Source organism: Centropristis striata, chromosome 11, assembly GCF_030273125.1.
Source record: "Centropristis striata isolate RG_2023a ecotype Rhode Island chromosome 11, C.striata_1.0, whole genome shotgun sequence".
In the NCBI taxonomy this organism is placed as follows: Eukaryota; Metazoa; Chordata; class Actinopteri; order Perciformes; family Serranidae; genus Centropristis; species Centropristis striata.
Genome location: NC_081527.1, coordinates 30,401,461 through 30,507,102, shown reverse-complemented (window position 1 = coordinate 30,507,102; position 105,642 = coordinate 30,401,461). Strand labels below are relative to the sequence as shown.

The window sequence follows — 105,642 nt, the reverse complement described above, 5'->3', positions numbered from 1 at the left end:
GACTGTCACACTGAGCTCCACTTGCTCGATCAAAGTGCTGGCAAAGACAATGCTTGAGCTGAACCTTGTAAAAACCTCCCAGCATGCTCTCTGAGGCTTGGATGGCATCCATCCCCAGACACTGTTCAAATTCCTTTGTGTGCCATCTTTTTCTAAAAGGAGAGTGAGAAGTCTGATTAGTACTTCCTCTCATGTGATACTTTATTGATCCCTATATAAGTAAGCATTCTTTTCACTAACATCCCAATGCGTTGATGTAAGGCAGATTGGCAGGTTTACAGGAAAACATTATAGGTTGTCACATAATGTACATGCAGCATCTGCAGTGCTAGTAAACATATTTAAGGAACAATATTTAACAAAAGGATTCACATATTGACATATAAATCCCCAAATAAGACACTATCAATCAATCAATACTTTTGTATGGGTTTATTTTAAATTTATGCAGCCCAAATCATCCAATGTTTCAGTAAAAAAACCCTCTGAATAGTGAATGATTAGATATAACCATAACACACAACAGTCACAGCAACAGTTCTAGAAACATTATGTTGCATTTAATGTTGTTGAGGATAATAGAGCTCTAAACATACCTGCTATATAGAAACGGTTAACAATTCTTAATATACACAAGATATATTCTAAATATACAAGTAAGATATCATACTTTTGGCCATGGTTGTTAATGTGTATGTAGACACATCTGTTCCACAGTATAATTATTTAACGTAAAAGAATGAATAAATCCTGTTACATTTTTGTTAATTAATGCTGTATGCAAAATAGTCAATTAAGTTAATGTTCTCAGTAGCAAAATATAAATGTAATAAAAAATAAGCATACATCCATGCAAATATGTAATGAAACTTTGTATGTATTGAACACTTCTTAACACTTTTGTCATTGAACAGCACCTGTAAGCAAAAATGCAGGTGTCACCTGAGGGTAAATTTACTGCTTTAAATGCAATAATGTGGTGCTGCCAGTCAACCAGCTTGCCTTAACCCTATAAAGCCAAGTGTATCATATTTGATACACAAGTTTTTGAGACCTATACATCATCAGTGTGTTATTTTTTCCTGAAAAACCTGACATGTGTTGAAAAAAACAACAACTGAGCAACAAATTGCACAAAAATACAAGTTATAGCAAAATTTATATGCAGGTTCCACTGGTGGATCAGTCATTGCTGCGTGAAAACTTCATATCAGCAGATGTATGATGTTGTGTTATATGGGAAAAAATATTTTGCATGTTTGAGGAAAATGATAAAAGAAAGTACAGCCTTAAAAGGTTAAAAATGTTGGGTTTTATATGTTTTTGTTAGTTCAAGAAAAACAAACTGTGAGCAACAAATTGCACAAAAAGAACTGATGTATCAAATATGATACAAATTAGAATCATATATCCCTATTGTTTTTGGATTTTTAAAAAAATTATCTGTCAGCAGGTTCAATAAACACTCAAGTTTAAAAAAATAAATAAATTCTGGCAATTATTTAATGGTTCAGGCTTTATAGGGTTAATGGATAACGAATTCAGAAGAAGCATTCATTTAGCATGGTTTTCCAAAACCTTAAGGGCGAGTATGTTGCCTACTAGCTAGCTACTTAGCTGCAACACTTAAGGATAACTAGTTACTAACTAGTAGTTAGCTCACGGTGAAGCTAGCCGCAAATACGACAAGCATTTTTCGACTTTTTCAATGTAATTTTATTCAGAATATTAGTTGTGGTGAGTTATGCTCTTACCTTGGTTGCTTGACATAATTCACAACGGGTATTCTGGAAAAACTGAAGCACCCAATTCGCTATAGAAAGCAGGCTAAAGTAGTAGCTAAAGTTAACGTTAGCTATGCTAGTATTTTATAGTTTAAGTAACTTGACGTCAACGTCAGACATGGCTGCCTGGAACCGTCTTACTCAGGTAAAAACAGGACACATTTTTTAAAACATATTTAGACGGACATTACTTGTACCTTCAATAATGTCTACCTACAATTTTCTGTTTCTCCAACAAAATAGGTTTCCAATTGTAATCCTTGTACTACTAACTTTAGTAACATTTAGCAGTGGTACTGCCTCTTTGGGGCCTGTAGACATTGAATTTTTAGGGGCAGATAGCAGGTCAACAGTACAGGTACCACACATAAGTGATGTACATCATCTGGAAGCTGGGGATCTGAAGAATAATTTGAGATTTGTTTCAAGTTTTTCTTTTCATATCTGTAATACAATTATTTAATTAATCAATGAATTAAACACAGCAATTTGTGGATTGATACCATTTGTTACACTCTCTTGGTGCTTAATCAGGCCAAAAATGTATGTACAAGAATGGATGAATCTTGTCAAACCCCCCTAGAATTACATCAATACATCAAGACCTTCGGAACAACATAGAAGAACCCATGCTGTGATATGGTAAGAAACCCATTCATTGTCAATGTACCTAGACTATACATCTTCCAAATGCTCTAGGTCTCTAAATGATGGTAAAGTTTCATGGGACTGTGAGGTCAAGTTTAAAGAAATTATTTCACTGCATTGGAATGGCTACTATGGAGACTAAGATCGTCACAAATGAATAAAATTGGCGAAATTGAGTCCACAAGAGTCTCTTCTTTTCAGTGACACCCAATTCATGCTATTTGCCTGTTTGGTGACCCTGGTATGCAGGAATATTCAGACACAGTAGGCAAAAAATATGCCTTAAACTGAATTTCATCATCATAAAGTGGGCATGCATGTAAAAAGGAGACTTGTGGGTACCCGTAGAGCCCATTTTCATTCAAATATCAAAAGCCCACTCCAGCCTCTGATAGAAAAAAAGACTTAAGAAAGGAATTAGATGTTCCTCCAGTGGGACAGTGGAAGTCTTAATAGTCTCGTCACATGAGATCGTGTCATTGTCTGTGTTTTTCAAATATCTACTGAAATAGTACATCTTTTTTAACTGTGAATTTATAGTGTCCTCAAAAATGAAACAGATCCACTGCCCCTGTTCTTCAGACCCCACTGCTTTTAATCTCCAGCTGTCCCTCCATCACAGCTGCCTCAACTCTCCAAGCCATGCCACTGTAAGTAAACTACATATCTGTCATTACTGTACACTTGTCAAGCATGCTCACGTGCATGTTGCTTGGGGAATAAGTAACTCCATTAATGGCACAACGGCAGGTGTCCTCTTTGCACCCAGGATTGCATTCTCCACTGAACCACACCCCATTACTGGGGCAGAAGAATAAACTGGAGGGGGTATCGAGATTACATCTTATATTTTAATTTGTTTGTTGTCAACAGCTGTAGTACAAATAGAGACCCAAAATATTGCATATACTGTTATGTACTTCTTGTGTCCACAAGATGGAGCCAATCTATAATATTACAATACTAACAAAACCTACTTCTCTCCACTAGATGAAGTGAAGGCAGAGTGTGTGTGTGTGTGTGTGTGTATATATATATATATATATATATATATATATATGACACATATAGAGGTATACATCCAGATGCACCCATGTGAAAATAAATGTTTCTTCTATAAACAGCCTGTATTTTACTGGCTATAATGTCATTCTAACTAACTTTTAAATTCCAGCATGCTGCCAGTTTTTTACTGAAATATAATTCTCATCATATTTCAACAAGGATTTTGTTGACTTTTCTGCCAACATCTTCAACTTCTTCTTTCTTCTTTTTTTTCCATTTATAAGACATATTGCAAAAGAAAAAAAGAAAAAGGATAGTTTTTGCTCTGCTTACATTTCCATGTTTGGAGGTGAACAATAGTTGCTTAACTTTTCATAAATATTTACAACAGCTCAGATGAGATCCTCTTCAGTGCATCTCACAGCTGTCCTGTTGTGAGTACTTTGCTAAGGATCATGATCATAATGGAAATACAAATACTGCAGATTCAAGCTCAAGTTTCGATTAGTTGTGGCATTTAATGAGATGTTTATTAAATTGTTGAACTAGAAATTTAAATGTATTCTACATTATTAGTTGTTTATGTTAATGTGTGGATGAACCATGCATTGTTTAAAAGAAAGTTAAGTTTTCTTCAGGTCTGTGTTTTAGAAAGACTCCGGTGTTGTAGTGCAGGAGCCCCTGCAGAGTCTGGATCTCACTGTGCTGCTGGTTTGTAGTTAAACAGCTGATTCGATCCCCCTGCACTGGGAGCCCGATGCTTCCTGGCTATTTATGGCAGATGCCCGTCTATCGAGGCCGCTCTCTTCAGCCCATACATGGTTGCTGTGGGATGAGGTTACCACACCGATTTTGGCCCGCACTCCCCAAACCCCTTGGAAGCAGTGTTGTGTCACCTCTCAGTGTCAGTCTGAACCATCAGACCAGGGTCCCGAACCTGGTATACAAGAATGGACATTTTAAGAACCACAATTTTGACTTTTGGAATACTTTGAAGAACAACTTATTATTGGAGTATTAGTCTCCCCCTGCACCCCCTGTTGTGTGTTTTTCCCCCCAGCTTCATCCCCATCTCTCTCCCTAACCCCTCTCCTGCATACCCCACTCCCTCTCGTTCTCTCTCCCTCTCCCTTCTTCTCTTTCTTCTTTGCTCGGCTGTTCCTGGACTGATTTATTTGGCCCGGTGAAGTAGAGCTAGTGGGAAAGCACCAGGCTATATTTGTCGGCTGCTGAGGTTGGACCTGCTTCATGGTGGATGACTTTGGATCCTCTGTTTGGTTTTACCTGCTCACACCTGTGCCTCCTGCCTCCTCAGCAGCTGTTATCTCTGAATAAGGAACTAGTAAGACCCTTTGTTTGATAGCTTCATATCCCAGAGGTCTACTCTCGGGATAAATGGACTTCACCTGTGAAGGATTCCTCTCTGTCCCTTTGTATTAAAGTTAAAACATTGTAAGTATTGATTTCTCCTTCCTAGTTTAATCCTGTGCATGCTACAATATATACAATAGGTCAGTAAGTAAGCCTTTTTATGATGACTCTGACAACCATTAATCATTCAGCTTTGTGTTGAGTTGCACATTCTCAAGTATATGTTAAGTAGATTAAAAGAAGCTTGACTATTATGTTAGGCTGTTGATTTACTTTTGCACTACACTAGCTTCCTTGTGACTTAAATGTAAAAACATTTGCATTAACTTGCCATAAATGAAATGCACAGAAATTGCCTCACACCTGATCTTGTATAGTTAAAAAAAAGGATAGAAATTTGGCTCATACATTTCCTTTCTGACAGTTTGATTTTCCAGCCGCTTTTCCTTGTTTATCATTTGTAAATTCTGGGTAAAAGTAGGTAACAACAGGAGGATTTTGTAAACCATCGCCCATTCCAGAGTATAGTGTAATACTTGTTGGTCCACAGTTAGAGACGAAGTGCATCATCCCCAAAATAGTCATATTGCTGCAGAATCAAAGTTTGGCAGCCAGTTTAAGGATTGAGATACTCATTGTCACTCTTTATTATTTTTGCCAAATGGAGGCTCACTTCGGTGCCAAAACTCAGCAGTGCATGACCGGTGTCTGGGTGTCTGGTTTAAATTTTTCTCTCCTGGAGGACTGAATGTAGTGTCCCAACCAAGCCTCCCTCTTATTGCTCTGCGCCGTCTCAAGTAACCACATGGGTATTAGCATTCCAACCTCCAGATTATGGCTGTATGGTGGCATGTGTGTGCAGCTGATCTATCAGCTATGCGTGTTGTTCCAACAGTGGCCAGGCGTCATTTCTTCACAGTTTTGTTTTTATAGTGTGCGTGTGTGTGAGTGTGCGGCAGTTGCTTGGTGCTCTGCACCTGTTGCACCCGTCAAAATGAACCGACAGGTTTACTGGCCGGCCCCATGCTTGACCCTTTGCCACTGGATTCTATTCATCTGCATAGAAGAAAACAGATTTTCAATCATCTTGCAAGGGTTGTAGACTAGACACGTGTAGACACACAGTTATATGCATTCATTTGTTAAAGGCCTATATATTTTGTAGGAAAAAAATAGGTTGAAATGTAATTGAACAAATGTATATATGCTTTGCTAATTTAAAGGAGAAACTGTAGCTGACTCCAGCTCATGGACCTTCCCTCTTATTTGTATTCAACAGGTGTGTGACCTGCTTAGTGTTGTCTCATGCACCAGTTAACTTGTAGCGTGTACTCAGCACCCCGCTGTCTGCTGTTATTGTCAGCACTTAGCATGTCAGAGGGAAGGGAGCTGTCCACAGGCTCTGGATGGCCTGCTAACATGCTGCCCTCATGTGACTGGAATCAGTGATGATGGCCACTACATCCATGCTCCTAAATGGATCCTGTATTCTAGGAAGTTTATTGTTACACATATGATATGATATAAGAAATAAGATAAATAAAAGACAAGTATGGCTCCAAACATATAAGTTATTGCGATTAAGTTGTTGTAATTGTTGCATTTATAGAAAGTTTTGCACAGGTGAGCATAATTGCAGCACAGCATACAAAGCATATTTATACTGTTTTTTAAATAGATATACTCCTCTAACAGTCCTATCAACATAGACTTTTAAATGTGCTGTGGATAAATGGCTAAAGGGGTATTGTTATTGTTTGGATAGCTTAGGATTTCATTATTTATATATGATGGTCTACTTTAAAACTACTAAGAAAGAATATTTCCATTGATTGTTCTACATCTGAATGTGTCAAAGCTTGAAATTATATGTGATAATGAGAGCTTGTGTTGCAAATTATCTTCTTATCTTAAGTTTTATGCGGAGCGAAAAGTAGAAAAGCTGCAGAAAAGACCCTTCCATAATACACATACTAACATACTAACTAACTAAACTTCATATCAAACTGAACACATACATTGGTGTGTCTGTAGTCTGACTCTGCTTATATGAGTTACCTTAAGTCACCTCATCATGTTACAAAATGTGAAGATGTTCCTGGCTTTAAGAAAAGCAGCCAAATCTTCAAGTATCCATTTCTGGCATAAAACCTTCCTCTTCCTCCTCCTTCACTCTTTCCTTTCCCTCCCTCTCTCTCTCTCCTGCTCTTTCTAAGAGTTGCAGAACTTTTTAAGTGTCTCTCCTCAACACCACGCTCTGTGCTCATTGATACCCATATAAGAGCAGAGCAGGCAGATTTCTGTGCCGAGTGTCAGGCAGAGTTGATGCAAGGCAGCAGAGAGGAACGTGGATCTGGATCTAAATCGTAAATGTTTAAGGAAGGACGAAAGTTCCTGCTCTGCTGCCTGAGGCTCCCACTTGACCCAAGTATTTATGTGTCTATGAGAGTGAGTTTGGATCATGAACTTCTTCTGCATGTGTGTGCATGTGTTTATATAAGTGCATGTGTGTCTGTGTCTTACATACTAAAGTGCATTTGTACAAGCTGATATAAACAGAGAAAGTTTTTCCCAATAAAGGCAGGCTAGCTTGGAGCACAATGTCTGCTGCTGCCCGGAGTGCACAGAACCTGCTCAATTACTAATCATTTCCCAAACAAAAAAAACAACTTGTTCTGGTAACAATTACCTGGGAAAAGTTCTCCAAGACGTGCAGGATGTATTGTATTTTAGGCTATTTGTTATTGTAAACACAGACAAGAAGTAAGCAGCTATATACCAGTACAACTGAGAGTCAAATAAAGAAAATAAAGCCTAAAATACCTGATTAAAACATACATTCAACACATGAATAAGTGATATCAGTTCTTTTCTGAAGTTCATTTATGTAGATGAGTACTGTCAAAAATAGATTTTATTGTGGAAAAAAATGTTGCTACCTCCAGCTTTAGTAGCAACTCTAGCACAGTGAGCAGGTTTTATTGGTGTGAGGTAGGCACTTAATACAACCAGTCTTTGCAATACTGATATTCTTAGTACAATAAAACTTTAATTTCCTTCTTCAGTAGATCCTCAAAGCACTGCTATCATGATTGACATGGTAATGCATTCTAATAATTATATTGCATAATATTCATTCTCTGAATATTGTGCATCCCATTTACACTAAAGTTGTACACTAAGTTGTCTCATTGATCCATTTTCCACTTTTGGCACTTTAAAATACACTTTAGTTGATGTAATTGATTATTAATTCATTGCTAAGTTTTCTGCTGATATAACTAAAGTTGCTTTCACACCGCGTTGAAGCAACCCCCCTGATAACTGGCTACATGCAAGAGCATTTCAGAAGTTCATCTTGGTGAACTTTGCGTATCCAAGCAAAACCTGTGCAAGTTCACATGGGCTGCTACCGCTTTTTACCCCTGCCTCCTTAATCAACCACTTTCCCTCTGCTGCATTTTCCTTATTAAAATCATCTGAGGTGTCATGTTACTATTACGGCCGCGTGTGAATCTGTCTGATTGTGATTATCTGGTTCATTTGTTCCATTCATGAGAAATGCTTAAAATGCTCAAACTGTACTCTCCTCCTATAGAAATAATAGAAATAAATATTATAAAAAAAATATTTTCTTTCACCTTTCAAAGTGGCTGGTGAAGTAGTTGAAGGTGATTCTACTACATTTGTTGCATGGAGGATGGTCTTTATGTAAAAGTTGACGACTCTAGTTTTTGTATGTTCAAACCATGGTTTAGGTTTTGTCCTGGAGTTGTGCTCAACTCCACTCAGTCTTAATGTAGATTACATAAAGCAGTAAATCTCAGGCTGCATTAAGACAGACTGAAACAAAGGGTCATGTGTCTTCCATAGGAAAAAGTCCAGGCCGTATGACCAGCGTGCTGCTGAGCTTCTCAGCTTAAAGTTTGATAAGCAGAGAGATGCTTTGATGTTGAGTCACAGTCCTCGTGGTGTTTACATGATGTCCTGGGTGTTGAGTTTTATTGACTGGTTTGTACATCCAGTGTTGCAAGATGAAATAGTTGAGCCGAGTTCCAGTTTTATTTGTCTGAAATCAGAGCAAGTGGTTTCATTAGTGCAGGTTTATTTGTAGCTTAATATTAGAATTGTAAGAATGAACAGTCTGTAGGTCTCAAGTCATATGATTTATTTATATCTAGATAAAAAAAGATTTGATATTTTCATGGTGCAGTTTTATAATTAACGTTAAAGGATTGAAAAGCCTGTGTTAGAGTGATGTATTATAACATTCTATTATTATTCCATCCATTGTATTAGTTTATATAATAATGAAATAAAAAGTGCAAAACTGCAAAGAAAATTGCAGGTTATGCAAGTGAGCTACAATACTCTTATAGGGCTTTTTAAGACATGCATCCCCAACCCCTAAAAGCTGATAGATTTTCTGTTTACTTGGGTAGTAAAATAGTCTGCAAATACAAACTTTAAACCTGTGTTCTGGTCATGAGGTCTGACACAAGTTCCCATGCTGTCATCACCTCACTCACCCATAGTCCACCTCAGTTTGGTTACTTGGAAGGATTCATGTGTTATGTCTTGTGCCAGTGTGGTTTACTTCTCAGAAAAGCTCCATGAGTGAGGTGTGGCCTGTTTTGAAATTGTAAAAATGTTTGCTGCCGGCGAGACAAGACACTGAGTGACTGAGGATTTATCATGTTTGTTGCTGCACGGGCTGGCATGGAAGGAGGGGTAAACAAGAGAGATAATATGTGAAATGGCGAGAGACAAGTGAAGAAGCAAATAGAATAACAGAAAAGAAAAATGCAGGAAAGAGAGGAGATGAGGAATGAGGGGGAGTTTGAGAAGGAGGAGCAAGATCGATGGATGGCGCTGATGACAAATCTGAGGAATGAAAGGGAGAAGGAGTGGGAAAGAAAACAAGGCAGAGCAGCGAGCAGGCGTGGAGACGGTCCCCCGGTGAACACGGCCGGCCGGCTGACAGGGTGACCTCTCCCTGAGGCAGCCACTCACAACACACGTTGCCTTATTAGGGGCGTCTACAGGGAGCAAGGCAGACTGGGGAAGGTGGGGGGAGTTTGTGTGTAAAAGGGTGAGAAAAAGCAGCAGACAGAGGAGACGAATGAGTGTGCAAGTGAGCAAGTCTCAGACTCAGGAGAGTTCAAAATAGTTTTCGATCGATTATTCTTTTTTTTTATGCAATGATTGCAGAAAATGCTGTGTTTAGCCTCTCAGATATGGAGATTTCTTGTTTTTTTGTTACATCACATTACACAGAATGGTGTATAATAATGACAAAACAAGACTTTTAAAGGCATTATCTTGGACTTTAAGAAGCTGGGATGGAGTAATTTTTTTTTTTTTTTTACTATTTTACTTTAGCTACTACACTATTTTAATGATAAATGGGGTAATCAAGAAACTAATCAGCAGATTAGCTTGTTTTTAGTAAAAAATAAAAGTGTAAATTAATGTAGATCTCTAAAATGATTCCAGTAATCCAACAGATTGGTTGGCGTTTTGGGGGGAATTTGATTTATTGTAAACACTGAAGTTAAACCTCATTGAGCAACAGTACAATCTCAATAAATGTTTGGATTATTTAATACTTACAGTCTGAAATTTTGGGAGGATTTTGGTAATGGTAATTAAAAATATAAGCACTGGATTTCAGGAAGATTCCTGGATTTTCCTCCCCCTTCGTCTTAGCAAGCCTTTGGAGAAATTTCTTAGAGACTCAGTCAGTGATGTGATGATCCGTTATGGGACTGTTTGGGTACTGGACACTTATTGCCTATAATACTCCCCTCACACCACAAACTACTAGTGATTAGTTAGACAAGTGTGATTGTGTCTCTTCTTCTGGGTTCAGGCAAACTTGTCACTGAATTAAAGCTCTTGAATAATACTATGCTTAGAGTATGTGCTGAGAAGGTAGAGTGAAATTGAAATAAAATACAAAATATACTGAGTTTTCAATTCAATATATGTCAGAAAGGAAACCACACATATTTATTTGCATTATAGATAACACCACAACTTTGTGAAAAGTCCTCCAGAGTGGTGTTGCGTTTCATGAGGAAAGATTAGAATATGGTAAGAAATTATGAATAATGTTCTGCTGCATTGCACATGAGCTTAATAAAGTCTTTCTTACTGGCTGAACTGGTGCAAAGCCAAGCCTGTCAGTAAAAAACATTCAACCATAATGAGTCATATTCCCAGTGGTACACTGAGCTTTCAACATGGCGGACTCAAACACATTCAAAAGCAGAACAAAACATCTGACAACTTAATGATATGAAGATTGTAATTGCTGGCTGAATTCTTCGGGAGTTTGCTGACACCTGGCCATCATGGCTGAAGCATGTCGGATGTGTGCGTGTGTTAAGGATACCATTTGACTTCCAATAGCCCCGGACCCCATACCACCTCCTGTGGCCCTGCTGGCACCCTCCTCCAATCCTGTTCCAGAGTTTTTATCATCAAGGCTAATTTCTGCCTGTAATCTGATTAGGGCTCTGAGCTGCTTTAGCGCCCTGCTGCGTTGTCTCTCTCTCTCTCAGCTGCACACACACACACACACACACACACACACTGACATGCCCACGGAGACACACACATCCTGACAGCCAGTCTGTGTAGGCTGCAGCTTGCCGTGGCAGCCACTCTGCTGTGGCTGTGTTCTTGTTAGCGTGTGTGTGTGTGTGTGTGTGTGTGTGGTCATATCATCACCTCCATCCTTGCCTGTCTGCCTGCCGGGAGCAGCCCTCGCCTCCACCGCTGCCACTCCTGCCGTCCACTACCGTCACCACCACTGTGACCGGAGGGGAGTCTCGCAGCATCCTTCTGTTCTTCTCCCCAAACATGTTTCGTAACCCATGGATCTCTAGTTACCATGTGAACCATGAGCAGCCATGTGGCCAAGGTAAGGCCTTTGAAAGGGGAAGGCTCGGTCAGGCTATAGGCGGACTTGCTTAACCCACCTGAATACTCTTAACTCTATAGACTGCTCAGGGGACTTTGCTAATGCCATTTAGCTCCTAACTGAGCTAAATGACAGAGTTTCAGTGATACAGTAGGGGGGTTCAGGTTGATGGGCAGAGAGGATGTGAAGTTTCCTTGCTTTGCTTCTGTTTGCTTGGTTGGATCTGATGAAACAAGGTGTGTATGAGTTAGTCATCCCTGTCTTGTGCATTTAAGGATTTGTGGATGTTAGTTTTCGATCACACTCATTAGATGCTGTGTATTCAACAGGTGCTATCTGTTTCCTGTTTTCTACCTTGATGCACTCCTGCCTGCTGAGGTGGAGGAGCCACCAGTAACCATTTCCAAACAGATTGTGTGCAAAGTGAAGGCCCAGCTCTCTCAGGAAGTCTATTTTGCACCTCTGAATATTTATAGAAAATCTCTCTCCTCACCGCGCTCACTTTTGGACCGTCAGCAGCCTAAGCTGCTCTCTGGCACTGACAACCTTGAGCCTTGTGCTGCTTGTTTTGTTGACAACCTGCAGGCGTTTCCAAGGAAAGCCAGACTGACTTCTGCACAAGGGGCTTTCCGAACAGATAAACAGACAGATATATGTACGTACAGACACAGATAGATGTTGACTGATTGATTGACAGACATACAAGATTCCCACAGGCTTCGAAAATCTTGAATCACTGTGGATTTTAGACAAAATAATGTTTTAACCCATATTTTTGGCCTTGCTTGTTTCTGACTGATGTCGTCAGTTAAGTCGTTGAATTTCACCGATCACGACACAAACAGTGGGAAGCCCTTGAACTTCATGTGTCCGTGAACTTTAGGACCACCTACCACCACACCTTTCACTTCCATACTTCCTGTCCTGCTAAACGTTCCCTAGTGTGTTGCCACAGTCTTTGGAGGCCAAAATAGCCCGGAGGTGGTCTGGAGGCGTCTGGTGCAGTAACATAATATGTCTCCTATACTGGGATACAACTTTACAACAGGGTGCTGTTGCTGTGACGTGAGAGCAAAGGGGTCAACTATCAGCTGGGAACTGGATGTGAACTTTCTGAGTAACCTTTTTTGACAAGTGACTCACACTAAGACTGGAAATGTCTTGTTGACAAAGAACGGCACATTGTTGGTGTTAAATATGGCCTTAGTCTACTCATACACGGGTATTTTGTAAAAAAAATAGACTTTTTCCTCCTTCATTCTCAATAACAAAGATGTTGGCCAATCAGAAGCCTGATTGGTTCTGACCAGGTCTTCTCCAAAACCGGCGAGGTTGGCGGCGGGGTCTGTGTCTCGGGAGTGTTGGATTATGTAGCACTGTAGCACATTCTGGCGCCTCTGTTCCTTAATATAGCGGAAGAGTAACTTTACATTTATGTGTAAACATGTAAACAAGTTCTGGAAGCAAGGTTAGGACCAGCACTATTTTGGACACGTCCGCCACTACATGAAATGCTGCCTCATTTGTGTCACCTCACAAAGGAGATAGCAGCACTCACTCAACGAGCTGAAAACTCAGTTTATCATGTTGACACATCAACCCTAACCCTAACCATTTTTAGGAACATGTGGACGAAAAGCCAAAAAGCATAGAAAAAGCTTTATTTTTAAATAATAGCGTGTATGTGTGGAATAGGCCTTGATAACCTTTTCAGTTTCGTGTAAACCATTTATAGTTAACACTGGCAACGGTAAAATACTGCTTTATAGAGGGAATTAATCTTGTTGCAGTACATATACCGACTGTTAAAGTGCATTAATGATGGTCATTATGAGTTACTTTTTTGCAAAAAACATATACCCATTATTAAATAACTTTTTATTAGCTTGATTAGCTTGTCTATTCAAGGGGTCGTAAAACACTTTGTGGAACATGTTGCAAGTATGGTCTTTGGTCATTTAAGCAATAATAGTGAAAGGGCGGAAGTTTATTCTAGTCTGTGGAACTACTGCTGTTGTATGGACACCATGCAATATCTGAAGGGTATACATTTTCTGAATAGGAATCACATCAACAAAAACTAGGAGGTACTTGACCAGGTGTTCAAAGCAAAAGCAACCCTGCGCAAGTCAAACACAATAGTCTGTCAGTGTGGACATGTTTCTTCAGATGTCTAAAAGGGCATTAAATAAGATTCAGTATCCAGTTTGGATAATACATCCACCAGTTTAATGATACTAGATAGGAACACTATCACCCAAAAATACCTTCCATCTTGACAATTTGTCAGTGTAAATTGCTAAGCTGCTAATGGTAACAAGGCATTTTTTATTTAGTTTTTTTTTTTTTTTTTTGCTGGACAATCCTACATTTTTTGCCCGAGCCCTCTGGGTTACGACCCTTACTGGGCTTACATGAAGGTCTCAAAAAATCCATTAGGGAGCAGGTCTCAATACACAACCTTACTTTTCCCATCTACTATGCCCATCTGCATCGTATCTAAAGCATTACTATTATCAGTCATGATATTAATCAATGGATGAAGAAAGTTAGGGTGTGTAAAACGTTAATAAAAATAGAAAGTATCAAATTCAGAATTCAGAGTTTATATCAACAAACATAAAAGTTGAATGCAAACCTCTTAAATTTTGAGCCAAAGCTTATACTGGAAGAACCTTAAGACCAAAATACATGTATCAGGCTTCATTTGAAGGGAAACATCTCATAGTTTCTGCAGTTGTGCTTGTTCAGGATGTGGCTAAAACACAACCAAAACTACATTTTAAAAAAAAAATTGTATTTGTACAGTTTTCAGTCTTTACCAGAATATAAATCACAAAGGATGAGCAAATTATTGCATTTGGTTTTTCTGCACATTTTTTGGAATCTTGGTTGTAAGTGAACCTTTTGGACTTCCCAATTACAGAAATGTATGGTTCATTTTCAAGATATTTATGTTCTAATACTCCTAATATTCATGCATATTATGATTCTAGACTACTGAATGAAAAAGTGGATTGCACATTTCTGTTAAGTTTGACTGAGGTTTGTTTCTCTTTTTAGAATTTGAGTCTAAAGCTCGCAACAAGCTCTGCAGCTCCACTTCGTTGCCGACAGAAGCCTTAAGGTGAGGTTTTTTGTTCTAAGAGCATTTACCCCTACATTTTTTGCTCTGTCATCAAGAGAGGGATATGTAAGGATATAGGTTTGTCTACAGTAAGGCTCTCTAGCTTATCATGCACAGTAAGCATTAAAAGCTGGAGATGCCTGGAACAGCTTATCCTTAGACACTTTTTTGTTCACGCGGCATTAGAGCCATAATACCTCCTTCAAGAGCACTTTGCTCCAAGCCCCCTTTCACACTAGTTTTCAGTGTTTCATCTGGTTGTCCACTAGCAAAGTAAGCCAGTTAATCTTTACTCCTACAGAAAATGTAAGAAGAAGAAAAATCACCAATGTAGCTATGTGCATTTCAAAAAGAGAGGTATCCATTCTTAAAAATAAAGATCAGAATGTTAAAATCTGATCTTGTGATGAGAAAAAGCAACAACTCGGACCTACGATATTTTTCCCCATATAAATAGTTTGTGGAGGTTTTGGAAACAAAATTAAGTCTGGTGTATTTATCCCGGCTTGTATAACCCATTAATTGTGATGTGACGACATTAAGAGAAGACTGTGATTTTCTGTTTCCACTTGGAGGAGCGTCAGGACTGGATGACCTAGTTCTTAAGCTGGATCCTGTTTGAAGCGACACCAGCTGAGTTTCACCTTTACCTGCCATCACCTCTTTAAGACGAGGCGTTTGAGGCAGTTGTGTGGACGGCTAAAATAGGAATTTATTGTTGCCATTGTAGAGCAATATGTTGTTGTTTTTTAAATACCTGATAATTCATTGAATATTTATTTTGCTTTCACTGGGAATTCATTATGTATTAAGTTTAATCTTTTGATAGCCGGTTGTCTTCTCATTCAGTTTTCAGAGTGATTTCTCCTTGGGTGACAAGACCGCCTTGGTCAAGAGTGTTTCAGATACAGATGCCAAACTTCTGGCTGTCCTTCCCAAGGGTGTGCATTAGACACAATCATTCAGAATTGATCAAATATTTTGTCACTTTTGACATGTTTATGACACTAAATTTATATTTTCTGTTCTAATATTCAGTTTCAGAGTTAAAGAAATACTTTGAAGCACCTGTTACAAAGGATTTGGGAATGAACAGGTATCTTCAGCGCTTTCTTCACTGTGTTTCCACATACAATTTATAATATTTTCATAAAAACTAACTCAGTTTAACAGTTGCAGATCTAAACCCTCTGCCTTTTTGTCTGTGGCAGGAAGGAGAGGATAGCACGGCGTCTGGAGGGGATGGAAAGCGATGCTCCCCCTGCGCTGGTACCTGGTGGTTTGGTAGCCAACAGGATGCTGGAGGAGGATCCTCCGCGGTACACCCGCGCCTCAGATCCCTGTGAGCCTTGTGTGATGGGTAAGCATGGCACGATGCACTGCAAAAACATATGATGCTGCATTAAGTGGACTTTGATTGACACTCCTGAAATGTTCTCATGTTTGAAAAAGTGTGTCTTTCATTGTAAACTGTATTATTTGCTATGCTTAAAACTTTTTTTGTTTGCACCTAAGGGGACATATGATGCTCACTTTCAGGTTAATATTTGTATTTTGGGTTTCTAATAGGATATGTTTCATGCATTAATGTCTGAATACTTGAAAACAAATGTACTTCTCTGAATGGCCCATGTTTCTGAGCAGCCCACAAAAACTGACTGGGTTGTTTAATTTCACACTTTATTAGTTGGTAGGCACTACAGATATCCAGTTATATGTGCACAAGTGCTGAAAAAACTAGTCTTAATATGTCCCCTTTAGGCAGCCCTGGTTCCTGGTCCCTGCAGTGAAGCAGCTCAGTGGCCAACAGTTGATAACTGTGGTTATACTGGGCAGCTTTACTGTAGGTTTAAGGAATGAAACTGTGTGCAAGAAGTGAATCCACTAACTGATATGAATATCTGTGATGTGTTTTGAATATGCCACATTTTTGTCATGTGGGATGGAAGGTGGCAGGCATTTGATCATTAGACAACAGATAAGACCTTTGTAAGATTGCAGACTTGTTTGTGTGTGAGTTAAACAATACTGTGAAAATAGATGATTATAATAGGTACATTTTGCACTATGTCCATTCAATTAAATACCTTGAATTGTGGATAGTAAGTGTGGTACCCATATTTGTTCCTTTTTGGCACTTTTTGCACAATATAATATAATATAATGTCCAGTTATAATTGTGACTTCAAGATTGATCAGTATTCACAACAGACAAGGGAGGATATAAACATTTCATTTGACAATTATCTCGCAGTGGAATTACTTTAACTTACATTTTTTTAAGAAACAAATATTTTTTTTTTGTGTCACAGAAAGAACAAACATTTAATGTAGTGAACATCCTTTTAGTGAAAAACACACAATCATAAGGTAAGGTAATCATAAACCATATAAAAGTCATAAAAAGGATAATCACGATCATGTCACCATAATCAACTTTTAAGTAGTTTTAAACAATATATTATAAAATCGATATTGTTCCATCCCTAATTTACAACTTAGAAACGTTACGAAAACTCCAACATGACATGAATGTGGCATAATTCTTAGTTGTCGAGACATGTTGACGATAAGTAATTTCCACTATTTACCACAGTGAGGCGCTACAGTCGAGAGGAGCTGGAGGCCCCACAGAAGCAGCTCTCGTCTCGAGACAGATCGCCTCAGGTCAAAAGTGGTGTTGGCAGTGGACGCTCGGAGCCCATGGTGGTGTATGTTGACCCAGTAACATTATCCACCTCTTCTACACCCACATCTGGCCCCGCAGACTCCACCAGCCTCAGTTCCAAGGCAGAACGCATCGCACGCTACAAAGCAGAGCGTCGCCGCCAGCTGTCAGAGCGTTACGGCATCCTTCTGGACCAGGAGCCAGACATTGATTACACACCACGCTACCGCTCCCGGCGAGATACAGAACCAGCCTCTGACCGACAACCGGCTGCTAGGCGAGAAAGAGACAGACAGGAAGCTGAGGAGCCAGGACGGGACCCCAGGGTGCCATATCGCTCTGGAGTGGGCAGGGTTTACATGAGGACACACCCAGATCCTGCTGCTGTTCCCACCTCCAGCCCCGCCCACTCCAACCAAGCCCCTCCCCCAACACAAGAAAGGCAGAAAAGATTTTCGGAGCGGGAAAGAGCGATGAACATAGAGAACTACCGGCGGGGTGGAGCTCAAGAGCGCCCAGTCACGTCCAGAAGCAGAACACAGGAGCAACATCCGCCCCAACAGCAGCAGCAGCAGCAGCAGCAGCAACCGCACCACCACCAGGACGCCACCCACCAGGAGCCAAGCCCCGCCTCCACCAGGGATTACAGCATCGCAGCCGTGCCCAGCTCCCCTCGCACCGCCCGCCGGGCCTCCCTGCCCTCCACTCGCTACGGCATCTCACCTGGGGATTTATTTATAGAGCAGCAGGCCCAGAGCATCCTCAACAGGCAGGGGTGAGTGTTCAAAAAACATAACTCTTTTTCAAGACATGGTAGTGCAAAAATATTCCCAAAAATGTAAACTGCATACCCCATTTGGGATATTACTTTACATCCTATAAAAAAAATGAATACACCTTCAAAGTCAAGCATGGCACAAGAATAATGAACACACATTCTACGTCACCACATTAGAAATGATTCGACTGTTTTTACTCTAGTTTCACTCTATTCAGATACTCACTCAGTCTTTTCAAAGTGGCTGTAAACAGAATTCAGCGCATATCAATTGCCTGCGCATGGCTCTAAACATGGTGGTGGTCGAGCTAACAGCTCTAAAAATGACAACAGTGTCTGGCGGGTTCTTCAGGAACCTCATGCCAGGACTGATCCTGGAAAGACTGCTTTTAGTATGAGTGCATGAAATGTCTTGCACTAGGACATTACGTCGTCATTGAATTCTGATACTGCTTGGGAGCTTTCAGGCTTTACATAATAGTAATTTAAATTCTTAGAATGATATTGTTTGTTGTTTGTTACTCTGTATTTCTATTTTACTGGAAAACCTGTTACTTTTTGACTGTTTACTTCCTATAGTGTCATTTTCAGTATTTCAATGTCTATTCATTTTAACATATTTTAAATGGTTTCCTTATTGATTGTCTGCGTATTTGAACCTTTTAAGCTGAGGGGGAACATCCGGGTGGCCGTTATACTTCCTTTACAGCGAAGTGGGCTGGAAAAACATTATCAACACAGGTTATCAGCCATATGAGAGCAATGCAGACCGGCTATCACAACAATTTGTTGTCATTTGTTGTCAACAAAGAACAGAAGAGCTTGGATTAAAACACACCTGGACAGAGCGTGACTTTATTTTCTGGTCATGACGCCATTTCTCCATGATATTTTTTTAACTAGTTGTTTACTGCTATATTAATGTTCTGAATGTCGTGTACAGCCCCTTTAAATACCAAAATGTCCTAGATCATTATCACAAGCCATTAAATTCCACTCTGGGTGGTTTTATCTGCTGCCCACAGAGTGATCTTACCATTAAAAGTCTGATGCTGTCTCTACAGTGTATTTTTAGACTTCCTTTAGAGTTTAAACCACATGAAGCTCTGTTTTTCTGACAGAATTTACACCCATTCACCGGCTGCTGATAACTACCAACTGCAGGAATATATAATAAATAATATATCTATTTTAGATATCTATTCTATTTTTATTTTTTAATTTTTGCCACAAAATTATTTATTGCTATACCTGAAACTACCAGAATAGTTTTTTGTAATTATGCAACTAAGGACAAATCTGAAATAGGGAAGCTGAGATAATCACGAGTTGGTGCAGTTTGTGCTGTCCACTGGCTGCTGAGTGAACTGCCCTCCTGCTTTTAACCACTGTGCGATATTAGGATCCTTCTAGACTGTGAGTCCAGCTTCTGTCACGCTTGCCCTGCTCCAGTTTCACATGGGAAGCTGCTCTGGGGAGCTCATCAGGGAAAGGTTGCAGGGCAGCAGGGTAGATTGCAAGGTTGGATTTTGGAGGGGAGGATATGATTTCCCTGCTTGCCCCGAGAGGTAACCCTGATTTAACAGCAGCTTGGTTCATTAGCGAAGAGCTTATGTCACTCTCTTTTATAAACTTGAATACGCTACCACAAAAGGGATGACTTTTAGAGAGGTCAATGAAGGAACAAATGTTACTTTTACACATGCTCCAGGTATAACATTTAAACATGACTAGCTAAGATTCCACAAAACCAGCATGAGAGTCGTCTGACCCTTGTTGCATCTGATTAAACGCTATGATTGGACCGTCTGCCATCAAGGGGTGGGAGTTAGTGAAGTTCTATAATAATTGATAAACAAAGACTGCATTGCTCATCATCTGCAACATGTGGAAATATTCCATATTACAGTTCAGATGATCAGTACAGCTCACTTTGCTCTGATCTTTGAAAGAATTGTCAGGGTTTTTGAAACTGTCACCACATCATCTTATAGCCTGGCCGCCCTGTCAAAGAGCGACTGGTCTCTCAACACAGACTCAGACAGTGACTCTGAAGCAGTCTTCAGCTGGCCGTCAAGGTACAGTACTGTCTTACAAAGCCCCTGTAGTCCACCGGGTACATGTGTTTAAGCTGGCAGCATTGATTTGATGATCAGGAAAGTGCTGATTTATTATATACCGAAATGCTTCTTTATCTTGCACTCTAACCCTTCCACGGGGCAGTCATGGGTCTTTAGAAATAATTAGGACGATATATATGTCTTCAAAACACTGTTATAGGTCTTAAAAAGTGTCAAATATTCTGTAATTAGTCAAAATACTGCTACCTTAAAAAAGAAAAAAAAAACAAGATGACAAGCCAGCACTTTAAAAACATGTCCTGGGTGGACATACAACTAACTTGTTCCAGTAGATATGCTCTATAACAGTGCAATACTTGATTTTAATGCAGTAATACTTCCCCTTATTAACTGGTTTCATGATCCCCCGTTTAACAAGTGTTTCAAGTTTGTGGATCTTAGTGAGTTTTAAAACTGACAAGCTTTAATTCCTAACCTAGTCTTACATTAACTTATTATTCATTCATAAAAAGATTTACAGAATACATTACATTTTCACTCATTTTCATCTGTTTTTCTGGAGCATCATTTTTCAAACAGCCTTTTTTTGCCATCATAACTCATTTATGCTCTGATAGTAAAAACATATTTTAAAAATGCTGTCAAAAAAGGCAAAAAAAAGTTTTTCTTTTCGGTATTAGAAAGAATCATGATTTCATCCCCTCTATGATCCAAAGTTTTCTGAAAATAAGTTTTTTACTACAAATATCAGGCCTTATTAACTGTTCCTTTTGTTCTCTAAAAACAAGTATTTTGTCCCTAAAAGACCATGCAGGACACTGTGGTACTTGACCCACTTCACTTTCAGCTCTTCTGTCTGAGAAGTCAGATCATATTCTATAAACAAACCTCGAACTCTGTAAAACGGACCGTTTGTTCATCAGCACACTTACCATCATTCTTGTTAAATTAGCTGTGGCTGTGTGTGGCCTGGGTTTCATGAGCAGTTGAGTGGTATTAGTGAACCGAAGTTGATGGGGTGACAACATTAGTCAGCTCAAGCCCCTGACCCAGTCAGTTGTAGACCAGCTGACTCAGCACTTGTCAGCTGAGGCTGCACTCACATCCCCCCTCCTCAAAATGTGGCCCGTTAACTGCGATGAAATTACATCTCGCACCCTGTCAGTAACTTTGGCTATGTAATTGCATAAGAAAAAAGATTGATTTCACCTTCAGATCCTGCATGCACACTTTTTAATCACATTATATAGTTTTGTGCTGAAAGAAAAGGAAAGAGATTATTAGAAATCTTTGATTTTTTTTCGTTGTTGTCCTGTCGTTTTTCCATCAAAGTCCTCAGTTATACATGTATTTCTGGACTGGATGCTATTAGCAAGCCAGCCATGTCACATATCTATGTTGTGACAGGATGAAGGCCCATGGCAAGCCTTTGAGCTGTATGGACAGGTGAAGTTCATAGAGATAGTGTCGAGTGATGGCAGCCAAACCTTTACTGATAGTGTTAGTAAAGCTGTTTTTGATTTGGTACACTTAAGCAACTAACGATTGCAAACGTTAAGTAAAACCCCAATTCCCCAAAAGTTTGGATGCTGTAGAGAAGTAATAAAAACGGAAACAAATAATTTGGGAGTCCTTTGCGATATACATTCAATTAAATATAGTACAAAGACAAGATATCTAATGCTCCAACTGGGAAACTCTGTCTCTTTGTAACAATACACGCCTACGTTTTACACATCATCCTAAAGTTTAAGAATCAGAGTTGTAATTTGGGAAAGAAAACATGCAAAATTTCTTTTTTTTAATTATTTGTAAGTTCTGATGTGTCTCAAAACAGTGCATACTGACATAGATTTTTTTAGCATTTACATATGTCCCATGTATGCCACCGGCACCGACTGCCTTTGTGGCCTTATCAGCTGCTTATGCTAGCTAGCATTAGTGTGTACTCATGTAGCACGAGCACTGTCTAAGTCCTTCATGCCATGTCAGATAAAGCAGAGGCCCATCAATTATGTCTGGCTTAGTGGTCTACAATGAGATTAGAGCAACCTTTGGCTACCAGCGGTCAGAAGGTTGTAGATGGAAATAGTTTGGCTTACTTTTTTGGCACGAAGACATCAGAGAGAAAGAGAAAGAGAGAGAGAGAGTTGTTTGAACCAAGACTTACATTTAAACCTGGGGCATGCTGTTGCTTGACCTTGTCGCCATTCTAGTGTAGGATTTGCGGGCTCAAGTTGGTCCTGTGATAGTCTCATGTCATGAACTTTTGTGCAACAGGTTTTATCATTTGCAATTTTTAGTGGGAATGTAAATACATTTGAAATGCTTTTATAGTGCAGGTGTTAAGTTTGCCAGCTCTACAGGCCACCTAGGCAAGTTTACGATCTACTTGAATATCTAGTTGGATAGTAAAATTGTTAGTTTATTTTACCATTTACCATTGTTGTGTCCTATATGAAAAAAAAGCTTGGTATACTCTTTAGTCTTCTATTGTTTGAGTTTGGAGTTTGGAGAGTGCTGAAGGTTTTTATTGAACTGGAATCTCAGTGTCCCTTATCCATTCCTTTCCCCAAGAATCCGAGTAAGGGAACGATTGTCCCGGGATGAAACTGTCCAGAAGCCTCCTGACTGGAGTCCAGACAGGCACCAGAGTAACAGACAGCGTACTCAGGGAAGCGCTGCCCAGCATACGCCACAACGCTCAGAACCCACCCACCAAAGGACTGTTCCCCAGCCTCAGCCCAGCTCAGGCCACCACCCTGCCCACGGCCAAACAGCCTACCCTCTCTCCTCCCATGACCACCAACACTCTGGCACTGCTGTTGACTCTCAACCCTATATGGCCATCCCTGCCCCAGTGGCCTCTGCCAAACTAGCTGGACCTCCTGAGGTACTACCACGAAGGAGAGTGAGTGCTGACCAAATCTATGCCGCCCACAGGGATGCGAGATTAGAAGCCAGGCAGGCCCTGAAGGAAGAGGCCCATACAGAGGGCTTGCTGAAGAGTAGGAAAGCTGTGTTGCCTTCAGAGATCCGCCGAAGGGAAAAGAGTGTGGATGATCCTCATAGGGGCCGGCATGAAGACATGGACTTGCCAAACTACAGCCCAGAACAGAGGAGGATAACTCGAGGCGAGGAAGACTGGGACCGGGAGAGACCGAGGGAGAGGGGGAGGGAGAGAAATGTCGAGAGGATCAGAGAAAGAGGGAGAGAGCATCTCTCAAGCCATGAGAGCCAAGAGGAGAGAGTTTTTAGATCTTTGCAGCCTGCCCACACCTCTGTTCGCCAGCCGCCCAGGCACCATCAGTCATCAGAGCCTGTGTACCATCAAGAGCCACAAACTCAGCAACAAGAGCGCCCAATGCAACAACAGTATGAGCCTAGAAGAAGACAAATTAGTGCTCAAATTCAGCAGCAAGATGCTCAAATGCAGCATCAGTATGAACAATCAAGACAGCCACAAGAGCCTCAAAGGCAACATCAGTCTCAAAGACAGCAGGAGTCTGAGCTCCAAAGACAAGAGCCTCCAATTCGGCAGCAAGACCCCCAGAGAAATCAACCAGAGCCCAAACTAGAAGGAGACTTTGAGCCTCAGAGGCAGCAGCAGCAGCAGCAGCAGCCGGATCCATCAGGGAGGTTTGACTCAGCCGTCTACCTGCAGAAGGGCTCCTCTTTGCCTCAGGTCAAAAACAGAAGCATGGAAATGAGCGGAGGTCCCAAACCCAAGATACGAACCCGCTCCATGTCAGATATAGGGATAAGCCAGCATACTGCCATGTATCGCATGGATAGGGCAGCCGCCAGCAGAGAGGCAGCGAGGGCCGTCGCTCCATCGGGGATGGCTAACGGGGAGATGGGCGGCCTGGACACCAGGGTGTCGGTAGCACAGCTGCGACACTCTTATCTGGAGAATGCAAACCGGAAACCTGAGTTGTAGGTCCACTGGCATGGGCTCTGTGTTGCATCGCTAAATAACTGTCTAACTGCATCAGTAAGCTGTTGCAAATAAATAATCAAATTATCCAAGAAAATAACGCTGATTGAATGTCATCCTGTGGCATGAAATGTGTCAAGGTGTATTGCTATGATATTGTACCATTATCATTTTCATTGTGGTGTCTGCAATTTTGTTTATCAAGCTTATCTTCCTACTGCAAGTTAGCATCAGCTCTTGCAAGTACTCTTTGGGAATTGTCTGCTGCTGCATGCTAATGTGGGTAATGGCTCTTCACAGTTTGGTTATGCTCAGCGTGTGCACAAATATTAATGTGTGAGACCCTGAGTGCAGTTTCTGGTGAACTGCTACTCTACTAAAACACCATTGAAACTAGTCGTTGTTAATAGCTCACTTCTCCTTTTCCTATTTGTTGTCCTCGTCAATCTTTCTAAATCCATCGGCCACTCTAAAAGTGAGACTACTAAAGTAGATCTGCCAACAATGGAGGTAGATCCAGCTAGCGTCAGTGATCGGGACAGGGCCGCCCGGAGGCCTCGGCGTTACATCACTCCAGGAGACAGTCGCATGTCGGAGAGGTTTAGGACCCAGCCCATCACCTCTGCAGAGCGGCTGGAGTCAGATAGGTACAGGAAGGGCTCTCTGTAGCCATCTGCTGGAGCTCTCAAGAATCATTTTGTTTACATGATTTATTTATTTCATACACTGAATTGCATTCAGAGCATGGTTGGTAATCGGATCATGGTTCCTCTAATTAAAACATGCAGTCTAAATGTTGATTGATGTATGTTAATGTTCCTGCAGGTCTCGTCTGAGCCCATCACAGCTACAGGATCCAGAAGGTAGGTTCAGTCCACTGCATATGTGCACTTTTTAAAGACATCTTCCAGTAGTTTAAATTGATGCTATGTAACATAATTTTCTCTCTGTTTTGATAAGATGAAGAAAAACTGGATGACAGAGCCAAGATGAGTGTGGCTGCCAAGAGGTCTCTCTTCAGGGTACACTCTTTATTTTGTGTAGACTTCAATTAAAGGACAGATATATTACTGCATATATATATTGTTTAAAATCATAATCTCAAAACCAAATTCTGGAGGTTTGTTCAGATTTTCAGCAGATGGTGGTGTTTCCTGGTTTTTCACAGATATTCAGAAATATATATATATTTTTCACTCTAAATGTCACTGTTTTGGCCTCAACTATATACAACCACAGTACTGATGTTTTCCTGACATATTCTTTCAGGAGCTGGAAAGGACATCAGAAGGAGGTGTTCCCAAACCACGCTCTCGAAACGCTGCCGTAGAACGGCGACTGAGAAGAGTTCAGGATCGGTCGCACACACAACCCGTCACCAACAAGGAGGTGGTCAATGCTTCAAGGTAAATCTTGTCATTTTCATCAGAACTGCTCAGTTTCTTTTTCTTTATACTTTTCTGTCTCTTTCTTCTATTCTTTGACCTGTTATTGTTTGGAGTTTTCTGTTCCTCTCCAATCCTATTTCCTTCAACTTCTGTTAATCTTTATTTGCCTTGTTATTTGTAATTCACATTTTTTCCATCTATACCTCCTTTTCTCCACTTTAAAGTGATCCCGCCACATCGTCACAACCTCTGGGCAGCCACACTAATGTAACTCGCGTCCCCAGCCCCACTGTAGTCAGCACCAGTGTGACCAGCATCAGGTACAGCTGTGCTGGGCTGCATATGTGCTTTGTATCTAAATGTGTGTGCATGTGTCGCTTTATTATTTAAATAACATAGATATGCTACATTGCTTGTTTTACCCCTGTTGGAATAATGTGGTGGTGTTATACTTTAACCCACAGGATGTCTCTATTGCATGAAAACCATTTAAGTATTAAGGATTTTCAAGATTGATACAGTAGATTGACCTCTATGGGTTTAGAAAATACCATGGTTGGGAATTTTTATGAACTTTTACATGTGTACATGTCTCCTTTTTATTAAGAAACGAATCAGAAAGGCTGTTAAACTCTGAGCTTAATGAAACAAATCAATGTATAAACCAGATTCATTGCTATCACCCCAGAGATGACTTTGCATTTAATCTATAAACAATGCTGTCCCTCGCTTCACATCTGTACATTTATATTCTGCCACAAAGGAATTTGTTGATTGCACCAGAATAAGTGCTCCTGTTTCCTCATATGGACTCTAATTTTTACTGATTCTGAGCAACGTGCCACAGAGACATTTTTACTCTCCATCTCCCTCTCCTGGCTGAAGTGCTGATCTGTTCACCAGCTCATCTTACCTTGTTATTTCTGCCCCCCTCATGTGCTGCTTCTTAGCTGTGTGCACCTTATAGGGCAAGGAAGTCGGTGTTTGCACTGTAACTCATTCAATACTTTCCTTGCTCTGTGTCCAAGTGTTTCCTCTTTCAGTGTTTCTCACATGCAGGTCACACATTTCAGTGAATAAAAAAAGATCACATATCTTATGAAAAGGTCAGAGGTTAAGCCAGTTTAAAGCCCTCTGCATGTCTGGGTTCAAGTGTCCTGCAGTTTGTTTACCAACCCTGGTTTATCTTACCACACTGCTGCGAGATCGCCATAACCCCTATAAACATCCGACTGCATTATATGATTATCAGGCATATGTGTGCTGATCTACTTATGTCCGTGTTGCTGTGGCTGTAATCTGCCACAGTTGTCTCAGTTATTTACCTGCTCGATGTGTAGTTGCATGCTTGTTCAGTTCTTTGATGCTTGGCAAAGGAATACATTTGTTTTTGTTACCTTAAAACACCATGTTTAGTAAAAGAAAATGTTGTGATTGAAGTAATGAATTATTTGATTTAAAACTGAATTGTAATCATCCATTTAGTCATTCATGTCATAAGACACGTAAAAGTACCAAGTCAAAGGCAGCTTGATGTGGTGTTTTAATGCTATTTAGCACCTTATATCATATATATATATATAGTTAAATCTTCTGCATCTAAAAGCAGGGATAAGGATGAAAATGCATGTTTTTATACTGCTTTCATTTGAAATCCAATGGTAATTAGAAGACTTAAACCCATCCGGTACTCACTGACATACCCCTGTCACTACCCAGCATCCAGGCCTCCTCCCAGCCAGACTCAGCAGTCCAGGATCAGGAGAATGAGACCCAGGAGCACCAGAAACCAGCTCAGGCTCCCAGTGCTGGGGCGGAGAGAGATATCCAGGAGTTTTTCTCCGACGAGCCGGACCTTTCCACCCTCACCTTGTCTGAGAAGATGGCCCTCTTCAACCGCCTCGCTCAGCCCACAGGCAAGCCCGCCGAGGGGGCCCGAGGAGACACACGCCAGCGCAGGGCCAACGCCCGGTTTCAGACTCAACCCATCACCCAGGGAGAGGTGGAGCAGGTAAAAAAAAGGTTTTACTTCATGCAGTGTTTCTTCAAAGAAACTTTCAGGTCTCTTGCAAAAAAAAAAATCAAGGAAGGTCTTCCTTCTTTTAAACCATTTATTCACATTATATTATACGAAATATGAGCACACATTTCTGTAAATTTCTCTTTCACTAACGGTCAGCAATGGAGGAAAGTATCTTCCAGGACATCAGTTTCAGCTTACAGCATTACTGTAAATGTGTTTGTTTCTGTGTTCTTCTCCTAAACATACTCATTAACCTTGGTAGCATCCATCCTAATTTCCCTGGTAAAATGAATCACTAAATAATGAATATGATAAAGAGAGGAAAATGTCACATGTCTAATGTTTTGCAGGCCAAACATTAGACGTGCAGACACTAATGTGAAATGAGCACAAAAACATACCAACAATAGCGTTTGCAGAAATCTGTGGCATTTGTTTGTAGCAAAGTAGAACGGATGTGCAGAAGACAATGTAAATTCATTTGAATTACTGTGCATCTGAAGATCATTTGGATGTAAGAATAAAAAGGCCTGAAGCAACAGACGATTCACTTCCAGGTCATGCGTTATGCTGCAGTGGGTGTTTTTCAGTGCACCAGTTTCCTTTGGAGCATGATGGATGAATGACATTATTCTCTGTGCAGCTGGATGACTCTCGGATACCATGAAATGAACAGAGGTCACAGAGTTTGTCCTGATTTTGCTCTTTAATGCCGAGGCCTCTAGATGTCACAAGATGACTGACAATTCACATGTGGAAGCTCAGAAATACTGCATACAGGGAAAACTTTCAGTCAGTTAATATGCAGCTATGTGTTTTTTGTTTAATCATGAAGCATCATCATGTTTCATGGACTATAATTGTGATATTTGGTCTCATTTTGTTCCTTATGATGATGTTTTTATGCTTTTTCTTCTACATTGCTAAGACATTGCCAGATGACCATAGACAGCTGCAGACAAAGTGCATTTTAGGTGCAATAGGAATGACCATTTCTTCCTCAGCTCTACGTAGTGCACTGAAACCCAAACATGAATTGAGAAACACAGTGTCAGATGCTTCGTAATAGGTTGACTTTACCGCTACCATATTCTCATTAGTCAACCACTGGTGTCCACACAGGAAGTCGAGCCACCGGTATCCTCTGAGGTGTGTAACGGTGACTTAGAGGCCAATCAGGGAGAACATGTAAGACTTGCCTGGAGTTTCTGATTGGTTGCATCACCTTGTGATTGATCTGATTGGTCCCACTGGTGACCAGTGTTGCCTTGGCTTGCTTACAGTAGCTGAGCTGAGCTTGATGATGCAGTTTAGTGTGTATTTAAGTTTGAATTGTCTAAATGGTACATGTTGTTTTGTCATGAGGAAGATTTTTGTTTAGGATGCCTTGTTTGTTTTCCATGGCTCCTCATTTATGGGTATACGCAGCTTCTTTGACATGCTTGTTTACCGCACAACAAGTATGGTATTATTTGAATGCAATGTCTGCATGCTAGTTTATTCAGGCTTCCTCCAAACCTGAATAAACTAGCAATAACAAAAGCTTATCTGGGGTATAGCTATGTGGAAGGATCTGGCCGTGTGCAGAAATGTGAGAGTCAATACAAAGACCTTGTCTTGCAACCCAAATCAGTTGTGGTCTGGTGTAGAATTTGAAATTTGACCATTCTCTTCTGGCAAGAGCTCCAGTGGAGATGCTCAATACACTAATAGTTAACTGCTAATTGTGATACAGCTTTAATGCTCTACATTTCTGGCATTTAAATCAGTATGACTGGCAAGTTGTAATTTCCTGAACATATTAGATTTTTCCAGCTGAGTTAAAATTAAATAGAAATGCCTAGATCTGCTTGGCTATCATAAAACATCACTTATTTATCTCATTACATCAATATTTTTTTTATTAAATATTGCCTGAAAGCACCAAAATGGTCACAAAGTGGTATTTATAATGTGATTGTGTAACAGTAAGCTCCTGTTTGAAGTAACTGTGTTCTTTGCTCAGTCAGGGGGTACATCAGCAATAGAAGTCAAGGTTTTTTATTCACTTTCCTCATCCAGACATTCCTGATACAAGTTAGCATGACACATATAGTTATAATGGCCACATTCATGAAAAATATACCAGGTTGAAATGTACAAGAATGTACAAGAATGTGCATTTAGGACTCCACTCCACAATTCCGTTATAAATCAAATGATAAAGTGGTTAACAAGCAAATATGAACAAAATTATATAATTTTAAAAAATGGCAGACTAGATCCATGCAAAATTGGATGCCTATGAGTGTCAGATGATAACTGAGGGTAAATGTTTTGTCTGTCTTGTCTTCATGATGCAGTTGTGTTACAGTCCATACTTCCTGCTGCCATTTTGTGAATGACAGAGTTTAATATACAGCTGTGGCTTCATGAGCAAACCCAAACTACTACTCAAAGCTAATTTGCTTTGATTGCTGCTGTCTTTCCCCTCATCTATCCATCTGTTTCTTCCCTCTTCTAATCCTCTTTGTCATCCCACTTTATTCTTTCATCCATTCATCATCTGTTCATCAGATACCTTCTGTAACACCCACACGTACCTCAATTAATTGCAAACTTCCCTGCCTCAACTACATTTAAGCCGTCCCCTCTCCGTATCAATTGCTTCAGCTCTCCTCTTGATATTCTATCCATCCCAAATTTCTGACATGATTCCTTGCTGTTCCCGCAGCTGAAAAACGGAGGAGAGATCAAACTGGAGCCCCTGTCAGCTTCCCTGATCCGCTCTGTGGCAGCCGTCACCTCCCAAGCCTCCGTCACCACAGTAACCGTCACGCCAGGCGGCGGCGGCGTTGGCGATGATGACGGTCTCCGTCCAGGGAAGTCCACCGCTATCCCCTACATCCCTGCCCAACAACAGGCGTCCAGCAACACAGCCAGCCACCAGGAGAGGGCGTTGAGGTATTTCTCCATGACCCAGAGCGGGGACCCGGGCCACCCTGATCCTGAGCTCAACTCCTCCCCTCTCCTCCCTGAAAGCCGACAGAGAGCGGGGGCTCCTTATGCTCCCACCTCCTCCGCTGGTCACAGACAGCAGGGAGAGGAGGGCTGGAGAGAGCGTCAGGAGGAGGAGGAGGTAAGGGGGAGACAGCAGGGAGGAGCCAGAGAAGAGATCCAAGACGGTAGCATTAAGGGAAAGCTGCACACCCCCGACAGGGACCGGGACGGCAGGCAGCAGCAGCAGCATCCCCAGCCTCACTCTGCAGAGCCCTCTTTGTGGAGGGGCGAGTCGGAGCCTCTGCCCAGCTGGAGAGCCGCAGACGGACACTCCCAGGAGAGCAGGGAGAGAGCAGAGGGAGGAGGAAGAGGAAGAGGAGGGTACCTGAGAGAGGCAGCTCACAGCTCCTCCACACAGGAGCAGGAGAGGAGCAGCGGCAGGAGCCAGCCAGGCATCTCAGGTAGGAGCTTCTTTGGCCACTTGCACCGATATGAGATGGAGAGGAGTGGGGGAAAGAATATTAAAGAGATGTGAAACACTGGGGGTAAAAGGGGGGAGATGGGAAGAGAGATGAAAACATAGTGGACATAAAGAAAAAAGGAGTGATAAAAAAAGAGGAAGCAATGTCTAGGGAAGGGGCTGTTCTCATTATCCTCATTGTCTTATGCAGCATGCTCCCACGCATGATTGCTTTCCGCCGGCTGCACACACACTTGTCCCAGCTGGGGGTATTTGATTTGGCTGATACAGAGAGCGAGGGAGAGTGTGAAGTAGAGAGAGAGAGAGACGTCTGAAGCTGCATCTAATTAGCATATTTTTCCATGCATTTGCCTCGTGGCTCCCTTTGTCTAGAAAGAGGAAGCCCTTTCCTGACATGCTGTTTGTCAGCCAGCAGACACCGGAGATGTTTTAAATCGAACTGTGTGCGCTCACTGCCACGGCTGATAATGGGGCTGTGGTCCCCATGCACCATATTACGCCTGTGGGTCGGCCTCGCACATACTACAGAATAATGGGCCTGACCTGTTTTTTATGTGCTAATGCAGAATGTGTCCAGGGGTGGTCTTTTTCCCATGCATGCACACAAACCGTGCACAGGAAGATGAAAGCACTCAGTGAGAGAGTGCAGAACAATTGGCCGGCACTTACATGTAGCAGGTAGAGGACAGGAAGGACACAATGGATGCCTTGTCTGCAGGCTGTACTCTTATTTACTTCTGCATGGGGAGATCTTTACTAAAGTGTCAGACTATTATGAGTCTAGAAGGACTTGCATTGATTTCCACTAATTCCCTACAGACTTAAGCACTACATGCCTGACACTGACCCTTACCCTGACCTTAACAAAAGACAAGTCTTACATCTAAGATGAGAAGATGTGGCAGTTTTACTTGTGGGGTTCACTGTTTTGTCCCCAAAATGTGACTGTGTGAACAGCATACTGTACACAGCAGGCTTTGTTAGACTAATTACATGTCGTCTCTACAAAACCAGCTGCAGGTGCATGCATGTGTTTCATGATGAGTACTGGTTACACAGGGGATTTTTGGTAATCAAACAATAAATAGAAATGGATGTAAGGAGAAAAAAAAAATTGGTCACTTGTATTGCATCAAACTCTTAACTCCTGGGCTGCTCCTGGGGTCTCTCTCCTTCATTTTGGTAAAAATAAAACCTTAATTCAAAGATTTAGTTGTGAAAATATGCTGTTTTTTTCACTATCTCTCCCTGCTGTTATTGGCATTTTTTTGAGAAAAGCTGCTTAGCAGGCAACTCGTTCTTCTAAGTCAGACCATTGAATCTGCAAAATAAATGTTCAAAAAACGCCCAAAAAAATAACGGTCAATCGCCAATAGCGAATATATTTGTCCCATTGTCAGACCGTAACCCTAGAATTTGAATGTCAATGTTGTGAATGAAGAAACAAACTATTCCATACAGCCCTAACTAAAGATTATACATTGTTTCCTATGATACATTATTTTAAGTGAGTTTCAACCTGCTGAAAATAGACTCACACCCACCCATGTTACACTCACACAGGGCTTTTTACTTGGGCTGATCTTTTCAGGACTTTGTGGGTGTGTGCAAACTGCTCTTGATTCACATTATTTGACTCTCCTGTTGGCTTGAGTTGAGTTTTTAGGTTTTGATATATTGCATGTTGAAGCTTGACTTTTAAAAACTGTCAGTATTGCTCCCAATAGTACCCAGCTTCTAACTAAAAAAAGCTAAAACCTGCAAACTTCTGTTTTCTGTTCATTTCACTGACAGGACATTATTGAAAAACGTATGTTATTCTTAAGAGAATAGCCAGCACTAATGTTATATATACCAGAGTCAGTTTGAGCTTAGGGTACACTGAGTTCTATTGCAATACAATACAATACGATGAAGAATAAAAGTACAAAAAATGTTGCAGATATCTCTAATAATACATACATAACTTTGATCAGTAAAAGTTTGGACATTGTAGCTATATTATTTCATTTTATTTCAGATTTGCCGGATCATCCTGCACCACTGAGGCCACTGATAGCTAAAGTGTCATCCAGGACAGTGTCTCACGTTTCAAGCAGCCAGCAGCAAACCAACATCCAGCCTCCTCAAACTCTTCCTAAACCCTTCGCACCTCAGCCTCCTCCAACAGCACCCAAACCCTCGGCTGACATCCAGCCACACTCCCAGCCCCCCCCAACGTTCCCCAAACCTTTCTCTCAGTCCTCACAGTCCCAGTCCAAACCTCAGGGATTTGTCCAGCCTCTCCCGAAGCCTTACGCACAGACAGCCCCCCAGCCTCAGCCCAAACCCCAGGTGCCCCCGCAGACACCGCCCAAACCCCAGTCCTTCCCCCAGGCGCTGGTGAAGTCCCAGTCCCTGCCCCTGGACCCCAGCGAGGACTTAAGCAGGCACAGTGTCCATTCTGGAGATCTGCTGTCCCCGACAGACTCTGGAGACCAACTGTCTGACGGCATGTCCGCCAAACAGATGTCCATCAAGGAGAGGTGAGTGACAGATGACGGCTTGAATTTGATATATTGTAGATGGTAAAAACACATTATTAGTCAGGTTAATGCCACTAAGAGCTGGCTGAGTTGTCAGGGGTTGACACCAGCTGACAAAAACACTGATTTAACATAATTTTCAGGTATATAGCACGCTGTTCTGACACTGTTCCTTTCAAACAGGGCTTATTTTGTTCGATGTTATTTTACATTACTGCTTGAGTGTTATGTTGCTCTTAAGTGCATTTTTCCACCGTACCAGCCTCTGGGCTGCTGACCAGTACTGGACTGAGGAACATTTGCTACTGGGCAACGAGTAAACTAGATGGTTTTGCCAAAACAGCTTAATAATGATTATGCAACTTTTATTGCTATTATTGGCTATTTTTACAGTGCTTACTCTAAATGTGACACAGTTTGTCTGTACTGCATTTTCCTCTTTACTCCCTGTCACGAGACAGACGAGTCCAACAAATATGAACTGATTTTTAACTATAGTAGTCTGTGCCAAAGTTTTGAAGTCCATCTTACACCAAAGAGCAAACAGAGAGCCACAAATCTGCATAGATGTTCAGCAGTCAAGCAAGATTAGAGAAACTAAGACAAATAAAGACAATTATTTCCATCGCTAGTATCACTTTACACATGCATTGAGGTTAGAGCGTGTGATCAGTGGTACAAGAGGAACAAACCTGTTCTTTCCTATTGCTATCACAGTGACTCCCAATCTTCTGCAAATGTGAACAGGGTCTCCAAAAATAATGGCAGATCCCAAATAAAGACGTGGGGGTAAAGATGATGCCTTGCAAAGCTGCTGGCACAAATGAACCTTGATTCCATTCACAAATCCGAAATTCAGTCAGAGCTCTGCCCTGTACAAGACACGTTTAAGACACTGACAGATTTTTTTTGCTGGCTAAATCAAAAGCTAATGCCTCATAAATTTGCAGTGTTTGACAGAACCAGACAGGAGTCACTTTCTCCCTGCCCTTGCACTGTATAGGTTTGTTCCACTCTATTACATTTTCTGAAGGTGAGCCGGATTCATTTTTAGCAACATTGTGTTTCTCCTCCCAGCCAGCAGAGAGCTGCGTGGACTGGAGGAGGAATCCTCTGAGATTTAGCAGATTCCTCCTAATGCCCTCATTTCTGCCCTGTCCACAGTCAAACAGCCGAGATGATGACATACTTTCTTTTACCCCTCAGCCATCAGTTATCAGCACTACAGAGGGACTTTTTTCAACAGTCACATTTGCTTGTTGCAGAGCAGAAATCTCTGACCTGGTTTTTCACTCTTGAATGATTATTTTGTTCCGACCTTCATGGAAATAATAGAAAAGCTGAACACTTTTTGTTCCCTCTATCCGCTATTCTTGATGACAAGTTGATCACAAAAACTGCAAGACCATAAAGTAAACCTTCCTTTCTGAAAGTGTCCAGTATAGTTTATGAAATTGGCTTTTAATTGAGAAAACGTTAATCCGCTCCTGTAATGTATGTTTATTTTGCTTTCTAGTCTCTGAAAGAAGAATATGAGTATTTAGTTAGGGGAATTTTGGTTTAGTTCTAGAAATACATGTTTTGCTAATCTGATAAAACTATGATCCAGCTGCTTGGCTGGAAAAAAAAATGTTCATAAACTTGCACCTATAAAACCTATAAACACTGATTTGATGTATTGCAGAATAAAAACTTCTTGAAATCCACTTCTCTCACTTTTACTTGCTTAAGAAGCTTTAATGTTGGAAAAACATTGATTTTTTTGTTTAGTTTATTAGATATGTACTGACTCTGGTCATTCTTTTAAAATGCAGATAAATACATAATCATTAAGACAGGAATTTGACAGCCAATATTTTAAACACATTTCTCCCTCAGCCCCACATAAACAGAATGTTGGGGTTTGAGCAGTGCTTGGTGTTTGTAATGACTGACTCACTGTTTGGTCTGTGGAGTTGAGGTGTAGCCAAAAATAGAAAATATATTGCATCAGCTTGACTTGTAAAACTTTTTTTTTTTCACGTCAGAGTGGCACTGCTGAAGAAGAGTGGTGAGGAGGATTGGAGGAACAGGATCAACAAGAAACAAGAAGTGGTTAAGGTGGCGTCCACCGAGCAGCAGGCTCAGCTATGGGAGTCCGAGCAGACCAGCGAGAAGAAGGTCAGTCTGATCTGCTCACCAGTGTTTAATAATGGAAAACTCAAAAAAAAAATCCTAATGTGATTTAGTATGGTTTGAGTGTTGCAAGTTTGTGTAACTTACTCTAATGGATACGTGAAGTCAATGCAATACAGCTGGTTTTTATTTAATCATAACAGGTAGGAATGATGGCCTAAAAGGTGAAAGCTAGACCTGGCTGGAATTATTTTCTATTTTATTCTATTTTCTAGTATTGACCTGCTACTGAGCTTAGTGGGAGCTCATTTGGATTTTGTTTTTAATCCTTGTGCCTCACTTTAAAAAAGATGCTCTGATGTCCTTGAGAACCAAAATATCTGCCAAAAAATGCCATAAAGTTGTGTATTTATATTATTTATATGTTATTTACTGAGTTATATTGCTATTTTTCAGCCACCTTCAGTCGTGATCATAGCTACTAAATATTCATTCATTTCCAGAATTTTCACCCTTTAAATGCCTGTTTGTTTACACAGTGCCACGGGAATAAACACACACACTTGCGTACTTACTAGGGGGATTTTTTAAACAGTCTGGGGTTTATTAATAATTAAAAACAACATTGATTTTTATTCATTGCATCAACACTGCAGTGCTCCATAATACAGCAACAAAACCTGAGGGGAAACCAGGAAAATATCTGCTGAAGTGCTCTGGACTTTCAGTCTGATATAATAGATTGCATGGTTTTATGCTGTAGTGGCCGTGGGATCAAAAACTGTAGTTGTAATGGGTTTCAATGGGTGCATTTTCATCCTTAAGTGTCTTAGAGTCTGTATTTTGGCTACACAGTTTAAAATAGAGTTATTATCAGAGCTGAGGACGTCCAACATTTAAAAAACAAAACAGAAACAACCTCATTCCCTTGCCAAAAATGAGTGTCATATACATTAGCACAGCCAAAATGAAATAAAAAATGCCAAAAAGTGTTCCGAGTGATGCACAAGGATTAAAAAATGCATAATGTCTTTAAAAATAGTTCCACTTGTGGGTAGGATGGTCGAACAGCTTTACCAGAGTAGCCAGACTAAACACAAGTGCCACATTTCAGCCCCCGTCCTCCACCGTTACCATGCCAGCTCCTGTCCCTGCTCTTTTAGCTAAGTGCTCCTTTCATTTTCCTCCTTCAGTCCATCTGTTGTTTGAGCCCAGTGGTCCAGACCAGTGCAGCATCCAGCCCCCATAGGCTGTAAACCAGGAGGCATATGGGACAGTCTGCTACTGTAGAATTAGCAGTCTGGGGGTTTGGGAATATATTCTCCTCTTTTTTTTTTTTTTTTACAAGATTAGATTTGGGTAAGCTCCCAGCTAAGTTACAATAATGACTTTAGAGGCTTATTTAACAGAAGGAAATGGTTTAAGAATCTCGTATATGTGTTTATATGCATCTAAATAGGAGCTAGATTAAATTTATAAGATCAAAGAACCTCTTATATCAGGATTTACACTTTTTCCTGCACTTCATCCACTTCACATTAGTATTCTGTTGGGCGAAGCAGCCGGTTTAAACCCTGGATGGTAATCCTCCAGGCAGTCTCACCCCTAAACCCATTACAGCAACAATGCCCTCCCTCTCTCCAACCCCCCCTTCCGTCCCCCTTTTCCTCCCTCTGACCGAGAACTTCCCCTGTGTTTAACCCCTCAGGAGGAAGGGGTGGTCGTTCAAGACTACTCCGCTGTGTCTGTGTCTGAGCAGCTGTGGGTAAGACCCGGTGTGGGCCGACCGCACCAACCCTAAACCAATCAGCTTTCGTGTGGGACATTGTGTTGTCCAATCACAGCTTTGTGTGGACTTTGTGTGATTGCTTCTCTCCAATCTGTGGATTCTTTGGGTGCTCTTTTTTACTTTCAGCGTGCAATACTGCTGAAGAGGTGGGATGATGGTTGGAAAGTTGCTGATGCTGAAGCTTTTCAAAGCTTTATTTACCTTTTTGCTGATTCTGTCTTAAAGGGGCATTAAGTAATCAATTTACTTCAAAGTAAAAAAAAAGTTGAGTCTGAATACAGTTTGTTTTGCATTTTGTACAAAGTTATTGAATCTAAAATATTGTCCAATGATCTAAATTTCAATTTCTTCAGACATTGTAGCACCTGGATGACCCTTTCTGGCTTTATATTGGCGACCAGGGCCAGAACCACCTGTACTTTTCTGGAAAAATTGTAATTCTGGGAATACTTTAAATATTTACAGTTGCAAAAGAGTAAATACTGTAAGAATATAGAAATGTTTTCAAGCACATTGCTGCTGCTTCTTATTCGCTGGTTTGACTTGACAACAAAATATCCTCAAACTAAAAAACAAACAAACAAAAAAAATCCATCGAAAACCAAGTATACGGGTCAGAAAATAAATGTTTAAAGGATAGAAATAGATCAGCGTTTCAGTGGATCACAGGATAACATGCATTTTTGGCTCAAACTATTGTGTTTATTTTTAGGGCATTTATTGATGCTTTTCTGCTCTGTAAAATACTGGATCAATTTAAGTCTTAAGGCCTCCAAAGATTATTCAGATCAAAGGAGGGTTTGTGAGTTGATTTTGTATTATTTAAAAGCCCAAAATGTTGTGAACCACATCTACCGATTTATATATATATAAAGTATGTATTACCTAGTGCTCCTTTAAGCTTTAAGCTGTGTTTTTCACTGCACTGGTAATTTAATATTTGACTTTCTGGGCCTGAGACAAGCTGTTCCTGTCTCAACTTACAAAATGCCAGAGGTGGAAATGGCTTCTGCAGTTTGCTGCTCCTAACTAACCGTGAAAATGTACATTGTTTTTAATGGACTTTAATGATTTAAGTGCATTTTTTCTTCGGCCTTTCTAATCACAAGCAATCGATTTTAATTTGTAAGACTTTTGTAATTCCCTTAAGATAGCACACTGATATTTACATTGTATAATAATGTTGTAAAAAATATATTTAAATTAATTAGAATTAACTTTACTGGAATTTGGCAACTTTTCATTGCTCTTAATGTGCTTATACAGGACAACAAAGCTGGATAAATAAGCAAACATTTGACTATTATGTAACTACAAGTAGGTGAAAGAAGATATTAATATACAAAAGAAGTGTTTTCGATTAAGTCTGCACAGTTAGTCTTGTTGCATTCCCATTTTCTGGCCTTTTTCTCTCCTTTGCATCCCTCCCTTTTCTTCCTTCATCCGCATGTTCATCATTTTTCCTCCTGTTTCCTCCTTTTGCTTTCCTTTCTTTCACTGTTCCATCCCCCTCTACCTCCTCAGGAACCTGTCTTCTCTTCCACCTTTTCTCCCACTATCTCCCTTGGCCAAAAGTGTCAGTATATTGACCATCCTAGTCAGGTAAGGACATGCACCTGGCACGCTCGATTGCGCTGCATGTACTGGAGTCTTGTATTTCTGCTTGGTTTGCAGCTACGGGTGAGACGAGCGCTTAGGGCGGCGCTGAGTTTTATCTGGTCCTGACTGCATGAGAACAACTCAGAGCATAGCCATCGCTTCTTCAGCGGAGTAATGTAGTTTAAATGGACGTGCACCTATCACGCCTGAGTGCATCTAATCTTTTTATATCTGCTTGGTTTGATACTGTGACTACATGAATAATTGCTCCTGAGGGAAATGTGGAGTCACATGAAGTTATAGGGAGGCTGTATGAGAGGTGACGTAGTTCTCTGACTCTTGGAAAGTAGATCCAAGGAGGCTTCTTTGTTTGGCTTCATGATCTTCTTGCAGCTCTTGAAGTAAAAAAAACTCCCAACATGACTGAAAATACCTTGAAATGACAGCTCAGTCGTCATCCCTGTGCAGTCTATTGCTTTGCATGCAAGACTTGGCACTTTTTACTTAATAAGCTTTCATAACTTCATTGTTTTTCTGATTTCTTTGTGTCTGTGCAGAAGACGGGAGAGGAGATTGAGGCCCAGATGACCATTGAGGAGAGAAAACAGATGATTTCGGTCCGTGAGGATGCCTGGAAGACAAAGGGCAAAGGAGCAGCCAATGACTCCACCCAGTACACTGTGGCAGCTCGTATGGTCAAGAAAGGTCAGTTCACAAACCTGCTGTTACCCACCAAGCTTCAGTGAGGCGTGCATCATTTGAAAGTGCCACAGCGTGCAATTTTCATGCCCAAATGCATCTATTTTCTTAGTTTAAAAGGGCCTACAAAATGCACCTTTCCTAACCCTAACTCAGACATTTCAGATAGGGTTCATTTAACAGTGTTTCTTCTTCTTCTTTCATTTCAGTGTGATTTAGATGGCAAGTGATCATGTGTGGAGAACTTTCTGTACACCATGGTTTAGGGTCATTAAGATCCCCATTAGCCATTACCCAAAACAACAGCTACTCGTCACGGGGTCCACATTAAACATAAAATAATTTTATTGCAATAAATTTAGATAAAATGAAAAAAAATCTAACAATAAACATGTTTATTGTTGTTTATTGTATGTGTAAAAACTACAAAGAAAACATAGAAGTAGGAATCAGAAGAGTAAAAAGGACAAATTGTCTTCAGTTGAAACTGTGCAAAAAAAGCTGGGAGCCCCAAAAGTAGTTAGATCACATTAAATGATTTCTTGGTCTGCTTGAAGCTGCCATTTATAGTGCTGTTAACGTGTGAAGTTGTTTGCTGCATTTTCACACCAAGAAGCAGCTAATCTGCATTTATGAGCACAACCTGTGAACAAATGATGCTGTGAAACTAAGAAAATTAAGTGATTTTGTCAATTTCTATTAATACCTTTTGTGAAGACAATTACTTGATTGTGAATGATGGGGTAATGATTATTTTCCAAAAATTAACTAGTCAATTCATTATCTTGACTATCTTATTATATTTTCAGTACAACTTGACTGAATCACTGCTGTAAATTGGAATAGATATTAATAAATGTAAATAATAACAATAACACAGATAACCTGCTGTCTGCACCAGTGGATTTCAAAGATATTTTGTTTTATCTTGTGTGTTTCTGTGTGTGTCTGTAGGCCTGGCAGCCTCCTCCTCAGTTATCAGCCCCATCCTGTCACCGGTCTCCACCAAACTCAAGAGCAGCATGCCCGCTGTCAACAAACCACAAGAGGGTGAGACAGATCTGCCCGTCCTGTGTCATCACAGCAATCTCCGCTGAAGGAATCTCTCTCAGAGGATTTTATCAACTAGTGTGGTTTAATAAACCTGAACTTTATTTTCACATTGTTTGTTGCTTCAGCCAGCATTTATAAGTAGTGTTATATACTATACATATTGTAGGTCAGTCAAAATAACATGTTGATTTTTGGGAATAATTTGGAATATTCAATGCATTTTAAAAAATGACTGCAAAATCAAAGTTGCAGGCTGGCTTTTAAAGATAAAGTGAAGATACTGGTACGTGAAACTAGATCAAGGTCCTTACTTACCAATTCCCAAAGTACCGGAAAATGTTTTTATTTTTCTTGGCTTATAAGTCTTGGCTCAAAAGTTTGGCAAGGAAAAACTGGCATGGCCATTTTCAAAGGGGTCCCTTGTCCTCTGACCTCAAGATATCCAAATAAAAATGTTTTTATTGTCCTATGGGTACCAATAAGTCTTCCCTTTACAGACAAATAATTATTATTATGAGCTGCGGTCTTAAAACAAAAGAAAATGTGATTAATCATGGTTGAACACATCAAATTGTATGATTAATTGGTTGTTTTTTAATCGTTTGACAGCCCTATAATGTTGAATATATGTATATCCATGAAATATATACAAATATTCACAAAAAATATTAAAACAAGTGCATAAAATACACAAAAAAGTATTTTGTCAATTGCTGAAGTACTATATAATTGAAAAATCATGAAGAAACAGACCAAATTATAAACATCTTTTAGTTGATTGAGATGATTTAATCTTGGACGTCACCTTTAATATGTTTAATTATTTCATTCATTCATAGAAATTGAGGCCAGACCAGAAATGGAGTCAGATAAAAAACTTGACAAGTTGGAGAGCTTCTTGGGACGTCTAAACAGCAAAGGTATAAACTTTCTCATTGATTTTGAGCCTATTAAGTACCATAATATTAATATCTATTAAGCAATGTTGTGTGTTATATTCACCTGCAGGAGTATTTCTTTTTATTTGATGGAGGTTTGCTGAGCATGTTGGCTCGGCTCTTTCTGCAATTACTCCCCTTGTTGTGTTTATTATTGCATTAGGTCCTCATCTAGTGTCTCCTTTGTTCTTCTTCTCTGATCAGTGGCAGGTCTGCAGGAAACCACCATAACAGTCACAGAGAAAGCCGTGAAGGAAGTGATGAAGCTGGATGACGAAATCTTCTCCAAGTTCTACAGACGCGTAGCTGAATTTCCTCGCATGCCCACCAGGATCGAGATCAATGAAGATTTCGACAGCATCTTTGGTTCTCAGGGTCCAAAGTAAGAAAATATTCAAGCTTCTAGTCAAATGTAGAGCCGTACTGAATGTTGTCTTTTTTACATTTAAAGCTTCTATTGAGGTTGTTGAATGAATCTTTGTCATATTTTCTTACATCATCAAGCTAAAATAATTTTACAGTATTATAGGTATATAACTGTCATTTATGGTGCTGTTAGATTGCTGCTAATCATTAATACAGGTGCATGTCTCTCTTTGTGTGTGGTAAGTAGGTGAGCAAACACTGCAGTGAAAAGGTTTTTTGAAAGGCTAAATGCCAACAAATACAGATTGAAACTGATTATTTTGTTAGATATTATGTGTATATTATATACATATTTATATTATTATGTGAATACAAGTAGTGTAATACTTTATACACTTATATAAGTTGAGCCTAATTTTTATCTGCAACTGGGCAGAGATAGTATAAACAGAATGAAAAGACATGCAAAAAAAGCTACGGAGTATTCAAATGTTGATTTAGCATTCAAATGTCACCGCTAGGAATAGAGCTTTGAAGCTCTAAACTAGTTGGTACGATGGCTCCATGTAACTCTAACACCTCTAATACGCCTGATTTTCTCCCTTTCCAGGTTGACTTCGGCCATGGTGCAGCACAAGCGGTCGGTGCGTCCGTCCAGGAACGTCCAGGCGTCCAGAAACCCTGTGAAGATGCTGGCGGCCAGAGAGGACATCAGACACGAGTACACAGAGCAGAGATTAAATGTGGCGCAGCTGGAGAGCAAGAGGATGAAGGCGGAGAAGAGTGAGTGTATGCATGATGACATGTGTGTTTGTGTTTGGGAAAGACACAGTTTTAGCATCTCTGTCATGTTGTTTGCTGTTAAGAGTCCCCATGGAAAACTGGAAACATTATCGTTGTTTACAGCCAAAAAAACTAGAGTACTAATTGGGATGCAGCCTCACATGACCCACTTCTGCAGCAGTGTTTACAGTTTAGTTTCTTTAAAGATTAATGAAGCATTTATGTATTTTTTTTACCCCCTGTAGGTCTATTTGTTGGGGGTTTTTTTTAAATAAATTGTCTTCTTTTTCTCATGCCAGTGACTAAAACCTCAGAGTACTCTGATGCTGCTCTGGCAGGTCTGGCCAGTAAAGAAAACTTCAGCAGCGTGAGTCTGCGCAGTGTCAACATCTCTGAGCAGATGTCCAACAACAGCGCCGTGCCGTATAAGAACCTCATGCTGATGCAGGTCAAAGGTAAAAAACCTTTTCTGACTGTGCTGAGCAGTTTGCATGGCGTTACTTCGCTATTTCTTTCTGACTGATTATAGATGTCAAGCTTTAATTAAAACCTGGACTTATGCCAACAAGATTTGTCCACTGAACCTAACATAGTTATTTTTAGGTTAAGATAAGCAGATTTCAACTAGGGATTGTATATATAGATGGAAAATGTATCTCCTCTTCCTCCCACTGATTAAAATTAAGCCTAAATATCCCAAATATAGTGGCTGCCATCTTGCACTGGTGATGTCATTTAGAGAGAGACCAGAGTCTGTTCTGTAGTTATGGGGTTGGAGGTGGTACTAAGGCCCCGCCCATACACCTGCCTGACTCAATCACAGCTGTCAATCATGATGTAACAACCCCTTTTAATGCTGTAGCATAAAATATCTAATAGACCCCTTATCAGAATACATCACTCTAGAACACATATAATATGAATAAAATGTAAATAATGTTGTTATTATTACAATATTATATTTATGTAAGGTGATAAGGAGGGGATCTTCTCTAACATTCTTCCAGAAAACATATTTCCCAACATGTCAAACTAAGGAAATGAAAGGTTGAATTTAATAACTTTGTTTTTTCCAGGTCGTCGTCACGTTCAGACCAGACTAGTGGAGCCGAGAGCGTCATCACTGAACAGCGGCGACTGTTTCCTGTTGGTCACTCCAGAGAACTGCATCGTCTGGATAGGAGAGTTCGCAAACGTCATCGAGAAGGCGAAGGTGAGCGCTGCAGCTGAGTTATTAATCATTACAGTCTGTGCCTCAAGAGGATTGGGTTTAGGCATCTAAAATCAAGGCTACTGTTGTAATCTTGGTGTTTGAGCATAGATGATTCATTGATGAGTCTGCTTCTCATTTCTATTCACACACACACACACACACACACACACACACACATACACACTAATACACACTGGCACATGTGCCCATCTGTGCTCCTACCCACATACAACACATTCTTTCAGGCTGCAGCTTTTTCATTTCCCCAAAGGATGTCTGTCTAGACACTTTGTAATAAACATTTGTTTTTCTTCTCCGTCTCTTCCTTCAGTGATGTTTACTCATTTTATTATGGTTTTATGCACAAAAACCAAAAACATGATGCTGCCAAGTCTCTTCACAGTTACCTCACATTGTCTTGTTTAGGGGGGAAATCACAAATAATGGATTGCGGTTACTGATAGCACCATGAATTGCACATCACTTGCCACTGCCATCTGCCCCGTCGTAAGGACCTATTCACTTAAGATATAGTGCTGATGACGTTATGATGCAAACACACCCGCAAAGTTTTGAAGCTGAGTGCAATTTGCCTCCTCTTTACACATGATTGCAATTATCCAGGAGTATAAATGCGCTACAGGTGAATGTTTGCAGTGAGGCTCATTTGCATAGAAAGGGGCTGATCTTACCAAATGTATGCATATTACCTTGTTTAAGTAAGTTCAAAGTTAGGGTTTTACTTCACCCTTTGCGGGGGCTTTGAGAATTACACGTTTTGGGTTTTTTGCATTCTTTACACATGTTTAGCAGCCGCAAAAGCCACGCAATCCGTTTGTGAATATGCCCCCCAGTTGTTAGGTTGCACCTTTTCTCAGAATTTGTGTATCAATGTGAATCAGGATGTTGTAGAGGTCAGTTTCCCATTAAATTATTTATTTGTTGTTTTGATTAAAGTCAACACAAGAGCATGAAACATATCACTGCTTGTTTCCTGCCTGCAGGCGATAGATTTGGCCACCTTCATCCAGACAAAGAAAGACATGGGCTGCAGGGCGAGCCAGGTGCAGACCATCGAGGAAGGGGTCAACCCACAGGGTCCAGATACCCAGCAGTTCTGGAGCATCCTCGGAGGACAGACTGCTTATCAACGTAAGATTTGAGCCTCAAATATTCCGATTTGATAACAAAGTTTAGGTTTCTGCTCTCAAAGCTGCTTGCAGGTCATTTTGATTGTCCTGGTTTACTTTTTCTTTTTTCAGACAGCTACACTGATATTATATATCTATGATCTATGATTGTGCTTTTAGCGGCGGGTCCACCAGAGGAGGACGAGCAGTTTGAAAACGGCATCGTGGAAACAAACTGTATCTTCAGACTGCTGGATGACAAACTGGTTCCTGATGATGACGAGTGGGGGAAGGTCCCCCGCAGCTCTCTGCTGGCACCCAAGGAGGTCAGTAGTTGTGTTGCGAAAACACGCATAAACGTTTTTACGATTGCTTGAATTAATTTTTGTCTTTTATGAAAAAATGGTTATTTCACTAAACAGGAGATGGAAATGCCTTTTTCTGAATAAGTTCTGACGTATCGAACATTTAACTCATATGACTGATCAGCTGTTTCTGCTCTGCCGAAAAGAACAATAATTCTTCTTTTGAAGAATTTGCAGACTTTCTCTCTATTTTCTCTCGTGGGGGGCCAAAGTTGTCCAATTAGCAAACTCGTTTTTTTCTTTTTTCTCTTGCATACTTCTACTACTACTACTACTACTACTACTACTACTACTACTTCTTCTACTACTGTTTACTGACGGATTAGCCTAAAGCAATGCTTTTCACTGCCATCTTCTGACCAAAGTACGTTTATGCAGCTTTGTTTATTCGCTCTAACCAGCTGATGGAAACTTCTCTTATTTGCATTTTCTTTAAAGCAACATTTAAAAATTTTACTTGGAAATTTGCTTCGACTTAAATGGGAACACCATTATTGTTTCTAACCTGGATTGGATAAATATACATTTATACTGGAAGCAGTGTAAATGTAGGTACATTTACTCAGCTACCCTTCTAAAATACATACTGTATTTTCTTTTCATTCCCCTTTCTGCTTCATTTCATGCTTTCAGCTTTTGCAAAATGTAAAGATGTAACAACAAGCAGTGATTATAAGCATTTATAATATTTCTGTGCTTTAGAGAGGAGTTCTGTGCTTCAAGCTCCAAGCTGTCTTTTTAATTTGTTGCTTAGCAACAGCAGGTGCCACGGCGTGCACCTCCTACATCCATCTGTGCTCTGCTGCTGCTGAAAATATTAAATGGGCTCAGGACAGACAGGGCTAACACCAAGCAGTGCACTGCAGCTTCTCTGAGAATCTCACAGTCTGAGCTCTGCAGTCTAGTCTGTTGTGATTAGTGTAATAAAGCAAAACATTTGCTGCTTTCATGCTTCTTAAATGTAAGAATATGATGCTTTTCTTTGTCATACATGATAATCAACGGCATATCTTTGGATTTTTGGACTGCTGGTAGGCTAAACACATCATTTAAAGGGCTTGTTTCACATTTTACTGACAGAACGATGAGAAATAATGGCAGATCAATCCATAATGGAAAAAAATATTAAAGTAATATATAACATACAAATGTCTAAAAAGAAAACCGTCCTTATTAATTGACTTGGTGCTTGGAGACTAGCTGTTAGTGAACATGTACAAACACTAAAGCGACTCATCTATTCTCATTGTTGTTGTGCTGCAGGTGCTGGTGTTTGACTTTGGTAGCGAGGTGTATGTGTGGCACGGTAAAGAGGTGACTCTGGCCCAGAGGAAAGTGGCCTTCCAGCTCGCCAAACACCTTTGGAACGGGACGTTTGACTACACCTGCTGTGACGTCAACCCGCTGGACCCTGGAGGCTGCAACACACTCATACCAAGGTGGGTAAAAAACAAGCCCATGAGTAAATGCTAAGTCCCCATAATGTGACTGTGTGAATGTATTAACGTCCCTACAACATGAATATAACAAGTATGCACATACTATACAGAAACACATTTGTATTTCTGTACTTTTTACAATAAAACATTTGTCCTGAATTGGAGACAAAGTGCAGAAAAAGGTTTAAACGCTGCTATGTGGTTGGATGCTTTAACAACAGGGAAAAGAACCCACAACTAAGCATTTATAATCTTCCAAATCGAAAAAAAACTCAGTCGATTCACATTTACATGCGCAAAGAATCACTCAGCAGTAAGAATGGACAAGCTGTGGGATCCTGACACTCAATATATATCTCTTACATAACATGTGCAGCAAGCATTTTGTCACTAATTCATATAGTTAAATGTTAGTTTTAGGCTTTCTAGCTGTATTATATCTGTTAAATTAAAGCATTTTGACCATGTGCAACATGTTTGAATGTGGATAAAAGAAAACTATATGCATTACTTTGTTTGCAAGTCCCTTCGCCGGCTAACACATCGCTAGCTTTAAACATAGAGTGCTAAAATTGTTCTTTGACATGCTAAATAAACATATTTTTAGCTAGACACAGGCATGTGTCAGCCCTTGGTTGCATATTGTGGCGCTGATTGTATGACATTTTGTGCTCCATCTCTACACCGTAGCCTCTTGAGAATAATATTGCTTCTATCTGCTTGTATTTTTGCCACAGTGATTATATACTGTATATAAAAAACAGTAAAGGAACCGAAAACACTTGTAACTCTTGTGATAATGTGACACATTAACTTGCTTTTACTTTAATTGACACTCTTTGATTTAGTATATTAATAAATGTAATCATCTGTTCTCCTTTTCTTTGTGTCTGTGTGTGTATTCATTAACAGAAAAGGCCAGGGCCGTCCTGATTGGGCGATATTCGGCAGGCTGACGGAGCACAATGAGACCATCTTGTTCAAGGAGAAGTTCGTGGACTGGACTGAAGTGAAGTCACCAACGCCAAAGGAAGGCTGCGAGCTCGTACCCGAGCAGAAGGTGAGAATCAAATGCTTGTTTCCTGAGAATAATTGCATTAGTTGCTCAGGTCACAAACATCAGAGGGGCTTCATATGCTTTTTCTATCCCCCCATCTGTTTGTTTTTGGACTGAGGCTCACAGTCGGTCTCAGTTAATGTTGCCAGGAACAGTTGGTCACACACTGGGACCAAAACAAGAATAAGAGAGCATATGCTGTGCAGAGCATCAAAGAGAAGAATGAGCTCATGATTTACCTCAGACAACTAAAATGGAAATAAGAGTGATTTAAAAAATATATACTTTCATCACCAGGAGGCCCCGGGAAGAGAATGCCGGCCTTACGACGCCACCCTGATGCTGCCCGTCCTCCAGTCGTCCATTTCCACCATCCTGGAAGGGACGAATGTCGGACGTGGCCACGGCCCGGTGGAGACAGAAGACCACATGAGGACTCAGGAGATCACAACAGCGTCCGTAGACGTCTGGCACATCCTGGAGTTCGACTACAGCCGTCTGCCACGCCAGAGCATCGGCCAGTTCCACGAGGGAGACGCCTACGTGGTCAAGTGGAAGTACATGATCAACACCTCAGGTCATTTCCGCAGATAAACACCTGTGTTATTGCAAATGACATGTCTTTCTTAGATTCAAGGTTAGGATTTCAGTTTGCACAGGAGGGAATAAACTTGGGTTCTGCTGCAATAAGAACATTGTTATTGACAACTCAGAAAAGTTTGTTGATTTTAATCTGTCTTGTGTGTGTGTCCCAGTTGGTCGTAGGCAGAACCCCGAGGCGAGGAGCAGCGGGCCGGGGAAGGAGAAATGTTGCTATTTCTTCTGGCAGGGTCGACACTCCACCGTCAGCGAGAAAGGAACATCAGCGCTGATGACGGTGGAGCTGGACGAGGAAAGAGGAGCACAGGTACAGGAGACGAGGCTTCTCATTAATTAAACAATGAAAACTAACTAAATAGAAGTAAAAAATGGACGAAACAATATTAGAGTGATGTTACTTAACCTTCCATGTTTACTTTAGCACACTAGACTCTCTATATAACACAATAACTCTCTTATTAAGGACTGAGTGGGGGAGATACTACTTATTTTTTTATGTCAATACTGATTTTGTACTATCATTAGCTAATGAATGATATTCAAATGTTTCCTGATGTTATTTTTTTCTAACCACCTCTCCAGATTACTACTTTGAGATTAAATACACTGCATGTCGTAATGAACGTGGTGTTTTGATTGCATTTGTTTTATAACATGTTCTCTGTGTCTGTGCTGCAGGTTCAGGTGCAACAAGGAAAAGAGCCTCCATGTTTCCTGCAATGCTTCAACGGAGGGATGATCGTCCATGCTGGCAAGAGGGAGGAGGAGGAGGAGAACACTCAGAGTAAACTCTTTCACTTTTCTGCTTCCTATTCTAATGCCAATTCTCGTTTAATTGTTTTGTCTATAAAGCACAGTCTTTGTTAAATGCCTTAGTGTTGCAGATTATTAACCCTTTACCAGGACAGTAACAGTTTTTTCAAATGATGTTTGCTTTTCTGCCAGCCGTACCTTATTTTCCCTAATTATTTTAAAATGTATTAGCTGTTAAAAACTTCTGAAGCTTCCCATCTTATAAACTAAACAAGTGACAATTTATGAAAGAAATATACAGAATATAGCAATAATTCAACCCTTGAATCTGTGCTTATTTTGCATTTTCTTGACAGTCAAAAAACTTGAGTTTTGTACATAATTTCAAAAAGACAGTCATCATTATTTGAATAAAATTAGGCCTTTGGTTACAGTTTTACTGATAGTAAAGGGCATATATTTATTTTATTATGAGGTATCTTCTGTTATTTTCTTCCAAAACAATTAGATTTTCCTGTTATTATGTATGTCTTGCATGTGTTTTTTGTAATTCTGAGTGATGAATCCACCTGCTCGTCTGTGTGCAGGTGAGTGGCGTCTGTACTGTGTGCGGGGCGAGGTGCCGGTGGAGGGCCACCTGCTGGAGGTGGCGTGTCACTGCAGCAGCCTGCGCTCCAGAGCCTCCATGATCCTGCTCAACATCAACAAGGCCATCATCTACCTGTGGCACGGCTGCAAGACGCAGCTGCACACTCGCAGCGTGGGAAACACGGCCGCACTCAAGATCAAAGAGCAGTGAGTTCTCATGAGGACGTTTTAGGACGACTTTCAATAAAGCAACACTATGAAATTATTACATGGTTTCTGTTTACTTCTTGTTTCTCTCAGGTGTCCTCTGGAGGCAGGTCTCCACAGCAGCAGTAAGGTGACCATTCATGAGTGTGATGAGGGAGTGGAGCCTCCGGGCTTCTGGGAGGCTCTGGGGAGAAAAGACAGGAAGGCCTACGACTGTATGCTGCAAGGTACCGTCTGCATAACATACTATTGAATGTTACTTAATATTTTGGTTACTTATAGACTTGTAGATGTACTCCCATCCCTTTGACACAGCTAGCACTATTTTTTTTTACAGAAATAGGAGGGCATCATATATTTTGGCACTGAAAAATTGGCTAAATAAAGTAATGAAGGTCAATGTTTTGAAAGGCCTCTGTTATGACTGATACCAATACAGCTAAGATGTGTATCATTACAGAAAACAATAGTTTTATAAGTTAATTTACTTTTCTGAGCAGACATTTTAAAATAAAAGACTAAAGTCTTGAATTAATCATCTTTTAATGTTTTCCTTAACAGCAAAAGCTTCATCCTTAAAACATTCTTGTATAACGATAACAAAATATTACTAATTTAAATAGGACAATATGTAAAAAACAAATAAACAAGACCAAGTCAAAAAATATAGTCTCAAGGAGCAATCCACAGCTCTGAATATTGTTACTTCATTTCACTTTTTTTTTTTAGATTAATTTAGTTTATTTCTGATTTTCTTTCAGATCCGGGGAAATTTAACTTCACTCCACGGCTTTTCCAGCTGAGCAGCACATCTGGAGACTTTGTGGCGAATGAGTTCTTCCACCCGTCCAGAGCTCCAGATGTGGTCAGCTCACTGCCGTTCCTGCAGGAAGACCTGTACAACACCCCACAACAACCAGGTGAGACCTCAGAACTAACTTAACCGAGGCCTGTTGTCTGCACATTACAGACCTACATCTTTTCAGCTTGTGCAGGGTGTTCTCTACTGACTGATACGATATAGTGATATTATGATTTCTCTCCTGGACAGCGCTGTTCCTGGTGGATAACTTCCACGAGGTCTACCTGTGGCAGGGCTGGTGGCCTCAGGACAGCGAGTGCACCGGCTCGGCTCGCATCCGCTGGGACGCAGACAGGAAGTGTGCGATGGAGACGGTGCTGCAGTACTGCAAAGGTAAGAGAGAAAAAGCTGTTTGCTGCACTTACATTTTATTTAAATGTTATTCTATAATAAATACTAGCCACTAATGAACACTGCCCTCTGGGAGGAGGTACAGAAGCCTTAAATGCAGAACTAGCAGGATAAAAAACAGCTTCTTTCCCTGGGCTGTCAGAACTCTCAACACCCACACAGGATAAATTAATTAAAAGGTGCAATAAAACGGACATGTGCAATACAATTGATATGTGCAAAACATTCAATCTACCTCATCTATAAATTAAAGCATTTTCAGTAGCCATTTATTTATTTTTATACTTTATTTATTACATCACATGTCCTTGTTCTTGTTTTTGTCCTTGTTTAGCTCGGTATTTTTTAAATGTTTTTACTTATGTTGTTTTGTGTTATGATTGTCTTAACTATGCACCTTATGCAGTGGCACTTTCAATTTTGTTGTACAGTGAACTATATATTGACAATGAAGACTATTTTGATTTGATTTGATTTGATTTTGATTTGAAATGCACCAATTTTCTATAATGAAGGTTATTGGGTGTTAAAAATGATTTAAATGTTACAGGTTAAATCTGAAATTACTGCTGGTATGCCACTGAAGTAATTAATTAAATGTAGCAGGGAAAAATAATAATGATTTTGACCCCAAAAAAAGTCTATAATTTTTTGGTAAAAAATCAGTTTATATATACTGAAACTTGTTTGATCATAAAGGATACTCTCCAGTTTCACACCCAACCATTTATCTCTCCATCTGGAAATACTAATAACATCAGAATTTATTTATTAAATTGTTTGACAATGCATCCCTAATTTCTATCAAACTGGGTGCGATTTAGGTGAAAATTAGAGTGATATCAGTATTTTCATTTTAAATAATTTGAGGTTAGAATGACTGTATTGATTTGATGTCTTGCAGAGAAAAACGAGAAGAAGCCTCAGAAGTCGTATCTGATCCACGCCGGTCTGGAGCCGCTCACCTTCACCAACATGTTTCCCAGCTGGGAGCACAGAGAGGACGTGGCTGAGATCACCGAGAGGGTCAGCAACACACACACACACACACACACACACCTAACATCAGCTCTTGACTGTACATTGGTGGACTTTCAGAAGCTGTTATGGCCTCTAACCATTTAGTTTACACAGAGACCGAGACCCTAATTTCCCACACATTTTCTCTCACACTAATGTAAACTAATGTTCCAAACAGCTGCTGTCATTATAAAGGCCTTCATGCTGTGTCCTCTGTTGTGTCTGCAGGAGGCGGAGGTGTGTAACCAGATCATCCTGGTGGAGGACGTGCTGGCCCGGCTCTGTCAGAACACCTTCCCTCTGGCTCAGCTGCAGGCCCGGCCGCTCCCGGAGGGGGTCGACCCGCTCCGCCTGGAGATCTACCTGTCCGACCAGGACTTTGAGGTCAGCAAACCAACAAATAAAACTCTGCATTCCTAGTTTTTTATTTTAATTTATTGTTTGTAATGTTTGAGGCAGGGTTCACCATGAACATCCTTGTTTATAGAGCACATTTTTCTCCCTTGTTTTGATTTTTTTCGCCATTTAACCATCATATTTACTTCCCCACAACCGTGACACCAGGTCAAAATTGACCTGTTTTGTTTCTTTATAAAGCATAAACTATAAAGTACTACCCAAAAATATGTTCCAGCTTCTTAGCCAACTAAATGATCACAAGTTTTACTTCTTTTTGGTACATCAGAACCATTAAATGACAACAGAAGTTCTTCTTCATATTGAAATGATTTTAGTTTGTGTATAAAATATAAAGACTATTCAACGGTGGATTCTTCCTCTAAATCTACAGCTCCTCATTCATATCATCCATCCTAACTCCATCTAACTCTCACTTTACAGAACAAGTTGTAGGTGGATTCAGGTAAGAAGAGCCCAGCTCATGTGATTCATCAGCATTCAGGCGACCTGTTCTTCTTTCCAGCACGTCAGCACTGTTTTTCTTTCTCTCTTCCTCTGTGTGCTTTGAAAACTCTCCTGTCTCCTGAGTGTGGTGCTGGTTGAGGAGGAAAGTTTTGCACTTGGCTGCACGATTACGTCTGAAAAGATCGTCCTGAATCCTCCGTTAGACATTGTACAGTCAGTCGAGTCGTTTCTATCAGCTGCAGTCACAAAGGATTTAGCACTTGCAGCTTCTTCACACAGCAGAGAACAAACATAAAACGACTCATGAGCCAAACTTAGATCCTATCCCAGTGAGGACAAAAGAGATGAAATATCAAGAGGAAGAAAATATAGTAACAGCCTTAACTTTATATATGTCGGATTACAAGTATGTATTTGTATAATTGTATTAATGTATCGTATATTATGCAGTGAATTCATACTCACAACAGCCATATTTTTTTATTAATTAAGTGCATTTTAACATAGAGCCTCATAGTGTATTATTCTATTTTACAGAAAATTAATCAGCTTTTTTCCTGATAATTGATAAATTGATATTCATCAATCAATAACATGAAATATTGAGAGGAATATGTTGAATATGTTCTTTTCTCCTTATATAATTTTATTAACCCTCAGAACCCCAAGCAGTTTCAGTAAAATACAGTTAAAATGCCATTAATTATACATACTAAAAAAAACACAAGTTGAATTTCTTTAATCATTTACACAAATGTTACCAAAATTAAAAAAATAAAAATAAATAAAAAGTGGCTCTACATGCTTTACATATCGAACTGTTTACATTTTAGAACCTTTCCTGTCCTCTCCTCTCTGCTCTGTGTAAACAGCCTGCAAATCAGTCAAAATTGACTGTTGTTTTCAAGTGAGTCAAATCCTTTATTTTTGTAAAATCTAATGTAGAATACAGTTATTTTGATAAAATATCAGTATTTAAAACTTATAGTTGTTTTCATATGTCACATGAATCATTCAAGGAAATATGAAAATCCAATGATAAGTTCTGTTTTTATAGTTTTTGGCTCTGATGAATGAATGTTTTTGGCATTTTTATTCTAAACAATACATGCCTTTCAAACCTGTAGGGTTCAAAGGATTACTGTCATAAATAATATTTCAATAGACAAAATGATGAAGTGACGATACGATAAATAGTTGCAGCCGTAGTGATTCTGCAGTTTTTAACACACTTCCTTAATTTGAACAACTGAGGTTGTAAATGAGGCATTTCAATTATAGCACAAATTTGACGAAAGTGTTTAGACAGTTAATTGTGCAGCCATTGTTCCTTTCGTCTCCTCTTTAAAAGGTGTCTGTCCTTGACTTCACACTCCGCTGCTGCTCCTCTCCTCTCCTCTCACACACACACACACACCTTCCACCTGAGTCTCTTTCCTCTTCGTTCAAATAGACGCACTTATGATTCACCGTCAGCTGCACTGCAGTCTGACTCACTGTCTGTCTGTGCAGCACAAAATGGAGGCATGAAAACACTGAAACAACTAAACTGTTCTTGTCAAAACCCAACAGAGCCTCTGGGTTCATTATTAACACAACATCAGTGTGTTGGCTGTCGTATAACAGCAAGTGTATTATTACAGAAACTGTGAATTAACCAGCGGTGGAACAAGTATTCAGATCCCTGACTGAAGTAAAAGTACTAACAATACACAGCATCAAAATGTACTTAAAGTATCAAAAGTTAAAGTACTTGTTATGCAGAATGGACCGACTCAGATTGTTTTATATATTCTAAATATATTATTGGATTATAATTATTGATGCATTCATGCAAGCAGCGTTTTACTATCATCAAAGTAGGGCTCATTGTATGTGGTTTAAACTATAAACAAGCATTATCATTTTAAATACATCATGTTTTTTATGTTAAATTTTGATCTGAGAAGTAACTAAAGCTGTCAGCTAAATGTAGTGGAGTAAAAAGTAGAATAATTGCCTCTACACTCCTACTCCACTACATATAAAAGTTACATATGTGAAAATACAGTACAGTATACATTTTTAACTAAATGGTGGAATTTCACTACTATATTGACGACTTAACTTCTGTTGTTGTGGCCTCTGTAGCTACAGTGACCAATGGTTGATGGTAGGGGTTTCATCACACACGATATTAGATCGCTTCATTGGAATCTGACAGGATATTTGCCGATATCACAAATTCTGCTACGGTACAACTTTGATTCAGTTCAATTCAGGGGCCATCGATCGATATGACACAATATCATACGCCCATTTAACACTGCCTGTTAGATTTACATCAGCTCACAAAAAATCTACTAAAATATGATTTTACCATTTTATTTCTGAGCTGTTACAGATATTTAACTGGAAAAAATCCATTATTTTTAAATATAATAATAAGAATATAAGAAGAAGAAGAAACAGACCTGTTCACTATAAAGTGCTACTCTGTATTTAAGTGCAATTTTTTTATGGGTTAACTTAAAGAGCATGGGATGATTTTTTAATTATGACGTTAAACGTAAATAGGTTCTGTCTGTGTCCTCATGTTACTTAACAGCAAGATTTTCAAAATAAAACATATATTAAAGAGGTGAAACGCAATGATGCAGTTGCTCATCAGATATTATCAGTTTCAGGAAAGACACCAGTGCCTCCCTTTGAAAGAGCTTGTGTCGTGATCTTCCTGATCGATTAACAGCATGTGTCTCTCTCTCCTCCTACAGAAAGCTTTGGAAATGAAGAGAGAGGAATATGAAGGTTTACCAGGGTGGAAGCAAGTGAACATAAAGAAGGCCAAAGGACTGTTCTAAGGAAGCTTTTTAAACTGAAGATGGACAGTCGAGACGGAGACACAGGAAATGTCACATAAACCTGTTTTTGGTGGAAACACGCAGGGACGCTGAGATAGAAAGTATCGGAATCTGAAGGAAACGTACATGAAAGATGAGACTGGAGATGCGCCCGCCTTGCTTATAGTCATGTTTTACCTTTCAACTTTGTCATTACATAACAAACTTAAAACTAAAAGAAGGTAAAAAAAAACACCTTGCTTCAGTTCATACGTGGTGTTTGTGTGTATTTGGAGTCTCCTCCAAACACTAAAGTCACCACTCGTGGACTTACGGATGAAAATGTGCACACTAGGACGCTTGGTGTCAGAGTGCCATGCTGTGGCTGTGTGTGTATGTGTGTGTATGTGTGTGCGACTGTATATAATGTTTGTGTGTATTGTTTATTTGTGTAAATGTGTGTGTATCTATGTAAAAACAAATTCTGTCACGTCAGATGTTGTGAGAAAAGCCGTCTTTTTTTCTTTTTTTTTCTTGTCTACAGTGTCTGGATGCTGTCAGGCCACGTAGGGAACTCGTGTTGCTCGATTGTGTTAAACTGCTGAAGTGACTCTCGACTTACTGAGACGTGTTTCTGAGTTGTAATTTTAAAAGGTTTGACTTGTTCGAGAAGGAGAAGCAGCAGCTCTGAATGTATAGTGCCTTGCTTTTTGTGTACAGTTTATATACAGAAATTCTAGTCTGCATTTTTAAAGACTTTCTTTGTGATATAAGACATAGTGAATTAAATCACAGTAATGCTCAACTCAAACTTTGTATCTCTCTGTCTCCTGTTTCATTTTTTCATTGTTTCTATTTCAACAAGATTTTTATCCATCCCAAATAACCAGAAAAACAACAGTAGTGGAAAGTAACTATTGTATTTAATCAATAATTTTACTTAATAGGGGTGACACAATTTCAATTCTAAATCAATAGTTGATTGATATGACATTACAATTACAAATATAACTATCAATAGCAAAAGCAGATACTTGGCTGTATTGGTTTAAAGTAAAATTCCTAAAAAATTTCAAGTTATATCACATTTGATAGCAAGTTTTTACAAAAAAGTCAGTATATAAAACCAAGGATTTGTCGATTTTCAAGAATCAAGACATGTTATAGTGTAATACAGACGTGTCATTATTGATTCATTTTATTCATTAATTAATTAAAAAAAATATGTAAGAAGGCATACCAAAACAACAAAAAAGGTTAAATTAGTTCAACAAATAAGCAAGATAATAGTAGTTAATCCTCAGTAATTTACAGCCATTCCTGAATCTTTGTGCCAAACTATATACAATTTGAAATAGTTATATACAATTTTAAACAGAAAACAGCCATTTAAATGGCTTGTAACAATATTAGTAAGTAAGTAAGTAAAGTTTATTTATATAGCAGTTTTTAAAGATAAAATCACTGCTTTACAGAAGATAAAAAGAAAGAAATAAGATAGGGGAACATAAGACAATTAAAACACAATGAAACATAAAGATTAGAAAATAATATGTACAATGCATGGTGGTAATCCAAATGCCTGTCTTAAAAGATAGGTCTTAAGTTGATTTATAAAAGCAACCAACACTGAAATATAACTTTAGTTATTCATTTTTTTGGTTTGCAAAAAGTTTTATAGTTATTTTGAATAAAGACTCAATAAGTTTTCAAACGCAGTACTCCAACAGGAGTTAATGGTGTTCTTACTGGAGTGTCTCCAGCAGAAAAATTAAGTATGTGCATTTGACTCTAAATGAACTGTAATGTCCATGTTAAAGAAGTAGTATGCAGTTCACACCTGCTGGTTTCTTGACATTATAAGAGACATAAGAGATATTAGACTGTAGATGCACAGACAACTCAGGTCAGGCTGTCATTAATCACTTTCGCCACAAGATGGCAGTGTAAGCCCCAACAGCACAGGTATCACTGGTACAAATCACAGCACAGGACAGAGCCTGGCTGTATCCCAAAGTCATGGAAGGATCCTCGAAAGGCTGAATTTGAAGGATACTACGTCATCGACATCTGCCGATGGACTGTCCCAATGTCCAGGATCCTCCGGAGGACAGAGTCCTTCGTTGGCTGAAATTCCAAGGAAGCTTGTGTGTATCCTCCGTGCGCCCGGAGCACCCATACAGCCTTGAAGAAGCATTGACAGTATGCATTTAAATATATAAAAATCGGAATATTTGTTATCACATTACTTAGAAAACTTGTGTGTTGTATATGCACAAAAAATGCTAGTATATTTAGCTAAAAACATAATTTTGATACATTGCCAAATAAGTTAATTGATGCCATCTTAGCAGGCTAAAAGTATTACCGGCTTCAGATTAATTCATATGTACGTGTCAGTCTGATGATGTACTATGTGCAAAGTATATGACAGTTTAAAGGTTTTTGTTTTTTAAATGTTACTGAATGAGAGGTTTTCACATTTAAACAACATGCAAAGACTTAGCTGTGCTGTATGAATGAGTCTTGTTTGATCTGAGGTTTGTGTAAAATGACCACATTATTTGTAACAGTTCCTCCGTCTTTCTGGTCTGAAACTTGTCACCAACTGTTGTCTCCAAGCGTAATGGCGAAAACAAGTTATGTTCCTTGTGAAACGTAAAAAAACCTGTCACTTCCAAGCCTGACAGTGGAGGTGTGCAACCAGACCCTTCTCGGAATCTGATCTACATTCATGACCTCAGGTTTTTGGGAAATCAATGAAGTTATTTCCAATGTAGTGGGAGCAGTGTTTTTAGTCATGTTTTTCATTGTTGGCCTTGAATCGGCCCCTTGAACGTAGGTCAACTCCACCCCTGGTCCAGCCCCTTAACCCTAAACTGAACCATATAAAGCACCTGTGGCAGAGTGAAAAGTGATTTGAATAGAGCCCGTAATGTTGTCAGTACAGGTATGAAATTTACAGAGAGTAGATTGCTGGGGTTTCAGTCTACGACCTGTATAGGTCCGGAAAAAATGGACAGAAAGGAGGTAGAAGGAGAAAGCTACAACAGTATGGAAATGATTGAAGAGGGGGTTGATAGAGGGGGGAGTGAATGGGAGCACATAGGGAGAGGAGGATGGTGTAGAAGAGCAAGTGGAAGAAAGAGAGAGAAGAAAGATAAAGATAGTTTGGAAGGCACAGAGAGTGAGGGGCAGGGTGAAGAGCCAAAGAGTGGAAAGAGGGGATCCCTTAATGTAGTGGTGAGGTTTGACGGAGGAGGGGGAGTAAAGAAAATAGACCCGCTAAAAATCACAAAAATAATCCTAGCTCAGGTAGGAGAAGTAGTGTTAGGAGATGGGAACTTGCTGATTGGGTGTAACACTGAAACTCAAGTAGAAAAAGCCCGGAAAATGGTGATTGTCGGAAAGATGAAAGTCACAAAAACTGTGAAAGTTGGAGAGCAGAGAAATACCGGAAGTAAGGGAGTGATAACGGGGTTCCCCTTGGTATCAGCATGGAAGATCTAGTGGGACACCTGGAAGTGAGAAATAAAGATGCTAAAAGAATGAGAAGAGGACCTGGGAAAAAGAGTCAGAAACAGTAGTGGTAGAGTTTGACACAAAAACTATCCCAAGGGAGCTTTATTTTGGATTTGTAAAATATAATGTACAAAATAGCAACGGGCACAGCTTCTTCTTATCTGAACTCCTTTGTTCAGGTCCACAAACCCTCCCGTCCACTACGCTCCTCCAGTGAAAGACGTCTGGCTCCTCTGCTGCTGAAGGCCTCTGCGTCTCAAACCAGACTCTTCTCCTCTGTAGTGCCCCGGTGGTGGAACAAACTTCCAAACTCCATCTGTCCTGCTGAGTCCTTCTCAATCTTTAAGAAGAGACTGAAGACCAACTACTGAACACCTTCACTCTTGATCTACACTGACGACTACGACAAGTATCGCACTCACCGATCTTGCAACCTAAAAGCTCAAACTGAACCCGCTGCACTTACTCTTGCTATGTTTCTTGACTTCATCCTTGCTTGTGTTGTATTACTCTCCTTTGTACGTCGCTTTGGATAAAAGCGTCTGCTAAATGACATTGTCGAATTGTAGAATAATGTGAGAGAATTTGTCCCAAAACCAATGCGGAGGGGACCATGAATCTGGGAAATGTGGACAGGGTTGAAACCAAATGCTGTAATGGTGGAGGAGAACACAGTGTAGCATACTGGGGATGTGACGCTATGAAGAGAGAATATGGAAGAATTATCCTATCTTTATTCAAGAGCGTAGATTTTCAGTTTGAGAGCATAATTTATCTCGTGCTCAGATTTGTTCTCCTCTTACTCACATTTTGCGCTCGCACTCAGATTTCTGCTGCTTTCTTTCAAAATGTGTGCGTGCACTAAAAAACCACAAACATTTCGCTCGCACTCAAATATGTCCTGTGCGCGCTCAAATCTAAAGTCTACGTGCTCAGATCTCAACTCTGCGCTCTCAAAACTTTTGTGCTCGGACTCAGAACATGCACGTCCTCTCAGGTTGAGGTGTCTGCTCAGACTGAACGATGTCCCGCCCTGCGCTTAAAATAGTGTGTTTCACCAGCCAATAGGGAGACAGCTAGATAGTGGCCCCGTCTTAGGTGCGTTCCCTCGCCCTTTTGAGCGCTCCGTCGGGGCGGGTATATGGTCTGTTTGTAAAACTGCTTCTCTCTTAAAATACACCAATTGACCATATTAGCCAGCTATTTGAATCGTCACCTATTTAAGACGCAGCATATTTATGTAGAATTAATCTTAAGTAGTCCTAAAAAGAGTTATCGTAGTTTAGATTATATATATATATATATTTTTATTATTATTTGTATATGTATATATATATATATATATATATATATATATATATATATATATATATACAAGTCTGGCTGCAAAAAAAAAACTGCCCATTCACTTCAATGCAAAATTTGAAAACTTCTCACTTGATTTATTACCTCAGAAATCTTTTTCAGGACAACACTTTGGTCTCAATCGCTAGTAAAAAATCTTCTTCAAGACAATTTGATGTCAATAGTTCAAATAATGGCCCCATTTAGAAGAAAATAGAAGATAAAGAATTGTATGATTTGAGGCGTGGCTACCTTTGATTGACAGGTGGCTAACAGGGTGAGCCGTCATCAGGAGAGAAGCAGAGCAATCCGTATCCACGGCAACGTGTCAATAAAGTTATATATAACGTTATATAGATATAAAAGAGGACGTTTACCGATTTGGTCTCATAACATTAACCCTTTCACTGTATTTTCACTTAATGACAGTTTATTTGAACGTTTTGTTCAGTAAAAATGTCTTGTTCAGCGTTTGGTTGGACTAACAGACACTCCAAGGTGTTGCTGTTCATTTTTCTGAGGTAAATAACATACATTTTGGGTACATCACCGGGTTGCCGGTGTAGAGAGGCGTGTAGTCAGTGATCAGATCCCTCTCGCTCCTCCACAGTCCAAATACGGTCTGCTCCGCGTATCGGAAACAAGATGGTGATACTACGTCATGTCATGTTTCTGACAGGCTTGTGTGACTCTTGTAGAGACCTTCAAGTGTTACCATATCTTGCTTAAGTCACAAAGGCACGTTCAAAAAATTGCCTAGTCATTTATTTCTCTTAAGTTATTAAAAGTTTTGTGTTTCCTGCAAAACTTGAAAAAATGAGTTAGGCAATTATTTTAACAGGGTGACGAAATGTTTTCTGCTTAGATCTTGAGCTCTTATTTTGGTGTCTGTTAACAGGAAACCACAAACTGCCTGCTTGTGCTTCACTAATAAAAGTTTTCTGTCGCTCTGCCCTTGTGAGTTTGCTTCCTGTAAATCAACTACTTGCTTACTTGCTGTTATCTCGGGTCAGTCTGATCATTCTCATCGACTTTTTCCTGGATAATGTTTAATGTTTTAATCTGTGACTGATTTAACCCGTTTAAAGCCACGAGGGGAAGTAAAGGTTTATACTGCCCCGCTTCAACGGTGTGCAGGTTACTACTACAGTATCTGTGGCGAAATATGTTACAATCATAAACAAACAGACACTATTTACAACTCTTGAAGACCTAGACTTTGCAGACGACTTGGCACTGGTTTCCCACACACACCAACATATGCAAGAAAAAACATCCCGTGTCAACAGATTTGCACAACAAACAGGACTGAACATAAGCCTGAAGAAAACAGAGGTGATGACCTTAAACACACAAAACCCTCCACCTTTACAAATAAATGGAATAAATATACCTACAACAGAAGAGTTTTCATATCTGGGAAGCACTTTAAGATATGATGGAGGAACAGGCAATGACATCAAAAGCCATCTCAACAAGGCAAGAAACACATTCAGAATGATGAACAATGTGCGGAAGTCCACGAAGTACAGCATCAACACCAAACTCAAGTTATACCAGAGCTGTGTTCTCTCCACCTTATTATACAGCTCTGAATGCTGGAAAATGACGGAGAAAGACCTTTCCAAGATCTCTGCATTCCACACAAGAAACCTCAGAATAATCTTACGTATCTTCTGGCCTAACACCATCTCCAACTAGCAATTACTTGCTCAGACAAACCAAGAAAGTATAGAGACCATTATTACAAGAAGGCGGTGGAGATGGATTGGACACATCATGCGAAAAGAACATTACAAGAACTGCTCTACACTGGACACCTGAAGGCACTCGAAAGAGAGGACGACCCAAAGAGACCTGGCGTCGAACTGTGGAGAAAGAACTGAAAACCATGAAGCAGACCTGGAGTTCTATCCAAAAGCTCGCCCAAAACAGACAGGAGTGGAGATCCTTTGTTGCTGCCCTACATGCCACTAGGCATAAAGGGCAGTAAGTAAGTAATAAACAAACAGAACATAATGTAGCTTGTTATCCCACTGATATGGAACATAGCTTAGAGAAAGTAATGGCTACCCAGCTGGTATCATTTCTGGAAAACAATGACATTTGTGAAAAGTTCCAGTCTGGTTTTAGACCTCGACATAGTACAGAATCTGCCCTTTTAAGAGTTTTTAATGATCTTATTTTAACTGTTGATTCTGGATGTGCTACCATCATGGTGACATTAGATCTAACTGCTGCATTCGACATGGTAGATCACAGGACCCTGCTCTCACGCCTGGAGCATCATGTTGGTATCAAGGGTGCTGCCCTCATGCTGCTCCAGTCCTACCTTACCGATAGGAGCTTCTCGGTGCATTTGGGAGATTTTTCTTCTAGTGGGACCCCTCTTACTTGTGTGGTGCCCCAAGGGTCTATTCTAGGCCCTTTACTGTTCACACTGTACATGTTGCCCCTTGGTTCCATTCTCCGCAAACATAATGTGTCTTTTCATTGTTACGCTGATGATGTTCAGATTTATCTCCCCTTACAAATGAATTGCAAAGACTCTGTACAAACTCTACTTGCCTGTATAACTGACATCAAGACTTGGATGAGCCTCAGCACAAAAAACTGCTCTGTCATTAGGAGCCTTGGTGTCACTTTCGACAGTGATTTTAAACTTGAGAAGCAAATCGGCTATGTGGTCAAAAGTGCCTTTTTCCAGCTGCAACTCCTGGCCAAGGTAAAACCGTACCTCCCTCCTAGGGACCTGGAGAAGGTTATTCATGCTTTTATTTCAACAAAACTGGATTTCTGCAACTCGCTGTACGTAGGTTTAGACCAGCGCTCATTGCGACGCGTACAACTTGTACAGAATGCTGCAGCGCGTCTTTTAACAGGCAAAAAGAAACGTGAACACATAACCCCAGTTCTGGCCTCTCTACACTGGCTTCCTGTCTGTTTCAGAATAGATTTTAAGATCCTGATGTTTGTTTTTAAAATTTTAAACGGATTGGCTCCAGCTTATTTGATGGAACTCATACAGGTTCACAGACCAACCAGAGCTCTGAGGTCTGCAAATGAGTCAAACCTGGATGTGCCTAAATGCAGCTAAAAACAAAAGGCGATCGCTCTCTTGCAGTGGCTGCCCCGAAGCTGTGGAACAGTTTACCGCTGCATATCCGGTCGTCAAAGACTTTGGACAATTTTAAATCTTCTCTTAAGACTAATTTTTTTCCCCAGGCTTTCGAACCTGTGTGAGAAGACAGTTGTTTCTGTATGTTGTATTGCACATCTCATGTAATATATTATTAGATCAAATTGTCTTTTATTTTTATTTGTGAGTTTATTGTTATTCAATTATGTATCTTGTATTGGATTGGATTTTGTTGTTGTTGTTATTCATTTATGTAAAGCACTTTGGTCAACCTTGGTTGTATATAAGGTGGTCTAGAAATAAACGTGACCTTGACCTTGACCTAGCTTAGCACTAATTAATACTATAACATGTATTAATTATTTCCCCAGTTAGTTTATACATACTTTTCAGAGGCCAAAAATACTTAAAGAAAAATTAAATTTGGTCTTTTGTAATATTATTATTATTTCCTGAGATGCTGATTTTTAGGTCTTCATTAAATGTAAGCCATACTCATTTTAATTAGAAGAAATTAAAAGAAATAAGTCATGAAATGTTTCATTGTGTGTGTAATGGATCTATATAATGTGTTATTTCCAGTTTTTGAATTGAATTACTGACATGAATAAACTTTTCTATGATATTCTAATTAATTTAGATGCACCTATATGTATCAACCTATCTGAGATGTTTATAGGATAGCAATCACCCTTTGGTGCAAGTGCCAACTACTCATAGTTGTCTGACGTGACAAAAGACACGATAAGACCTGGGGTACAAGTTTTAAGCTTTTTACTATTGTTATTATTATGTTTCAGACAAGATGTCCTCCCAGGTCAGAGTGAGGCTGCTGCCAAAAGCCAGGTGCATGTTCGATGAGCCCGTTCAGGTGAAGGTGTCGGGGCTGAGGTCGAGACAGGTGGTCACCATGAGAGTCAGATCGACTGACGAGAAGGGAGAGCTGTTCAGCTCCTCGGCCACCTACAAGGCTGATGGGAGCGGGGAGATCGACCTGGAGAGAGACCCCTCACTCAGTGGGAGCTACACTGGAGTTGAACCCATGGGTCTGCTGTGGTCCATGACGCCAGACACTGTGCACAAAAGGTTTCACAAAACAAAATCACGAAACCCTCACATGGTGAAGTTCTCTGTGCACGAGGAGGAGGGGGACGGCAGGATGCTGGCAGAGGCGACCAATGAGAGGCTTCTGATAGCAGACGGGGTCACGCGGCGCCCTGTCAAAGAGGGGAATATTCGTGGAGTCCTGTTCACTCCCCCAGGTTAGTCTATGTCTCTGTAAATCATCAATTAAAATCATTCAATGAGTAAAGTTGTATTGTATTATTTTTTTACTTTTATCATTGTTAACAAATACCCAGAGGAGACCAAATCAACAAATTCTATAATACATTTTATTTGTAATGTTGTATCAGGGCCATTTTAGATTTAAGAAAATGTGTATTAATATTAATATTATACTTAATATATAACATATAAATTATAACCTGGAGGAGGGTGGCAATATTCACAAAAAAGAACAATTTTCAAGTCAAACTTTCAAGATCAAAGTTGGAAATCTTTTGGGGAAAAACAACAACTTTATTTTATTCTGAATTCTTATTAAAGTATGAAAGACATTATCATGTGGAAAAAATGTATTGCCTGTTTTTTTCAAGTCCAGAGCTTTATTTACTTTTATTTACTTTATTAATTTGGACCACTTGCCCTATCCTTGAAGATTGCTAGGCTTTTTAAAACTTCAGCAACAGCAATTTCTTGACCGAATGCAGCTCTTTTCTCGAACCTCTATTTTTCTTATATCTGTTAGTTGTTGCATATGGTTGTCTGAGGCAGGAAACAGGAACTGTAGAGGGTAGCTAATGTCAGAAATAATGGCTCCTGCCATCTTTATCAACTGTTTTATGTACAGTTTGACAGATATTTATGCTGAGTGCAAATCATTTTGTTGCTGACTTGTTGAGGAATACTTACCAGCAAATAAATGAATCAGTTGGGGTCTACATGGTTGAACAAACATCTGAATGTTTGTTGTGCACTTCATTTATGTGCCTATGATGTAATTGATGTCAGCCATGAAGATGTGTGTCATTTTGTGTTCTTGTGTGTCTAACCCTAACCCAGGGAAAGGTCCGTTCCCTGCCATGTTGGATCTGTACACTTTGGGTGGAGGTTTATCAGAGAAAAGGGCGTCTCTGCTGGCCAGCCGTGGATTTGTGACTTTGACTGTAGCGCTGTATGGTCATGAGGACATGCCGTGGAACATCAGTGAGATCCACCTGGATAATTTTGAAGAAGCGATAGAGTTTTTAAAAAAACAAGATAAGGTAAATTGTTTGAACAGAACAATCCAAGTCTCTGAGAATCTTGAACTTTTAGGGAAATATTTGCTGTTTTTTTCATATTATCACTGTTTGTGTGCTAAAATTGGGGAAATTTCAAGTTCTATTCACGGTTGCTAAAATATTTACACAAATAAAACAGTTTTTTCCACAGGTGGGGAGCATAGGAGTTGGTATAATCTCCCTTTCCAAAAGTGGAGACCTTGCTCTGTCAATAGCCTCTTACCTGCAGGATGTCGAGGTCACAGTGTGGATTAATGGCTGCTGTGCAAACACAGTTTTTCCCCTGCTCTATAAGAAGAGACAGATCCTCCCTGGGTTAACGTGTGACCTCAGTAAGGCCATTCCCACTGAGTCGGGGGCCTTTATTGGCAAGTACTCTATGCCTAATCTGCTGGCAGAGGAGAACAAGGCCACCCTGATCCCCACTGAACAAGCCACTGGACGATTCCTTTTTGTGGCTTCAGAGGACGACCAAAACTGGGACAGCAAGGCTTACATGGACATACTGGTGGAGAGACTGCAGCGTCATGGGAAGGACAACTTTGAGAGCGTGTCTTACCCTAAAACGGGGCATTACCTAGAGCCGCCTTATGGACCCTACTGCCCCTCCAGCTCTCATGCATTGGGGAGCAAACCAGTTCTTTGGGGGGGTGAGCCGAAGACCCACGCAGCAGCTGAAGTCCACGCGTGGAAGAAGATCCTGGACTTTTTCAGAACTCACCTGAGCTGTGATGCAACACAGACTAAAGACAAGTTATAGATAGAAATATCATGATATGGAAGGCATCAGATCAGATCAAATCTGCAGATCACCAGTTAGGTAACTGACAATAATTGTACAGCAATGTTTTGTGATGAGGCAAACAATTTGCTGTTTGATTTCATGATCAAAAATGATATCTAATGTGAAACACTACAGGAAAACTTTTTTTCACAAACTAATCAATTTTTGGGATGTGTTCTTTCAGACTAGTGAAAAGAATATATCCAAAGTGAACATTAGGAGTTTAACAATATATCAATCTCTAGTCAAGTCTAGTCAAGGGAGATAGAGAGACGGTTGAGAGGGAGACAGAGAGGAGCAGGAGTTCAAAGTGTGAGTACTCTGGGAATACATACGTTAATACAAAGGACAAGATGTCACTATCCGCTGTGCCATAATCCTAGAGAGTGGCACCACTCACTTCCCCCTCCTATCGTTTCTACTTTTTACTTATCTATGATTGGATTGATTCTTTTTTAGAATAAATTAATCAAATATACTGTAATAAACTTTGATATATGTTCCTAAATTGACTGATTTACCTCATTATAGCAATAACTTCACAGATACTTCCAGTCTAAATCAATAAATTGTCATTGTCTTTTGGAACCACGTCTCTGTCTTAAATTCAGTTGTTGAACCTGTGTTGCCTTTGACTGATTAAGGTGTTTATATATATTATTATTGATTGTTATATGCCAACCCTTAGTGCCTGTTGCCACATCAACATGCTTTGCTCATACTGCAGCTAAATAAGATTTTTTTGTTCCTTTTAAAATCGGACCTTTTAATGCTGAACTCCAGAGGCCAACACAAGGTTTTTATTGTTGCCTGTGGAATTTGACCTACATTCATGACCTCAGCTTTCACAATGTCCAGCTTCATAAAAACGCAGAGTAAGCACCGAGAAATTTCATTTTAACATCCACAGAGACAGGGTGGTAACTTGTGGGGGGCACATAGGCTCCCTTTGAATCTCAGCACACTAATATTTGAATTTAAGGCACACCTGGGAACACGCCAAGTTGAAGAACCACTACACACAGGCTAAACTTTTGGCATATGGCAAAAGGCATGCTACACCCTTTTAAGACACTGTAATGTAACACACACCAAGAAGGAGAACCATAAAATGTCCCACCCAAGGCTTGCCGCTCCCCCCCAAGCAATTCTCCCACACACTATTAACTCCTAAGAACCTGGACCTTGTAATCCTTGAAGGAAAATTATGGGGGATATACCACAGACCAAGTGGACCACATTTATGATGTTTTTAAAAAAAATTCTACCCCTTAATATCAAAGATCTGAGATGTGACATATACGTTACATTGGGGGTTTATGGTATTTATGTTTATAAAACTAGACACCTTTTCAGCTTACAGAGACACAAATTTGCCTTTTTTCTTTGCATCTCCAAAACTGTTGAGAAATGCATTGAGGAAATCTTGATGATGAGCAGGAGGCGTTCTCAGTTTAACATAATTTTATTACAATATGTCAAGAAATGTACAGTTACAGAGTCTCTGAGTTCAATCATCACTTACCTGATTTACATGATTAAGGCAGATCAGTTCATGAAGTCTGGACCCCCCCTTCTGTCCCTAGAACCCTTTTTTATTACCTTACAATGTTTCACTAATAATGTGGGTAGAGCTCTCCAGAAGGTGCGTCCCTCTCAAACCGTTGATTCGTCAGTTTTAATCAATATCAGGACACGTCATGTCACCAAGCAGAGAAGATCGTTATCTCTTCTGCACGGCAGGCCATGACCTGATCTGCTCCCAAAACAATCAACACAACCTTCTGCCTTGTTATGACTTGCAGAGATATTAGTGGAGACACAGATTTTGCAATGTCTGCATGAAATACAAAACATAAAATATATCTTTTTGTGATAATAGAATCTTACTCAAAATAGGACACAGAAAGCTTAGGTAGATAAAATAAATGTACCTAGAGTAATCATAGTTTGAAAACAATATTAGTACATGATCATTGTATCAAAAGCATCTTACATGATTAATCTATAAATGCATAGAGATACACACACACAGTTAGTGAATTACACATGCACAGATAGTGACCTAGTCACTCAACATTTATCAGAATTGTGACATTAATAGTGCTGTTTAACAACAAATTATTTTTCAGATTTGTTTTAAGTAACAAAATAATAATAAATCAATAATAAATAAAAACAAATAACATTTGCCTTTTACATCCCCATAACATATATCAAAATTAAATTTGTTCAGGAAATATGGTCAGAACAAGTTAAATGCGAAACTTAGCCTCATAACAAAAAAGAAGCTTTTTGAAATTAGCTACTTTTTAACATTTCTGTTTCCAGTCACAGCCACATTTTGGAGAAGTCACTCTTGTCACAGTCACATGACCACCACACCAGGGTGTTGATTATGTGTCGCTTAGGGATTTAATGAGTTAAGGTGAAGCATAAAGCTGAATATGGGAGATTATAGGAGATTTAAAGTGTTTGTTACACGGGTGTCACCAGGGGTTCTTATGGGTTAAAATCACACAATAAGACAACACATTATACACAATATTAAATAAATATCTGTGGTGTTCATTGAAGTGTAATACTTAACTCGCCCACTAGGCGAGACCCTCCCCTGGGGTCTGAGTTTGCGTCGCCGTCCAACTCCCCGGGGCCACAGGAACCAGAGTCAGTCCTTCAGCAAGCAGCAGAGTCAGCGACAGCGAGCATAAGGTCAGTAATTCAGGGGTCCTTGCTCCTGTCTCACCACATTATTATATTATTAGGTCATTTAATTTTAAAGGAATGGGACAATTTTGACCCATGTATGTATACAATAATACAAAAACTAAAGTAGGCTATGAAAGGAAAAATGGAAATAATGATGTGTTGTAATCAAAAACAAGATGTTTTTAAAGAATACTTGAATATTCAATCATAAGATAAACTGATTCAAAAGATAGAGCAAAGTAACACACAGTCAGCATGAAGTAACAGAAAATAATTGTGGGTCATTTTTGTCCCATGTTGTGCCTCAAAGGGTTAAACATATAGCCTAAATTAGCTTTGGGTTTACCAGAGTCGGCAAAAATTGTATACACTCTGTGTTATCAATTAACATTAAAATACAGTACAGTAAAATACAAAAAGTACTTTTTAAGTGTTGCCTGAACGTTCTTACTGCTTTCTCTCATAAGTTACTTTGGTATTGTAACGAGACACCTCTACATGTGCTTAAATTAAATTGCACGCGTAGATTGTTAAATATTTAAAAATCAATTATTCCTACACTGGTGGCGGCAATCTTATTCGAAATGACCGCGAGACACCGCAAAGTGCGGCACTGCAGATGTGACCGAAGAGGGAATATAGTACCCGACGGTGTCCAATATGGAAACAGTTACTATATCGTCACACTGTTAAAATAATCGCCAAAGTCTGTTTTTGTCAAAATTGTTTTTTTTTGTGCCTGAATCATCTCCTCATGGTGGCGGCCACCTATGGTAAAATCAGGCCGCAATCTCCGTGTCTGAGCAGGGAAGCAAACCAGGAAGTGCCTTAAGCTGCATTCTACCAAAAATTCCAGCAGGGGGTGCTAAGTCTGGCTGCAAAAAAAAAAACTGCCCATTCATTTCAATGCAAAATTTGAAAACTTCTCACTTGATTTATTACCTCAGAAATCTTTTTCAGGACAACACTTTGGTCTCAATCGCTAGTAAAAAATCTTCTTCAAGACAATTTGATGTCAATAGTTCAAATAATGGCCCCATTTAGAAGAAAATAGAAGATAAAGAATTGTATGATTTGGGGCGTGGCTACCTTTGATTGACAGGTGGCTGACAGGGTGAGCTGTCATCAGGAGAGAAGCAGAGCAATCCGTATCCACGGCAACGTGTCAATAAAGTTATATATAACGTTATATAGATATAAAAGAGGACGTTTACCGATTTGGTCTCATAACATTGACCCTTTCACTGTATTTTCACTTAATGACAGTTTATTTGAACGTTTTGTTCAGTAAAAATGTCTTGTTCAGCGTTTGGTTGGACTAACAGACACTCCAAGGTGTTGCTGTTCATTTTTCTGAGGTAAATAACATACATTTTGGGTACATCACCGGGTTGCCGGTGTAGAGAGGCGTGTAGTCAGTGATCAGATCCCTCTCGCTCCTCCACAGTCCAAATACGGTCTGCTCCGCGTATCGGAAACAAGATGGTGATGCAAGATGGCGACAAATGTAACGCTGAACTCGATGCTTCCAACGGGCCACAAGCCAATGGGTGACGTCACGGTGACTACGTCCATTATTTATATACAGTCTATGGGTAAAATCGCCTCCATCCTCAGTTGATCAGATCATGTGACTTTACCCCTTTAAGATCATGGCCTATGTCAAGTGCGTGACTTAAGCGGATTTATTATGCCTAAGTCAAAATAAAATGCGACTTAGGCAATTTTTGAACATGCCTTTGTGACTTAAGCGAGATATGGTAACACTTTATTTTGAAGGTGTCTACATAAGAGTGACATGGGATGTGTCATGAACATTAATGACACTTTGAAATAACATTAATGCTCATGATACTTGTCATGTCATGTTTCTGACAGGTTTGTGTGACTCTTGTAGAGACCTTCAAGTGTTACCAGATCTTGCTTAAGTCACAAAGGCATGTTCAAAAAATTGCCTAGTCATTTATTTCTGACATTTAGATCTTGAGCTCTTATTTTGGTGTCTGTTAACAGGAAACCACAAACTGCCTGTTTGTGCTTCACTAATAAAAGTTTTCTGTCGCTCTGCCCTTGTGAGTTTGCTTCCTGTAAATCAACTACTTGCTTACTTGCTGTTATCTCGGGTCAGTCTGACCATTCTTATTGACTTTTTCCTGGATAATGTTTAATGTTTTAATCTGTGATTGATTAGACAAAGAGCTGCATGTCCGTTTAACCCGTTTAAAGCCACGAGGGGAAGTAAAGGTTTATACTGCCCCGCTTTAGAAAAATTGTATTGTATTATTTTTTTACTTTTATTATTGTTAACAAATACCCAGAGGAAATCAAATCAACAAATTCTATAATACATTTTATTTGTAATGTCGTATCAGGGCCATTTTAGATTTAAGAAAATGTGTATTAATATTAATATTATACTTAATATTTAATATATAAATTATAACCTGGAGGAGGGTGGCAATATTCACAAAAAAGAACAATTTTCAAGTCAAACTTTCAAGATCAAAGTTGGAAATCTTTTGGGAAAAAAACAACAACTTTATTTTATTCTGAATTCTTATTAAAGTATGAAATACATTATCGTGTGGAAAAAATGTATTGCCTGTTTTTTTTCACGTCCAGAGCTTTATTTACTTTTATTTACTTTATTCATTTAGACCACCTGCCCTATCCTTGAAGATTGCTAGGCTTTTTAAAACTTCAGCAACAGCAATTTCTTGACCGAATGCAGCTCTTTTCTTGAACTTCTATTATTTTAATATCTGTTAGTTGTTGCATATGGTTGTCTGAGGCAGGAAACAGGAACTGTAGAGGGTGGCTAATGTCAGAAATAATGGCTCCTGCCATCTTTATCAAATGTTTTATGTACAGTTTGACAGACATTTATGCTGAGTGCAAATCATTTTGTTGCTGACTTGTTGAGGAATACTTACCAGCAAATAAATGAATCAGTTGGGGTCTACATGGTTGAACAAACATCTGAATGTTTGTTGTGCACTTCATTTATGTGCCTATGATGTAATTGCTGTCAGCCATGAAGTGTGTCATTTTGTGTTCTCGTGTGTCTAACCCAGGGCCACCTTAACCTAATGTTAGGCCCCGGGGCTGAGAGATTTGTAGGCCCCCCATCCCCTCGATTTATAGAGTCTCATTTTAAAAAAAGTGTGATATCTAGGTAATCTACATCAGAAAATGCATTAGTTTCTTTCGAGACAGCAGTGAGTTTTCCCTCTTTGAGTCAGAAAACACAATAATCACAAAACACAATAAAGGTCTTACCCCAAAACGGGGCATTACCTATAGCCGCCTTATGGACCCTACTGCCCCTCCAGCTCTCATGCATTGGGGAACAAACCAGTTCTTTGGGGGGGTGAGCCGAAGACCCACGCAGCAGCTGAAGTCCACGCGTGGAAGAAGATCCTGGACTTTTTCAGAACTCACCTGAGCTGTGATGCAACACAGACTAAAGACAAGTTATAGATAGAAATATCATGATATGGAAGGCATCAGATCAGATCAAATCTGCAGATCACCAGTTAGGTAACTGACAATAATTGTACAGCAATGTTTTGTGATGAGGCAAACAATTTGCTGTTTGATTTCATGATCAAAAATGATATCTAATGTGAAACACTACAGGAAAACTTTTTTTTTTCACAAACGAATCAATTTTTGGGATGTCTTCTTTCAGACTAGTGAAAAGAATATATCCAAAGTGAACATTAGGAGTTTAACAATATATCAATCTCTAGTCAAGTCTAGTCAAGGGAGATAGAGAGACGGTTGAGAGGGAGACAGAGAGGAGCAGGAGTTCAAAGTGTGAGTACTCTGGGAATACATACGTTAATACAAAGGACAAGATGTCACTATCCGTTGTGCCATAATCCTAGAGAGTGGAGCTTGTTAACAAGAGCCTCTTGTTAACAAGCCGGCCGACCTCGTTAGCGGCAGTTAGCTACAGTTAGCTCCGTCGCAGTACAGTGTTTATGTGCTGCTGCTGCAGGAGGTGTTCACTTAGCAATCTCTGGTTGTTTACAACAAGCACCGGAGTGAGCGTTGTCAGTGGGGTGAAAAGACGAGTGACAACCTATAACCTGTTGACTCAGGGTCTGTCCCCGCCCATCATGACGTCTTCAAGTTGTGAAATACGATCCGCCTTGAACCCGAGGTATTTTATTTTGAAAATATACCGGATGTTTTATTTTGTGTTTGTGCATGACTTCCTGACCCGAACGATCTGCTCTGTGCTGAATTTATGCGCCGTGCTCCGTCGTCCTACAAAAATAGAAGCTCTGCGCAAGTGTTGCGAGGGCTGTCGGATGGCCATGCGTCGTCGGACTCATTACGCAGCGGATCTGCAGTTGGTGGAATCTCACACATTGATTATAATGGGTGCATAACGGCTCCGACGACGGATCTGCAGCTGTTACGCATCCAGTGGAATCCAGGGGTGAGAGACTTCATTGAGGTTAGTTGTTGGAAAGTGAATGGAGCGAAGCAATCTAAATATATATTAGGGTTTGTACCCCTTTCTAAGGCTCCAGGTTTAAAGATGCCTCAGTGCCAGTTAATGGCAGGAGGTAGTGAATTTTTGTAATTAAAAAGTTTTTTTTTCATTTAAGTGTCAGATCTCAGTGACAAAACAGTCAAATCATATTTTAGTTGCTTTTTCTGAGTTGATATAACAGATTTGAGCCTGTAGTTATTTTACAAAACCCAAATGGTGGAATGAGCCTAGACATCTTCCGCCGCAGGCCAACAATACCTCGGTGAAGTCATGGTCGCCTACTAATAATAATTTAAAAAAGCAGCTCTATTTCCTTTAGCTCTTCTTTAGCACATTGCGTTGCACTGATATAGTACCCATGTAGCACTTACAGTTGGCTCTTCAAAGTTATGCACTTACTTGATTCCTGTGGTCAGAGGCTTGTACCATCAGGTTGAATGCACTTATAGTAAGCCACTTTGGACAAATGCGTCAGCTTAATTAATTTTCTTAATTTTGCTTTATTTTGAGCATAACAAAAGAGAAAACATTTTTAAAAAATGTATTTGAAATTTATTAAAATTGCATAAATGTATATGTCACATAAGTCTGTGTTATGTAAAATGAACAGTAAGACCCCCTGGGAATCTTAATTCCAGGGGGTATGTTAATTATATATTTTTTTGTCAGCTAACTTAGGTTGTTGTGACATTTCCCAGTTAAAGTATAGCTGAATAGCTGAAAACAAGTTAATTATTTTTTAAAGACATAAAACTATATAGGACTGAACTTTGGAATAAGACTTTTATTGTTATCAGGACTTTGTGATGACATGAATGCGGTAATTCTGTTTGCTGTTCACAATAAAAGCTTTGTGACGCTCACCCAGCTTTTATTGTGTAGCAGCAACAGCTCCCGGTAGCTCTTTACTTTTCATCAGACATATTAAGATGATTTTTAAATCTGACTGGAAGTGAAGATAATGAACAATCAGTGAGTTTCTCATTAAAAACAAAAAAGCGTTTAAACGACCGTTAATCTAGTTTGCTTTTTTATACAGCTGTTAGTGGTCGGTGATCAATAATGTGAATCCTGGATGGAGTACTTTATTTATAGAAATAATTATAACATGATTTTAACACCTTAAGCAAATAATAGGGATGCCGTCCATCCAGGGGGCGCCACCAATAGGGGGGGAAGAAAAAAAAAGTTTAACTTTTACCGGTTCTGCATAAGAAAACAATAAACCACATTAATTTAACTGCATGGCAAAGCCTATTAAATAATAATAATAACAAGAATAACAATACAGATCAATTATGTGTGAGGGGATTTATGTACTACTACATATTTTATATGTAAAATATTCACATAAATTAAATAAAAGCATGTTTTCCAAAACCAATTAATGTAGTACAACCAGCTGGGATAGATTATTGTGCGTATGGATTTTTTTTACCCTACACCTTCTCTTGGTAACATTATTGCCTATTTTTGTAGCATCTCTCTTCTGTATTACACTTTGTAGACGGGCCCCTGCGCAACCGAGCCACAGCCGACAGCGCAGAAGAGCCAATTGAAGTTGTCCTACTCCGAGGACGGCTCGTAATGATGAAAATCAGGTTGTAACTTGCAGTCTATTTAACTGGGTTCAGATGGATATGTTGTTTCTCTGAAAGCAATGTTCCAATTACAATTACTCATTGACACACGAACAACCAATCTGTGAATATCTTTCTAACTTTACCAAACTGTCTAGAGCTACGTACCTATTGAGCAGGCTAATATTACATTTAGAATTGTAATAGAGAAAAAGCTTACTACATTAGTGACTTTTTTTTAAACGTTTAAATTAGCGTCACGGAATCATCTGCCGGCTTTTGGCATCAAATTTTACTACTATTATATATGATCATGTTATGTTTCCAATTATTTAAGTGATGTGAAACTGAAGTCTAACTTCTTATCTTTTCAACCATATACGTTCTCTTTCATAATATTTTGTTCGTTGTCTCACTATGGGATGCATGCCCTGCTGCAGATGCATTAATCTCATTGCACCAACCCTGGCTGGTGAAACGTGTGCGTCCGCCCCAGGTAGTAAGTACCACCTACCATAGTTCATGCGAACGGCACCACATCATTCAAACACTTCTTCTTACTCGGAGCATATCTCTCGTCCTGGGCTAGCTAGCTTAACTGTTCACAGATGGATGTTATTTAGCTCCTGTCGCCGGGCGGAGTCCCTCATTTCAGAGAATAAAAAACGAGGCCAACATCTCCATTACTCTAATTCTGAGATGAATGCTTCTGAGGTCTGCAGCACAATGTGCATCCCATAGTAAGACATTTCACGCATATTACTCAGAGAACCAGGGTTATGTAAAGAACCCAAGGTTAGCTTTGGGTTTACCAGAGTCGGCAAAAGGACGATATGGCTGGTGAATTAGCTGTGCGCTATCTTTGTCTTGGATCGATCCCTTTCATCTCCTCACTGTAAAACAATGGGTGCTGTGTTATTTGCGGAAAGAAATTGAGTGTTTCTGGGTGAGCCAAATAAACATCACCGTTATCAACACATTCAGACAGTACAGTACTAGTCAATAAAATACAGTACAGTAAAATACAGATGTACTTTTTACGATTGCCCAAGTGTTCTTACTGCTTTCTCTCATCAAAGTTACTTTCTTACTGTAATTAGACATGTAAACCTACATGTACATAAATTAAATTTCACATGGAAATTGTTATATATGTTTAAATCAATTATAATCACATCTGGGGTTAGGGATCTGGGAAACAGTAACTATATTATTAATGACGTTTTCTCATATGTTTTCTGCTTAGATCTTGAGCTCTTATTTTGGTGTCTGTTAACAGGAAATCACAAACTGCCTGTTTGTGCTTCACAAATAAAAGCTTTCTGTCGCTCAGCCATTGTGAGTTTGTTTCCTGTAAATCAACTATTTGCTCTTATCTCGGGTCAGTCTGACTGTTCTCATCGAATCAATGATTAAATAGACAAAGAGCTGTATTTCCATTTGGACGAAAATCAACCACTTAAAGGAACACTCCACCGTTTTTTCATATTAAAACATGTTATTCGGTCAAGTAAGACGAGTTGATACAGACCTCTTGCGTCTCAATGCGTGCACTCAATCGCCCTGGCGCGCGGCGCCACTTGGCTAGCACTTAGCTAGCACTTAGCTTTGCCCAGTTCATTCATTAGGATCCAAACAGATGGACAGTTAGAAGCGACCAAACTCCTCCACGTTTTCCCTATTTAAATACAGCTACACGAGTAGTTAAACGACCAAGTATGGCGACACAAAATAAAACGTGGCGCTTTTCTAAGCGGATAAAAAGGATAACTATAATGTATGGCGGAATAGCACTTGGGAGCACTTCGACTCGGCGCAGTAATATCATCACTCCTGAAAAATCTTCTCCCCCTCTCCCCGGGCTGAACACTCAAGTTGGATAAGCTAACGTTATGTTATGGCCACTTCCAGGACAACCAAATACCATACAAAAGGATACTTACAGTGTTGGGTGATCCACTTTGTTGTGTTCGTGATTTGAGTATTCTCGGTGTGGCCGCATCCTTTAGGCGTAATCCTGTGGATGTATAGTCCTCCTGTGTGAAATGCTCGGAGCAAACACGCCAGTTCAGGTGTCGTGCCAAAAAGTGATAGCCTGCTAGAATCTGATTTCTGGCCGCGGGAGCGCACACGGCAGCCCGTTGAGCGGTAGCGTAAACACGTCTGCTTTTCTCTGGATTAAACGGTCTTAATATACAGATACACACAACTGTATTATAATGTAATTATAGCAAAGGCATGTGGCTTCGAAAGTTTAATGTTTGTTGTTGCGTAATTATTACAACTGTGGCCAAAAGAAGTGTATAGTTTGTAGCGAAATCAGACATGGCAACTACATGATAGACACGTCTATTTCAGTTTTCACCTCGCAAAAACTGATTGAAGGCATAGTATAGTTACTGAGAGGTTATTTCTGCCTAAATATGACTTGATCTCATTCATGAGCTTCATAATGTAAACACTAGAGCTCACAGGACAGCTTGGAATCCCTTTAAAGCACCATTACAACACAAAATAGGCATTTTCACCTGCCAAAAATTGATTGAAGGCCAGATACAGTTACTCAAAGGTTATTTCTGCCTAAATATGACTTGATCTCATTCATGAACTTCATAATGTAAAGATCTGACCGCTCAACGGGCTACCGTGCGCGCTCCCGCGACCAGAAATCAGATTCTGGCAGGCAATCACTTTTTGGCACGACAACGGCACTATATACCTTCTGCTTGTTATCGCAACCCTTTACGATGCACGTTATAACCATGATTGTTCACAAATATCTTCCTACAACCTGATACTTCGTCTGCTCTGCTCGAACTACTACTCCTGGTGCAGCTCACGTTGGTTCTGTTGACGGAAGTGAGAGGGAGAGGGAGAGGGAGGGGGAGAAGATTTTTCAGAAGTGATGATATTACTGCGCCGAGTCGAAGTGCTCCCAAGTGCTATTCCGCCATACATTATAGTTATCCTTTTTATCCGCTTAGAAAAGCGCCACGTTTTATTTTGTGTCGCCATACTTGGTCGTTTAACTACTCGTGTAGCTGTATTTAAATAGGGAAAACGTGGAGGAGTTTGGTCGCTTCTAACTGTCCATCTGTTTGGATCCTAATGAATGAACTGGGCTAAGCTAAGTGCTAGCCAAGTGGCGCCACGCGCCAGGGCGATTGAGTGCACGCATTGAGACGCAAGAGGTCTGTATCAACTCGTCTTACTTGACCGAATAACATGTTTTAATATGAAAAAACGGTGGAGTGTTCCTTTAAAGCCGCGAAGGTAGGGTGAATTCGGGTAATGTGGAACACTTTTTGCAATTTTGACTTTGTTATATTTTTCTAGATTTATTTAAAACATGAAATCAACAAATCATACCTTTATGTAATCCTTAAGATGTGTTCTAACTAAATCAGGAGAAAAAAATGTGAATATCATGTACAGAACGGAAATTACATATTTATTAGTGGTCCTTCGACCAAAACCCAATATAACGTCAACATTTGAAAATATGGGACAGTTTGTTTGATAATCTGGGACAGTCACCTGGTAATCTTGAACACTTAAATTGATTAGAATACCTCTCATTCATGTATGCTAAATTCAATATCAGCCATTTTAAACCAGTATGAAAGTACAAGCACATTAAATGTATTTAGAAAATGTATATTGTGCAAAACAATGATATTATGGAACATATGAAATGCGTGTGCACACACACAAGCACGCGTGCAAACACACACACATACACACACATTTACAATTAATTTTAAATTCATTGCCTCTATTAAAATAAGGAATGATAAAAGCTAAAAAAAAAAAAAAAAGGTTAAATAACAATTGAATAGGCTAAACATTAATAACACAGTTTAAAAAACAACAGTAGCCTATAGATCGCCAATACAACAATATTCAACTATAAAATAACTGAATGGATTAAAATTGATGAACTGATTTTGAATCATTGTGAGCCTAGGAGCTCAGGAAAAGACAGTCCCTAAAGGTGAGGGAAGCATCATCATCTATTACGCCATTCTCCTCGGCGCAGGTCTCATGAAACCATCTGCTGCATACAGTGCAGGACAGCCAATCCTCCCCACAGGAAGTGGTAGCCTAACTGGTGAACTGAGCCTGTGCGCTAGTTAGCTAGATTGCTAAATACAGCTAAGTTTAGCTAAACTGAACATTGACCTTGTTCAATAATGAGACAATTTGTTCAAAAATAGTAAAAAGATAGTGATAGTCAGACTACCTGACAACTGTGGTCAACATTCAACATATTTTTAGCTGAATTTTTCAAGTTAATACATGGATATTTCCCCCATTTAAAGTACTTATAAAACTGTCCCAGATTACCAAATCATGGTGAGTAATATCAACAACAAAAAAAAAAAACTAAAACAGATTTCAAATACATTAATGCATAAATTGCTTCTTTAACAGTTCCCAAAAATAAATTAATAACAATCAGGAACTTTATTTCATTTTTGACAAAATAACATCCTTAACATTAATCAATCCCTATGTCACTGGCCTTGTTCTAATGGGGAGCATCTGAATGACACTGGCTCCGCCCCTTTTCTTGACATCACTCCCGTGAGGTCATGCAATTTCAGTCACAGTTACTCACAGTTATTTAACTTCAATGAGTTCTTCTGAACATGAATTGTCCTGAACATGAATGGAATATTAAAGAACATGAACGGTTCTTCTTAACAAGGCTTCTCTTCCATAGACTGTATAGTTCTCTTCCCTACTTCTTGCTGCCAGAGACCTGGCAGTGCTTCCTCTCACATTCCTCTCACGTCGCCGAACGTCACCGGAAAGACCCGAGTAGACCCGAATGAACTATGAACAGTAGTGATGTTCGATACCACCAATTTCCTTTCTGATCCGATACTGAGTAAAATTCAGGCTGGTATCGGCGATACCGATCCGATACCAATACTTTGTGCAAATACACCTAATGTGCCTGGTTAATCTAAAAAAAGGAGTGTATTTCAAATAGTTTAAGAATACAAGACATCAGAGTAACTTATTTAGCTTTTTTTTTTTTAACTCAGAAGTATACTGAGGTAGCAGCCTCATTCACAATATATATAAGGGGAATAAGGGGATACAAACACTTGCTTTTTTATAATCCTGGGTCACTCAAAAAGTGCCAGTAAAATATTTAATTAAATAGATGCCACAATGTTTGCACAAGTTGGTAAATACCAACATTTTAAAATATTTATTTAACAGTTAAAGCAAATTAGACTCATTGTAAATAATAATATATTATATAGTTAAAATGTTTTTTTTTTATCCATCTTTTCCAGTAGGCTATATATTTTATTAAGTTCACCATGGCTGTTTTATCACAATTGCTCTGTATAATTTAATGACACCTAGTCTGCATAATCCACTTAAATGATTGATATTTTAGGATACCTTACCTGAATAAATCTATGCTTTATATGTGAGATTATCTCAGTGATAAACATATTAGGCTATTACTCCAAGCTGAACTCATGCAGCTGCTCTTCTGTCCGCCTCTGTGCAAATGTCTCATATTCAGTGTTGTGGTTTGTTCTTAATTGTTTCACCAGGTTTGTTGTGTTACCACAACCCTTAACACTTTTCCAACAGGTGCCACACACATCCTGCATCCTGGCTGTTTGTGGAGCTCGACTTTTTCTCCGCTCCGCCATTGAATTACACACACATGGAGAGAGAGACGAGTGAGCAGCAGCGTGCCACCGTGCCACAGCGCTTACGTATTAGGCACTTACCCAGGCGGAAGAAAAAGTAGTTCCTACCAGCAGCGTGTCATTTAGACAAGATCTGAATAGTTTAGTTACTTTCCACCGTATTCCTGTTAACAATATACATTACCACAAATGACTGAAGTATCAAAAGTATCGATATATTCATTTGAGAATCGATTTTAGAGCATACAGATCTGGTATAGATATTTCAGTATCGATCCGCATATCACTACAGTTCCAGAGTAAAAGTTACCAGTCAAGTGGGCCGCTGCTGGGGCAAATCCTCGTCGGTTATGGCGGAGTCAAACTGAGCCTAAACATAACTGCCTGTTATCACTTGTTGTGCGTGAGTACAAGTTATTTGAATCGGTTGATTATTATTATTTGCTGTATAATGTGCGTTTTTATGGATTGGTTGCCATGTTGTGATGCGTGATCCCGTGCACAGTATTATTTTTGTGAAACCTCACCACAGCAAGTCCTGTACCTTGTTCATGTGTGAACCAATTAAAGAGGATAAAAAAAAGTCTCTGGAGTAGCTGCAGTTTGTCTAACAGAAAAAACTAAGGCCAGACTGTTTAGGCCAGCATACAAATTATTGTTTACTAACAACACCGCAGATAATAAACGGTCCTGTAGCAGTTGCCTTTCTTTTTGCGCTCGATATTCATGTTTTTCACTATGACATGAATATCACATGACATCACATGACATTTGTAGATGTTAGAAAGTAGCGGGATAGCGATTTGTGAAATATTGTAGTATAAACCTATCTGAGATGCTTATAGGATAGCAATCACCCTTTGGTGCAAGTGCTAACAATTGTTAAAATAATTGATTATTTTCTATATTGGTAAATGGTTTTATTTTCTGCTTCTCTGTGGTCTGTCTCTGTTCTCTGTGAGTGACGCAGGTCACATATCTCTATGCATTTATACTAAGTCAGACAATATGATTTGATACATTGATTGTGTTTGTGTGTTAATATTGATGTAGAAAACTATGATTACTTTAATTACATATATTCCATTTGCTTAAACTGATTAAGATTCTATAAATCACAAAGAATGACATCCAGACATATTGGTGCACAGTTTTTGCTGTGTGTGTATGTGCATTTGTGAGTGTGTATGTGTGTCTGGAGAGGGGAGACCACAGAAGGCCGAATGAAAATCCCGTGTGAGAATCTCTGTAAGTCATAACAAGGAAAAATGTTTGTGCTAACAAGTTTGTTAGCAGGCCACAAGGCTTTGTTATGGGAAGCAGTGATTGTATTGCCCAGGTGGCCTGATGTGTGACGGTATGAAAGAAGACTGGCGAATGAGCGGATCAAGAAGGCGGGACTTCCTGGAAGAAATCGACCAGCATGTTTTGTAAACAAATGTTAGTATTTTAATGGGTTCCAGGGAGGGAGTCGTGGTTCAGACTTCACGAACTGAAACACGTCTGTTTGTATTCAGGGACATGAGTTAATTTTGAACCCGGAGATCTCTGTAAAGTGCACATTTTTTGACGTATTGTAATAAAACTTTTGTTAAACTGAGAAACTTGGATGTTCTCCAGCTCTTCATTTCCCCATCAAAGAATGCGCAGAAAAATGGTGAGGTTTTTTCTGTTGGTGACAGATTTTTTCTGTCGGTGACACATTATCAATTTTCAAGGTTTCCTCATGCAATTTTTCTAACACTACTAATAGGTGTCTGACATGAGACAAAAGACACGATACGACCTGGGGTACAAGTTTTAAGCTTTTTATTATCGTTATTATTATCATTATTATTAATAATAATAATAATAACGTTATTATTATGTTTCAGGCGAGATGTCCTCCCAGGTCAGAGTGAGGCTGCTGCCAAAAGCCAGGTGCATGTTCGATGAGCCCGTTCAGGTGAAGGTGTCGGGGCTGAGGTCGAGACAGGTGGTCACCATGAGAGTCAGATCGACTGACGAGAAGGGAGAGCTGTTCAGCTCCTCGGCCACCTACAAGGCTGATGGGAGCGGGGAGATCGACCTGGAGAGAGACCCCTCACTCAGTGGGAGCTACACTGGAGTTGAACCCATGGGTCTGCTGTGGTCCATGAAGCCAGACACTGTGCACAAAAGGTTTCACAAAACAAAATCACTAAACCCTCACGTGGTGAAGTTCTCTGTGCACGAGGAGGAGGGGGACGGCAGGATGCTGGCAGAGGCGACCAATGAGAGGCTTCTGATAGCAGACGGGGTCACGCGGCGCCCTGTCAAAGAGGGGAATATTCGTGGAGTCCTGTTCACTCCCCCAGGTTAGTCTATGTCTCTGTAAATCATCAATTAAAATCATTCAATGAGTGTAAAAGTTAAAGGAAAATGCATTTGTTAACAAATACCCAGAAGAGAACAAAATAAAATATGTATTAATATTAGACTTTATATATAATATATAAATTATAACCTGGAGGAGGGTGGCAATATTCACAAAAAAAAAAACAATTTTCAAGTCAAACTTTCAAGATCAAAGTTGCTTTTATCTGCATCCAGCAGTCATAACGTGCAAATTAAAATAACTTTATGTCCGTAGTAAGAGCAAAGGTGTGCTTATGTCAAACATTTACTTGCCTTGTAACGTAGCCATGTATAAGTCACAAATCTACTCACAAAAAATGTACTTTATTCATTTGGACCACTTGCCCTATCCTTGAAGATTGCTAAACTTTTTTAAAACTTCAGCAACAGCAATTTCTTGACAGAATGCAGCTCTTTTCTCGAACCTCTATTTTTCTTATATCTGTTAGTTGTTGCATATGGTTGTCTGAGGCAGGAAACGGAGGACTTAAACTGGAATTGTAGAGGGTGGCTAATGTCAGAAATAATGGCTCCTGCCATCTTTATCAACTGTTTTATGTACAGTTTGACAGATATTTATGCTGACTGCAAATCATTTTGTTGCTGACTTGTTGAGGAATACTTACCAGCAAATAAATGAATCAGTTGGGGTCTACATGGTTGAACAAACATCTGAATGTTTGTTGTGCACTTCATTTATGTGCCTATGATGTAATTGATGTCAGCCATGAAGATGTGTGTCATTTTGTGTTCTTGTGTCTAACCCTAACCCAGGGAAAGGTCCGTTCCCTGCCATGTTGGATCTGTACACTTTGGGTGGAGGTTTATCAGAGAAAAGGGCGTCTCTGCTGGCCAGCCGTGGATTTGTGACTCTGACTGTAGCGCTGTATGGTCATGATGACATGCCGAGGAACATCAGTGAGATCCACCTCGATTATTTTGAAGAAGCGATAGAGTTTTTAAAAAAACAAGATAAGGTAAATTGTTTGAACAGAACAATCCAAGTCTCTGAGAATCTTGAACTTTTAGGGAAATATTTGCTGTTTTTTTCATATTATCACTGTCTGGGTGTGCTAAAATTGGGAAAATTTCAAGTTCTATTCACGGTTGCTAAAACAGTTTTTTCCACAGGTGGGGAGCAAAGGAGTTGGTATAATCTCCCTTTCCAAAAGTGGAGACCTTGCTCTGTCAATAGCCTCTTACCTGCAGGATGTCGAGGCCACAGTGTGGATTAATGGCTGCTGTGCAAACACAGTTTTTCCCCTGCTCTATAAGAAGAGACAGATCCTCCCTGGGTTAACGTGTGACCTCAGTAAGGTCATTCCCACTGAGTCGGGGGCCTTTATTGGCAAGTACTCTATGCCTAATCTGCTGGCAGAGGAGAACAAGGCCACCCTGATCCCCACTGAACAAGCCACTGGACGATTCCTTTTTGTGGCTTCAGAGGACGACCAAAACTGGGACAGCAAGGCTTACATGGACATACTGGTGGAGAGACTGCAACGTCATGGGAAGGACAACTTTGAGATCATGTCTTACCCTAAAACGGGGCATTACCTAGAGCCGCCTTATGGACCCTTCTGTCCCTCCAGCTTTCATGCGATGGGGGGCAAACCATTCCTTTGGGGGGGTGAGCCGAAGACCCACGCAGCAGCTGAAGTCCACACGTGGAAGAAGATCCTGGACTTTTTCAGAACTCACCTGAGCTGTGATGCAACACAGACTATAGCCAAGTTATAGATAGAAATATCATGATATGGAAGGCATCAGATCAGATCAAATCTGCAGATCACCAGTTAAGTAACTGACATTAATCGTATCGCAATCTTTTGTAATGAGGCAAACAATTTGCTGTTTGATTTAATGATCAAAAATTATATCTAATGTGAAACACTACAGGAAAACTTTTTTTCACAAAGGAATCAATTTTTGGGACGTCTTCTTTCAGACTAGTGAAAAGAATATATCCAAAGCGAACATTAGGAGTATAACAATATATATCAATCTTTATTGATTCAATGATCAACATTCCCATATAATCAATGGAAAGCGAAAATATTGATAGATATCATCTTTAAGATAAATATGCCTTTTTTTGAAATTCCAACTTTGTATGTATTTTTGTAATTAAAAAGTTTTGTTTCATTTAAGTGTAAGATCTCAGTGACAAAACAGTCAAATCATATTTTACTTTTTCTGAGTTGATATAACAGATTTGAGCCTGGAGTTATTTTACAAAATCCTGAGTTATGGACACAAAACTCCTCCTCCGCTCCCTCCACTGGTTACCAGTGGCTGCACAGATATGATTCAAGACTCTAGCTCTGGCGTACTCTGCTGCAAATGGTTCAGTCCCAGCTTACATACAGGATCTGGTGAAACTTTACACTCTTGACCGTCCTCTCTGATCTGCATCAGCCAAGCAGCTGGCAACTCCCACCTCAGATAGCATAGACATCTCCCGCCGCAATTTAACACATTGCGTTGTTGATATAGTACTCCTGTAGCACTTACAGTTGGCTCTTAAAAGTTGTGCACCCACTTGATTCCTGTGGTATGAGGCTTGTACCATCAGGTTGACTGTAATGTCATGTAATGTAATGCCGTTGATGAATTGTACCACCATGCTAAGTTTTTATACCACAAACTTAGACACAATGTTGTGATGCTAGTGCGAACAGACAAAACAGAAGTATTACACTCACATTTCTCAGCTCAAAAGCATCACAAAAGAGAATTCTTAGTTTGATGAATAAAAGCAAAGAATGAAAACGGCATTTTCTTTATCTTTTTGAGTGTGCTGTTCCTTTGAATGTCACAGTGAATAAAGAAGTTATCTGACATCATGAGGAGTTATACATTTTTCTGCTGCCAGAAAACAGAAATGTGGATTGAGTTTTGACTCAGGGTGCAGCTTAATGCATCTGTTTTCCTTATTTTAAACTCTTAGGCTGCCCTCATGTGGTCAGATGTTGCCATTAAACATTCTTGTCTCTAAGCATCTAGAAAAGTATGCTTATGTTAAAAAAAAATGTTCTATCACATTCAAATGTAGTTGCTGCAGAATAAAAAAAAAGTACAAGGATAAAAGTATGTTGTGTTTAAATACAGGCACATGATTGCTGCTATGTATGTGTATTTCAATGTTTTTTTTTCTATTTTGTTATGAGGTAGTTTTTTAAAGAATATCAGATGTTTGCCTCTTTTTTCATTTTCTTGTCCAACACTCCTCATGACATTATTGATTGTCTCATTGTCAAATTAAGCTTGAGCTAAAAGCTTATTATTTTTTACTCTGACGTACCTGCAACCATCACTGTGGCCACCAGATGGTGAAGTAAACCTCTGAATAATCACTATGTGAGAGCTGATAAGGCAAATGTACACCAATTTTGGGGTTTCATATTGTAGCTGCTTCACATTTTGCTTTATTTTGCGCATAATAAAAGAGAAAACATTTAAAAATGTATTTGAAATTCATTAAAATTGCATGAATGTATAGGTTACATAAGTCTGTGTTATGTCAAATTAACAGTAAGACCCCCCTGGGAATCTTAATTCCACGGGGTATATTAATTATATATTTTTTTGTCAGCTAACATAGGTTTTTGTGACATCTTTCCAGTTAAAGTAAGTTAAAGTTATGTTTCCAGTTATTTAAGTGATGTGAAACTGAAGTCTAACTTCTTATCGTTTAAATTATATACAGTCTCTTTCATAATATTTAATTCTCATGTCTCATTATGGGATGCACGCCCTGCTGCAGACCTTGGAAGCATTAATCTGCACCAATCCTGATTGGCTGGTGAAACGTGTGCATCCGCCCCAGGTAGTACCACCTACCTTAAATTGTTCATGTGGCTAGCTTGTCTGGACAAGACCCCTTTATCTCCCTTCTGGCAGGATCGCTAAAGACGGAGAGGAGAGGGGGGTCGTTGCCGTGGCTGCACCTGAGGATCCCCTGCAGGTGGAAGACGCTCTGTTACTGGACTATGGGGGACAACATCTCCATTACTCTGGCCCGGGCTGCAAAGCTTTTGGGGATGGAGATGAGAACAGCACACCAGCTTCTCCCCTCCCCAGCTCGGACAATCGCAACGTGTGCAAACACGCTGCTGCCCAGCTGGCTATCCCCTGGCTCGCTGTCATAGCTGAGACCTCCGTATTTCCACATCCCAATCTATCCTCCCCACAGAAAAGTATCTGAGATTTGCTTTCCGGGGGGTTTGTTACGAGTACCGCATGCTCCCTTTCGTTTCTCATAGTCCGTCTTGGCCGGCTCCACATGAGGGAATTCCAGCTTTGGATGGCCTTATGTGGACTGGATCCCGTGCATCATGGCACACGGAGAGTGCTGGTCACACCGGGTTCAGGGTGATGCGTCACTGGCGAGTCCCATCCTGTCTGACCCGCTGGGTGCCCATGGGTTCCATCCTGTCCAGGAAGGTGGTCACTACGGAGGTCGCTCACTGTGCATAGAGTGTCCGGTGCTTGTTGTAAACAAACGGAGGTCGCTAAGTGAACACATACTGCTGCAGCACATACATACTGTAATGCTACAGAGCTAACTGTGTAGCCTATTAGCACTATGCTACTGCGCAGCCCGAGTGATGTGAGGATGATTTTGAAGCCCAACCCAGCTTTTGTGCTTAAGGTGGTGGGGCTCATATTCTCCGATTGACCTTGTGGCATTTACTGCCTCACCAGGTGTGGTGACATGGATAGGACGAAGGGTGTTGGGAGGAGCAATCAGCTGTTCGTCTCCAGCGCTAACCCTCATAAGGGGAAACCTGTCACTTAGTGTCCATCCCACTGGGTGTTGGAGGCGATTGCTTTGGTTTACACGATTCAGGGTTTGTAGCCACCTGTAGGCCTGCGTGTACTCTCGACTCTGGGCTTGGCTACACCCTGGGCCTTATTCAAGGGAGTTTCTGTTCAGGACATCTTTGCTGCGGCGAGTGGGTCCTCGCCTATCACTTTTTACCATTTCTAATGCTGGACATCTCCGCTCCGTGCATGGCACAAGCAGTTTTGCTGTCCTGATTGGAACAGAGTATTTTTCCCAGTGGGTTGGTGGACATTAGATAAGGTTGTCTGGCAATATGGGAGAAACCATATCCCATATTGAGACATTGAAAGAAATATTATAAAAAGAGAACTTTAGGTTATTTACATAACCCGGGTTCTCTGAGTAATATGAGTGAGATGTCTCACCACACAACACTTCTTGCTTTGGCGAATGAGAAGAGGTGCTTGTCTTAAATGATGTGGTCCGCATTAACTATTTAAGGTAGGTGGTACTACCTGGGGCGGACGCACACGTTTCACCTGCCAATCAGGATTGGCGGAATGAGATTAATGCTTCTGAGGTCTGCAGCAGGGCGTGCATCCCATAGTGAGACATCTCACGCATATTACTCAGAGAACCGGGGTTATGTAAATAACCCAAGGTTAGCTTTGGGTTTACCAGAGTCGACAAAAGGACGCTATGGCAAATTAGCCGTGCGCTATCTTTGTCCTGGATCAATCCCTTTCATCTCCTCACTGTAAAACAATGGGTGCTGTGTTATTTGCGGAGAGAAATTGGGTGTTTCTGGGTGAGCCAATCAAACATCGCCATTATCAACTATCGTTATCAACACATTCAGACACACATTCTTTTTTTCACATACAGAAAGTGGCTTATTATGGTATGCCCCTCTGTGGTTCAGTGCAGGCCCGGCCCTAACCAATCTGGCGCCCTAGACAAGATTTTAGGTGGCGCCCCCCTTGCATCGCCAGTGTAGTGTATATACTCACAAGAAACCGAAGAGCTTTGTCTTTTACCTTTTTTTTTACTTAAAGAAAGCACATTCACAATCAGTATAGTTAACAAGATAAAAAAATATATAAATAAATTTAAAAAATGTATATATGAAATACAGTACATTCATAAACAGCCTACAGTATAAGATCTAACTAAACACAATATAAAATGTGTCCATAAAACAAATTAGAAATACAATATAAATAAGGCACTGCACAAAACAAGATATTAACGAAAACAGTAATGACTTTAACAACTATATTACAAAAAAGAGGATCCTACTGCTGAGGTGGAGGCAACAGGAGGATCACTTGAATCTGCTGCATCACTGGTGGGTTGTGTTGCTGAGGTGGAGGCAGCAGCAGTAGATGTGGTAGATGGCCCAGGGGGGATTCAGAAACTTCAACAACGCATCTGAAGAGAGGAGTATGTGACACTATTGCGTATTACAGTCTAATAATAAAAACATATGATATCAGGAATAAAATGAAATGATATAATATAAATGAAAAACCATAGAGATATATGAATGATGTTGACTGATATGCAAAGTAGATGAGATTCAAATTATTGTCATCATTACAGTGAAATGCTGAATAGCAGAATGCAAAGTAGCAGTATAATATATCATATGAGAAAGTTATGTTATGATTATCTTTTACCGAATCACAGCAGTGCTGATATTCAAAACAGCATTCCCTCTGATATTGCTTAATTAACATTAATGATGTGCACTTTAACAACTAGGCTTACAACTATAATATATAAAGGGGTGGAAAAGTGACTATTACTGGCAGGGCAAACGTTAGCGAACCAGAAGGCATCAAAAATGTCACCTGCTTAAAAGAGCTAATTTTTTACAAATGTCCCAGAGGAATGTAAGTTGGGAGTACTCTTATTACCTATATTATTATTTTCCAGAACAACTTAGCACAATATTAACTGACGTTAAAACTAGTTAACACTAGCTATTTATTGATTAGCAATTAGCGAGTCGTGTAGCTTAATGATTAAATAGTCTTTACTTTGCATTTAAATTAACGTGGGATTATTTTTTGTATTAAGAAATAATAGTACCAACTTGTTATAAAAAATAGTGAAAGTTACACTTTTTTTTCCCCCCATTTGTGGGGCTGGCTTAGCGCCCCCGATGGACGGCGCCCTAAGCATTTGCCTATACATCACATGGGCCAGCTCTGGTTCAGTGTCATTCACAGGTTTCGAGCAAAGGTGGCAGCAAAGGTGTGTTTCTGTCTAAGGTTTATGTCAAACATTAACTTGTCTTGTATCCGAATAACCACATCATCATGTGGCCAAAGAAGTGTTCACAGCAGGGGTCTCAAACTCAATTTACCTTGGCGCCGCTGGAGGCAGTATATGAGTGAGGCTGGGCTGTATCCTGTATTCCACAAAAAAACATTGCTAAAAAAATCCAAACTTCTCAAATGTCTTTACTAACAGTTATATAACTTCAGTGGGTTCATCTGAACATGAACTGTCCTGAACATGAATGGAATATTAAAGAACATGAACGGTTCTTCTTAACAAGGCTTCTCTTCCATAGATTGTATAGTTCTCTTCCCTATTTCTTGCTGCCAAAGACCTGGCAGTGCTTCCTCTCACATTCCTCTCACGTCGCCGAACATCACCGGAAAGACCCCAGTTGTCCCAACAGTTCTTTTGACCAACCATGGAAGTAAGTAAGACTGTCTTTGTGCATAATTGACTTTGTAACATTGACATTGTACAGTGTATAACGTTAAATTAAAATGAACAACTAGGTAAATTACTGGACCACTCATGTGACCAATCGTTAGCAAAACACCAGTGATTACGGTAGCAATTGATTTCAAATTACTTACACATAGTAACATTATATACAAATATGCCTTTGTGCTTTTGCCTTTATGCAAGAGTATAAAAAGCTGTTGAATTTGACTTTATCTTTACTTTCACAAACACTGTTCACAGAAACATTGCTCAGATCCTGTCCACTGGATCTTGGAGGACTTTTGGATAAATTATCCTGCTGAACTGTATCATTTGATTGTCATCTCTCTCAGCACACTGTGATTTAACAGAGGTATGTATAGATTAGTGTTAGAAAATAATATCACCATCATAGTGGGTAGAATGTTTCTTTGGGATACATATTTCACCATATTTTTGTTTGACGTTCTTTTTCAAAGGCAAACATGCAGCAAATCCGAAGATGGTGGTGCCTAGTTCTCCTGCAGAACTTTCCTATGCCATGAGTGTCTTCATTTTATTATACTTTTCATTTACATTCTTGAGATCACATCTCATCTTGTTTCACTGTTGCCAGGCCTGATTATATTCTCATATTGAAAGTATATAATGTATGTCATTCCCTCACCAATATCTGAAGAAGAGAGATCGCAAGCTCGAAAGAGGCGACGTGAAGAAATGAAACAGGAGGCAGGTGTCATACTTATACTAAAAAGAAAGGCAGGGGGAACTAAGGACTCTGTATGTAATCTAATGTGTGTAATGCTGAAGGCTTGATGTATAGCAAGACATATAACAGTTGTGATGACATGTTCAGTAGGTATATCTATCACATATCTAATTTGTCTTGATCACTTAATGAGCCACTACCCTTAGTCTTATTTTTCCTTTTTCCTCAAGGAAGCAGATGTTATCTTGAGAGATGCCCTTGAGGGAGCCAAATGGTGTAACACCCAAATATTTAAAGGCAGAGTTTCCCTCCCAGATGTTACTGGGATGGACAGGGGAGACCGCATAAGGGCCCTGAAAAAACTGCGGTTGGATGACAGACAGGATGAAGAGGAGACCACCGAAATTGTGGAACCCTTCCTGTTTTCATTTCAGTTGAAGACTGACTATGAGGCTTTCTGTATGGAGGCAATTGACAGAAGAAACCTCAAGGTCTTTGCCTCTTTTGAGGAGCAGCAGTGAAGCCTTTTTCGATGAGCTGTGATTTTTTTTATTGGTATGTTATTTTATGTAGTGAAGATTTTTTTTTGCTCTGATTGTTCCTGCTCAGCATCACTCCTGCTGGTCTCACTGATGTGGATCTTGTTGGGCCCCAGATGGGAATGCTCCTCTCCTGGTCCACTCTACACTCACCATCACTACTGACCAATGGTGGCGCTTCATCACCTGCTGCTGACTCCTCCCAGAACTCCTGCTCCTCTCTGTCTCCTCCCAGAACTGCTGCTCCTCTCTGTCTCCTCCCAGACCTCCTGCTCCTCTCTGTCTCCTCCCAGAACTCCTGCTCCTCTCTGTCTCCTCCCAGAACTCCTGCTCCTCTCTGTCTCCTCCCAGAACTCCTGCTCCTCTCTGTCTCCTCCCTGAACTCCTGCTCCTCTCTGTCTCCCTCTCAACCGTCTCTCTCTATCCTCCCTCCCTCTCCCCCTTCACCCTCTATCTACTCTATTCTACTCTGTTGATCTGCCCTGTACAACGACATCTATTGACATCTGTCCGTCCTGGGAGATGGATCCCTCCTCTGTCTCTCTCCCTGAGGTTTCCTCTTCTTTTTCCCCTGCTAAAACGGTTTTTTGAGGAGTTTTTCCCTGGCTGATGTGAGGGTCTAAGGACAGAGGATGTCGTACCATGTACAGTCTGTGAAGCCCTTTGAGGCAAATCTGTGATTTGTGATTTTGGGCTATATAAATAAAATTGATTTGAATTTTGAATTTATTGGCGTGTTATGTTGTTTAATAGAGGTTTTTTTTGCTTTGATTTTTGAATTTAGTAGTGTGTTACGTTGTTTAATAGAGGGTTTTTGCTGTGATTTTTAATTCAGTTATTTATGTTATTTTTTAAATATGTTATCTTTGATTTTTAATTGTGTTCAGTTCAATAAAGATGATGTTAAAGTCTCCTCAGTCTTTGATCTCTTACTAGTACAAGTAAAATGTTACAAATGACACATCATAATAGCATTATAAATTAGGATAGATAAAGTTTTAACATTTAACAAAATAAACAATGACCCATATTTTACTAGAATTCACTAAAGGCAAAAAAACTCGACATTAGACTTCAAAAGGATGCAAACTATTTTTGGCATGATGAAAATGGGAATGACAACAGCTTTTTAAAGTTTTTAACTCCCTTATTTGTCATTTCACATTTTTACTGACATCTTCTTGTTACAGTTTTTCCCAGTCGCTTTGGTGCATTTCTCACATCAATGTTAACATTTGCACAACAGTTCAACCTCCTCAACATTTAGTCATTTGTGTTTATCATAGTAGCAGTTTCTCCTTACAACAAATTACAAATGCTTTTGGACATGCATCAATTGCTTTCATATAACTTTCATATAACATTATAATTGCTTATGTCATGTCAGTCAAAATTAACTATACTTGTGAATGCTGAATAGTCATTCCATATAAAACTAATAGTCCTCATTTCTTTGCTTGAGTCATTACATACAAAAATATTAATAATTGCTGCCGCATATCCTCGTCGGTTACGGCGGAGTCAAACTGATCCTAAAGATAACTGCCTGTTATCACTGAGTGGTCGTTGTGCGTGAGTACAAGTTATTTGAATCGGTTGATTATTATTATTTGCTGTATAATGTGCGTTTTTATGGATTGGTTGCCATGTGTGTGTGCCAGTTTTATTTTTGTGAAACTTCACCACAGCAAGTCATGTACCTTGTTCATGTGTGAACCAATTAAAGAGGATAAAATAATAATAAAAATATTAAATGGTCCGGTAGCAGTTGCCTTTCTTTTTGCGCTTGATATTCATGTCTTTCATGATGACATGAACATCAGGACATTTGTAGATGGTAGAAAGTAGCGGGATAGCGGGCGCCTGAAGGACGACTGCTACCGGGCTGTTCATTAACCGCCGTGCTGATTGTTGTTAATGTCGTCATAGAAACAAGTGAAACAAAAGGTTCAGCTTGCGCAATAAAGGGACCTTCCACACACAACACAGTAAAGTGCCATTCTTATAAAACTAACAATTAAACTTTCATATTAAGGTGGGGGCCACAAAATATCGTCACGAGGGCCGCAATTGGCCCGCGGGCCGCAAGATTGAGGCCTATGGTTTACAGTATAGTGTCATCATCAGCCATGATATATAAGTGGTCATTAGCAATAATAGTCTCGGTCAATGGATTACATCAAGATGTGCACTTGTGCACAATTCCGCGTCCCTCTTTGCTTGTGTCATTTCAAAGACAAATGTAAAATGTGTATTAATTGCAGTGCTGTAATCTTTGCCATGCTTTTTTGTGAAATATTGTAGCATTTAGCCCCTTTGGGCCTTGAACAGTTATGTATAAACCTATCTGAGATGCTTATAGGATAGCAATCACCCTTTGGTGCAAGTGCCAACTACTCATAGTTGTCTGACATGAGACAAAAGACACGATAAGACCTGGGGTACAAGTTTTAAGCTTTTTACTATTTTAATGATTATGTTTCAGACGAGATGTCCTCCCAGGTCAGAGTGAGGCTGCTGCCAAAAGCCAGGTGCATGTTCGATGAGCCCGTTCAGGTGAAGGTGTCGGGGCTGAGGTCGAGACAGGTGGTCACCATGAGAGTCAGATCGACTGACGAGAAGGGAGAGCTGTTCAGCTCCTCGGCCACCTACAAGGCTGATGGGAGCGGGGAGATCGACCTGGAGAGAGACCCCTCACTCAGTGGGAGCTACACTGGAGTTGAACCCATGGGTCTGCTGTGGTCCATGAAGCCAGACACTGTGCACAAAAGGTTTCACAAAACAAAATCACTAAACCCTCACGTGGTGAAGTTCTCTGTGCACGAGGAGGAGGGGGACGGCAGGATGCTGGCAGAGGCGACCAATGAGAGGCTTCTGATAGCAGACGGGGTCACGCGGCGCCCTGTCAAAGAGGGGAATATTATGACCACTTAATAGTATGACCACTTAATAATTTGTGGTGACTTTAATGTCCATGTTTGCTGCGAGTCTCAACCTCTGACCCGGGACTTTCTGAACCTTCTAGATTCATTTAGTCTTAAGCAAGCTGTCACCGGCCCAACACACGAAAAGGGTCACACACTTGATCTTGTGCTGTCTTATGGTGTTTCTGCCTCGGTGACTGAAATCTGTGCCATGTCTTTCTCTGACCATTCCCCAATTCTGTTCACTGTATCAGTCCCACACCCAGGTAGTAACCCTAGTGTCACCAAACGGACCTCACGCACAATTAACTCATCCACTGCTGGGCAGTTTTCAGCCGCTTTCAATGATTCACCCCTGTATGGGCCACAACTGGACATTATCTCTGAGTGTAGTGCTGATCAGCTTCATTCTGCATTCTCATCAGCTTGCACTGACATTCTGGACTCTGTTGCCCCTCTCAAACCCAAACAAGCTAAAGCCCAGTTAACACCATGGCTCAATGATGCAACACGTGTCCTCAGACGCTCCTGTAGGCAGGCTGAGCGCAAGTGGCAGAAGGACCGCCTCCACGTGTCCCTCCAAATCCTCCGAAGTCGCCTAGTGGACTACCAACGAGCCGTTAAAACTGCCAAATCACAGTACATTTCCACCCTGGTCTCCAGTAACAGTCACAAACCTCAGTTTCTCTTCAATACTCTAAATTCTCTCATAAATCCCCGTAATGAATCCCCTGTTGTGCCCTCACCTGCCCTCTGTGAAAGCTTTCAAAAATTCTTCATTGACAAGATCGCAGCACTCAGGCCCTCTGATACCTCTGCCAGCCCCCTCCCCCCGCCTCCCCCCCTTCCCCAGCCGGCTGTCTTCGAGCAGTTTGAGCCCATTACCCTATCCTCCCTCTCCGATGCAGTCAGACACCTGCAGCCTTCTAACTGCCCCTCTGACTGTCTACCCCCCCGTCTACTTAAGGATGCTACAGTTTTCAACACAGTTGCCCCCTTCCTTCTACTGTTGTTTAATTCCATCCTCTCCACTGGTTGTGTCCCGGCTGCCTTCAAGTTCGCCGTGGTGCAGCCACTACTAAAGAAACCCAACCTCGACCCCTCCATTCTCTCAAACTTCAGACCAATTTCAAAACTACCCTTCCTGTCTAAACTCCTCGAGCGAGAAGCCTACATCCAACAGAAAGCCTTTCTCACCAATAACAACATCTATGAAAAATTCCAGTCTGGCTTCAGAACAGCCCACAGCACAGAGACTGCACTGCTGAGAGTGCTAAACGACCTGCTCCTAGTCGTTGACTCAGGGAGTCCTGTGATCCTAGTGCTCCTAGATCTCACAGCAGCCTTTGACACGGTGGATCACAGGATCCTGCTGTCACGGCTTGAGCACCAAGTTGGCATCAAAGGCACAGCCCTGAAGTTCTTCCAGTCCTACCTGGCTGACAGGAGCTTCTCTGTCCTGCTTGGGGATTTCTTCTCCTCTGTTGCCCCCCTCACCTGTGGGGTCCCTCAGGGCTCTATACTAGGTCCCATCCTCTTCCTGTTATATATTTTACCCCTAGGGGACATCCTGGTCAAACACAACATCTCCTACCACTGCTTTGCCGACGACGTCCAGCTATATCTGCCTCTTAAGGTTGATGGGCAGGCTGCACTCCAGCCATTGTTTGATTGTCTGGCTGACATCAGATCATGGATGGGTGCAAACTTCCTCAACCTTAATGAGAGCAAGACGGAGATCATTATTTTTGGAAAAACCTCTCCGGCCTTCTCCACTGATGCCCTAGGCCCTCTAGCCTCCAACATCCGGCCTTCTGTCAAAAATCTTGGCATGATTTTTGACAGTGCTTTTAAGTTTGAACAGCAGGTTAGTGCAGTGGTAAGGAGAAGCTTTTTCCACCTGAGAACTCTAGCCAAGTCTAAAGCCTACCTGCCTCAGAGTGACCTGGAGAAAACTATCCATGCCTTCATCACATCACAACTGGACTACTGTAACGCCCTCTACACCGGCATGGATCAATTGCAGCTTCGCCGACTGCAGTTGGTCCAAAACTCAGCCGCCAGACTCCTCACCTGCACTAAAAAACATGATCACATCACCCCGGTCCTCGCATCACTCCACTGGCTCCCCATCCGTCACCGCATCAACTATAAACTACTTCTAACTGTCTACAAATCCCTCCATGGTCTGGCCCCTACATACCTGTCTGACCTTCTGCACCACCACACCCCCTCCAGAGCTCTACGGTCAGCTGACCAGCTGCTGTTGGAGGTGCCCAGGTCCAGACTAAAGACAAGGGGCGACAGGGCCTTCTCAGTAGCAGCCCCCAGACTCTGGAACTGCCTCCCCCTCCACATACGTGCAGCGCAGTCCCTAAATGTTTTTAAGTCTCACTTAAAAACCCATCTCTTTTCTCTTGCCTACAATTAAAGCTTTGTGTTGTTGTTTTGTTTGTTTTGTTTTGTTTTGTTTTGTTTAGTCTTAGTCTCTTTTTTACCTTTGTCAATTCTGTATTTTATTGCACTTTTTGCACTTTTATGTGAAGCACTTTGGTGCGGCTCAGCCATCTGTAAATGCGCTATATAAATAAATTTGACTTTGACTTTGAATATTCGTGGAGTCCTGTTCACTCCCCCAGGTTAGTCTATGTCTCTGTAAATCATCAATTAAAATCATTCAATGAGTAAAGTTGTAAAGTACATGAGTAATGTATTACTTTTTTACTTTTATCATTGTTAACAAATACCCAGAGGAGATCAAATCAACAAATTCTATAATACATTTTATTTGTAATGTCGTATCAGGGCCATTTTAGATTTTAAAATATATATATTAATTATACATATGTTATAACCTGGAGGAGGGGGGCAATATTTCCAAAAAACTAAATTTTGAAGTTAAACTTTCAAGATTAAAGTAAGACATTTTCTCACAATAAATTCAAGTTTAAAAAAAGTTTTATGTACAGTTTGACAGATATTTATGCTGAGTGCAAATCATTTTGTTGCTGACTTGTTGAGGAATACTTACCAGCAAATAAATGAATCAGTTGGGGTCTACATGGTTGAACAAACATCTGAATGTTTGTTGTGCACTTCATTTATGTGCCTATGATGTAATTGATGTCAGCCATGAAGATGTGTGTCATTTTGTGTTCTTGTGTGTCTAACCCTAACCCAGGGAAAGGTCCGTTCCCTGCCATGTTGGATCTGTACACTTTGGGTGGAGGTTTATCAGAGAAAAGGGCGTCTCTGCTGGCCAGCCGTGGATTTGTGACTCTGACTGTAGCACTGTATGGTCATGATGACATGCCGAGGAACATCAGTGAGATCCACCTCGATTATTTTAAAGAAAGCGATAGAGTTTTTTAAAAAAACAAGATAAGGTAAATTGTTTGAAGAGAACAATCCAAATCTCTGAGAATCTTGAACTTTTAGGGAAATATTTGCTGTTTTTTTCATATTATCACTGTCTGGGTGTGCTAAAATTGGGAAAATTTCAAGTTCTATTCACGGTTGCTAAAACAGTTTTTTCCACAGGTGGGGAGCAAAGGAGTTGGTATAATCTCCCTTTCCAAAAGTGGAGACCTTGCTCTGTCAATAGCCTCTTACCTGCAGGATGTCGAGGCCATAGTGTGGATTAATGGCTGCTGTACAAACACAGTTTTTCTCCTGCTCTATAAGAAGAGACAGATCCTCCCTGGGTTAACGTGTGACCTCAGTAAGGTCATTCCAACTGAGTCGGGGGCCTTTATTGGCAAGTACTCTATGCCTAATCTGCTGGCAGAGGAGAACAAGGCCACCCTGATCCCCACTGAACAAGCCACTGGACGATTCCTTTTTGTGGCTTCAGAGGACGACCAAAACTGGGACAGCAAGGTTTACATGGACATACTGGTGGAGAGACTGCAGCGTCATGGGAAGGACAACTTTGAGAGCGTGTCTTACCCTAAAACGGGGCATTACCTAGAGCCGCCTTATGGACCCTACTGCCCCTCCAGCTTTCATGCATTGGGGGGCAAACCAGTTCTTTGGGGGGGTGAGCCGAAGACCCACGCAGCAGCTGAAGTCCACGCATGGAAGAAGATTCTGGACTTTTTCAGAACTCACCTGAGCTGTGATGCAACACAGACTTAAGCCAAGTTATAGATAGAAATATCATGATATGGAAGGCATCAGATCAGATAAAATCTGCAGATCACCAGTGAGCATAGCAGTGGATGGAATTTGCAACAGTCCTGCCAATTTTGATGACTTTTGGTTGTAAAGTTTTCCTGCACAAACACTTTTAGCAGAGAAAAATAAGAAGTAGAAAGAATGAAAATAAATCAACAGGGCTCCAGCAGTGAGCATCGCTGGTTGGATCCCTAAATTTAGCTGCACAAACTACAAAAAAATGTGATTTGATTTGATTTAATTCTTTACAATTGAGAATCTATTTGTAACAGCGTATCTAGACCATGGTGTTTTGTTTTTGCTCCAGGCTGTATTTAAATCAAATATTATCTTGTATTTACTGCTCTGCACATTAACTTTCTGTTATTTAACTGATGGTCTGATTTTTCTATTTGATTCGATGCACTTTATAGCAACCAAAAAACTCAACAAAGAAATTGAGTGTTTCATTAGGGAGTGATTTCAGGCATACACTAGTTATTTTTAAAACTAAACATTAAAGCAAATTTGGGTAGGAAGTTAAGTCTCCGTGGGCTTCTCAGAGTTATAATTGCACATTTTAATGTTATACTTTGTGTATTTTTGTATGAATAATAATTAGAAAAGCATAAGTGGAATAAAGACTTAATAATGAGAGTTTCTATCTGTGAAAGGTATACTTGTTTTTTACAACCAGCGCCTCTATTTCAGACATTGGAAGAGCACTTGAAAAGCTTTTTATAGGTTTATAAATGTTTCAACCTTCCCTCCAGACTCACCAAACACAGTCACCTCGAAATAACCTTGGCAAAACAGCCAAGAAGAGAGAACTAAAAAGGAAATGAGAGGCGGGGGGATAAAACATTGGTAACTATCACACCCTGATCTTTCTATCTCAGTCTCTACTCGCAGATAACATGTTATTGTTCCTAGCAGGCTCGCTGCAGCGAAAGTTTATCAAGATAGCAGCACCAGCCTTGATCTGCCTCCTCGATTTATTGAGCGGCATTGTTGAAAAGCTCTTTCACCGCCTCTCCTCTATTCTCCCTGTTTATGTATCTGACTGCTCCCTTTCTGTCATTTCAGTTAGACGGAGCTCTCATCAGCCTCTGGCTTTTGAAATGCGAGGAATTATACTGTACCTGCACCGAGAGATGAGCAAGCATCACAAGCTGGAGGTTGTATTTGAGCTCCTCAGTGAAAGTGGGTTTATATTTGTGTGTTCGGGAGCGACAGCAAAGCAAGAGAGCCTGTGCAGAGATACAGAAACATTTGGAGACTGCAGAAGCTTTAAACCGAGCCTCAGAGGTAAACAAAGAAATGACCACTGTCCTGTTTAAACTGCAGGCTGTTTGGATTAAGCATGAGGAGTATACACCATGATGCTGAGGCTAAATACTGCACTGCAAAACATAACAAAATCCTTCCACATTGATGACAGAATATAATCATAACCAGACAGTTTTTTAAATTCTTTATTTGTGTTACTCACTGAAACTTCAAAACATGGCTGGCAATTAATTCCCACGGTCATGGAGAACCTGGAAAAGTTATGGACTTTCACAAGCCTGTGTCAAGCCTTTGCCTGGAAAAGTCATGGAAGTAGTGAAAATTTGGAGAGAAAAAAATCATAGAATTTTCTTGTATGCAATGAAATATGCTACAACAAATTCCTTGGGCCAGAAAACCTTTCCTTGACTATCATGCAAGATTCTTTATTTCTCACCAAATTTAGTCTCTCCCTCCATTTATTCCCTAGCTGAAATTATGTTTGAATAGAGTTTGAATCTGATATGTTTGAATAATGCCAAGTAAGTTTCATGGCTCTATCTTGAGACCCATGAAATGTCATGTTGCATGTCGGCTACATACTTATGTTGCTGCTTTGTTTTTCCCACTCACACCCAGAAATTAATTTATAATCAAATACAGAATGCACCAATAGCACAATCCGTCCCATTTCCCCTCATGCTTTAAAACCAGTGCCAGACTGATATAAGTGCTTTTAAAACTTAAAAAAACAATAATAAATAAATAGAATTAGAGGTTGGAGAAGGTTTCCCTTTAATTTCCACAACATTTGGAGTAAAGGTTCCGATTAGGGCTGGGTGATATGGACCAAAAGTCATATCACCACAGGGGTTCCCCAGGGCTCAGTGCTAGGACCCCTGCTATTCGCTATCTAAACCACCTCTCTGGGTCAGGTTATCCGCTCACATGGCTTTTCCTATCACTGCTATGCAGATGACACTCAGCTCTATCTGTCATTTCCTCCTGATGACCCATCGGTCTCTGCACGGGTCTCTGACTGCCTCTCTGACATAGCCACTTGGATGAAGGCACATCACCTCCAGCTGAACCTTTCAAAAACTGAACTGCTGGTCCTCCCTGCTAAACCTACAATACACCACAACATCAACATCAAAATTGACTCCTTGTGTCTTGCCCCCACCAAGGTGGTGCGAAACTTAGGGGTGATGATTGATGACCAACTCACCTTTTCAAGTCATGTCGCCTCAGTTACCCACTCATGCCGCTTTGCACTTTACAACATCAGAAAAATCTGACCTTACCTAACTCAACATGCCACTCAACTCTTGACACAAGCTGTTGTCATCTCAAAACTTGACTACTGTAAAGCCCTCCTGACGGGCCTGCCAGCCTGCACAATAAAACCGCTTCAGATGATCCAGAATGCGACGGCTATACCTTGATTGCTTGTTTTTATTCTTCCTGTAAGTCGCTTTGGATAAAAGCGTCTGCTAAATGAGTAAATGTAATGTAAATGTAATCCCGCTGTATTTAGGCTGAATTTCAATATATGATATGTATCCCGATATTTTTATTGCAAAGTGAGAGCAAATGTTCAGTCAAAGTCAAAGCCAAATATGACATGTCACAAGTTGTTTTATTGAAACCGTGTATTTAAGTCAACATAAATACTGTATAACACATAGTACCTTTTTTTTAAATCAAAGCTAAGCATAAAGTGCACATTTAAATAAAAAAAAATCTTCAATAAAAATAGCCTATGAAATTAAATAGGCCAATCTTTTTTCTGAAATAAATATATTTACATGAGAAAAGAATACCGAACATTACAAAATAACTAAATATGACAAAACCTCGTAAGGGCAGCATTTATATATAAAGAAAGAAAAGAAATGAACTATATTCATTAAAAATATATCGATATATTTTTTTATATCGACATATCGCCCAGCCCTAATTCCAATACAGTTCTCTTCGTGTACTTTTAGGTTGTGAATGGTCATGGAAATTTTGTTATAGGTCTTTAAAAAGTCATGGAAAAGTTGTTAAAGTTTGACCCTGCTATGAATGCATCATAAAATCAATTTCAAAGATTATACATTTACACCCAGACGCCTGTAAACTAAATGTTGTGTCCAGTTTGTAGTTGACATACTTGCTGTATTTACTATTATATCTGTGTCTAAACCTTCCTTTTATTTAGTGCTTTCCTGCAAGTTTCTCCTTTGCACTATTGAGAGCCAGAGCCACATTTATTTAGCCTGGCTAACGCCAGACTAATCACAAATGAGATTACTCTGGACACCAGCAATTAATTTCTCCGTAGAGGAGGCGTGGTTTACGATCCTCCAGAGCCGTTTATTGGGCGCTTAGAATGTCTATCAAAAGCGTCTGTAGGTAGCTCTTAGCCAATCGTATCAGTTATACCAGATGACGTATGTAGACCGACAGAAATTGATGTTGACCTAGCCAGACTAGCCCATCTCTACTTTGAGACTCTCGGCGGCTCCGCTGTCCCCCGGCTCGTAGCGAGATCACCGCCATTACAGCAGCGAGCGGTAGCAGGGCTAGTTGGTAGATTAGGCTTTTGCCAAATCCTGTCGGAAGCAAGGCTAAAACATTCTTTTTCATGGTGAAACAGGAGTGTAAAGTCAAACGTTGTTCTTTCGCTCTAAACTGTTTAAAATGCTAGATCGAAAGAGAGCTTCGCGTCTGCTGCAGCCATGTTGGATCCGTAAGAAAATTACAAAACTATAAGCTTCCATCTGTCGAGTAGTACGCGTCATCGTCTTGCCGTCCCTCCCCGTTCTGTGATTGGATCCCTAAACAGGCCTAAAAAACGGCCTTAGTTGCCAGACCGCCTGCAGGTTCGAAATGAAATCGAGCGCGCAAGGCAGTATGGGTTTACCCAGGCTAACATTTATTACCATATTTGTGCAATAAACCGGATTCTGATTTCTAACACTATGCCTACTGAATCATGGAATGTGAGCAGCTTGTTCTTTTTACAAAGATTAAACAGTTTCTGATGACAACTACACATCCCATATGACGATGACAGTTTATGTGAAACAACAGTTGAATGACATACTTGTGATCCTTGTTTCCCTTCTGTACCCACGCATTTAAACTTTTGAACTTCCGGTCATGAGTTCACCTCAAACTCACTTCCTTCATCTCGTGTTAGATTGTGACTTTTGCCAGACACAGAAGAATAGAGGATGTTTAGGAAAATGTAAACACATGCAGTGTTTTCCCTGGTGTGCAGTTCAAGCCGTGACTAAAATAAAACATAAATCTCACAGTTACAGCAGCAGGGACATAAACTATACACTCACACTGTTTCATTACTTTGATTTAAGCTTACAGGAGTCTGTCGTTGCTTTTCTGATTAAAAACAAATACCAGTCCGTTCTCTGACAGGATATCCATCATGACGTTGTGTTTTGTGATTGTGACTGCAGGCACCTTGTGTACACAAGCTGGAACTGCTGTATTTTTAATGAGCAGTAATGACAAGGAAGCAGGAAGCAGTGCTGAAAGAGAAACACAGTCACAGAGCAAACATCCTGATGCTGCAATAAAGGTTTTATAATTCATATGAAGCATCGGTTTCCTGTGGTGTTTCTTATAGTCTTGGTGTTTTAACATGGTATTTTAGAAGGATTTTGACCATTTTTCTATAATTCTAGTGGTCAGGTTTTGCACTATATCTGTGTAACAAATGGTATCAACCCCAACCCCAAAGCTGCTGCAACAACTTATGAGACATAATTGAGCGTCAGAATTACCATCATACTGTCGTCTACCATTGACCTTTCCAACTCCCCTTGCAAAAAATACTACAAAAAGATGACTATGGTAGTTCTCTAAGGGTTAAACAAAGCAATTTCCCCAGAACATCACTGCAGTGCTCCCACCAGCCATCACAAAGATATTCCAACAATAAAATATTTAATAAGTAGGACAAACTGGAGAAAGCAACAACCTGCTGTTCCTTTGTAAATATGCAACAAAGTACAACGAATACAAATCCCCACTCTATATCTGAAATATATGACATGTTGATTTGACTTACAACTAATTAGGAGACTCCCCAGCTGTGTTTAACTCAATTTATTCTGAAAACACTGAAATTTGTAATTATGGCTGCCTTGATAAGCTCGGCTGATGGAGGCAATTCAGAACTAAATACCATGAAAAT

At 40.1% G+C, this 105,642-nt stretch overlaps 3 protein-coding genes and 1 pseudogene across 6 annotated transcripts; all 4 read left to right on the top strand.

Moving 5' to 3' along the window:
• The first annotated feature begins 11,675 nt into the window (after positions 1-11,675).
• LOC131980906 (supervillin-like) lies at positions 11,676-57,144 on the top strand. The gene is made up of 40 exons (XM_059345217.1): positions 11,676-11,736; positions 14,800-14,863; positions 15,713-15,804; positions 15,902-15,959; positions 16,075-16,223; positions 17,460-18,306; positions 22,968-24,326; positions 24,804-24,974; positions 25,153-25,190; positions 25,288-25,349; positions 25,597-25,733; positions 25,940-26,035; positions 27,435-27,726; positions 28,861-28,926; positions 30,452-31,178; positions 33,219-33,723; positions 35,751-35,883; positions 37,547-37,603; positions 39,152-39,229; positions 39,784-39,931; positions 40,880-40,975; positions 41,818-41,898; positions 42,121-42,298; positions 42,893-43,065; positions 43,365-43,520; positions 44,142-44,278; positions 45,283-45,430; positions 45,589-45,734; positions 47,037-47,212; positions 48,125-48,272; positions 48,567-48,846; positions 49,025-49,176; positions 49,548-49,653; positions 50,210-50,417; positions 50,511-50,644; positions 51,179-51,337; positions 51,469-51,612; positions 52,535-52,656; positions 52,879-53,034; positions 56,268-57,144. Exons 1-40 carry the CDS (start codon positions 11,676-11,678, stop codon positions 56,352-56,354), a joined length of 8,127 nt encoding a protein of 2,708 aa, XP_059201200.1. The 3' UTR covers positions 56,355-57,144.
• A 7,999-nt stretch (positions 57,145-65,143) lies between these two features.
• Positions 65,144-68,049, top strand: LOC131979812 (acyl-coenzyme A thioesterase 5-like). Its single transcript, XM_059343854.1, has 3 exons — positions 65,144-65,600; positions 66,463-66,665; positions 66,835-68,049. The coding sequence occupies exons 1-3, from the start codon at positions 65,144-65,146 to the stop codon at positions 67,441-67,443; spliced, it is 1,269 nt and encodes a 422-aa protein (XP_059199837.1). The 3' UTR covers positions 67,444-68,049.
• A 2,074-nt stretch (positions 68,050-70,123) lies between these two features.
• On the top strand, positions 70,124-86,798 carry LOC131980877 (acyl-coenzyme A thioesterase 5-like). Of its 4 annotated transcripts, XM_059345186.1 has the most exons (5): positions 74,459-74,644; positions 76,191-76,284; positions 83,822-84,283; positions 85,098-85,300; positions 85,443-86,798. In XM_059345186.1, the coding sequence occupies exons 3-5, from the start codon at positions 83,827-83,829 to the stop codon at positions 86,061-86,063; spliced, it is 1,281 nt and encodes a 426-aa protein (XP_059201169.1). In that variant the 5' UTR covers positions 74,459-74,644; positions 76,191-76,284; positions 83,822-83,826; the 3' UTR covers positions 86,064-86,798. The 4 variants fall into 4 exon arrangements, with proteins under 4 accessions (XP_059201168.1, XP_059201169.1, XP_059201167.1 ...); XM_059345185.1 differs by lacking the exons at positions 74,459-74,644; positions 76,191-76,284 and adding an exon at positions 70,124-70,179; XM_059345184.1 differs by lacking the exon at positions 76,191-76,284 and having other exon boundaries at positions 74,460-74,644.
• On the top strand, positions 79,098-100,160 carry LOC131980879 (acyl-coenzyme A thioesterase 5-like; annotated as a pseudogene).
• Positions 100,161-105,642: the final 5,482 nt, after the last annotated feature.

Bases quoted from the DNA above. Each gene is read 5' to 3' on its own strand.
- LOC131979812 (XM_059343854.1), top strand. From the start codon at position 65,144: ATGTCCTCCCAGGTCAGAGTGAGGCTGCTGCCAAAAGCCAGGTGCATG. The intron at 65,601-66,462 runs GTTAGTCTATGT...ACCCTAACCCAG, and splicing joins AGTCCTGTTCACTCCCCCAG to GGAAAGGTCCGTTCCCTGCC. The intron at 66,666-66,834 runs GTAAATTGTTTG...TTTTTTCCACAG, and splicing joins TTTTAAAAAAACAAGATAAG to GTGGGGAGCATAGGAGTTGG.
- LOC131980877 (XM_059345185.1), top strand. From the start codon at position 83,827: ATGTCCTCCCAGGTCAGAGTGAGGCTGCTGCCAAAAGCCAGGTGCATG. The intron at 84,284-85,097 runs GTTAGTCTATGT...ACCCTAACCCAG, and splicing joins AGTCCTGTTCACTCCCCCAG to GGAAAGGTCCGTTCCCTGCC. The intron at 85,301-85,442 runs GTAAATTGTTTG...TTGCTAAAACAG, and splicing joins TTTTAAAAAAACAAGATAAG to TTTTTTCCACAGGTGGGGAG.
- LOC131980906 (XM_059345217.1), top strand. From the start codon at position 11,676: ATGTTTCGTAACCCATGGATCTCTAGTTACCATGTGAACCATGAGCAG. The intron at 39,932-40,879 runs GTCAGTTCACAA...GTGTGTCTGTAG, and splicing joins AGCTCGTATGGTCAAGAAAG to GCCTGGCAGCCTCCTCCTCA. The intron at 42,299-42,892 runs GTAAGAAAATAT...CTCCCTTTCCAG, and splicing joins TTTGGTTCTCAGGGTCCAAA to GTTGACTTCGGCCATGGTGC.